Raw genomic sequence first — 144,179 nt, forward strand, 5'->3', positions numbered from 1 at the left:
TCAAGAACACAAAGCTATGTTTTCATGAACATAATGCAGCCATCACTCCTAACCCAATGCTTTCTCCATCTGCACTTGCATCCCAAATTTGTGCCTTATCAGCACTAATGACCAAGCAGGTCCTTAGACAGAAGAACACATTCACTCAGCTCAGACACATTTCTGAAGAAACCAGCAGGTGCAGCTGCCTTTCCCTTTTTGCACTTGCTTGAGCACTGTCAATGGCACAATGACCATGCTTGATAAACTCTGGAATAAACTATTCCAGACTCCTCAACTACCTACCTGTCTGTCTGTCTCTTCAATAGCAATAAGGTCATTCTTAAAAGTAAAGAAATACAAATTCTTTTTAGTAGAAGGATATGACCTTTATTTTTTGTATGTCTAAGTAAGTTGCATTAAAATGAGATGAAGACTGTGACAGGAGATAACCAAAGATGGTAAATTTAGGCTGACACTTTGTCCTTAACTTGAACTGTTCAAGAAAGTATACAGTAAAAGCAAAGATTTGGCCTTAAATCAGATTCTTTTGGGATCCATCATTGTGCTATATGCTTAATATATTTTCAGGTACTTCTTGAGCAGCCTGCTATAGGAGAGAGAAAAGGAGAAAACGTTTTTCACCAGGAAAACAGGACTGCTGTAAGACCATTACTGGGGATCTGAGTTCCTTAGAACCGGATGCTATAAAGTTAAATTAGAGCAACAGAGTCCCTGCCCAGACAACTCTGAAGTTAAATGCCAGAAGGGATACAACAGATGAGTCGTTCAGGCAGAGGAGGGAGGAATAAGAAGAAAAGGCACTGGCTGAATGGATCTGATCATAAAAAGAATGAAGGTCAAAAGAAAAAGGCTTGTGAGTTTTGACAGAGCGGTTTCTCACAAAGGTTGGAGTTATGGGAAAGCATCAGTGAGCTTGAGGAAGAGTCCAAGAGAAACATGAATATAGGGCTGCTTCTGTTACACATCTAGAACAGTATTTTGGGTGACTGTGAAGTTTTATAGTCTATCCAGTTTGAAGCTAAATGTTCTGAGATTAAAATCATACAACAAAATGTAAAATATAAAATGCAAAACCACATCGAGTTAGACTTGGGACACGTGGGAGAAAAATTCTCACACTGAGAAGTCAAGACTGCTTTCCAAGCAGGCAGTCAATGAAGGCTCTACCCCAAAACTGCTCCCAGTGAAGTTGAAACTGAACACCTGGGTAGAAGTGAGAAAACCAAGAAAACAAAGGCAAAAATCCAGGTTGCAGAGGGGGTGGCTGCATAGTGTTAAATTCTTTTTAGGGCTCATGATGAGGAAGGACTTTGAGGGTATTTAAGGAGAACGAGGCCATGAATTTTGCCATTTGTTATGGGAAACAAACAGCATTAAGGGAGAGGGCAACTAGTGGAAGCTGGCAGATTGTGGGTGGAGAAGAGGTAGGAGCTGACAATGTGATACTGATTGAAAGAGGCTGGGGAGAGGGTTCAGTTCAGTTCATTTGGTTCAGTTCAGGCAAATAGGTGCTTTGTTTTGGTTTTCTTGTAATAGGAAAAGAGAATCCTGAGGGAAGCACAGAAAGACGTCATGGTGGGGTGATGTGGTCTCAGTAGCCTGGGAGATCACTCCTGACAACAATGACTTACATGGAGAAGGGGAAGGTCAGTCTGTACCGGGTGACAGGCAAGTTTCTTGCTTATGAAAGCAAGAGCTGATCAGAACCTGGGCAGGAATGTCAGAATGGCTACAAAAGCCTTTAATTTGGGAAAGACAGATAGTCTGTTAGATAGATGAGACCAAAATTTGAACACTGCCAAGGAACTGAAAGTTCCACAGAACTGTCGGATTATTATTTTAGACAGCAACATTAATAAGAACAAGAGATGGATGAGGAGCTGAAACTGAGAAAGAAAGTAGCTTTTTTCAAGTTTGTTTATATTTTATTTTTTCTCTTCCTTTTTTTCTTTGAAGATATGTGAGATAAAGGAGCAGATAAGTCAAGGGGTAAATGTTTGCAAGATGGAAGGGTCACTGGGGCAAGAAAAGACAGAGCGGGGAAGTGGATTAAATTTTTCTACCTTCAGATTGGTGCAAGGAACCTAAATTTAAGTTACCAAATTTCTTTATGCTGTGAAGAAATACATAAAGGAAGACCCAAGTTAGTGTCATCCCCAAGGAACTTCAGGTATAATTTAGGAACCAAATAATCCACATGGAAAGGGCATGGTATGGATCCTCCATCCACAGAAACACACTTAATGAGAGCAATTATGTTGACATGAGAGCCAGAGCGGATGTTTCACCACACACATTTCACTGATCACAGCAGCACTTACGAAACATATCCTCAACTACTTAAAATATTCCTCAGTTTCATTTTTGTATTGGTGCCTTTCTGATGTATATTTTATTCCTTTTAAAGCAGAAAAGCAAGCTAACTGAAGCACACAAAAGCCCCCCTGCAGGTGATGTTTTTAATCACCATTTTCTGAGAAGGTTGACCACTAATCATGAGTTATTCTGGGTTTTCATTTTTCTTCATGACATCAACACAGTGTCACTGATGTCTTACTAACTTACTTGTGCTTGTTTCCTTATGCAGAATGAATCCTGACTGAAGAGTCAAATGTTCCTAGTACAAATTCACAAAACACATCAGAATTTCCTCCCAGCATCAATAAGAAAAATAAATACCGGTTAGGCTTTTAGACTGAGTTTCTTTCCAATCCTATATTGAACATGGTAGAAATGTTGCTATTCTGAGGAGATGGTTTATTAAAGTTGGTAGGAAACTTCTTACATTTTACACAGTGTAAAAAGCTGCCACCAGTTTAAAATTGTAACTGTAAACCACACCACATTGTAGATAAATTCCATTATGAGAATTAACTCATGAAGTTAATTCAATACTTATTTTTATTTATTTTTCCATTTAAACAAGAAAGTTTTACCAGTGGGGGCTTTTTTTCCATCCATTTAGGCCCAGCTCCAATTTCAAGGTAAGATGTTGGGAAATGCTATATCACTGTGTAAAAAAGTTTCAAAACAAAGCAGTAGTTCAGCATGACAAGACAACTTATCAGTGCCCAGCTGGGATGCCAAGAGGAAAATCAAAGCGAGCACTGGTGTCGATAGAGTCTTGCACAACATGACAAATGTACACAGTGATCTCAAGACGAGGGAAAATTAGCTCAGGAAGAGTGTAATGAGCAGTGCTCTGTCTTTGGGAGTCAGCAGCACCAGGAGCAACTGCGGTTCCAGTAAAACTCTTCTACCTGAAACATTTTTAAATTGAGCTGTTACTAATCAATAACAAGGAGAACCCCTTTTGCTGTACATTCCACACAAAATATACCACAAAAGCCCCTCATGACAGGTTCATGGCTGAAAGCGGCCTTGGAGACCCTTCTGAGAGCCAGCAAAGAAGTGCAGGACTGCCAGGCTGGAATCCATCATGCCTGCACTGCCAAGGAGAAGATGCATCTTATGCAGTCTCATGATAAACGACCCCCATTTCCAGTGGAGGGATGCAAGAGGTATTTGATGGGGGCCTGGTCCCATCCTAGGGGGACTCCTAAGGGAGTTACTGAAGGTCTTGGTGCATGGGTGGGATATGATTTCAGTTAAAAAGGGCAGCAAGAAGGAATGAAGAGGAGAGAGGGACAGGGATCAGTGCAGGTTGATATGGTTCATCTGTGCCCTTCCTCTTGGGCTATGCTGGTGGCGTGAGGTGCCTGTCACAGCCTCAAAAGCAAAAAAAGAGACAAGAACCGTCATGTATTCCCTGTAAAAGGTGTGTCTGACACACTCACAGGAAAGGATGTACCAAGTTTCTCAGCTGATCATCAGAAGGGAGTGGTTCCAGTGCTGACTGACCCCAGAAAACGGCAGGGGAAGTGTGAAAGGAGGTTGTACCTGGCAGATAGCTGAGTTTTTAATCTCCAGCTATGTAGGAGGATGACATTAGATTCTGCGACTGAATGGAGGCCAATACATAGATATCAATAAATAAATCAAAACCACAAACATGAAAGCTGAGAGTGTTTAATTCAAGCTTGATTGTTACTTTCTTCACTGCACCAGGACTGGACCACTGTGAGATATAAAGAAGCATTGACTCTATTAGGTTTGAGCTATTTACCATATTAATCATAGTCCAGATCACCTTTCAAAAAGTAAATAACGTATTTAAGATTATCAGACTCAGTTTTGAACAACATTTTTCTTATTAAACAAGCACACAGGAGTGGCAAAAATCAATAGGAGAGTTAGAGTAGCCTCCCAGTAGAGGGTGTTTGTTATCTCCCATAAGTCATGGTAAAAGATGACAAAGCTGCCACATCATGAGGAAAAGTAATTTTACAGGATTCAGTTGGGTTCAAGTTTCCATCTTCTCACTGCAATCCAGTGAATCATGTGTTTCCATCAGCTAAATAAACCTGCAAGCCTGTCAGACACAGGTGGCCACAGAGCTCAGTGTGCTGATTTCCAATTCCTTGGCCATCTTTCCTTGACTTTCCCTTTAGCAATAAAAAATGAAATTCTAATTCTTCATGAGCCTTGCAGGTTGGTGTGATTGGGTGGGTGCAACAGCCCCCAGCTGCAGGTGGCTGGCTGACCACATCCATATGGGGAGAGGAGGGGATTCTCATTTCAGCTGTCAAGAGGAAACTTGAATGATGTCCAACACATTTATCACCCAGGTGATGCAGTTCACTTCCTTCACTGTCCCTGTCATCTCAAATAACTGGAAATGGCCATGTAAAGTGAGTGAAATTGCTATAGTTTAGATTAAAATTATCATGTATAAAAAAGTTTCCAGATAGTTTGATTTTTCTGTGCAGTTTCAAAAGTTAGAAGCTTTAAAAATTAAGAACTGAGACTAAGACTTTTAGGGAAGGGATGTTTTTTGTTGTTTATTTATTTTTTGTTTGTTAAGGGAGGGGTTTGATTTCTACCAAAGTGGAATTTAATCTTAAATTCTTAGTGGCTGTGTAAGAGCTATTATTCATTTGTATTATCATAAGGCATTAGATCTTTCAGCTGTAGTGGGAAGATCAGTTGGAACAAAATGAGATAAGTGACCATTACAGAGAAATGTTTCTAATTCAAAGGAAAGGTGGTAAAAGCAGAGGACTTATCAAATGGCCTGTGGTTTTAGAGCATTTTTGTTTCAGAGAAAGAGCCCTTATATTTGCTCTCCAGACAGTAAATTGCTAAAATTATTTTTATAATTTGCAGTAGAAGTTATTGCCCATTGGTGAAACCAAACCTATATACATAGAGATGTTAAGGACACTGGGAACAATAATAATAGCATTAAAAAGTAAATATTTGGGTTTGCAGTTGTACCGGTTGCAGTACCAACCTCAGACATAGAGGAAAGATACCACTTTTCCTTCCTCTCTTCTCTTTAGCTACTACCTGAGTAAAATAAAACTGTTCTACCAGTGACTTTCAAACTTCACAGTTTGCTTCTGTTACCCAGATAAATGGGCTATTATTTTCTGTGTTTGTCTTACTACCTTAGTTATTTCTGACTTGAAGTGTAGCTCCTGATGATCAATAGGGCTTCTAATATGCACATACTTGCACTATTAGCAGTACTACGTCATGCACAGGACTCACAGCTGAGAGTTCAGTTTTCTAGCTCTGCTCTCCAGGCAGTTTTGTAACCTTTACCTGTCCTCTGCATAAATTTTGATAACTAGTATTGAGTGACTCTCCAAAGTGAATACTGTACCCTGTATGATGAAATTAATCAATAATACCTGCTATCCTTGCTATTACATTCTGGGGACACTGAATTGTACATCTCTGGAGCACAGAGTTGCTTTTACAATATTAATATTAATAGGTTGAATTGAAAAACTATTTTTGTTCCATTTTTAATGAGAGAAGAATTTCTCCTCATTTGATGTAAAAGAGAACTTCACATTCCATGAAAAGGAAATTATTTGCAGGATCTTTCTAATTCTGACATGAAAGCCAAGGTTTTGCTGCAAATTTCCTGTCAGGCCACTGCAACTGGGGTATCTCACAATCAAGTTAAGATCATTCCAAGCCAACAGCAACTTTTGGTGTCAAGACCACAACATCTGTATGAATGTCTGGTTGATGCACACCACAGGAAGGCTTTCACTGCAAGAAATCCCTATTCAAGGGAGTATGTAGTCACTTGAAAAAGGGATATCTGGAGCTATGGATATGTGACCATGGGAAGGGAGCTGTCTCAAGGTCTTCTGAGAAAAGAAAAGGTCTTGGCATGAAAACATCTGCCATCTGATTAATCAGAAAATCCCACAGGAACTACTTGAAAATCCCCAAAAATCAATCTAGATACAGCCATATATGATTGTTTCACCCAGACATAATTCCTGACTCTTTTCCCTCCACACCTTTTGATTGAGGAAGACAATGAGTCATGGTTGCCTCTTTGTAGCCCACTCTGAATTTGTCTACAACCAGCAGATACAGACAATGGCCACTTTTCTGAGGAGTCATAAATAAAAGTTTCCACCTTGGGCTAAACTACTGGCTCTGAGTCTCTCATGGAGCATCTCTTGGGAGCTCTGCACTGGGTGAAGGAATAGTATCTAGGTATTCAGTTCAGTATTAAACCATGATAAGCAAGATATCCTCACTACCATCTTTTGCTACAGGACACGAAATGAAGGACACACCCACAGTCAGTTTTCAGGGCAAAAAGAGAGACGTTTATTTTTTTACATCAATTTATATAGATTTTGGACAATGACCAGGGATTGGAGGATGAAGGTTGCCACCTCTCCAACCACACTGATCAAACTAGAAGTCTATCAATTGTACCTCATCAAGAGAGGTATGATAAACAATCACTTTGTTTACATGAAAATCCTGAGGAACTCCACTACAAAAATGCAAACATCAGAAGGCTGAAAAAGATCAGGGTGACAGCCATCCCCATATTCTCTTTCTTATTCATCATATAACACCCAAACACTGCAACCAAGCCACGTTCCTGGGCATTGGAGCCCTTTCACCGCTTATTCCTGATTCATCTGTGGAGCAGGTCCAGTACACAGATGCAATATGTGCACGTATTTGTACAATCAATGGCTGGAAGGTAAGAGATATTTATGAACAGCGCCAATTAAAATTATAGAGATTTCCAAGCTATGTGTTATACATGTTTTCAAAATGCAAAGGTTGGGGTTTTTTTGTTTGTTTGGGGGTTTTTTTGGGGGTTTTTTTTGTTTGTTTGTTGGTTTGGTTTTTTGGGGTTTTTTTTGTGATTTTTGGGGGTTTTTTTGTTTGTTTGGTTGGGTTTTTTTGTTTGGTTTTTTTTTTTTTAGTTCAGTGATTGTGATTCTTTCCAGATAAAGAGGGAAAGGGAGAACCCAAACCTGCTTTTGGGTTACAATATGGCTAGATAATTATGCTACATGTCTGGGATCCTTCTTTGGCACAGATTTGCCTGTACCTCTACAGTTAAACTCTCCCAGCCTTGGAAACAGGGTGGGCATCCAAACTGGTTTCTGGGAATGGTCCTGGGTCTGTGCTGATTCCCCAGCTGTGTCCAGGATGCATTTGGGAGAGTGCCAGCTGGATGGGGCCAAAATCATAGCAGAAACCATTTAACAGGACAGTCTATCAAGTTCCCATTGCTGGGAATGTTCCCTGGTGCCATTCAATTAACCAGGATAGATGTAGTCCAAAAATTCCGAACTAATTACCATGAAAAGAGACAGTAATTCAGTGACAGTATTTCATGGCCATATGCTGGCATCTTTGGAGCCTAGAGAGGAAATGAAAACATCTTAAGGAGAGCTTTGCCAAATAGAGCTCCAAATCACAACTGCAATAGGGAAAAAAATATTAGACATTGACAAACTGTGAGCAGAGTGAAAATCAACTAGAGAACAAAATATAAGCCCACAGGAATGGGGCATGATAAAATTGCCCTTCCCTTGCTTCCAGAGTATTTCAATAGAAAGGAGACATGGTGAAGAAGCAAACAAGCAAAATACTCAATTATTTACAAAGTTGTGCTATTTCATGAAAAAAAAAATGGTCTTTAAATGCTGTGTTTGCTTTACTGGTGTGAAGAGTTAACTGTTCCACAGAAAAAGCTCAAATCAGCTTTCATTTAAAACAGATTTCAAACTCTGGTATCCTAGACACAGTGATGTGAGGAATATTTGCAAGAAACAGAAACACTTTGTCAAGAAGTCTTATCAGGATTAACAAATGTGCCACATACATGCTAAGACCTTGTAAATTTCAAATGAAAATGCATTTGTAAATGATAAATTTGTCTTTGGGTTGAACTGAAGAGGTTGAAAAATTACATGTGTTTTAGAAATATCGAGTCTTCCGTTGGAACAGATTTAAAAATAGGATAAATGAGATTAAGTAATCTAGTTGCACATGAGAGGAGACTTTACTGTGATACTTCATTTTACTACTGACCTCAGAACATTTTTTGTCAGACCTCCAGGGCTGGTGAATATCTGGATCATGGGAAGCCACTGCATCAGTGAGGAGATAAGCAACTACTGCAAAGGCCATTTCTTGCACTGCAGTTCTGCATAATATGAATTACTGGAGGTACTTGAAATAAAGACTCTAAAGGTGAATAAGGAGGATAAATTCCCTCCTTGTTTACCGGACCACCCACTGGGTATGATAAATATCTCCTCCCACTCTGGATAAATAGAAAATATTTATCTACTGAACACCTCCAACTAAGCATGACAGTGAAAAGAGGAAAGGAATATCTACACATAGGACACAAAAGTAACCTGGTTGCATCTCAACAAGTTCTCCTTTATCTGGAAGAATACAAAATTTGTTTGATACCACTGCATATCAGAAATGCCTCACTCCCACTTTTAAGAAGATGTTGTCATAATATGATGTATCTACCCTGTTAGCTTTTACCAACTTCCATTCACTAAATAGTGGGAGATGGATAAAGGTCAATTGGTAGCTGAGATAATTGAGTTTAATCATGAGCCACCTAAGTGAGGGAAGGTATTACCACCTGGCATTATATAGTAAGTACATTAAACTGACTCTTCTCTGGCCTATAAAGGTCATTGTACATTGTATAGCAAAGGTTGTGCTGTGAAAATGCTAATTGACTTTTAATACAGGCTGCTGACTTTCCTGTAGAGGGTGTCAAGTGCCTCTTGGGGGTACTTACTGATACTCATTCCAAATTCAATCATCATTGTCATCCCATGCCAGCAAAAACAAATGGATTTTTGAGGTCCAGTCCAGCAAAGCTGGACAAGGACTAAGTGACAGTGGTAAGACAGATAGAGATGGTACTGAAGGCAATCCTGCCTCCAATACATTGCAGCTGTGTTAATTACCAAAGAGTGGGAACAGCCTTGCCCTCACAGACGGGTGTAATAGAAGAGTGAGTTGGTTGGTAGAGAGTCAGTTGGAGTCTACTGGCTGTGCTGTGAGGATGAAGGGATAGGAGGTCGTGTGAGGGACAGATAAGGTAAGCCACTGTGTAAAGAACAGACAAGGTTAGGTGGCCATGCTAGGGACAGGAAGCAGCGAGCTGGGACTGCAGAAGATAAGAGAGAAGAAGGAGGTAAAGAGCCAGAGCTGTGTGGAGCTGCCCATAGGGCTGCGACATAGAAAAGGTATGAAAGACTTCTTGAAAACGTGGTGCTGATACTTGAAGCCCTCTGAGGCTTTTATTGAAGCACTCTGAATGCAGTGGCCATCTTGACTACAACAAGTGACTCTGTCACTGAATGATTAGACCACCTCTGTCCAGCTTGGGAAATATGTTTGAATCTCTTATCCTGAAAGAAAGATAATCCTTTCCTCTTGCCCCTGGTACTCAGAGATGGAAAGGGCAGGTTATTATCATTCACAGAACAGGTCTAAGCACCTGATACCTGGTCGACAGGGATTAATTGGTATTAGCAGTGATTAATTCATATTTCAGCTGCCTTAACTAAGAGTTAAATAGATCAGTACAGAAAATACATGACCAATCCAGAACAAGTTCCGTGGAGGACTCTGAGTGATCAGGGCTGGAATGCCCCAGAGGAGAGGCTGAGGGATGGCCAGTGGGGAGAGGAGGTGGCCTTGGGGGACCTTACAGCAGCTCCTATGACAAGGTCCTCAGAAAGACGGAACCAGGCTTTTCCCAGCGGTGTGTGGTGCGAGGATAAGAGAGTCTCATACTGAATATAAAGAGGTTTTTTTCTCTGAAGATGGCCAGGCAGTGGAGCAGATTGCCCAGCTACATCATGCGTTCTCATCTTTACAGCTTTTCAAGACACAAATGGATCAAACAGAGCCATGTTATAGGATCCCCTAGCTGACCTTGTTTAGAGAAGGAAGTTTCAATAGAGGTCTCTTGGTGCCCCATTTAACCTGAACATCTGTTGAGCCCATGAAATTGACACGTTGGTGATGGATACTCCATTTGTGTGAGCCATCTGGGAGAACAGACAGCTGGGAATATCCATCATTCTGCACATTCAGCACATGCAGCAACCAGTATGAGACAGATGTGCTTCCAGCCCAAAGCTCAAACACCTCTGAAGGGGAATAAAACATGGAGATATTTTGTCTTCTGAAAAGAAGACAATTGATGATTTTGTCTGGCATCTGTATAAATGTCCAGTAGCCTGCTCCTGACCCTCATCTTCAGTGGCAAGAAATGCATTTGAATTGTACACACAGTTATGAAATCAGTGCAAAGTTCAAATCTTCCTTGTGCCTGTCAGTTGAAGTCAGATGCATTTGTAGGAAATCCTGAAAGAAAGACAAATTTAAGATTTGGAAAAATGTGGTTGGGAGGGCTGTAGTGTGACAGATTGCCTGGCTCACAACGGTGGGCTGCAATGACAAAGGGAATCCCTGGCAAGGCATTGGCAAATTTCTATGTTCATAATTCCTTCAGTTCTAAATTTAATTCTGGAAGGCTGATCATCATTTGTATTAGGTCGCTACTATGTAGGAACAACAACAATATATGACAGCGGGGAGACAGAAGTTAATGATGAAAGTACTTTAACAAAAAACCGAAACACAAAAACCAAACTATAAAATCCAACCGACCAACCAAACCCCCAAAAAGCCCCTCACTACAAAAAGCAAAACTTCCCTATTTCAGAACTGGGTATTTCTAGAAAAAAAACAGCTCCAGAGCCTCTTTAAATGGCACTTCCAATAGTTTAGAAAACATCATTTATATAGAACTTGTAACAGCTTTGCATAAATGCTCAAAATTAAGGAAAAAAAACCCAACACAACAAAACCTGAGAAAACAAAAACAGATGAAAAAGCAGTACCAGGGCTTAAAAGGAACAGGTGAAAACAAAATTTATTCCCAGTGCAATCCAAGCTTCTTTGTCAGATTTAAAGAATTTCATCCAATTTCCCTGTTAATCAGCTGATGAAGCAGACCCACATTCTGACATGAAGCATAAGATAATGTCAACATTATTTGCAAACTGCTACATTATGGTGACAGCCTAATGTTTATTACTATCAAATTATTGCCATTTTAATAAAAGGACCAAAAGCTCTGGCTTTGCTAAGCAGAGCTCCCAGTCCCACCAGCGGTGTGGAGATGCTCCCTCTTTCCCTGTGCTGTTCTCTGTGATGGAGCACAGCATTTGCATCCATCAGCACAGGTAACTCTGTGAAGGTGCTGGCTAATGAACAGGGCAGGGAATTTTACACTCCAAGGCATCTTTTATCTGAATAACACCGTTTGGTTTTTGACAGTTTTTTGTTGGGAGTTTTTGACTGGTTTGTTGCTTGCTTTTTTTTTTTCACCCTGAAGCCTTCCTGTGTGTTATCCCAACAGTTTATTCTCCTAATAGCTATCCTCCCTGTGGTGTTTGTGGTTTTGATTTCCTCAGACTTTCTCTGCTGTGTCAGTTCTGGTACTTGTGAAGTGACATACTATGAAATTTTAGAAAATATATCACTGTGCCACCTTCTAGACTTGCATCTCCTAGTCAAACAGAATACAATATTTCCATCCTCTACACTTTTCTACTGTAAAATAAAAATACTTGGAAGCAGGTCTGGGCTAAGTTACTCCCTAGGATTGCGTGCAAACACCCTAATATTTATTTTGGCATTGTTAACAAGAGCTACAAAATTCAGTCTTAAATCAGTGATGATATCCTAGAAATAATATTGTTAAGAGCTGGAACAAGTACAATACTTACACAAGGAAAGGAAGGGCAGGCAATGTCCTCTGTGGTCTTTTAAAAAAGGTTTGTGATCCTTTAATCCAGCTTTGGAAAAAATTGTTGAATTTGCATTTTTTGAGGGGGAAGAGACATTTAAGTCTATTGTGCTGAATGAATATGAGTGCCAGCAGCAGGACTGGGATTCCTTGTGCTGTACTCAGTGCAGCCATACCACAGTAATTTAGCTAAGGCTTAATAATTTCTTGCACTACAGGTTAATGTTATCAGACAAGCACTTATAATTTTCAGAAGAATTTCATTATATTCATAAAATATGAAGGAAAAGGGCATCAGATTTAGGTATTCTGTGCTCCACTTGGTGTGGCTCTTCCCTTCACAAGTTTGCTTGTTACAGTTGTTAATGAGCAAACTGCAATTACTGTTGGTTCAAATGGGAGTTAAAATGACCTTTTCAACTTTTTTTATAAAGGAAATAAATGCAGAATATGTCTCTCCGTACATAGGTGAACACATTGCAGAAATACACATTCAGTAGCACGTCCCATAGCAACACACTTACATGAGAAGTGGAAAATAGGATGGAAATGCTGAGGGATAAAAGTAATTGGCTTTGGTTGTCACTGTTAAATCTTCTTAGCTAAAATACCCCAAATCAAGCTCAGTGTCCAAAGCAGGAGTCACCTCACTGAGATTTAGCAGCTGATTTCCAGATATGAAACTGAGGTTTGTAGAATCCAGCATTGTGAACCAGAACCTAAAGAAACTTTGTTAGATGCCTACATGGGAAACTCTTGCCTCCTTTCACCACTTCTTTCAGCCTGTTCAGCTCTTTTGCCCAGAGAAGTTGTGGATGCTCCATCCCTGGAAGTGTCCAAGGCCAGGGTGGATGGGGTTCAGAGCAACCTGGGATAGTGGAAGGTGTCCCCTGGCCATGGCAGGTGGGTAGGAATGAGATGGTCTTTAAGATACCTTCCAAGCCAAACCATTTTATCATTCTATGAATCAGAGAATCTCATACAAAACTGAATGACTTTTATTTAACCTAATTTAAATTTATGTCTTTGCTTCATTTGGATTCATTATCTGATATCCATCATTTAGGGAAGCACTCCAACTCATCATCCAATCCAGTCGTGACTATGACTTGCCCTGTTCATAAGACAACACTTCTAAGATGTCAAAGACTTAATCTCCATTGTGAAAACTCTTTCAACCCTCTACTTAACCTTTTTTAAAGTTGCTGAAATGAAGGCAAGCTATGGAGCTCGCATTGCAGGAAAGTGAATTTCAAATATGTACAGAGAATCTTTGTGGGAAGACTGTTTCTAGGTGAGCTGTCCACAAAGACCAATCCTGAGGGTCTGGAAAAATTAGCATCCTTGAATTTTGCAGGAGTAATTTCTAAGCTTGGCTTGGCTAATCCTGAAAACCAGAAACAGCTCATGACTAGACTTTTCTCTGTGACTGGAAGGAGCTTGCACACCACAAATGGCTAATCTGGATGAGCTGCATCAGGGTCACTTCACAGTCCTCATTCTGTGTTATGTGAAATTGCCAAGATGATACATCTCCCTTCTTGAAAGAAAAATAGATACTTGGTGTATGGATGTGTTTTCTGGTGGGGTTTTTTTGGTTGGTTTTCTTTTTCTTTTAACGTATTTTTTTGCATAGTAGATTGTTTACATATTATCTAATTTTACCAGAACACTTATGTCAGATCTTCTGGTATAAATGGAGGAAATCAATTGAAAAACTACAGTAGGAATAAACATAAACTGAAACGAAACATAACTCATCCCAAAAATAGTCAGAATGAGCACATCTGGTAGGTTTTAAGGGGTTTTTTAATTTCAAATACAGATGACCTTTAGTATACTGATATTTAATTACAACCATTTAGTCTGATTTAGTAAGCCTGAAAGTCTGTTCTGTTTCATCTAGAAGAGATCAGTAAGATTTTTTTTCTGTGTGGAGGGAAGTGAAAAGAAGTAGTTGTCTGCAAGGATATAATAATTTAAGGATGCATCCCTACCAATATCCCAACATGGGATTTTAAATCTACAGATGTTTGAGAAAGATTTTAAAGTCAAATAAGGCAGAAGATTAGGAGCTCTTTACTCCCAGGAAATTTCATATGCTTGAAGAACAGCAATTGCTTTGTCTTCTGCTGAAATGCTCTCTCTCTGGGGTAAAGAGAAGCAGCTGTGTAATAACACATAGTGGTGCCACACAGGAACTTGACAAGAAAGGAAAAATTGCATGTGAAAACACAGCAGCACCAGGAACTTCACTAGACAAACTGTGCAGTCATTACCCTTTCAGATTTTTGGGACAGAGATGGAAATTAAGCTTCCTGTAGCACAGGGCCTTTAAACACTCCTCGGTGGCAAAGTCTGAAGTCTGATATCTTGTTTGAAGCCTGGCAACCACCACCTCACAGGGCCCTTAGCTCTGATGCTGTTGCTGCTGTAAGTGCTGTTCTGATGTGACAACAGCAGATACAAGTTCATTCACAAGCAATCTATGGTTACAGACAGAGTTTGCTGGTGCAAATAACTTTGGCTGCTCTCAAAAAAGGGGGTGGGGAAAAAAAGGAAAACAAAAATAACCCAGAAAACAAAACAAAAAATAAATAAAACAAACAAGAACAACAAAAAACCCCAAACAAACAAAAAACCTGAAAAAAAGGAAAGGCAGTAATCCAAACATGAATCAAAAGCTGTACCACTTACTGAGTTTACAGGAAACTGAAATGGGATAACAAATATCTGGCTCTGGATGAATATTAGAAGCTCATCAATGTTTTACTTTCTTCATAAGGGGGGAAGCGCAGGGTGAAAATTAAAACTGTTGCTGGAAATCAAAGAGACAACCAGCTTCACCAGAGGCTTAGGAGGTGGGAATGGATTTGCCCATAAATGAATTTTGCTACGCCTAATTAAAGCATCGGTAAATGTAAAGGGCATCCAGAGAAGAAACACTGAAGCAGTTCTTGTGGGGCTCACAAATCACTCTAACCTGGAGGAGAGGAGGTGATCTGATAAATCACCAGAGCTGTCTGTTTTGCACAAATAGCCTCTGCCTGAGCAGTCTGGGTGGTAGGAGTGTAACACACTGTAACTAACCTACAAGACTGACCAGGAGAGTAAGAATCATTGAAACATAAAGGTTGGAAAATTGAGACCAAACATCGACCCAGCATTGTCAGGTCCAGCATTGAACCATGCCCCCAAGCACCACACCTACATAATTTCTGAACACTTCCAAGGAGAGTGATACCATAAAATCCCTGGACTGACTGTTCCAATGCTTGACCACCAGTGAAGAAATCTTCCTACTATCCAGTTAAGGTTTACTTGAATGCTGAAGACACAGCTGAACAGATGCTGTAAAGTCACACCAGGGACCTCATCTATACCCATGTCATGGGTTTTGTAAAGAGCATATTATTCTATTCCATCTGGGTGGAGCAGAATTGCTCATCTTTGCCCAAATGGGTCAGTGTCACTTATCAGATGGTGGAGTGCTACTTATCTCTCTTCATTGTTTCACTACTTCCATGGGAATGTCTTCTGCTAATGGACCATTAAGAGCTCACCAATGACATTACACATTACACTGCACTATTGTAAGCTGCTCCACACAGGGAGGAGGAGCCAAACCATCTTAACCTAGATTAAAAGGAGCCACAGTCCCACTAGGTATCCAGTTTTTCCACCGGATCCCTGGAGGAAGACCGGACCCATCTCACCATTACTGGACCCTTTTTCTTCAACGGGACCATCTCTACTCCAACAGAACCACATCTGCCACTCCAGGAGGGCTTACTGTGGACTGCTTCCAACACCCTGACCAACAGGGTGTCAGGCTGTATTTCTGACTCTGTCAGGGTTTTCTAGGACTTCTTGTTTGTTTATTTGTCTGCTTATTATTCTGTACTTCGACATCTGTATTTTTATATCCCTAGTAAAGAACTGCTATACCTATTCCCAAAATCTTTGCCTGACAGCCTTTTAATTGCAAATTTATGATAATTTGGAAAAGGGGGGGAGGGGCTTACATTTTAAGGGAGACTCCAACCCTCCCTGGCAGATACCTGTCTGTCTAAACCAAGACAACCCAAAAAGCCGCAGCCATTTGCAGCAATTTGTGAGTCAGTTCTGCTGCTCCCATTTACTGTATATGGACACATGACACATAATCCCTAAGAGAGAAGGAATTCAAAAAATCAACCTGAAAATCTTTGTGGTAAGGAATGCTTACCAAACTCAATAAACACTGTGAAGGTAACTGCTGAGTGATCCACATCATCAAGTGCAAATAAGCCTTCAAAATACTTTCTCAACCGACCTGTAAGGAAAAATATTAAAATGGTAGCATACTGGGCAAGAAGTAAAACAAAGACTTGCAATACCAATAAAGATGCAATGGGCAAGGTTTAGACCATCACCATGCGTTAAATGTCATCTAATTTTTTTTTTATATTTGTATTTATAAAGTATTATAGGAAGTAATTTTGAAATGTTTAATTTCTAAAATTTCTTCTCTATTTCTTTATTAATACAACTGCCATATTGTGGAAAGAAACTGGGAATAAAGCCAACATGTATCTTACATCTTCAATTCCCCTCATTTCATCTCAATCCATTTACTTATAGTGATACACTAGGCAGATTTTTGAGGATTTATAATTATCATATTTGATTTGATCATATCTCCTTTCCCGAGGGTTTGTTCCTTTTGGTTCTCTGATTTCAAGATTTCATTGCCTTTCCTGAAAGGAAAGGCAATGAAATCTTGCAATTTTCATGACGATCAAATTGGCCAGGTTTGGGCCATCTCTGTGCACTTCATGGCATCTCCTTCACTTTTCTTTTTTTTTGCCTTTTTCTTCAGGATTTTCTCCCCTCAGTAGGGAGCATTTCATTTCTTCCGTTGCTCAGACTGTCGTCTTGCTCAGCATTCTTGCCTGATTTGGGATCATCTAGGGCAAGAATTCTGGCAGCTTTCTGTTCCTTTCCACTGCTCCTCCTTTCATCTCAATCCATTAGGTTTGAATCATGCCATTTGCAGATTTTTGGCTTTTTTTCCGATCGCATTTCATTGGATCATATCTCCTTTCCTGAGGGTTTGTTCAACTTGGTTCTCTGATTTCAAGATTTCACTTCCTTTCCTGAAAGGAAAAATTTCCTTTCAGGAAAGGAAATGAAATCTTGTGATTTTCTTTCATCACATTCAATTTTCTTTCTTTTGCCTATTTTTCAGTGTTGTCTTCTTTCTGTCCGGAGCAGTTAATTTTTTCAATTTCTTTGCCTTTCGTTTTTCTTACTTTTTTTTGCCCTGTTTCATAATTAAATCGTGTTTTTTTCAGTCGAGTTTCTGTCCATTCCACTGGTCATTTTTTCATCTCAGTTTGTTTGGTTATATTTTCTCCATTTTTTTTTAATGATTGCATTTGATGTGACCATATTTTGTATCCAGAATGTTTTCTTATTTTTTTCTTTTTTTTTAGGAACTTTATTTATTTTATTTTTTTTTTTTTTTTTTTTTTTTTTGTCCTTATTTGTTTATAATATATCCCATACTAGAAAATTTTGAACTTTGCCTAAGTGTCTGTCCTGGGTTGAAGTATATTCTATCACCATCTTCATGAACTGTTGAAACCAGCTGAGGCAGTGCTCCCTGCCTCCTCTACTCTGGCTTATCTTCTGTTAATGGGTCCATCAGCACCTTTGCTACACAGCTCACAGATAACCCCCTCCTGGACTATCTCCTGTTAATGGGCCCATCAGGCCTTATCACATGACTCACCATCCCATTGTGAGATGCTCCGCCCAGAGGGAGGAACCAAGCATTCCAGCCTGGATGTAAGCTGAGACTCTGATCACCAGAGGGGCGCTTACCTACTGGATTCCCAGAGGACCCGAGCTACCAGACCTTTCTACAGGATCACTGCTTCAGGAAGACCACCTCATCTGGACTGCTTCCATCTCTCTGCTCAGGTTGTATTCTGACTCTGTCAGTGGTCTTTTGTATTATTGCATCTATTTTATTTTACTTTCTTTCCGTTTTTTCTTATAAAATTGTATCTCTGACTTGGAGCCTCTCATTTGTTTTGCTTTCAAACCACTACAGTGTCATTGTCTTTTTGTGAGAATTCACCTGTCTAAATCAAATCTGTAAATCTTTCCATCCTGTCTTTATTGCAACTATGACACTTTGGCCTTGGAATTAAAATTCTGATTGTTTTTTTTTTTAAGGTTACTGATGCACTGTGAGGCATTTCTTTTTCTATAGGTTTTTAGTTTTGATCTTTTTAAATTTCAATACCTGTTACATGGAGCTAATACACAGATATATGTACTAATGCAGAGTTTTGTTCTGCTCACTAGACTTGAAATACTCAGTAGGTTCTGAGATAAAAATAAATAATATATTGCAGTCTGCTAGATTTTGTGATGCTTTAATATTGAGAAGCTCCTTGAAAAACAATTGCCTGAAAATATTATGAAAATTCTGCCTTGTTCTCTAGATTTACCTGTAGTAGAACAAAAGATCTGGAGGGATAATTAATCTGTAGCACTGTTCCTCAAGCACCATCTGATTAACAGCATTTCCACTTAAACAGTCCTTCACTGAAATGAGCAGAACAGGTTTTCAACAGTGAAGGACAGTAACAGGACTGACTGGTGGAGGAGTAGCACAAGGAAACATACCCTGTCTCGCTGAAACATGCTGATAACTCTGAACTTATTTCTAATCAGCTCACTTAAAATCTGTGTTTGCACAGAACAGAAGACAGAGGAGGGAGCACGAATCTCATGTTTATTGTGTTTATTCATAATTAAATTAATTTAAAAACTCTATTAACAACTACAGTTAGTTTCAAAGCCATTTTTGTGAGTCAGTAAGGAGGTGTGAGATAACCTGAGGCAACCAAATGAGGCTCCTGGCCTAGGAGCAGAGTTCCTGATGTTTCTCAGGGTAACCAAATCACACCTGGCACGCTGCTCCCCTCTCTCTCCAATTGGTTTCTACCACATCTGTCTATAAGGGAGCCTAGAATAGCTACAGGCCAGACTTAGGGTCACATTATCTGGGTCCAACACAGAAACACAGAAACACAGAAACCTCAATAGACAGCGATGCTGTGCAGATGTTTCCAAACTATTGAATAAAAGTTGTAATGGCCCTAAGGCCTGCTGGCTGAGGGAGAAATAAAGATATGCAAACATCTTTCTTTTACCTTGATGGATTTGAGAAGAAAATGTAACAGCAAGAAAGCATGCAGAGTACTTTTAACCTCCTTCTCATGCACTTTTTTCACAGAAGCGGAAGAAGGTAGGATCTGCATTGGTTTAGGTTCCTCTCAAGGACCTTTTGTGTGTTGGGTAAATGCTGTCTAGTACATTGTCCTGAAAGAAAGTCATCCTTTAAAAAGATACATTTTTGAGAAGAAATTTTGAAATAAGTTACTTTAAAAAACCCCAGTAACTCTGTTCCCGATGCCTTTCTTCTGCAAACCCACATTTTTCTGGGAAAATTTCAGCTTCCAAGGAATATTTCACCAATGCTAAACTTCACGCTTGCTTTAGCTGCGCTTTTTATGTATAGTGCAAAAACTTATCTATCTGCATCACTACTCCCTTAACAGAACAGTTTGAAAGTTAGTGAATTCCTTAACTGTTATGAGCCACAGAGGTATAAAGTCTTAGATTTTCATTAGCAGAAGTGCTGCATATTTTCTCTTTCTTAGTTAAAAGATACCCTGCACATATTCCAAAGGATAGATAATGTTATTTAAACAGCTCTGGATAACTGGATAAGTACACTGGAGGTTTTTTATTTTCCTTCTGTGTAACATCTAATGGTTATTAGTTAGGACTGGATACTGATATTTCAAACACTAGACTGAAAAAGGAAAACTTTTACTTTGCAATGTTCTAAGTATTTATGGACAGAAATTAATCTGCTTTTTCTGGTCTTCAGGCTTTCCTTCAGAATTTAAACCTTTCTCTTAATCAGTGACTAACATTTACAGCATAACCATAAATTCATAGAATCATTGAATGTCCAGTGCTGAAGGAGACTCAGAAGGACCACCAAAGTCCAACTCCTGTCCCTGCAGAGGATAGCCCCAAAAATACAGATTGAGAGAATATCTTAAATTGGAAGGGAAATTCTCTCTTGTACAAGTCCTCACAGGCAATATTCTACCTAATCCTGAGATTTAAGATGCTTACAACCAAAAGCATGTGGCTGTGTTTAACAGAAGGCTCTGGAAACAAATACTGAGCATGAAAACCTCCTGATCAATGCATATACTGAGAAGGCTGATTGAGAAATATTTGGAGCAGAAGCCATCTAAAAAGTCTGCCTTCCTTTGTTCCTTGCTGTTGTTTTTAGGGTATCAACAAAGGTGGTTTTGAAACTGAAATATGAGTGAGATTCACCATGCTTTACTTCAGATATCTAAGGTTTAAACATTCAAATAAGTTTAATCACCCACCTGAGTCAAGGAGGAAGAGCCAGGTGCTTTCAGAGGGTGAGTCAGTCTCCTGAGCTCAATGCATTTCTCTCTCAAAAAGCATTGTTTCTCTCTCTGATTTACCGTTTGAGATAGTTTCTCTTGGTCGATGATAAGGGGAGCCTGAGCAAACAGTCAAGGGTTTGTCGTCTGAGTTGTACATACTTAAGTCAGAACTAAAAAAATCCAGGCTATTTCTTTAACAAAATTAAGAGCCTTCTGTTAGTTAAAAAAGTAGATGGTGTCTTTTAAAAAGTGTGCTTTGTGAGGTTACCACAACAATACCTAGAATTTCTAGGTGCAGCCTGCATGAGGAACAAGAGTTGTGTTGGTGTGTCAGCACTAGTAAATAACAACTGATATCCCTTTCAGTTTGCAAAGATAGTACATAGATTACACAGACAGAAATGGAGAATTCACCCCTGTGAATAAAAAGAATTTTGATCATCTTAACTCTCACACATTATTAGTCTGAAAGTCAGTTAAAGAAAGTAACAGCGAGAATTATTATACAACAATCATTGATCCATGACTCTCAAGCTCAGACACAGTTATTAGATCATCCGGTCTAGCTGCTACATAGGAAAAACAAGAGAAGCCCATTCTTTTCATATAGCTTGATGCTGTGGCTAATCACTCTCATTTGAGTCTAATTTCTCATTTAAGACTGCAGGGTTTTTACTCAGCATTAGTTCTTACTTTTTTTCACTACTAGATTAGAGTAATTTAGTATGTGTTATTTTCTCCCTGTGCGAGCAATTACAAACCATAATCAAGCTTTTTTAGTCTCTCACAGTAAGATACCACCTTCTGTCCTTTGAATTATTTTTCTGAAGGGCCCTTACCAAAACCATTAAATTATGTACACATGCCTATAAATATTATTCAGTACACAAAGTGACCTTTCAAAGGAATATTGATTGTGGCATTTATGAAAGTTATATGCTTATATCTTTGAAGTGTATCACCAAAAATTAGTGCTGCTGTTCCTACCATGTGAGGAATTTCAATGCCATGCCAGTTACATATAGGCAGAAAAAAAAAAAAATCAGCAGCTATTGCATGGCTCCACAAACTAGCTTAGGGAAGATATGCTCTGGAACATGGTGGTTTTCCTCTTCTGTTCCAGATTTTGAGATCCAAATTGTCTTTTAGTATTTAGCTTTATTTTTAACAACCACTTCTCAGTTTCCTGTTGTGTAGTATGCTTATATATTTTTTTTAATTTTCATTTCCTCAAGTCCATAATTAGTCTAATAAGGTAAATGCATTTCACGGCCACCACCATCAAACACACCACAGAACTTTGCTACAATCCCTTATGCATTCATCCTGTAGCTCATTCAGTAGAACTGCCTGAGGATCAGCTCTGTTTTCTTGACTTAATTGTGTCAGTCTTAGAGTGATCCTATTTCTGATGGTAAAAAAAAAAAAAAAAAAAAAAAAAAAAAAAAGTCTTAAAGTGAATAACCAAAAAAACTACATACACTTTTCTTATTAGTAAGCCGTATGAGAAAATCATCACTGAAGTATTTTAAATATCTAAGGGAATTTTCTATTTGAACTATTTGAAGTTAGAGCCTCAAGTACTGTAAAATAGTGAAACTGTTCGTGGTATATACTCTAATTTTGAATTTTGAAAGCAGGTTACTGCAGTCTTATTAGTTGCTTATAATTGATTGGCTCAGTTGGTCAGAGCATGGTGCTGGTAACACCAAAGTTGTGGGGTCAGCCCCTGTATGGGCCATTTACTTAATAGCTGGACTTGATGATCCTTGTGGGTCCCTTCCAACTCTCTTTCCGTGAATCTGTAAACTTCTACTAAAAAGATTAAGGTCAACTTTCAAATGTAGATAATTCTGTTAATCAACATTAGTCACATCATTTCCAGTATGCATGCAGACAGATGTCTATATAGTCTTCTCATTTGATTTCAAACTCTAATTAACTATCCTGAAAGGCTTATCGAAATTTCTAAACAGTAAATATTTATATTGTAATATAAATGTTTTAGCAAAATGATTTAGCAAAAGCCCAGAATCCATGAATGGAGGTTTAGCAGTGTAATCCCATAGCAGTCTCACTACCTGAAGCAAGAGCATCTTCATCCATGGACTTTTGAACTGGTAATTGCACTATCAGAAGAATTAACTCAAGGACAAATGTATTTTCCTTTTCTAAAATTTTATTTTTTTTTAATAACCTAATAAGAGTAGTTAATTCTGAGATGGAGTCTATACATATTTTCTTTCAGTAAGAAAGAGAACAGCTACCTCCAAGCTAAGAAACTTCAACTCTTAATAGAGGAACAAAAAACCAAGGCAGATATTCAAATTAATAAAAAAGTGTTTCATCCTGCTGAGATGTTTGGGACATCAGGACCTTTGTGTTGATCTTCATAACCAGATCAAAAGCAAGAGCACAAGTTACCACTGACTCTTTTGCCATTGAAGATAAAAAACTTGAGTCAGCATTTGCAGCAATTTACTATGTTTTGTCTAAGGGAGAAAAGAACCACTCTGTGGAGGTCAGTGAAAAAACGCCAGAACTTCCCATTATCTTCACAAAGAGATCAGAATTTCACTTCGGGCGAAAACGTTTTTTAACTTCCAAATTTCAGTAACAACATAAAGATAAAATTATTTAAGTTATTTTATTGCAAATGGTTCTAAGCATAAAGAATGGGTTTAGTATTTAGCTTTGCAAAAGCAGAAACTGTAAGTACTGATTTATATTTGATTTTTCTCTTGGTAATAAGATTAGAATCTTGTTTTGTCAGGACTTCTGGCTCAGCGGCTATCTTGAAAGAGCATTAGTTTTTTTGATTACTGTATATATAGACTTCTGATAAATTTTGCCAAAAAACCTTTACTAAATATATTTTAAGTTCATATTTTTCAAGTACATCTTTGACCAAAAAGTGAAAGTGTCCATTAAGCCTATTTCCTAATGTCCTATTTTTAGGAGTGTCGACATCTCACACTTTTTTAATACCTTCCCACTGATGAGAAAAAGGACCTAATAAAGAACTATGCAGCAAAGGAGCTTTATTTCGGCCCTTGGCTACAGCTTAAACATCTTTTAAATCCAGGTTTGCCAGAGATGTTCTCTTGACTTGCAATCCTGTGGAAAGCCTGCCTGAAGACAAGGGTCAATACACAATGAAGTATCTGAGGCTGCAAAAACCCAAACATTTATCTTCACAATATCTGCTTTAATACTAAATACCTTCAATAATTTTCATTACCAAAGGGGCTTTTCTTCCCATTAAACAAATGCAGCTGCCTTAGACAAAACCGCTGAGCTTGTGAAAGTAATTCTCAGCTCCTTCATCCAATTAGTGTTTTTCATAAAGTTATAAAGTCAAAGATATTTGGATTCTTGGTGTGCATTTACTGCAGCTGCCAGCAATGTTAGTGTTCTTGGACATTGGCATCCTGGAAATTCTTCTACAAATTTGGCCTTTTAGTACGCATTTGTGAACTTACTACAGAAATCCAATTATAACAGCTGAAATAGCTTTAAAAACATTGCAAAATTCTGTGTGGGGAAATTGGAACAGAACCACTCAAGAACAGATTTAATTTTATTTATACCAAATCATTATATATGCATTTGAAGTTGAGCTTTGCATTCTGATCTTTAAATTTTCAGTTCCTTCATTACTAGAAGGATGAAGTTACAACATGGAATGTATGTTCTTCAACATCACCTAGAATAGTGTCTGACCTCAAAGTATGTTCTAATTCATAGTCATGGAACAAACATCCTTTCATAGGTTTATTATGTACCTCAAAGTGGGGTCATCCTCAAAAGAGCAGACACAATGGGAAAGGCTGTGATGTAGACTGGACAAGTCATTTGAAGCAGCAGGCTGATGTCCTTCCTCAAAACCTTTGAAGTACATGGATGTCACCTAGAACTGGCACCTGGGAACAGAGCATCAGGACTGTCCACAGTGTAGCATCACTGAGGCAGCACAAGGCTGCACTGCACATGTACTCTTGAAGTGAGTGACAAATGAAATCCAGATTTCACTAAAAACACAATCACAAGAACTTAGATTTTTACCTAGTGATGATAAAACCCAGCAGAAACAGAGACACAGAATCAGAGAATGGTTTGGGTGGGAAGGGCTTGAAGTCCAGGCTGCAAAGGCTGGAGACAGCCAGTCCTTAAACTCTTAGTGAAACAAAGCAAAGTACTTGTAACCCCAACAGCTGGATGGCCATAGCCAGACCACTTTGACCACACCCCATGGCTCCTGTTAGGCCTCTCAGCAACCAGACAAGACCCCAGGAAAACCACATTTGCTAGATAGCCTTGATAGTCACATGGTAAGTCATACTACCAAAATATTTTCGCATTGCCATTAAGCAGCCCCGTTGTTCGTGACTCCAGAGTGGAAAGTGGTACTTCACTATTGGAGTAGTTCATAGCACTTCTCAAATGAGCTTGTGCTAGTAGTCCTGTCCAAATTACAAAAAGTGAAATTGCATTCTGCTTATCTAAATTCCCCACACAGTATCTAGATAGAGTTTTTATACTTGGTCAGGTGCTGCTCCACACCAGAGGGTCCTGCCTGTCAGTCGGAAGGAATCATCATTATACATCTCTTGTGCTTATTCAAACAAGTTTTTTTCTAGATTTTGCTTTCATATATTTAGATAATTACTATTGCTGGCTGTAGAAAACAGTTTAGAAATGCACTTTTAGTACAGTGAGAGATGAAGGCAGGGAAAACCACTTCAGATGGTGAGATTAACTGACAAAATCACCTTAAATATTCAGAGGTTAAAAATACAGACTTTTCAATGGTCAGTTTCCTAAATCTATTAAAAACTGCCTTACTCAAGATAATTTGATTGGTGCCACAGTTAATAGGAAATCTTATTTTTATACACACCCTCACAACTTCAAAGCTATTTTTCAGTAGTCAGTATATGGAATTAGAAGTTATGAAAACCTGTTGAAGAGGCAGTATTTGGTGTGAAACTGTCAACTGGTATTGTTTATGTTCAAAACAGCAACAACACAGAACCAAAATATGCTTTGGTTGGCAATAAATTGAGATTCAGTAAAGAAAATGCATCTGATGGAACCATAATTGATGAATGGGGCACACAGGCTCTGCAAGCAGTATTTATAAAAAAGAACACAAGAAAATAAATTATCAGAACTTTATTTTTTTTTACAAATTATCACAATCACAATTAATATAAAACAAAAAGCACTGAGGAAACATGACTGTTGGATACAAGATTTATCAAGGTGTAAAAGCCTCATCCAAGACTCTACTACTAGAAAACCTGTGACTGTATTAGAGAAAAGATTTCTATGCATCAAACACCAAGTGAAAGAGAATAAGCAGCATAGTATAATTGACAGGGATTAAACACCTTGTTATACAAGTTTTTGGAGGAAATGGAAGTTGAAGCATTTTTTCTACTCAAGAGTCTTGTCTGGAGCAGACTTGTTTACAATTAGCTATTAATAAAAGCTTCAGCAGAAAACATCAACCTTCATTGTAACTTATCCATGTCGTTCATACATTAGACAAGCTATTTCCAAAAGCTTTTAAGTTCTAGTCATGAGACTTCACACACTCTCTTACACTTGCTGCATAAGGCTAACAAGAGTCACTAAAGAATGGGAGGTTGCGTTATTGCTTTGTAACAGGAACTTAGATGGAAATTCTTTATTGAGCTCCAAATAAAACACTGTTGCATCACTATACAGTTAAGAGTTTCAATATACAATTATTTTAAAAAGTGTATGCTGTTATACACTTTAAGGCTTTCATACAAGAAATGCTGAGCAGGATTTGGATACTCGGTCTCATCAGTGTCTGAGCACACAGCTAAGTCCAGTGCTCTAAACAGTCCATAATTAACATGGCAGAAGTTCCTGAAAAAGACCAAAATACACTTTATTGGTATATATCTTGAGACTAGAGATCATGAATTTTCTAAAGCCTGTCAGACTGTACGTAGAGGCACCAGACAATTATGCATATAATAAGTGTATGTAGATCTAGGCAAGCACTGCAGAAACTGCTATCACTGAAATTCAGTGGGAATTTTATAAAAAGATTCAATAAAGGCAAATTATTGATATGACTAATTATGACCATGAACACTACTTTTTTGACCAGTAACATACAGTAACAGTCCAGTGTCAGAGTGCAAGAATCTATTAGAATGAAAACAAACTTCTAAGTTTGTCACAATCAAAGAAAGGCTGCCTTCGACATTCGTTTTCTTTCATGTTAAGACCTTTTAAGATTATTTATCCCTCTGCTCAAAATCAAATGAATTTAAGACACTACTCAACAGAAAAAAAAAATACAAGAGAAATGCAATAGTAGAACAATGCTAGTGCATGTTATTTGAGGAAATGCCAAGATAAATTTTGCACTGCAAAAGTATAGTTTTGAAGAATATCCAATACCATTTGTTTGAACTGATGTAGCTTATTGTGCACACACAGGACATGAGAATTGATACTACTTTTTTTTTTGAAGAGGCATGGAAACACATTTTCTTAGGAGAAGTAAGGCATATCAATGTAGAGCATTGGACGAAGGAAGACTTAATTCATATGGTAATCATTTAGTGGTGCACTTAGAGCCAGCCTCTATTATCAGCCTCTATTACTGGAGGCAGTAAGAAAATATGGTATAGCATTAAATAAAAGAGTTGGATAAACAATACAGAACACTGAATCCACTTCTGATTCACTTATTTATCTACTAGCCACCCTTGCTACTAGGTATTTTAGTTTCAACCCCTGAAGTTTTATTCTGTCTATTAAATATAATACATGATGTTTGCAGATGAACAGTTTCAATGAAATTCATCATATTATGTGATTTAAGATGTGACCAGAAGGAGAGAGTGTGCCAATTGTTATAAATATTTTTAAAAGGTATTTATATATTCAGTTTTGCCATAGCAATTCTAGCAGCTGGTATTAAATCTTTGTCCTCTGAGCCCCAAAGGGCAGAAATCTTCTTCAAGCTCTCTTACTCTTAGAGTCCTTTGATTTAAGCCCTTAAAATGCTCAAAATAGTTCTAAAGCCATTTTGTATGTACAAAAGGTTCCTTTAGCCTGTGACAGCAGCCTCTTAAATTTACTGCAGTACACAGAGGCAGTGCACCTCATGCAATATTTCACAGTATAGAGCTCTATTTATCTGAGCCTTGTCAACTAAAAGCACTGAGATCATGAGGTTAGCAGGAAGAATTACTGTTCCAAGTAGAAAAAAATCTCTTTTATTTAAAATATACACCATCTGAGCCTAAATACAATTAAATTATTTTTACTTCATATATTGAATTGACCAGAAACAGTAGAGCCAGCTATTCTTTAGCTAATGTTTCTTAATGGATTTGTTTTCCTTCAATTAATGCCAGAAATCAGTTCGCTACTTGTGCAGAAATGCTTGACTTTGAAAATTAGTTTACAAAATGTATTTTTCATATTTTAGACATGTTTGTTGACCAGATTAGAGCTTTAAATTCCTTTTTGAAAACTACAAGCATCAAATTACATTTGGTTTCTTCAGCTTCCTCTGTCCAATCAAATACTTAATTGTTTGAGATGCTGTCAAAGCTATGCACACCCTTCACACCCTTCAAGAAAGTGCCAGGGGGTGTGTCCACACATTGTGACACCTTAAGGTCCTGATTAATGAAAGTTTAAAACTATTACTTTTCCTACCAGAATTGAACACAGACAGTGACACCTAACTTAAAGTTTTGGGCAGAATTAAGGGCCTGATCAAAAGTTCCATTACCTATCTAGTAATTTCACAGATGAGTAAAGATACCTACCAAAGCATCAGAAGATTAGGGTTTTTGTTCTCTTGGCTGTCCAAGGAGGTGAGTTTCCTGACAAGAGAAAAAAAAGAGATGTTTTTACTAAATTTCAAAGAATTTCAAATAAAAATTAAAGAAAACAATGTAAATCAAACTACAATTAATAGAAACAATGCTTAAAAAAAGCTTTAGAAAACATTTGCAATGTTTAAGTTACTAGAATTTATGGAAAAACAAAATATTACAAACTATTGGTTATGAGGTTTTACAGTTGTTTAATAGGGAATAGTTTGTCCAAATTTAACTAGCTAAGCTAAGGCTTTTTAGATGACTAATACAAATTAAACGTTTTAAAATGAGAATTTAGGTGTCCTCACAAGTCTTTCCTACATTCTAAAATGAAACTTTCTAAGTCGTAGCCTCCCTGTTTTTAGTGGTTATATTAAGATAACTTAAGTGAGATTAAAATCTTATTTGATTTATTTACCTTTGCAAATGAAGACCGTTTTAAGGGTTACACATCCTCTGCCTCTGACGAAAGCGACCTCAATTAGTCAAGTCAGAAAGTCTTTAAAAGCTTTGTGTTTATTGCTTCCAGCACGGAGCGAGGTGGTCATTAAGGTACCAAAATTCTCATAAAAATTCCAAAGTTGCACTAGTGAAAAAATGCTCAACAAGGTGAAAACTAGTCACATCTTTTTCCAGAAAATTCATTAGCTATTTTAAACAATTTTTTAACAAAAGTATTTTGATTTAATGTGGCACTCAAGAAGATCCATACCATTTGGATATTTTAAACAGCATTTATATCTACTGTGAGTATATAGAGAGATACATTTAGGTTTAAACCATTTTTTTAAAAGAAGTTGCACAATGTTTAATATGAGCCTTTTATGCTGACCACTGTTAAACAATTCTCCCTGTTTACTACTATTTATGAAGTTTTATTATAAGATAAAGCATAAAATTAATCTCACACACACTGATTTTCTTTCAAAAGTTTATTTAGTATCAAGCAAGGGTAAAACTTTGCTTAACACTACAGAACATTTCAAGACTTGAGTTACAAAATACCACATTATTCGCATTTGTAGTTTGCTTCCCTTTTTACGCATGTTTGCAAAGAGAAAATCTAGCAAATGGCTGAAAATAAAAGCTAAAAACTAAATTGTTGAAAACCTTTAAAATAAAAGGTTACGCTTATGTTAAAAAGAATGGACTAACGTATTTAGTAAACCTATTTTTTGTTTAACACTAGTTAATCAAAAGTTATTTTTTGATCACCTATTTTTTCAAACACAGTTTGGAAATAACAAAGTTCCTTGTTTTACATATCTTTCTGTCCAGGTTGTTCTTTCAATAAAATGTTTTAAGTTCAGTCCATCCATTCAGATTTTTTATGCACTTTGAGTTAATAAAAAGGGATTGTTCATAGAAAAAATTACTTTGAACAGTATACAGGACTGGTGGAGATTGGATATTTCACAACATCAGACAGTACAATCAGTATCTGGCATATGGCTGGTCTCTGTAGACTCCTTTTGTTGTCCTTGCTGAAGGTGTCTTGTGTCGTGAGTTGGTCCATTCTTCTTGCCCTGCAAGGAAAGAAAATATGGTCAGAGCCCTTCCAACATTCTCAGATGCTGAACATAATTTTTATCTGTGAATCAAACAGGCACATTCTGTTTACAGAAACCAAGGTGTACAAGTCAAACACTTGAAACAAAAAATCTGGGTACAGCACATCTATCTGAGCTATCCCACAGTGATTTCTCAGCACACAGGAGCAGGGAACGTGATAGGCTAACGGCAAAAATATTTATGACTGCAGAAATTCAGCTGGACCTGCTTGTTGCAAATGCACAGAAATGTCAGCTCCTGCAGCAGACACACCAATAATTGCAATGGGATGAAATGAATGGAAGGTATGAATTATGTATAAGGAAATAAGCTGCCGTCAGAAATAAGTTTCTCTGCATCAGTGTCAATTTAGGCCTAATTCAAACATGCAAACCACGCCTCAAGTATCACCACAAACACCTGTGACTTTTAACATCCCAGGGCCAATATTCCATTTCTCTGGAGGTAAACATACACCTTCTCTGAAATGCAAGAAATAGGAGGGCAGATTTAAAAAAAAATATTAAAAGGACAAGGAACACTGGTTGTTTGAATTTTAGCTATAAAGTAAGTTTATAGAAAAGCTTGTGCTATATTTAATGGTTCATAATTCTACCACTTTTTAATGGTATTATATATTTTCAAAAAGTAGAAAAAATTATCTTTAATGGGAGTCAGAATAACTATGCCAGGCAGTTGCAAAAGGGAAAATACAGGATTAAACAGAGTATAAGGAAACAGTACTTAGGTGCACTTTAATGATGCAACCAGTTCAGAGTACTGTGTCACATCTGGGAGAACAAAATAAAAAAAGGCAGCATCAAAAAAAATAATCCCCAAAAGTAAACACACCTTAAAACAGTGTATGTGTTTCCATACTTATTTTTGCAGAACTGCCCTGCCCTAAACAGACAGGTGCTTCAATGAACCCAATGCAATCCAAAAAGTAAAGGCAGAATCCAAATTTATGGTGGAACAAAATGTAGACATCACTGTCTTTCTAGTCAATTAAAAAAAAAACAAAAAACAACCCACAAAACACAACCAAAAAAACAAAACAAAATAAACCAAAAACAAAACCTCAACCCCTGCACTTTGAATGCTGAGGTAACTTGCTCTGACATGAGATATCTGAAATTAGATGACAAGGATTCCATATGTCAAGGGTTCAGTTTCACAATCCCTTCACAGAAGCCTCATCCTAACTACTTTTTAGTAATGTAGGTGGCTGCCTGCAGAGTCCAGGCTATAAATCATACCCAGGTGGTCACGACAATTGCCTAGGAGGTAAAAGGAACAAGTTCAAATTTTGTGTAAGGCTGAAAGAATTAAACTTTCACCTCAGGCAATTTCCACGGGCATTTGGTAACAACCTCTTGTGCTTCTTCATCACACAGAAAGCAAGACTTACACTAAAAAAAGACCCTGACCCTAATAGTATGGGCAGCTGATTGAGGGGTCGGAATTAAAAATATCCTAGCTTTTAAACACTGCTGCAAGAATGGTTTAAATGAAAAGAGAAGTCTTGGTTACATTTTAAGGGGAATACTTGCTCTTTTTCAAGCAGTTGATCAAATCAGCAGGGCAAAGAGTTATGTTACTCAGATTAATTTTGGTGCTGTTCTCAGTTTTCATTTTGGTGTTGTTCAGGTGCTCCAAATCCTAAAAACACTGATATTCTTCCTACATCCTCTGGACTGTCACCTGAGGTTCTCAGAAAGAGTTCAGATACTTCCTGGGAATCTGAATTTCCTCCGGGTCAGCACTAGACAACTACCTGCTCACTAGGAAGTGTTACTTATTTTGAGGCATCTAATGTTCATTACATATACAGAAGATGGTTATTAATCTCTAACTCTGCTTTTAAGGTATATATGTAAGAAATAAAGTGTATGACTATTTATATGTGCAAAAAGTACAGTGGTTGCAACCCATAATCATTCTTCAAGGTATTTATAGTCTTTCTCTCAACTTGAACAAATATTCTGAGTGGCTGTGCTTTGATAAATAGAAAACCAATTTTAAATCCAAAAGCAATGAAATATCTGTATTTTCAACCTTAAATACTGCAATCAATATCTCTCCCCATCAGTCTGTCTACATTAAGCAGTTTCATACATTTTTTCCCCTATCAATTTTGCATAAATGAAATAGTCTTAGAAATATCAGGTTTATAATGGCAAACAGTTTATTTTAATGCTGAAATAAATATTTAAGCTATATATCTATCAACACCAAATGAAAGTGCTGGGGGATAGAGGAATTTCAATTGGCCTCTTCTTTTGATGAACTGTCTGTCTTTCTCCTTAAGCAAAATAATTAGTTTAAGCAGATACGTTGAGCAAACTACTGCATTAGGTGCATTTATCAAAACCTAGTTAAGGTCATTTTAGTTTCGAGTAGGAAGCACTTCCACATGGAGTTAAAGAAATAGACCTCAGAAAATTTCAAGTAGAGCTCTAAAGTCATTGAAGCATTCATTATTCAGAATCACAATTTTACAGAGGTTACTAACAACCCTCAAATGTTTGAGATTTGAGAGACCTAGATTGTATTTCTCTGATCTCTAGCCAGAGACTTAGCATTTATCCCTTAAGCATAGGTGCCTTTTAAAATGCTTTATGCTTCTAACTCGTAACAGATTTCTTTAATTAAACCTGTCACTACCACATTTCTATATTACAAAAAGAGAGAAAAGTGATCTTTACAACTGGCATATGCTTTTTGCTTCATTATGCATTGTTTTGTCTCTGTTCAGAGTAACCCACTGCCCTCATGTCTATTAGTTACCTAAAGTACTTCCCTAACCTTTACATAATGACTCCCTGCTTGATTTCCCAAGACTGATCCATGAAAATGAACTAAACCAAAAGGACCATACAAGGCTAAACCACACTCAGTTAGGCCCTAATTCAGCTGGGAGCTTCAGCAGATTCCTACCTTGTACAAAGTCTCAATGCAAACTGTACCACACCAGAAGCATTTGCTTCTGGCAGACAAAGTTCCTGGAAAAAGATCCTCCATCCCCATTTTTTTTTCTTAAATCTCATTGAATGTGACATGAAAAGGTTGTATGCATCATGATTTAAGTTTTATTTTCTCTACTTCTTTGGTTTTAGTTTCCCATGACTGCATTAGCTAACAGACCACAGAGGGCATTTTTCTCAATAAGCACATGAGGAGCTCTGTGACATCTCAGGAATCCCTGAGCAGTCATTACCTGCTGCAGGACTAAGCCTTGCCTCATGGAAATTATCCTTTCATTATGTTTTTTCTTCAAGCGTCTGCTGCTGCAGTGATTGAGCTCATAAAACCACTCACCGTAGGAGTCGTAGGTGTCTTCACTCAGTCCGTGGCCATAGTCATAGTAATCTCCTCCACTGCATGGTAAGAAAGAAAACATAAATACTTATTACAGATTCTACCTCTGAAAAGAAAGCTTGAAGGATAGAGGACATGCCCTAAGAAAGGTAAGTGTCCATGTGACAGTGACAACTGAGGTCCTCCTTGTTTATTAATTAGAAACTACATGTAATTTCATTTAGGAATATCTTTTTCATCACTCGGCTACTCATCTACATTGTAAATGTGGATGTGGGAATTTTCCATTTAAAATTACAGTTGGGAAAGTTAAAGATCTTACAAATGTTAATGAAAAAAATGGAGATGTAAGTCTTGAAGCAATCAATTTGTCTTAAAATTTCCTTTTCATTACCTATTGCTACCTAGTATTTTGCTTTTGTAGCTTCAAATTTACTGACAAGAATGCAATAAAGGGCAAACTATCTGGTGATTGGAGGTTTATACAGCTGCTGTGTGTGTACAAGTTCCAGTGTCTTCAAAACAAGACAGAACACCAATATAAAGGCTATCCTTTTAACAGCTGTTATAAGCCAAAATCTGTAGTCATTAGGATTCAACAGTATGGATGAATACCATAATCACGGCCTAAAACAGTCCTCCATTTCACAATGGTTTTTATATTTGTATTAAGACCCCTGAATGGAAAGTGAAGAACAACCCTTATTACACAACATTCCATTATGCTTTTATATTTCATGCAAGTCTAGCTACGTGTAGTGTTTTACAGTTTGTAGGATATAAGAAGCAAGTGCCTAAATAGTTATTTCCTCTTCTTTCTAACCCGAGCCAGACTCATGGCTGGCAATATTTGGAAAATACTCTATGAAATTACGCTACTAGATGAATAAATTCCTGAACTTTTTATTTCCCTTAACAGAATTATTCTGCAAGGAAAGACCTTTTCATAGAATCATCTCTTGAGTGAGGAGGAAATCACTAATATATGATCACTAGCAAGTAATTACTGATATTGACAAAATGTTCCAAACATTAGATTGATTGCTAACAAAATAAACAGCAGAGTGAAAATAGACAATTTACAGCCTTAACATGAATTACCAGGTAATGCATTTATATAAAACAAACAACACATCACAATTACTTTTGAGCTGACAAGAGACTTTGTTGTGCTTGAGTTGTGTTTTAGTTTGAGTTTCTTTTTTTTTTTTAAGTTTTAAACCCCTCAAAATAATAAGGCCAGAAAAAAAGACAGTTATGGTGTGGGCAAATGCATATTTCAAAAACCTGGATGAATATTTTTATTGCTGGTATAATGCTTCCCAAATAAAAACTTAAACAACTGCACGTAGAAGACCCACAAAGAATTATCTCTACAAAACCTTTTCTCTATGGTTTCTCAGGTGATGAGGGCCCCAGAATAAGGGTAAAGTTTGAATAAGTAGTATTTTTTCCCTGCAGCAGCCAGTAACAGAAGTCTATTCTGACGATGAATTGGAAACTGACATTCACTATCCTTCCACATAGCACTTATTTGAGACTGTGATTGAGTTTAGAAATCCAAAGCAGCTGAGCTCCATCCCTGTATCTGTCAATCCTGTCGGAATGACTTTGTGGGGTCTCACTTCATAGATCTAATATATCTATTAAAAAAAAAAACAAACCTCATTTTACAGCACACAAACTGCAAAACAAATAAACATTAGAAAGGAAGGAACCTTTCACTTACACTGAAAGTGTACCACAACTCATCTTTATTAACAGACAAACCCTTCAAAATCAATAATCTGTCTGAAAAGTACAAGGTATGATGGGAAGTAAACTTGCCCAGTGCAATTCAGTACTCCCTGTTCTACTTCATTCATATTCTATGAATAATGCTAACATTCTCCAGTCAACTCTGTGTTAAACAAACCCAAAGCTCCAGATAAGAAAACCTCAATACCCAAAGAAAAGGGTACATACAGATGGTTGTAAGGTCTGGGTGAAAAAAAACAAACAAACAAAAAAAACCCCCCAAAAAATTGTTTCAATCTGAATATTCCACGGCGTTCACAACCGAGACTCATGCTAATGGGGTTTTTTGAGCTTTTTAGAATTACAGAAAATTCTAGTACTGTATATGAACTTACAGGTTATAGAATTGTATTTTGTTTCAAAGCAACTACCTGCAAAAAGCAAACTTATTCAAAGCACCCTAGAGCAACACTAAACTTCTAAATTGTACATTTTAACTCATTAACTGCAATAACTGAGATAGTTGAATTAATTTCTGCTGCTTACTTAAAACTTAAATAGCTACAATAAATAATTCTTCCTGCGGACTGAAGATATGATATACATTTTTGCTTTAAAATAATCCTTTACGGTTAGACTCTTTTATATATATTCCCTGACATCTCAGCAGTCTGACTAAATACTATTAAACTTTTTATTTCCCTTAATGGATTTATTTTGCAAGGAAAGGTTTTTTCATAGAATCACAGAAAGGCTTGGGTTGGAAGGGACCAGAAACATCACGTAATTCCATGGGCAGGGAAAACTTCCACTAACCAGGTAGCTCAGCTTGCTCCTCTTCCTTTCATTTTGACTCATAGAAAGGAAAAAAAAAACCCCACAAATTTAGTTAATTTTCTTCTTTATCTCATGTGACTCCCTCCTTTCACAAAAAAAGGAGAAAACATGACATGCATTCTTCCCTTTTTAACCCAACAAGACTAGACACGGATTGTTCTTGGAGTTCTTTTGTTTTCAGATGCGAATTGTCTTCATGAAACCACTTTCTTTATTTTTCCTCATTACCTATGCATCTACTTTTCTGGATAAATAACTGGATTACATGCTATATCTGCCCGAGTTGTCTAGCAACTTCCTAACCATCAAGTAAATGGCACAAGTGCAATTAACACTGGAGTATCTGCCGTGATTCAGATCTTTTGTACACACAGATCTTTTGCTTATATCCCCACTTTTTAACTTCTTTTGTATTCCCATTCCAGCATAATGGCTTTGGGCTGACAAGAGAGAAGACAGATGGCAAAGAAAAATTGCTTTGATTTTCCATGTCAGCATAAAAACTTGAAACCACTTAATGCTCTGGAAGGATTAGAAAACAACAATAAATTTAAGTACGTTGTTCCTAATTGCTGAGGGCTGAGAAGTAATCCTACAGTGTTCAGAGGAAGTGTAAATGAGGCTTAAATGGTGTAAGTAAGGCCAGGGAAAGAGCCTGTTTTCTGTGCTAAGAGAAAAAGCTTCAGATAGAAAGGAGCAAGCTCAGATTTTAGCACAGCAGCACTGATGAAGCAGAAATGCTTCTCTAAGGCTTTATTCCCTGAGGACTGGGAAGCTTCCTGCCATTTAGAAGCAGTATGAGAAGTATCTTAAAATACTTTAATTTAGAGGTATTCAACATAAGCCTTCAAAGACCCTATGAAAAGTGACCTCAATTTCTCAGGCTTTTCTACTAAGCTGATCTGTTTCTGAAAATATCTTGATGAACTGTAATAGAACAAATGTTTATAAAAACCAAATAGGAGTAACTGGTCTTGATATGATGGTGAAGCCTTTAGGAACTTTACCTTTTATACTTTATTAGGTTATTCTGCCTAGACATACTGCAATATTCTCTTAGGGCAAGTATCAACCAAACAGTAGTTTCAACCTGACTGTCGTGGGTCCCTCACTACAAGACAGACATTGAGGTGCCAGAGTGTGTCCAGAAAAGGACAGCAGAGCTGGGAAGGGTCTGGAAAGTCAGTCCTGCGAGGGGCAGCAGAGGGAGATGGGTGTGTTTAGCTATAAGCCTGGAGAAAAGGAGGCTCAGGGGAGACTTTATTGCTCCCTACCAAGCCCTGAAAGGAGATTTTTCCAGGGACGGTTGGTCTCTTCTCCCAGGCAACTAAAGACAGGATGAGAAGAAACAGTCTCAAGATGTACCAGGGAGAATCAGGTTGGACAACAGTTAGAATTTCTTCACTGCAAGGGTGGTTAGGCCTTGGAATCAACTGCTGAGGGAGTTGGTGGAGCCACCATCCCCAGAAGTGTTCAGGAAATGTCTCGATGTGGCACTGAGAGCTGAGGTTTAGTTCACAAGGTGGTGTTTGGTCAAAGATTGGACTTGTCTTGGGATGTCTTGTCCAACCTTAATGACCCTGTGATTCCGTATCAGAAGAGGTCACCAGGGTATTTTTGGGACAATCCTAAAACAGGCAGATCAACCACACAGTCCAAATATACTTCCAAAAATGCACAAAGGTAGTAAAAATATATCGCACTTAATTCATGCGATTGCCACATCTCTTCATATTTGATATAGGCATCTTTTAGGAAGGCTGTCATGACATGTCTGTTTATGAAACAGAAGCAGTGTGGCAGGGAGCCTGCTTTCTGAGGGGAGATTAAAAAGTCTCTGACTGAAAGCTTCTAGTTTACTGCAAAATCCCAGACTTAAGCACTGACAAGCCTGGTATAAGCACCGAGTGATCTGAAACGGTCTTTGGCTTCTGATGAAAAAAAGCCTTGGCCAACAGTTCAGCTTCCACAGTAATGCTTATTAGGGAAAAACTGACCAAAGTTTTGGCTTTTTCTTTTTCACGCGAGTATCACAAGTAATTTTGATCCCTTCAGGCAGAAACCAGGGCAGTTTCAGAAAGTGACATTAAAACCCTTGCAAACACCAAGGTTTCCTTTTGCTAAGGGAAGCTCCAACAAACACTACCCTTTGTGCTTCCACCCAGAGTTGCACAGAACAAAACAGAAAAAGCAAATGAGGATCTCTCTAGAAACAGTTCTTCTATGATAGACCTTCACTGATATGATCACATCTGAAGGGACCTCTTCCATAAGGATAAGCCTCTTTCCACCATTCCTGTCAGATCATCATGCTCAGCTACTTCTGATAACAAAAAGCTGCTGTCAACAGCAAACAGGAAGAATGCCCAAGACAACAATCCCTGCAGTGAAGCTTCTCATAACTCCATAATGTCTTGAACACTGAGTAGCTGTTCTCAGTGACTCTGGGGATCACTAGAACACCCTATTCTGGAACTCAGCTTACATCAGGACAGCAGAAATCCAGAGTATCAAGAGGAGACCCACGTCTTTTCTTACATTTTGAAGATAGATTTTTACTAATACGTAGTTCTGCTGCTACTTAGTAGAGATTTCTTTAGTACATATTTTTATCCCTGAAGCTCAGTTTATGTCTGTCAAACAGATAGTGACCTCACAAACAACTGAGACCCCTACATAAATGCTTTATAAAATACAGAAAAATGACACAATCTTCCTTGAATTATAGCCTATTGTACTCTCAAATGGATCATACAAAAAGCAGATCTATTACCTGTTATCCTAAAAGGGGACCAGAGTGCCTTCTCAAGGATCCCCACTATTTAGGAATTACTTTCTTGTGGCAGAAATGAGAAATCTCACTTCTGAATAGTGAAATGTCCTCAGAGGCATCTACATTCTGGTACTACCTACAAGCCATAGACCTATCTATGTATTTCTAGCAGAAGTCTACAGATGCCTAGAGCAGTTTTACATCTGAAATGCCCAGTTATTGCTGTCTCAACTGAATTAGTCTTTCCCCACCCATATTCTCATGTGGCACATCTCTAAACAGGGAAGGAAAATGGCAATTAAAAGAGGTGAGTGAAGCACATGGTATAAATAAGTTTTCTCAGGAACAGGAACAGCAGCAGCAGGAGCTACAGCTTTACCTTGAAACTATGAATAGAACACAGCAACAGTACATCCCCAATCATGAGAAATGCTAACCATATCAATGCCAAAATTTTCCACATTAACTAAGAAAGTACCAGCTAAAAAACTAAAAACTCAGGTTGTGTAAATTCAGCATTTTGGTTTGGCTGGTGAATTAGAACCAAACCCCAGACACCCAACACCTTTGCAAAGCATGTTGAGAACTGCTACCAGAGGAAGCTAAACTTGGAAGTCTTTAACTATTCAGGTGTGTACCAATCATATTTCAGCTGCTAAATGGAGAAAAAAACACATGATACAACATTAACCTCAGAAAAAGATGTTTTCTTCCCTCTCTCTCCAAACAGACAAGATTACTCCAGGCAGTAGAAGCAGCAGAGAACAGTGAAGATCTGAAAGATACCAGTCAAAAATCCTTAGACTATTCACTGCAATACTGGAAAGATCTGGGATGTTATTCCAGATACCTCTTGATTATCCCCCAAGTTCTGCATATGTTGTTAGAGATCCAAAATGATGTCACTTGTCACAGACCGGAGTACAAGACAACACTGCGTCTAACACATTGTCCTCAAAAAGTGCACAAGTTGCTTGTCACCATTCCATCATCACAAATACTGCTCCAGAAGATATACATCATACCTTATCTTTTTAATTTACTGAAGGAACAGTACAACTTTCAATTTTTTTCAAAGTTTTGTACAACTTTCATACTTTCTAAAAATTTGGGGCCTTACCAGTTGAAATTTAAGAACATTTGAGAGAAAAGGCATCATTCCATCCTGGTTTTATATAATTTTAAAACATTTAAAGTGCCATCAAGGAATATATTTGGTAAAAGAAAGGTTAATTGTTTTCAGGGATGCATAATCATAAGCTTTACCATGTTCAAGATCTCTCCAGTCCTTCCCTAACATGCTTTGCACCAGCAGAGTCCAAACCTTGTCTTTCCAAGTACAGTAAGGCAGGACTCCTCTTCCTCCTAAGGACAATTCAATCCATTTAAGTGCAGAGTCATTTCCTGGCCTCATATGAACTCCACTACTTCTATCCATACAGGTTTCAGGTGCTTTACATACAGCACTCATGATACATCAAGACAAATGTGCTTATGATGGTTACTACTACATTATTTTTTACCATCTATACCTCAAATATATCAAAATTATGCTTAAAAGCACAATTTACAGCCCTTAATACTTCTATTGAAATAAAATACAAGGACAAACAATTAAGACCATTATAAAGTTTTCCTGCAACCATCTCCAATTTTTAAGTTGCTCAATTAAGTAGGTATTTTTTCACCTAAAAAAGCATGATTTTTCTTCCCTTGAAAAGCAAACTGAATACAGGGCGCTCAGAGAGAAAATTGCAACTTTCAATTACTGCTAGTAAGCAGCCAGAGTGTGTTGACGGTCAAGCAGAAAAAGAGTGTCAAATCTTTATCTACAAAAACATGCTCTGTGACAAAAATATGTTCTGAGCTGATGCACCCTGATTTCTCATTCAGCTAATGGGCACTGGCTTCCCAGTGAAGTTCCTTCTTCACCCCACACCAGGCGAAAAAAAAAATTCCCTATATATCTATGTATCTATATGTCATTCTCTAGTCTGCAAATGTGAATTTAAGATGTCTTTTCTCTAGTCTGGAGAGACTATGTAGTCTCTTTTCCTTATCTTTGAATCTCTTATTTAAACTGCTGGAAAGTTAATTATAATGTGAGATGTTTGAGAAGTCCTTTCTAAATGAATAACTTTAATTTGTAAGATTGATTATCCATGTTCTGCCTGTAAAGCCCATATATCCAGCACCATTTCTTCAGCATCCTGCTGATACCTGGCAACTGGATATTCTCCCTTTCTCTTTGTTACCTCCATCCTCCAAGCCTAAAGAACCTTATTTTTTAAACACACTGTAATTAATTTGAAGCCTTCATATAATTAAGATTTTTTTAACTGTTACTGATTCCACAAGTTACACTAACAGGTACAATACAGCACTTCATGTTAATGAATTTTTTTTTTCCTATTTTGGACTTGGAAGATCCACTTTGACCTTTTCCTTCCTCGTGTTTTCACTTGTGCAATCAGTCAAGGAAAAAAAATTAAAATTCCTACCAACTACTAATCCTATTTAATTATACTGTGGAATTCAATTACCCAGTTAAAGATGCTGTAAAATCACCTAAGTAAAATTAAACCAATCATGAAAATTTAATACAATTTTATGAAATAATGAATTTTCTCGATTCCTCAATACTTGTAATTTGATGTTACTACTTTTTGTACTACTATAACACCTCTATATTAGTTTTCTCTAGCAGTTTTCTAAATTTATTTTCAAATGCATTTTTACTGGTTTCCTAAAGATGGAGGCACACAGTAAAATTTAATAGCAAAATCATGAAAAACCAAACAAATTTTATTGATTATAATTAGTACAGATGAAGAGTAATCCTGACATTTATTAAACAGTGAAGCCATCTACCAGTATCACCATGAGGATTCAAAAAACCTCTTTCAGTTTTATGAGTATACCATGAGATATTCTTGTGTTTTTTCCATCATTACAGCTGAATCATCTTAGTCTCATTTTTTTTACTGACATTTCAGACAGGATTCTGTAAATCAACTAAAAAAATTAAAATACACTAGATTCACAATTAAAACCATGCTACTGAGGCACTCCTAAATAGCTAACCTTGTCACATCCCAACATGTAATTAAAAAGAAAACATCTATCTAAACCTGAAAAATTAGATCTGAAAAACCGCAGTAAATAATCTCTTTAATAATAGAAGTGCAAAAATTAAGCAGGAAACCACATGCCAGGATTTTCATTCAAAGGCTACATTAGCTTATTTATGCTAATGCTTGAAGGCATTATTTTGCAGAATTATAACCTCCAGTACACTCTGATACATACCAGGTGTTCATAAACAACAGCAACACAAAATGCCAACCCTTTGCACAATCCCCAGAAATCAAACTCCTGTAGACTAATTTGATTTTTAAGTCAAAGCATGAAATACAAACAGCTACAAGCATTAAAATGGAGAGAATTACATCTTGGAAAACTACAGTAACAGACACTCATTTGCATATAATGCATATTTATACATCCTGGAAATGCATGATTGCTGACAAACTCAACAATGCAAATTTAAAACACTGAGCATCACAAACAAACTGTTAGCAATTAACTTTCAAATACCAGTAGCAACATCTCCATAAGCCAATTTCAAATCCATATGCTCAGCTCTTCATGAAAATCCTCCTATTAAACAGGAATGTCATCATCTTTTGTGTGACTAGTAAGCATAGTTTCAAAAAACACCTGAAAATTTGAGCTCCTAGTGGGAAATGAGGAAGGTATTTCCAAGAGCTACATACTAGGAATCAGCTTCTCTTATAACTAAAGTGCCTCTGGAATAGCATAAAAAGCAGTACTTAGAGATTTCAAGGACTTTAGCAAACCAATTTAGTTGTATTCTTCAGGCACCAGTTGAACAATAGCCACTGCTGTATTTCAAGATGTTTTTCTAAGTCCTTTTCAACCCAGCATCCAGTTTCTCCATTGTGAGGTAACTACCACAAGTTACCAAACACAAAATTCCTCAAACATTTCACACCACAGGGATTTTGTGCATAGTCTCCACTTCTACAAAGAAACTTTGTCTTGAATCAGTCACTTTTGAAATAAATGGTAAATAAGGTAACAAATGATAAAGGAGGCTCAGGGGGAACCTTATCATTTCCTACAACTACATGAAAGAAGGTTGTGGAATGGTCTTCTGTCACGTGAGAAACACTGGATATTGGGAAAAACTGCTTCACTGAAAGGGTGACCAGGCACTGAAACAGGCTGCCCAAGAAACAGTGAAAATCTTAAAAGAAGTGTGGATGTGGCACCTGGGGATATAGTTTGGTGGTGAACATGGTGGTGTTGAGTTGACAATTTTATTTGATCCTGGGGATTTTTTCCAACCTGGACAATTATATACTTCATAACACCATGTTTTTAATATGCCTAGGACTTAACATAGGGGCAGTTGTGTTTTTACGCATTTAAGTAAATGATCTAACAGAGTTGCAGCATGTCATTCTTCCTTCCCAACATATCAACAACCACAAAATGATTTAGTGGCACTGAAAAAACTTATGTGTACTAAAGAGAATTTGCCAATTCCCTCAGCTCATATTTGGTTAACTGTGTGGCTCCAAGGCTCACAAGCAACTTGCAGGGATTTGAATTTATCACATTTTGGTATGATTGGAATTGATAGTAATTATTGTTAGACATGCACAAAAAGCAGTTGAGAAATGCTATTTAAGCCAAGGGCAAAATGGTTGTTACCAAGAGAAATCTATAGCACTATTAGGTGAATCTGGAAACCACAGAACAACGCAGAAAATTGTAAACAAATCCAGCAATTTCTCCAAGTCCTAATTTTCCCACTTTTATGCATGTGTTTAGATTGAATTCTGCAACACAGTGAAGGTGAGATCACCTTGACTGAAGATCTAAAATACTTTTAAAAATAGTAACTATAATAAACAGAAATGACATTATTAAATAAATGACTCATTCTTGTCCCTCACCAGACATTGGCATACAACCACACAAAGCGTTCCTCCTATAGTTTAGGCTTCTGATCTCTGCTGTAAGCTGGAAAATAAACCTAGAAAAACCTTTTTTTTTCCCCCAGGAAAAGCATCCCATTTTAAATGCAAGCAGACAAGCCTAAAGAAATTCTTTGAAACTTCTGAGCGTGTGAAGGAGACAGATAGGGTTTTGTCCACATTCTTTTTTGCACTACAGCAACTGTGCTAGCCATCCTCTCTCAATAGTAAACCTGAAAGCACACAGTAAAGTCTCTAATGCAATTGGAGAGGTAACAAACCCAGCCCCCTTTCTCAGCAACCTTGCCACATAATCTGGATTTCAGCACCAAACCTCGTTCCCTGGCATGTTAACTCTCTGCAGCATCTGTCACTGCTATGAATGGTTGATCATAAGTACCTCTGTAGTCATCTCAATGCCATTAAGCAGATGGCAGTGCTAAATCCGAATGATGTAGTACATCTCCCTGGTGGACTTTGTTTCCATACACCACCATTATTCTACAATTCCTCGGTGATAAATCTTATGTATTCTAGAGAACATTAAACAGTGAGCTGACAGAGACAATTGATTTATTAGCATCCATTTCCCTTTGCCATATTATTGTCCTCACAAACACTTGTGCACATCATGTATGGAGTCACTAAGGGACCAAAAGCACTTTGGCTCAATTTGAAGCCTATTTCAGAGATTTAAAATAACTAGATTTTTTTCACGCTGAAAATGTTTACACTACAGTTTTAAATGAAGACTGATGTAAATCCTCTTGATTCCTCCGCAATACTATTAGGTGAATTTTCATAATAAAATTGATCTAGCATTAACACCGTGCTATTAAAGCACCCACTACCTTCTGCAATAAATCCAAGAAAGTAATTACAATTCTAGACAGGACTGAGAAGTCCTTTAAGAGTGACCTAAATTGTATAAGGATGTATACATGCTGGTGCAAGTCTACATGTGTCTGACATAGGCAAATATCAGCACCAGGAGTCATGAGTTTGGCTTTCAAAATTACAATTAATATTTTACCATAAGATCCTGAAAAGGTGCACAAAACTGCACATGTGAAATGAATACATATGAATATAGGAGAAATTTTATAAAGGAATTCCTGACTAGATAACATGCCCTTGACTGTGTATCATGTAACCCTAAAGCCTGATTGTATATTGGGGCATGAAGTGATAGGAGAGGGTTATGGCTTTAAACTAAAAGAGGAGAGATTTAGATTAGATATTAGAAAGAAATTCTTTACTGTGAGGGTGGTGATGCACTGACAGAGGCTGCCCAGAGAATTTGTGAATGCTCCATCCCTAGAAGCGTTTAAGACCAGGTTGGATGGAATTTGAAGCAACCTGGTCTACTGGAAGTTGTTTCTGCCCATGGCAGGGGGTTGGAACTGAATGATCTTTGAGGTCCTTTCCAACCCAAACTATTCTATAATTCTATGAAGCATTTGCTACACTACCCCTCTGATTTTCTGAAATTGCAATTTTTTTTAAAAAAAATTAGATTGTTTTGGTTTTTAAAAATAATACTAAACAATCCAGTTGATTAAACATCCCAGTTTATACTGATAAAATTATCTAAAAATCCCTCTGCAAAAAAATATACATGTAATTTATTCTTCTAAAAATCAATTAGGTATCTAGTAAAGTGCGGTACAGCTTCAAAGGATATTTTAAGTCTTTTTGACCATAAAAAAATAATTCTGTTAAAGGACATCCTGAAGCACTGTTTGGGACTTTGTTGCATGAACAAGCAACAGCGGATAATAAAATGTTCTAAAAGAAAACAACATTTTTTATAGGATTACAGGGCATTAAGATAAAAGAGAACTCAGAAAACTCACATGTTTCTCTCTCTGTTAGTGCTGTGGCAGGTTTTAACTCAAACTTCAGATTGCCAGGCACAAGGAAGGATAGTATCTCACAATGTCAAATAAAATACCATTAAACTTCTAACCACTCATGATTTGGTATCAGCAAGCAGTTAGTACATAGAATGGAATAATTTATTTGCAGAACAAAGTCTCAACTACCTTAATGCAGACAGAAATACAGTTTCCTATTCTTCATACCTAATCCAACTGAGATTTGGGCATTTCTGGGAAATACACTTAAAATGTGCAGATTAAAAGAGCAGTAAAGGAGAGTCACACTGTGTTGTGCTGAAGACTGAGTTTGGAGAATGCACAGAAGATTTGCTGTTGTGCAACCCCTTAGAGATCTCCAAAATTCCTGAAGATATTTTAGGTTCTACTGCAAGTTTCTGTCTTTAACGGAGGAATCACTAAATAAGTAAAATGTTTAACACAAAAATGAAAATTTTAACTGTTTCCACCATATCACACATCGTACACTTGTGAGCATTAAGCCGTTTCTACACTCAGACTTAGTAATATACTAAAAACCACTGGAAGTAATTTAATGAGGAAACTAATTTTCAGTTTACTAGCTATTTCTCAGATTTCCTCTTTAATACACAGCATCACTAAGATCACAGTATTTCTAGAGAAAGCAGTATCAGAAGACACACTAGAAATACTATTACTTCAAAATTACTATTTTCAATTTAGAGAAAGAAAGAGTAAGTTATTTCCACAAGCTGGTCACCAAATGATGCATTTTAAACACATCACTGCTCTCCATGTGCAAAGGCAGTTTCTTTCCATGCTTTATAAGGGAAAAAAATCAAGAATCAATAAGGCTAAACTATGAAAACAATGCACTTTTCCCTAATTTCTTTCACAGTAAGGGCACTATAATGCACCTAAATATGATAAGTATCTCACTGTGATTTCAGAATGATATTTTGCAATATGGGCTACTACATGATATGCAGATTAAAGACAGGAATGCTGGTCTAGGTAGCTCAGATGGCTGTTTATAGTTATTACTTTTTGCCTGCCAATGCTATCCTAAAAATCTTTCTGCCAAGCCAGAAAATATTCCAGAAATAAGTGTTGACATCCTGTGAGAAATGTGCAAGTGAATAATTTCTTGTTTTCTTTTACCACAGAGGACTTAATAAAATTACGGGGAAAAAAGTCAAATAATCATTAAGAAGGTAACAATTTCATTAAAATCTAACAATATATGTATTGTGAAACTACAGGTAAAATAAAAAGAAAGCAATCATTTTATGAAATATCTTCAAGACAACTAAGCATGAGCACATGTATCTAAGAACATTATACATATTCTTTTATATTAATCTTTTACAAGAGCAATTTCCTTCCTTGGGAGATTTGCTTTTTTCCTAATTTTAGTTCAAAGGAAGAAAATCTCAGTGAAAATGTTCTTAATGTGGAAAAAAAAATTAAATCCAAGTAATGTTTAATTTTGGCTCAGGCAAATGACTTTGTAATGAAGTCCAAATGTTCGTGTGCAATAAACCTATTTACCAACAGTACAAGCAACAAGGCAGAACAGAATTGTGAACATAAAAGTTGAGGACTACTTTGGCAATTGTCTTTTGGGGGAAAAAAAATCCATTACCAGCAACTGTTCCTGAAATGTAACACTATAGAGTCTCATATTTTGAAGGTCCTACAGTGCAGATTTCTTAAGTCATATTTTCATCAAGCTTAGAGACTGCAGGAGCCAAGCATCAGACACAAAAGTAATTTCATTATTTTAGTTCTCAACAATAATGACACTTGAACATTCCACTATGCTTTTTCAGATTGACTAAGTTGTTGAGCACAGAAAAATATTCATTTACACAACAAAACTGGTGTACAGTTGGGTGTGACAACACTACAGTAGAGCAGATGCCAGGTGTAAACAGCTTTGTTCTCAAATTTGCTGTCAACAGTTCTGTACTATTTCAGACAAAGATGCATTGTATATCTTACATATTTAGCAGAAGGTAGAAGAAATCTGCCTCAAATACACTATTCAGTTTAATTCAGCACAAGGGATTTATTAACAGGAACCTCAGTAACCCTACCTCAGAGGCAGGTCATAACTTTGCCATAAAATTTCAGGGTATTGTCAAAGACATTAAAACATCTATTACTGAGCAAATTATGAATGGTTGGTCTGAGTGAAAAAGAATGAAAATAAATTACAACTCAGTTAAAGATGGACAAAAGTTCAGTTTCCAGAGAGGCACATTGGAAATGTCCAGAAATGGAGATTATCATCCAAGCTGCTACATTTGTAATGGGATTTTTTCTATTAAGTTCAAACCACATAAAGGAAGTAGTTTGTACTTCACAGCATGTTTCCCATTGTTGGGTCACATTGTTATTCATGGAGTTGCCAAATAGTGACTTCTTTGAAGAAAGCAAAACTTAGAAAAAAAATCAGAAGTGGTTAAAAATATTGCTGAAAATGAAGTGGGAGAAGGAAAACAAATGGCAAGAGATTCAAATTTGTCACAAGGAGTTCCACAGAGGAGTAAATCAAACTGACAAGTGTATTTTTCTCACAGTCAATTACATGTAAAATACTGGAACAAACCTTTGTAAAAGTAGTAAGAAAATTTAATCAGTTGTGTTTCAGAAAATTTAATACCTTCTATAAAGTTGTATTTTTTCTCCTCTCCCATCCTTACCCACTCCTCCCTCCTAAAAAGAATCTGAATTTCCTGAACTTTTCAAAACTTTGATTTAGGATATGGCATCACTAAAACCGTTACAAGTTCTCAGTTCTGTTTCTTTTCAGCCACTCAGAAATTTAACTTTTATACTTATGTAATAGTAAAGGCAAATGACATAGGGGTTATTTCTAAAATCATCTCATAATATTTTTGGTGTTTAAGATGAAATTGAAAAACTCTTAAGTAAAAGTAACTGGCCAACCACAGAATTTTTCAAAGGTAGTTACAGTTGATTTGGAGGCTTACCTTTGTGCTTGAGTGCTGTAGCTGTTATCATAGGAATCATAGCTTTGTTCGTCATAAGCAGCTCCATAGCCATCATCATAGTCCTGAAATGATACAAAAGATGCAATATTAACTTCAAGCACACTCCAGAGACAGAACAGTAACCTAGTTCTACATAAGTGAAAGAAAACACTCTCCTGAAATGTATGTATAACATATGTGCACCATGAAGTGGCAAAACCCTAATATTGAGACTACTTATAGCTATAAAACTTAGGCCATAATTTCTTTAAAGGTATTTTAAGCTATTGGGAACATGTTACAAAAAGATTTTTTTTTTGGTTAACACTGGCTTGTGCAGATGACAGTACAAACATTTCATGTCTCCATGTTCTTGAGTTTGAGTGAGCTACTGATCTTCAAGAAAGCTCTGGGAATCATCTCAGGAATCAAAACATCTGAATAAATACTGTACAATTGACTTAGGTAGCTGACCTATTTCTGGACAATAAATTCATATTCTATGAAACTTTGGATAGAAAAGAACTTCCCTAGAGATAAGACTAGTAAAAATGATAGCTTTACTACTCTAATACTCTGAATACTCTTGAACTTGTGGGAGTTTAAACAAACTAGTTAAAACAAAAAAATAGAAGTAAGGAACTCCTACTTCTCTTCACATATTCACACTATTTAAGAATACACCGTAAGCACCTTCCCAAAACAGTGCTGTATTTGAACACCAGTTTCAACAAACTACTAAGCGCAGCCATATAGAAGTTTAGGATAAAAACAAGGGACAGTGATTGTGTTTTCACAGAGAAGGGTAAGCTATAGAAATTGAAGAACTATCATCAATTTACTGTTTTGTCCAATAATACACCTAACTGAGCTGAACGCAGGAAAAGCAGAAATGGCACATCCACTGCATTGGTTCCTAGGAAATCCTAATATCTAAATCCTGTCTAAATATGTCAAAGACCTCAATGTATATTTAGGAGTATGTTGCCAGATGAGAATGACCTAAGGAAAAGACACTTTGAAGACTGGAAGATCATCCTTCATATACATATGTATTTATATCTATATATAAATAGTGTTTTCTGAATAAGTGTGTATCCAGCCTTGGCAATTAAAGGATAAAGCCTCATGAAAGAATCAACATTTTCATGAAAAGGAACATTTAAGAATCTTTCCACAGTGACAGAAAACAAAACCAACAATCAGTATCAATTTAGATAGGAGCAACAAATGATGGATTGTCTAACTAGCAGAAAACATCTCCAGTGATGGGAATCTGACAGCTTTCTATAGCAGAAGCCAGTGACATCCTCAGAACAACCGATAGGAAACCGAATTCCCTATGAGTTTTCGGTAAGTTTCCCAGTCATTTGAAACTGCTTCTATGGAAAACAGGCAACCTGCCTATCCATAGAGCTTCACCACTGCTAGATCAGTGCACATGATTGTTTCCCAGCAGTGATTAGGAGAAGGATGTCTGTGAACATTTGACAGCACAGTTGAGTGAGTTGATTCATTGGTTTGAAAGAAAAAGTTAGGATTCTTTCAACTGTCAGTTATATGGAGATCCATGAATAAATAGCATCTCTTAAAAGGAAATGCATTTTCTCTTTCACTAATTCACTGCCCTGAAACTAAAAATTAAAACAGACTCTTTGGATTTTCTTGCCTATCAGATATGGGTTTTTCTTGATAAGCCACAGACTAAGCCCCAACCTCACTGCCTCCTGGCAGTTATTCCAAACAGGCATTTTATTACTTATTGATGCAATACACAGACATCTGTTAACAATACAGACTTTGACCAACAGCAGAAGCTGCCTGAGCCAATTTCTTTGCTCTGTTCCAGAATATTTACATGACATTTGGTCTCTTCTCACAGACTCTCCCAGCTGTGAACCAGCCTTCCCTAAGAGAGGCTTCCAAACTTCAAACTGGGCACATCCAGCAGTGGCAACAAATGAAACTGGAAGACTGAAATTAACCTTTTAATGTGTTAGGAAAGTTTGCCCCTAAGGAATCATTAGAGACTTGAGCAATCAGTCCTCTCATTCACATTTATGTTAACTATTTCACTGAAAAAATGGATCATGAAAGAAGGATGGTAAGAGACTCACTTTGAAGTTATGGTGTTTCTATGGCTTTTTGAAAACAGAGGAACAAAATAAATTTGAAATGAGAAGATTCTTCAGAAAATGTTCAGCAGAACAGAACAGAAATTTGGGGGAAATCCATTCTGTATCAGACTGAACTATTTCTTTTATTAGCACTTGTCTTCCAGAGAAATTTTGCCCAGGATACATTACTGTTCACCACTTCATGTGTTAAACAGTTGACAACTGCTGAAATTAAGTCCTGCATTATGATGTTGATGGTGGCTCTTAGAAGCCTTGTATGGAAAGATATCTAGTTTGTGGTTTATATGTGGGACTCCTGTCTGAATTAAAATTGTCAACCTGTGCTTTTGAGGTTACTATAACCTGCTTAAATTGATCAATTATCTTTTATTGTTGTATTTCATAGAATCACAGAAGGGTTTGGGTTGGAAGGGACCTTAATGACCATCTTGTTCCATCCACTGTCATGGACAGGGCCAACTTCCATGTGTCCAGACCAGATGTGGTTGCTCAGACTCCCATTCAACCCGGCCTTAAACATTTCCAGGGATGAGGCAGCCATAACTTCTCTGGGCAGTCTGTGCCAGAGCCTCACCACCCTCACAGGAAAGAATTTTTCCCTAATATTTACAATTATAAATCTCAAAGTTTACACTAAAAACAAGATTAATATGTGCAACATGTTCCAAAAAAAAAAAAAAAAAAAAAAAAAAAAAAAAAAAAAAAAGGGTTTGGTCTCAATAGCTTGCTCTGTTAAGAAATAAGAGATTCAAATTCCAAAATACATCTTTTCTCTACACGATTCCTTTGAAGTAGCAATTAGGCAGGAGCAGCTGAAGTATGTTACAGAGCTTTCCCTGAACTAGGTCTGACAGTATTTGCTCTTAGTCATGCAGTATTTGAAAACTTTCAGGAGGTTACAAATAAGGTCAACCAAGACAGAATTTTTTACATTTTAAATTAAATCTATACTACTTAAGTATTTTCTTTCTGAATCAGACCTCTAGTGGCTTCAGTGAATGTTCCTTCAGTGAATGTTCTCTTTATTTAGTATTTAGGTGAAATATCCTTGGCCATCTGGCATGTTCCAGTGCTATAAAATACCATGCTAACTTAAATGAAAATAACTACCGGTTTTACACATATTAAATGAAAATGGACAGAACTGAACTTACATGCACAGAAAGCTTATACTAAACTACACTTCAGTACAAAGTACATTCTACTAAGCCCAAGCATTGCTATACAGATTTCTTTCTATGTAATAACAAAAGAATTACACCTTTATAAAAACCTTCTCATTATATTTTTCCTGCTGATTTTTGGGCATCTTTCAGGTACTTATAAAAGCATTTGCTTTTATATTTAAAGTCATTATGCTTCACATGAATGACAGTGTCTGTAATCCTTCCACCTACTAAATGTAATACAATGGGCTTCTCTCTCTATTCATACTACATATGTCTATGAATAGCTTCTCCTAAATGTACTCAGATATCACAGAGTTTACTGGTGAACCCACAGTTCACCTCCCACTTCAACACCCAAAAGCCCACACCAGATCATGTCTTCATTCCATGAACAGAAGCCTTCTCTTTGTTATTCATTATTCTACTTTTCAGGATAACCTAGAAAACTTAATTCTGATCAGATTAGTCTGATCAAAAGGCAGCAAGCGCTCTGAACAGTCTGCACTTACAACAGAAATGTGGGGAAAAAGAGCTGAAAATGCTGAAGTCCTTTTAAACTACAGGTATTTATCACCCAACATCAAAAGAATCCACCAGGAAGGTATCAAGAACAACTGTCTTGACTTTAGGCTTAAGAACCTTCCCCCAAAGTAACAGAAAAGCTGGAGTTACAACACAGATCATCTGAAAAGAATATGAAATTACTCTGTAAAATCTCGAAGCTTTATTAATAAAGTCCCTTATTGCGCCAACCTATAAGCATTTCTACTTAAAGAGAGCTTCTCCTGCAATGGTCTCACTGATGGTGCCCACAGGTGAAATAAATCCAAAGAGGAGCACGGGCAGCTGTAATTGCTCAGTGTAAAGTACAGACATTTTTCATTAACAGAATAAAAGGCGAAGTGTAAATATGCACCCTTCAAATATATCAAGTTACTAAAATGGGTCAAAAAATGATAAAAGCAATCTTTGCCAAAACCTCTGCACTCCCCAAAACATAATAAATCATGCTAAGCCTTGCTCATCAGTGCTTTTTAATTACAACAGTACTCTGAACAAACCCTTGCAAGTGGAGAATAGGAAATGGTGGTTTTAAATTGTAATCTGCTGGCAGTGACAATGACAGACTACCATTTGGATCCTCTTTAAGGAAAATGAACAATGTTTCAAAGAACAAGACAGAGAAATCGGGAGAAAGAAGAGGGTAAAAGTGGCCTTTAACAAAAAGGCCATTTGTGGAACCAGAAAAAAAGATCATGAAATCAATAGAAAATCAATTTTCCAACTGTTCCCATCTGAGGAAATCCATCCAAGGGAAAAAAATAAGGCTGTTACCACTACAGCTAAAATGTTTTCTTTTTACACGGTTTCTTTTTCTCATCATTCTCTGAAATTAATACACCACTACTTTATCCCAGAACACTGCAGGAACATATTCCTTTTAGACAGAAACTACCAAATTAAAAAAAGATAATAAAAAAAGGTTTGTGCAGAGATTAACTTGAAGGAGAAGACACAAAACAGTATCAGTGCAGTCCAATGAACTTCTTTTGGCAAATTAGAACTGTAAAGGGAAGGAACAGCCATTTTGTTACGCAGGAATAACATCTCCCCCTCATTTAACCAACAGGGAATATGGGGCAATCAAAACAAATATGGGTAACTACAACCATCTTAAGTCGGAGTACCAACATCAAGGACATTAACAGCAAACATGCACAGACTGTAAACTCTTATTTTGGAGATTTTCATCTGTTTTCATCCAGAAGGAGCCTAGTGCATATCCAACCAGAACAAATAAGGTTTTCCCAGAATGAGATATGCAGGAATGGATTTTTTTCATGTACCTCAAAAAACCCCTGAGGATTTGCTAATGAATATAGACAGCAACATTTAAACCAAATTACTATCAGACCAAAACAAGTCTGGTTTTCTATACACAACAGCAGGGAGCAGTGTCAGAATCAGGAGGACTCATTCAATAATACCAAGTTTCAGATAAACATCTTAAACTAAAATACTTGGAAAAGAATTTTATAGGAACTTAATAGGAGAATATTGAGTTAGGCAAGGGAAAAAGCTGTTTGACCTTTTCTCCAAAACACTCCACTTTCTCCATAGCCAGTGTCACCATCCCAGTTCCTGGGAAAACAGAGACATTTTGCATTCTCTCTCCATCTCATCCTGAAAACCCCAGAGAAGATAAAACAATTGAAACTAGACAAAACAGTTAATTGAATGGCTTAAAATATGACAGGTTTTTTCCACATTTACTTCTTCTTGCTTGTCCTATTTACTATGACAAAAAACATTATACAAGGAAGAAAAAGCGAAGAAATAACATTTTCATGTTATGATCTTGCTTTCCCAACATCTTATACAAATTCCCCCTGAATTTATGAACAGTGGTAGTACTTCTAAAAAGCCAAAACTCAGTAAACAAACTGCTTAAAAAATGGAGCAGTACCTAAATGGAAACCACAACACTATCCACAAAGGGGAACAGGGACAGCATGGACAAAAGATAATTTCTCTAGTTCTTAGAGATTGAAGCTAACTCAAGCCCTTTTTCAGGAGCTCAAACAAAAAGCTTCACATTCAAAACAACTAAGCAAATAAACTCACTGATTTAAAATGCTGCACATCATTAGGAAGCTATCAACATTCACAAGACCAAGGTAAATTAAAACATGGTGTTCATCTTGCAAAGTGACACAAACTATACTTCAACTCCATTTAAGAATTAATTTCTTTTCAAAGTCTTATGTCATCTGGACTAGCCCTTACTTTCACTAATACTTTGCTACCTCAACTTCAGGAAGTCTTTATTTTTAAATAAAAAATTGGGTTTTTTTATATCTAGATATACAGAGATTTTTCTTTTTTTTTCCCTACAGATCTTACCTTCTTCAACCTCAAACAGCAAGTGAATGTTAATGAGGAAACTCTACCTTAAAAACAGTTCACCACACAAAATCAGCAGTGTATTAATAGCTCCAAGAAATTGCTTCCACATTAGTCCTAATTTTCAATTTTTCAAAATCTAAATTAATTATGATCTCAATAGGGAGACAGGGAATTCAAGCTTAAGGCCAGAGATTAAAACAGAATTTGCACTGGCTTCCCAAGAAAGTGAACTAAACAGCAGGCTATAGGTTTTTCAATGGAACAGGCTCTCCCCTGTAAATACTAAGACTGCAGTAATTTTTCTCTCTAATGCATACCTACATTCATATTTTGTAATAATCACTGGATCATGAAATTAATTTCTTAGCCATCCAGACAAATACTATTTGTGAATCTACTTTCCCTAAGGCTTACCAAATTTGTAGGATTTCCTGCAAATCCAAAAGGACAGAAAGCACTGCGTATGATGGGACAGTATCCTGGTGGTCAGCATACCATCTCCAGAGAGAACCAAAGGAACATGAATAACTCTAACTGGAATTTGAACCACAAGCCTTCCACTACCAGGAAAATACTGAGATTTCACTTACAAAGAGAGACAGAGCAACACACCATCTGCTCATTATTTTGGGTGAGATCTTGTTAGACAGCAGGTTACAGTAATGTTTTGGGTCTTCCCCATTTCTCACGGGAAACAGGACAAGCATAGCCTCATAGTATTTTATTATCTGTAATAGACATGTACTTCACAGTACACATATAGTGCTAGTTATAGTCTCACAACAGAGACTCAGTGTGAGAACTACAATCTTGAGTCTGAAGTCTACTTTGTTTATCAGTTAAAGCAATGCATCTCTGGAAGTATCCACAAATGAAGGCTTCGGGAATTATAAAACTTAAAGACATCCCTAACCTTTATGGTTTTGCAGAAAGAAGAAATAACTAAATGTAGATTTTAAGGAGTAGGTTTTGAAGTTTGTTATCAGTAACTTTTTTGCATCTGATTGTTCCGTACATCCTTTAGGGTGGCCTGTATCTGCATCCAAGTTAAAATAATCTTGAAATCTAATTGGAAATAATTCACAGTGCTCTTTTTGAAGTTACAATTTACTTAACATTAGAAAGGCTCCCTTGGTCTCTTATTGGTAGACATTCCATCTCAGTTCCATATCTTAATACACAAAGCGATGTCATTGAAGTGTTAGTTGCTAGAAATTGTACATGTGGTGAGTGCATCAGAAAACTCTGACACTGAGTTAACCCTTGTCTGAACACCAGAAAACATCAATACCTTGGCCAAAACCAGAAATAAAGCTTTGCCACAAATCTTTCCCAGAACAGGGAAGAATTTTTCGATCTCACTGTCTTCCAAAGTAGTGTTGAAGCAAGTTTTGGCCACAACGTGCTAGACCTTTGAGCTTTTTTGTTTAGTGCAGAAATTCCACACTGCCAGAGCAACAAGTTTTAAATCTGTGCCTAAAGTTCTTAACATCTAAAAATCTGATTATGAACTCAGATAAAATTCACTTTGCATTTAACACAATTAAGCTGCCAAAACAGGACTTAACACAGCATCATCACAAATACACTCATGCAAAGTATAGAAGTGAAAGACTGGCAGAATATTTGCAAAATATTTGCCTTTGTAAAATGAAAACAGCATCAAATAAAAACTCTTAAAAAGCTTCAGTCCCACTGCTGTGTTGCTAATTTGGAAAAAAGCCTCAGAGGTTGGAAGCTGCTAAGACGACGACAGCAGGACGAGGCCAAGAGTAGCAAATGTTACGAGACAGTAACTGAGACTGAGCAGTTCTGTTCTAACCTATGTTTGACTCAACATTTGCTAAGAAATTGACCTTACACTGTTACTAATTTCCTGCTTATTGGAAAATTGTGGAAATGCTTAAAATTTTCAGCTAGTAGTTAAAAACAGTTTCTATTTCTTACCTTAGTGAAAGAGGTTGTCAGCTTAAAAATCCATAAAAATATTTTTCTCTCTTACATAGTATAGTTAGATGAGTAGAGAAAAATTCACATTTAATTATGAGAAAAATGTTCCTGAAACCATCTGTAAGTGCTTCAACAAATGTAGCATCCACCTAGTATGGATTCCCTCATCCAACTATTACAAAAAAAATCCTGGCTATGCTTCACACGTCACAACAGGTGTTCTCCTGACCTGAGCAGTTGAGGAAAGAAAAATGAGTAAGTCTTCAGAGAAAGTTTATCACAGGAACCAGAGCAGTGAGGTCAGAACAGTGATTACAAAGCTGGCTGGCTGCAGAGACCATAATTTTTCCTATCTAAACTGATGCTACAGCTATTAAGGAATCAGTCTTCAGAGAAAATGATAAGGAACTGTCATTTAGCGGCTTCAAGAGCTTTATCATGGTACTAACAGTGTTGTGGGGTCTCAGGAGGAATGAGTCCTCTGGTTGAAACTCATACGTAAGTGAGCCTGGTAACAGTGGAGTGGGAAAACTACTTATATTGAACTGGAAAGACGTGCAAATATTGCTGCTAGTCCAGTAAGTTGTGTGACTTTTGCAGAGAAAGCCAAAGCACTCAAAGGCCACAAATGCCAAGACCCCAGAAAGCTGACAGAAGACACCTCACTCTGAGGAGAGCTTTCAGTAATGGGCAAGGTTCTGGAACACTTCCCTGTTGGCTCTAAACACAGGACAGCAATGTTCACACAGGTTTTTTTTATCTTGAGCCTACATTAAAATGCATCTCAAATTAACCACTTTTTGCCTGTGCTATTCTTCCCATGGAAATACTGCCTCCAGAAGTAACCCTTCCAATTTTTCAGAATGAAATAGGCACTCCCCTTCCAATTTTGATAATAATTAAAAAAAAAAAAAACAAACAAAACAGCTAGTTCATCAAGAAGAGGGAAGGAGAGATATCAGGATAAGCAGGAGGCAGAACTGAGTTAGCCATAGACATTAAAAATTCATTTGTTTCAAGGACTACACAGAGTGAGCAAATGTAGTGAAGGAAAAAGTAAGCTGTTTGTAATTCATGGTCTGTAACAAGGCAGATTTAACAGCACTCAACAGAGGAAATGGGCAAGGACTTTACATACTGAAAGCCCTAAATCACCTTTGAGATATTCACAGTTAGAGGAGTGAGTGGTTCAAAGCTTCCATCCACACACAGTATGCTTCCTCCTGGACTTGCAGTTTCACACTAGTTAAATGAATACAAAGCAAAGGCTTGTAAGCCTTAGAGAATGAAAAGCCTCATGAATACTCAGGACTTTCTAATCCTCAATGGAATGTCTTCCTGTGGTGGGTTCACCCTGACTGGACACAAGGTGCCCACCCAAAACCGCTCTGTCACTTCCCTCCTCCAGTGGACAGTGGAGAGAAACTGTAGCAAAAATCCCATGGGTCAAGATAAGAGCAGAGAGACATCACTCACCAGTTACTGTCACAGGCAAAACAGACGCAACAGGGGGAAATTAGCTTATTACTAATGATATCAGAGCAGGATGATGAGAAATAAAAACTCAATTTAGCAACACCTTCCCCTGCATTCTTCTCTTCTTTCCCAGTCTCAACTTCACTCCAGAATTCTCAACTTGTTCCTTCACAGCGATGCAGGGGCATGGGAATGGGGACTGTGGTGAGTTCACCACACCTTGTCTCTGCTTGTTCCTCCCCAGGGACAGGACACCTCCCACTCTTCACCTGCTCCAGCATCAGATCACTTGCACAGGGGCAGTCCAACACAAACTTCTCTAATGTGAGCCTTTCCCTTGGGCTGCAGTTCTTCATGAACTGTTCCAGTGTAGGCCCCTTCCATGGGGTGAAGTCCCTTAGGAACAGACTGTTCCAGACTGGGGTTTTTTCCCTCTTTCTTAAATACATTATCCCAGAGGCAGCACCACCATTGCTGCTGGGCTTTGGCTTGGCCAGCAGCAGGACCACCTTGGAGCTGGCTGGCACTGGCTCTGCTGGACATGGGTGAAGCTTCCAGAAACATCTCACCAAAACCACCCTGGCACCTCTTTACTACCAAAACCTGGCTACAAAAACCCAATCCACTTCTAAAGGTTTCTCTGTAACCTCTCTGGATATCCCAGTCTCCAAAGCTTTGATGGTGCTTAAAGTAACTTAGGGAACCCCCCAGTCTTTCTGATGTTCTCATTCTACACACACTTCTCAATCAACAAGACCTTGTTGTGCTCACGTTGGCAAACTAATGCTTTAGTATTAGATATAACTAGAATTAGTAAAGAAGTGGCAGAAATACTACTAATGACTCCTACCATGCTTCCCTAACCTGTAAAAGACATGGTTAAGGCACTTACATAATGCACGGCAAACGGACAAGTAAAAAAAATACCAAGCACCAAATTTAAAACTGAACATGCAATACACCAATGGCTTATGTCCCTGCTAAATGTTCTTCTAAAGAAAAAATAGATAATCTAGCACTGCTTTATCAACTACAGCTTTAAGTACTATCTATCTACATCTATCCCAGCTAAGGTATATTTTTTGGAAGATAAGTGATCCAGTTCTAAAGAAAATTATTTTTAGAAGTTATTTAGCACAGTACTATTTTTCTGTACAGTGTTTTTTTCCTAATTATTCTCCCAGAAGTGAAGCATACTTCAGGATACTGAGGCAAACAGCTGTTACTTCCATGCCATTTCTATAGACACATGCTATAAATAGCAGATTATATATAAATATGAAGTTACTCAAAGAGGTTTATGTTCCACCATCTATCTCTGTGTTCTAGAATGTATGTCCTGGAAACAGGCTGTCCAGTGAGGACCGGTTCCTTTGAAAGCATTGTGAGGGAACCACTTATTTGCAGTACCCGCTTTGACTAGTGAAATATAGCCAGGGGAAATTTAGATATGTTGTTATTCTTCCTCAGAATTAATGGACTACATTAACTTCTTCTGAATTTTTCAGTTATGTGCATAAATGTTTACATTAATAAAATTAAACTTCTTCCCTAATAAAGCTACAAGTGTTATGTAGAAAACTGGGTTTCTGCCAAAAGGAAAAAAAAAAACCCTGGTATTTCATGTAGATGGTTTTGGTGGGGATCTTTGGAAGAAAAGAAGAGAAGGTAGGTGAATGAAAGGTTTATAGAAAAGCAAAAAATATCTTGAGCAAAACCATTTTCAGGAATGCAGAATCTCCTTTTTTTGCTAGTCTAAACAGCAGAGAAAAAGTGAGACACACTCGGCTGTAAAGAGGGCACACTAAATAAAACCTTTAGTGTATATATAAAGCATTAAAAGCACTATCCTTGAAGGTATTATTTTTTCCTAAGATTAAATTCATTTTTAACACTATAGTTTTGATTTAATGATATTTTTCTCTCCATCTTACTGCTCTTTAAGTTCAATTTAAGTTTTCCCTAAAAATTCATAACGGCATAATTTTGTCATATACAACATAAAAAGTATTTTGATATGATTCTAATGTTTAACACAATAAAATGAAGATGAATATGTATGGCTTACTGAGATACACTGTGCATTGTTAAAATTTTAGGATTAATTCTGAAGCTTTCATAAAAATATTTTACTTGTCTAATCATTAAACAACTATATGACCACAAAGATAGCCTTAGGAAGGAAGATTAGAATATTATTCTGTTTTAGTTGAGAAGTAAAAGCTACAATATTGTGATTTTTCAGTTTTTTTGGAAAGCAGAAACCTAATATTAAACATTTAAGAGGTACATAACTATTTTGCCAAATGCACTGTAAATATCTTTATGGTGGTGAATACATATAACATGATTTTTTAAAAAATTAAACAGCTCTAGCCTGAAATGCTAAAGACAGATGACCACATTTGTCAGACTCTGGGTGTAGAATTTAATTAGGTGCTAGTTACAGAGATTGTACAGAGCTCTGGAGGGATCTGACCTCTGCAGAATGACACACACTCCATGCACAGAACATCCACAGCTGCACTTACATACTCCCCGTAGGTCTCCTGTGCCGGGGGCGGCGGCAGGGGCCGGTACCCTGCTGGGGGAGGAACTCCTCGTGCTCTGGGTGCCAGAAGTCCCCGGCTCCGACTGACTGGTCCTCTGCTGGGAGGGACTCCCCTGGGAGCTGGTGCCCCTCTGGGCACTCCTGCTGGTGGTGGAGGCACTCCCCCACGGCCCCTGCGAACACACGGATCACTCACCATTAAACACTATACCCAGGGCCTCCCTTCCAACACCTCCCTCCCCCCACATCATGACAGTTTTGCTTTGCTACAGCCAGAAAAAGTCTAAAAGAGATTTAGAGTTTGTCATTTCTCTGTAGGTTTAAATCCGATTATACGCATTATGCAAAAAAATGCTGGAAGATACAAACTACACATGGGATTCAATGATGAACCTTTGCGCTGACTTCAGTCATTCTCACACACGCAGACACACCCAAAACAATCTGCTGGAATAAGTCAACTTCTCTGGAATTTGACTTCTAGAATGTGAAATCACAAGCACAGAATAACAGCTTCATTTGAAGGTGTCAGGCTATATCATACTCAAACCCTGCACACAGGAACCAGTTGCCATTCCCTTCTGATCCGGTGAAAGCTTCTGAACACAACCCAAAAATCACGCTGGGTGTGATATACTGAGCGGGTCACAAAAAATACATTTTCTTCTGCTTCTGAAGAGATTTCCATCTGTTTCAGGAAACATCCAATGTAATAAAATGTGCAGGGTGATTACAGGATATAACCCGATGTCCTACATATATTTAAGAACACTAAATAAAACAGTATATTTGGTCTAAAAATTCTGAAAGCATGATAAGTACTTATTTGCATTCCATTATTTTGGATATTTAACATATGGACGAAAAATATGAGACTTCAGTTGAACGAACCAGTTTTCAAAAAACATTTGATCCATTTAGAAGTGTTTTTCCTCCTGTCTCTCTGTAGTAAGGGGAGAGACTTAGAGGTACAATCTGTGAGAAATTTGCATCATTTACTCTCTTTTAAACAAGACATCTAAAACATTGCTAATAGACATCTCCTTTTTAAGGAGATCATTTCAAGTCATGAACTATAACTGAGTCGGAATGACTGCTGTTGGCAAATTGAACTGTTCCAAAGTCAGACCCTCATCATACGCTGTAGCAGACACATAGAAGGAAACAAGGTCCAAGCTCTACCTTGTCTACTTACCAATCCATTATCTAATTATTCTCAAGAACACTAGTTGAGTAAAAATGTCCTGATTTCAGAAAAAAACTCTAACTTGAACAGTATTATAAAGATCCAGATTTGGCCTCACGATTTCCTATCCCATTTCATACAAGTTGTGAAATTTCTCATCAATAAAACAAACATCAGAAAACAAGGCAATCATTTTACCACAAACAAGCAGTATTTCAACAACTGCATCACTGAATGAGGAATGCAAAAAATGTAAAGATACAACCAGGATAGATTTTTTTAAATTTTAATTACTGATCAAAACACAGTCACAAAGTATTTCAAACAATCCTAGAGAGTAAGTGATTTAAAACTGTGCTTATTACTTGGTTTTGGCTAATCTGTAGAATGCCTCCTCAGGACAGGGTACCAGCTGCTTATTTAACTTCATTGTAGTGGGGGCAGGGGTGAGCAGTGAAGTTCCCAGACACAGCCTGCTGAAGTAATATAAAAAAAATAGCAAATGTGATACTTTCCATGAGAAGCCAGAGAAAGGGAAGTGAACCTAGAGGCATAGACTATAGTCAATGCCAAGTTTTAAAAAAAGAAAAAGGTCAGTAAAATGGTTCAAGAAACATTAGTCACAATCATGACAGCATCCTTGAGGCAGGGTGCAAGTGAAAGCAGGAAATGGGATATGCTGAAAAACACGGACAAACATTTACAGGAAGAAAAAAAGGTACAGTTTTTCAAGGTAGCATAGATTTATTCTTGAGAAGTAATTAGAAAACCAGATCCATGTGATGAGGTCTTTTCTGCATTTCAAAAAACAGTTAAAAGGATTGGAATGGTGATGGGTGAGAAATAATATTTCTCTTGTATTATGAGATAATTTATGATCTTTTCATAACTTTTTTCATTCCTCCTACAGGATCTCTTAATCTGAGATGTATGGTTCTCATGGTTACTGCACCAGGCTGGAGGAGACTGGAAAAGCACCAAGACAGAAAATCTAGTGACAGGAGAATTCAAACAGATTTCAGTTGTATCAGGTTATGATGCTAAGAGGAAAATTTTAGGAACTGTAAATTGTTATTTCTTTAAACTTGTATAAAAGTTTGCATGTTGTAAATTGTATATCCTTTTAATTTAGGAATTTTTATTTCAAAGGAGTTCCAGGCGAACTAAAGAAACTTGATAGACATTTACAGTGAATGGACTCAAAATATTGAGGAACCACTTGAACAGGACCCTTTGCACACCTTGGCAAAAACAACAGATCTGTTCAGGTATTGCTTAATTAATTGCAATTGTTTAATTTGAAAAGGGCAGGTATTGCTTAATTTGAAAAGGGCAGCTACACAAATTATGTTTAAAAATGCTTAAAGGAGTAAAATGTACATTTGTGATATGGGGAGACAACAATTCTGTGGGAAGACAGAGCAAATATACAAAAACGATCAAAAAAGAAAAAGCTTGAGAAAGGGCAATAGAAGCTCAGTAAGGCTAGAATAGGTTTTAAAAGAGGTATCACTTGAAAGGCTGAACCCAACTCTAATCTGAAGGAAGAATCCTAATAAAACAAAATACTCAGAAAAGCAGGTCCAAGGTAACTGAAGTCCTTCAATTGTCCCAGAATCAGGAATCCTCCCAAAGTGAGCCTCAATCACGAGTGCAGATCAATTTGTATATATGAATGTCTACATGCACATCAAGATTTTACTACACAATCAAGAATAACTGAATAAGTTTCTCATGGCAGAACAGTTCTTACAGTAATCCACTGCATAGTGCTGCCAATGCTTTAGACAAATTACAGAATAAAAGGAACAAATAAAAGTATGTGCACTATTTTTCAATAAACTCCAAGAGAGGTTTAGATGCCTACTCTAATCTGCAGCTGAATCCCAACCTGAATGTTTTAGAAAAGAAAATAGCTTAAAAAAAGCTATTGTCCAGCTTACAAGAAGGGACACTTGAGAGTTAATACATACACACATATAAATTTATATATTCTACCATTACACAAACTAATAGGTTCTGCACTATGACTGTCTACAGAACATCTAGAATTAAGATTGCCCAGAGATCAGGACACTAAAAAATATGATTTTAGAAAACATAAGAGTACACACAAAACTTCGCTACTGAACTGTGCGTATTCACAGACTTGTTTCCTAAACCAGCTTCTTTCCTAATTGAAAAAAAAAAAACCCCTCGAACATAAAATAATTGGAAGTGCATCAGAAACTACGTCAAAGATGACAAGCAGTCTAGAACTGTTCACATATCAGGAACAATTAAGTAGATTAAGGCACTTCATACTGCAAATGACAACTGAGGCTTATCTGATGGATCCAACAGAAACCTCAGGAATGGAGATGGCTGGGCGGTGCCCTCAGCACAATCTACACCTTCCTCAAGGGAACAGGACGTGCCCAGACACAGGACTGAACATAACTGAATCAACTGAATGAAGTTGATTTTGAAATTTCTTTCTTTCCTGGACTTTTCATCTCCTAATCAACTACTTTTGAGGGGTATCCATCTGCTTCTGAAGCCTCTGAAGAAGCTGCACAGAGGGTCTTGTTCTCCACCTTTTCTCTTCTACAACCATCTCACCTATAAATTAAAGAATTTTTGTGCTACTACTAATAATTAGAGCAATTATTCTACATATTTTATCTCAGCTCTGTTTTATCACATTCAGAGGTACCTTACCATCAAATCAAACTTCTCATGGCTCCTAGACCACTTCCACTGCTTACGTCTTTGCCCAAGGACATCCTTCTGCAGGCCAAATTTCAGGTGCCACTAACTCTCCTTGTCTTTGTTACCAGACTGCTGATTACTTTTGTTTTCTTTATAAAACCTTTGTAACAAGTTACATATTATCAAAGCTAGTTTGTCAGCCCATTGTCAGCCTTGATTACCAGCTCATATTCTAAAATACAAGCAAGGTAATTTTTTGTCTTTATTTTCTCTCCTCTCTACCATGGTGTAACTTCTGTCCATGTCAGAAATCTTTTGAATGTCCTGAGTAAGAATCCATAAAAACTTCTTACAGTGCTGAGTCCATATATGCAGGCTGATGGCATGCACAAATAAGCACTGAAACTCCCAAACTTTTTGAGTACTTTGATTGTGCAAATACTTTGAAACGGGGTTAAACTGTCTGATTTTCAAGAAAGGTGAAAGAAAAATGTCTTTGCCAATAACCCCTCAGAGTACGACACTGCACGACAGAAGTATTGCAGCATCACTAGCATTTGATTTTTTTTGTCATATTTTTGAGAAAAACTTTAAGTACCTTTTAACTGCAATTTCTATCAAACAGACACTAGTACTTAATTACTGGCAATAAACACACAAGAAATCATATTGCCTAGCCAGGTGCTATTACTGTCACTTCCAGAAAGGCTTTAGCAACAAAATGCTCATCTCTGCACTTGAGTCCATTGTGCCCTATTCTCAAAGAAACATTTTATTGCCAGATTGCTACTGCTTCAAGAAAATTTGAAATATTTGTTTCATTTTTATAATTGCTTTGGGTTTGATTTTCCTGAATTTATTAATCTGACAGTGGTGAATCCAGTGTAGAAGTTAACCCTTCTCCATTAAACACACAAGTGATTTTGATTGTTAAATTCTGAATAATTTTATGTCCAAAGTTGGGTATTATCTTGTAGGGTCTGCATTAAAAAAGGCTCTTATATCTAGGTGCCATGGACTCAACTAAGCAAAGCAAATCCAAGTAACTCACTTAATATCTTCTGTTTCAAAACAAAATGGGAGGAATAATCTAATTTAACTCACATACCACATCATCCCTTGAAGATACTGTCATGAAAGCTGTTTTTCTTGGAATCTAACTCTCCTCTCATGATATTATTTCATTACTTATACTTTCAATTCAGTATATGAGGAAAAAGAAAATGCAAAGTAAAACATCATTTTTATTAAACTATAAACGCATTAGAGAAGGGGAGAAAAAGCCTCTAACAGAAGTGTCAGAAGGTGCTACGGTGATTTGTAAACACTGTGGAGTAATGACAGAAGATGGTTAATGTCTAAAAATGTGCTAATGCCAAGTCCAGCTTACTGTATCCACTTACAGTAATACTAAAGTATTGAATTTTGTGATTAACATCTCATTGTTTGAATCCTGAATTTATTGTGTCTAAAAACATTCCCAAGAAAATCTAATACCAAAACGTAATACCACTTAGTACTATGCTACACAATGTTAGACTCAAAACATTTGTGAATGTTCAGACGGAATTCACAAGTACTAAACTAATAATTGATTCCCACTGAAATAGTATTTTACCAACTTATACAACTTAAATACTGCCTCTCTGGCCTTTGTTAGCAATAATATTTGACATTAATATTTTAATATTAATAGTCCCACAGTATTTCTAGGATTTATTTCCAGCAAACTAAGTCACTGCCCTTGACCACAGTAGCAGGCACAGTATCTCACTCACTCTCATCTCCAGCTGCCCTCAGCAATAGCCACTTTCATAATTTCATTTAGCACTTTCTCTGCTCTAGAATCACACTGATTTTTATTTCAAGTTTAGCCTATCACAGGATGGCTGAGTTAGTAAAATTATTCTGATTATGAAATCGCAACTAGAATCAGTTCACAGCTTTCCTTCACTTTCAGTGAAAGACAAAAAATAGAACAGTTTAAGGTATGAAGATCCTTTTCATTACATCCCCCAGGAAGATTAAATGGAAGAACAGCTTTAAAAAAAAAAAACAAAACAAAACACTTGCAAAATTTAGGACCAGTTCTCGAACACTATATTATTCAATGAAGAAACATTTGAAATTCTTTAATGTTAGCATTCATAGTTATATATATCTGCAGGGATTTACATTGTTCAATAAATAGATCTAACAAATTTGGTTACCAGATGTTGATATATTATCTTCATTTGAGCACAGCCAGCTACATTCAATGTTCCTCAAACAGTAAATATTTTTATTTTATATTAGACATCTGAAAAATAACAGACCTGTTATTTTGGTGCTGGTACTTTAGCATACTTAGTGATATCTGGATACAACTCAAAACTCAGATTCCTGAATTTTCATCATTTTTAAAAAAAAAAACAAAACAAAAAGGGCCACCGAGTGAACACTCTTACACAAGTTTTATTTAATGTTTATATTTTGAAACAGTAATACATATGTTCATGTTTCAATTTTGTGGAAAGTGGGAGATCACAAAATTAAAACAAAACACAGCAAACATTAATAATATCTGCCTTTGGCCCAGATCCTGAACTGGCTTTGTCAAATATGTTTTGCTATAGAATCTTTTGCACTTTACTACCTACATGTTCTCAAGAAAAAATTACTCTTCAAAAAAAGAAACCAGTTAATTCCAGACATGGCAGGAAAGCAGCTGGAAGTTGTGAACAGACTGCAGCAGTGATCCACATCAGCTCATCTTACTTCTAGCATATAAAACAGCAAGTACTAACTCACAGCTTCTGTAGCAGTTTTAATTTTCCCCAGACAGCAGTAGTCATTCAACCATTAGGACCCCAGCCATGCATAGACTGAAATATGAATAATAAATGGAAAAGTAAAAAAAACCCCTCCATCCCCTCTTGAAAGCATAAACCAGAAATCGGCCATTTCTTTAATGAGACTATTGTTTTCAAACACAATCTCTCAATCTGGGGTGTAAACTCAGCCAGCTCTATCTTATTGTAACCTTTCAATTACTAAGTGGAGCTGCTTATAAGAAAAAGTAATTTTATCAGGGTCTGTACTGATAGGATAAGGGACAACAGCTTTCAGTTGAAGAGGGCAGGTTGAGAGTGGACATAAGGAAGAAATTTATGATGAGGGTGGTGAGACTGGAATAGGTTTGCCAAGAGAAGTTGCAGATACCTCAGCCCTGGAAGTGCTTAATTCCAGGGTGGGACTCTGAGCAACCTGGTCAAGGGGAAGGTGTCCTGCCCATGGCTGGGGGTAAAATGAGATGGTCTTTAAGGGTCCCTTCCAACCCAAACCATTCTGCGATTCTAAAACTGATTTCTAGCCATAAGTGACACAAAATGGTTCCCCCCATGCTACCCCAAGGTATCAAGGAACTTTTAGCCAAATTCTTCGACTTATTACTATCATCCTCTAGAATTTCACTTTTCTTAAACATTTCAGTTGGAGTAATGATTGAGTTATCCTTGAATCTTATTTTTATTCTTAAAATAGCGTGAAGTTTTAGAGAAATGCTGCTTTAGTTGCAAAACCTCCTGTACATTAACATGGATTGAGTCATAAAAAGGTTTGGGTTGGAAGGGACCTTTAAGATCATCAAATTCCAACTCTGTTCCCATAGGCAACCTTGAGGGCAACACCTTCCACTAGAACAAAGGAATAAAAACCAGACTTTCACCACTTTCCCTTCCTGTTGTACAGAAGAAGGGTTATGTCAAAATATTTTAAGTGCTCAGCATGAACTCTACCAAAAATAGAAGGGCTGTGATTACATCTGAAGGTCATCTTTAACTGTATTAGGGATAAAAACTTGAGGCAAGGTGGGGAAAATGGAAATAATTATAGGAAGCAGCTGTATCCTCCAAGATCAATGATGAGAAAAGAACATTCCTGAATGTAAAGCTCACAACACACACACAAAGCTCTTCCAGAACGAATTCCATCCAGTCACCCACAAAACCTTACTTGGCTCCAGAGTAATAAAAGTTTAGTCAAGAAAATCAGGAACAATCCAGAAAAGAGGATACAGAGTTGCCAAAGCACAACCATTAGGAAATTGCTTACCACACACAGAAATGGCCACACATAAACTAAATTTTTTGCATGCAAACACAAATGTACTGTTTTCTACAAAATAAAATTTTTTATGGAGCTAAAAATAGATTTGATAAGATGTATTATATCCAGTTCTCACATGTCTTGTAAGGAGCAAAAAACGCATAATAGTATATTTTTTTTTTTAACTGAAACTATTCAGGAGTAATAAAGGTTTCAAAAGGGGGAACTTAAACACTCAACAGGATGTTTCACGTATCAAGGCTGGTATCCTAAAACCATTCTGCAGATTACAAAGAAAGGTTAGGATCAAGGTTTTAGAGTTCGTTTTGCAAGTCTTCTGAGCCTTTGCTTCAACTTCTCCTGGGTATCTCAGGGATGCTGCCTATTGAAACTGTTTTATCCAACACTGAGACAAAGCCTTTAAAGCTTTGCTTCAACGAAAGTATTATTCATTGAAATCCATTTCTGCTATAAGAGAATCAGAGCATTATAACTGAGTTTGAGATATACAGCTCAATGCCTGTAGAATCACACAGTAGCAACAGAATTGAACTTCACTTAAGGAACATGCTAACAGCACTTCAACTTGAGAGAAAAGTGGCTTGGAGTTTAAGACGAGCCTTGAAGAAAGGACAGATCAAACAGACACTTTCACTTCCCTTTAGAATATATGTGAAAAATGGTGATAAAACTCCAACCTTTTACTGCCATCTCCAAATCAAACACTAAAAACACTTAAATTTATCCTGAAGACACTTCAATAGTAGACTAACTATGCAGGATTCTGTAAGCTGTGTAACAGTGCATCACTAGCATAAAATGCAGATTTGAAAAAATAATTTACCAAAATCCAGAGGACAGAACAGAATTTCTTACATTCTAGCAATGTTAGAAATGGAGTACGCTAAAAAACTATTTACATATGCACATACTGGATACTAACAATGTAAATTAGTTATCAAACTTTGGTGATAGGATCCAACCAAACAATAGCTTTTGTATCCCAGAAATATTAGCTGAAGGACATGGAAAATGAAATAAACTTGAAATAGTACTGCAAATGTATCTGTACTGAGTGTCTGTAGGAGAATCACTAGAGGCATCTGTGGCAAAGTTACAAACAACTATTTAAAAATCAAAAAAAAAAAAAAAAAAAAAAAAAAAAGCTAAAAGAAAACCCTACTCCAAAATCAAATGAGGTCTCCAATTTGAAAGAATTCTTGCATGGCTGATTACAGTGCCAAGGGGTGAACCTTGGTATATAATTAACACTATTCAGAACATTAAAATCAAGAAAAGCAGAATATCTATACATATATATATTTACACAATATTACAAAATACAAGAACAACAATTTGATGATTGAAAGAATATTTTTTTCTCCTAGGACACAACCCACAGTAAGAATAATTTCTTTAAATTAAGATTCACTCTGCATTGCATTTGAATTATTGTCAGGATACATTTAACTAAGCAGATCTATATAAATGGAATATTTCCTTAGCACTGCTTCTTCTAACATGCTTTATCATCTGAGGTAAAATGCCTCAGGGTATTATTCAGAAATAAGTTTATGAGAAAAGCTTTGAAACAAGAAATTAGTTTACAACTTGCATTCAGAAATGCAAGTTTCAAGCTGCATTAACAAGAACTGTACACAAAACAAAAAAACATTATCAGTTAACAGTCACACTTAGGTGCTGCAGCCACAATCCCTGTACTCTGTAAGAAACAGTTATGAGCTTTATTTAGGTTTGTTTTCACACTTCAGAACTTGAAGGAGTTGAAACTGTCATCTCAGTACTGCAATGAAGATGGGGGATGCTAGAGTAAAAATAAGACACCTCCAGCAATGAAAAAAAAACAGCAAAACTAGTAGAGTTTGACTACCCCCAAATCAAACAAAAGCCATTTTTCACAAAGTATATGCCACTCAGACAAGAAAATCCAAATTCTACCTCCAGAGCACTTCTGTAACACTTCATCATGACTATGAAAACTTAGTGGTACCATAAAAAAAGAAAAGCATCCTGTATAAATTGGAGATACTCCTGAAATTCATGTCAATCAAGGTAAGACAGATTTACTGCTGTGAACTCCATAGGGGCCAAACACAGGCTGCACTGAAGGATCAACTCAAGGCAAGAAATCAAGTTGCTGACAGTAGGATTGAACATCTCCTATGCTGTCCTCTGCCTCTTTACAAAGAAAGCATTCAAGTTCCACAAGACCATTGTTAATCCCATCTGAATGAACTAAACTTTCATCAAAAAATGAAGGTTGTTTCCCCAAACTTTTGCTCTTCTTTTGGGAATCTTTCATGTATTTCACTTGGAGGAGAAATGGTGTTTGAAGGGAGAAGCTTGAAATATGTAGATTCAAATGACATTGCACGTACCTGGACAAAGCAGGAACAGGTACTCCTCTTGCTCGAATCGATGCTTTTCCACGGACAACTGGAACTTCTGCAGTTTCTGAGCCACCATTTAAATATGTTAATTCTTGAAGCTGTGCCTGTCTGATTTCATCGTTGTAGTCCTAAAACAAGGGGGAGGCAGAGTGAGAAAAGTAATTTTGTTTACTCACCACTCTCAGCAAACATCGCTCCTGAAAGTTTCCTCTTAAAAAGTTGAACATTACACTGAAAAAAGTTTAATAGGCATAATAAAATAGGAATAATATTAAATCCAAACATTATTAGAAAATTCCACATAATAACTGCCTATTTTGCGCAGGCATATTTTTCTTTCCCTTTGCATATATTTTTATGTAGCTTTACCAATTAAAATGCCAACATTAAAATGCTGCAGAGACAGGAGGAAACCAGAAAAAAAAAAATCAAGATGCCATATTCTGAACTGAGATCCAGTTTGTAGTTCCAGTAGTAGAATGACTGTTAAAAGCATGAAAAAGAAGAGAGAGTTGCAAAATAGAGAATAAATACACTTTTGAGAACAGCACATGAAAATGAAGGAATAGATTAGGAATCCACACTTTTAAAGTTAGAAATAATAGAATAAACACAGGAATTCCTTCAATACACTGTTATATAAATAAGAAGAGCTGAAAAAATTAAATTCTATAGTATGCAATGGTAAAAATGCCAAGGACATACGGCTTATTTCTGTCTGCACAAATCCTCTACTCTCAAGGTCTAGTAAAAAGAAAGCTCAGGTTTTTACACACAGAATTAATATGGTACTTCTCAAGCACAGTTTTCAGGGACCTTGAGTCAACCTCCGAAACAAGCAGGGCACACAGGAATAAAACAGACCCAGCAGTGAACTCTTAAGATAGAAGTATTTTTCTATGTTTCCTCCTCCACTTAAAGTGAGCCAGGCAGAATGCAGCCATAAAGGTGAATTAAAGATAACTAGTTTACCCAAGGTGCATCTGAACTGAGTATCAAAATATTAATAGGTGCTCCCATAGGAACAAAGGGATACTTCTGATACAACAGCTCTTCTGCAAATCCTCCCATTTCAAGAAGGAAGGTTTGTTCTAACCCCATTCATTTTGCAATTCAATGACAAAACAAAGAATCTGCATCTCACTGCAAATCTGAGTTTATTACATTTATTCACTAGACAGGGACCAAAAGATTGTCAGGCAGTATTACAGACTTTGAAACATAACCCTGCATTGAAAGGAGATTAAAACTTCCATGAATTCAAATCTCTCAATTATCCTTGTAATATTCTGCTTCTCCTAGACTTCTATAAATGGAAATAAAAAAGTTGTCCTTTATATGCTATTGCTGAAGTTACTGATGTTTAAAGAAGCACCATAACAGCATTTTGTCCAAAATGCCTTAAAAATAGGTTCTGAAATCTAACTCCCAACTTCCCACCTGAAATCACCCTTTATTTAGCAGCAGAAACAAACAGCAAATATGAAAAAGGTCTAGAAGACTGAAATAACTGCTTCAAATGGCATACTTGAAGCTTTTGAGAAAGAGATTCCATTATTAAATGAGCAGGACCCAATGCATAACTAATCCATCGCAGGGAATAGACTACAAACAGGAAACTGAACACTATTCTGACCAGTTACTGTACAGAAACCTACTTTGTATTTTTATTTTTGCTGGACCAGAACTGGCTACAAATGCAAAATTCTATGTCCTGTATAGAATAAAACTTCAATTTTGACACAAAATGCCAAGGAACTGTACCACCAACACACAACAACAAAGTTCTGACAGCCTGTATCAGATATCATTTGTAATTTCTTCACAAAACACCTTCAGAACTGGGCCCCAGGAAGAATACCTTTGCTTATTTTACACTCAATTAATTTAATTCCTTAGCAAAGATGTGCTCGGGTAGCCACTGTGTGTGTTGAGCCCCTTTTCTTTTCTCCCTGATGCTTTCTCACTTCCCTGCAGCACATTACCAGACACAGCAGCAGCCTTAAGTCACACAGAAGGGCTGCACAGTGTGTGCACAGCACAGAACAGAAAACATGGCCCTTATCACATACACCAGAGGCAGCAGGAGGATGAAGAGTGAAGGGGCAGTACAAGGCTGCCACGATAAGCTGCAGTGTTAATCCATTAGCCTCTGAAATGGATTCCTCAATTAAAAGTAGCAGATGGTCCCTTTATGAATACTCACTGCTGGAAACAGCACACTTCAAGTCAAATTAAGCAGACAATCTTCTTCACCTAGAAGATGGACATGGAAACCCTTTAGACTGCATCCCTCCTCTGAACAGCCTAGGCAGTGGCAGCACTTGAATTACAGTCAAATGCTGCTGCTGAATTTCAACTTAACAGGTGTACTCTCATTTTATGAATAAATTGCCTATCCTGACTAATTACAGTCTTATTCAAACATGGAGGGTGCATTTACATCAAGATCCATGCAAGAGATTTTCATCTCACAACTCCCCATACTTACATGCTCTAACTAAACCTTCTTAAAATTTTATCTATGGTTTTCACCCAGCCAGATCAACACATTGGCAGCAACTCTTCTTGGGACCACTTTAGCTTAAAACCTTATTTATCTCTCAAACTATTAGCAAAGCCATTTATTTATATCATGTTAGGACAGATCCCTACAAAACCCTCTGCAGCTTTGCAAAGCACTCAAGTAGATCTTTATCCTGACAGTGAGCAATCAATAGTTATCAGGTTTCCAGCCACCTCTTTTACACCTTGCAGTTACTTGCCAGCTTACTTAAGCAAAAGTCTGTGAGAGCTTCCAAAGGCCACCAAGCTCTTCAAAATGCCATTAAAAAGCTATTTCATCACCACATCCTACAACAAATAAAATATGCCGAAGGTAGGACAGGCTACAGAAAAAGGCTGTGAATTCTGCCCACATTGTCATGTAACTGGTATAGATTGTTCTCTCAAAAACATTTCTATACTTTGCTTTAAAGACAAGGGAAGTAAACTCTGGTAACCAATGGCCAAGGGTAATTAGTGCTGTATCTGTCAGAAGACAAATGACTGCCACTAATCAAAAATTAAGCAAAATAGACTAAGTTCTAATGACCAAAACTGCCATAGCCACAGAATCACAGAATGGTTTGGAATGGAAAGGGCCTTAAAGACCATCTCATTCCATCTCTCCAGCCCCAGGCAGGGACACCTTCCACTAGACTAGGTTGCTCAGGGCCCCATCCAGCCTGGCCTTGAAGCCGTGGTATAAATCCAGCAATTAGGGGCAGGTGAGGTTGAAAGTACATGGTTTTTTGACCTGAGAGAAGTAATTCTGAGATAACCAGTACCAAGCACAACACCCACCAATCTAATACTCGAACAAGAGTGCTGACCAAAGAGTCTGGACATTATAAAGAGACTGGCTAATTCAAAGGAAGATAAAAGAATATACTTAAAGTCAGAAGCCACAATTCAAAGTGCAGAAGAAAGGTAAGACTCGAGGCAACATAAGCACAGTCAAAAATACCCTCAAACCCAGTTTTTATATTTTGAGTTGAGTAATGCCAATAGTTTAAATAAAATTATACAACTGCAGCTGCTTGAGGTTAAACTTCAGTGCAAGGATGTTTGCCCATGGATCTGAAGGTCCAATAAGAGAGGCTGAGGCATTTTTGCTATGGTCAGCCACCACGATATTCTGTATTCTGCATTCTAGCATCAAATGTGATGTTATGTTAAGCACTGATCTGAAAGATGAACAATAACCATATTCATAAATTGGGTCTAGCATCTAAAATGGTAGGAAGTCATAGTGACTCTACATTGTAAGGAGAATGTAAACTATGATCATAATCATATATACTCATATCAGAACATCTTTCCTGAAATAGAACAGGTAATTTCTTAAGAAAAATACAACAGACCTTGAAGAAAATAAAAACCAATTCGCATTTGGCAGCAGTGAAGCAAACAGTAGTTCTAGAAAAGAAAAAGCTGCTCCTTATTCCTTCAGTGGCTGCTGCAAGGGGGGAGGTGGAAGAGATTAAGGCATTTAGGGCAATTCTGATAAGCTTACATTTGAAAAGCCAAAGGGAAATTAAGACAGTGTTGGCTTGATCCCGCAGTTCAGGAAAGATTATGTAGCATCACAGTTCAGCTCAGTATAATAAAGATGCAATGATCAAAAATAAAGATGGAAAAGTGTATAATCGATCAGTCAATGGAATTGCTCATTATCAGTCTGTAATTCTACTGGCTTAACACACTAATGACCAGGTTTTGATAAGCTTACTTCATTTATGGCAACATTAGGGAAATCAAGCTCAATGAAGAAAAATAAGACCTCTGATTGAGGGGGCATGAGGATCAGACATATCCTTCCTTCCAGCATGTGCAAGAAGCATTTATCAAATTGAACATATTTCTGTCTAAAAAAAGGCAGCTTTTTTTCTGTCTAGAATAGCCAGGAACTCAGTTCTCCCTTTTCTCTCCAGACTATTAAATCATGAATCTTGTAAATAGAGTAACCTTGGACATCATGACAGCCCAGCATTCCTACAAATATTCTGTTGAGTATTCCTTGTGTGATCAGTTAGGATGTCTGAACAGTAGTATGCTCATTCACCTCTTTTCATGTACATCAAGAAAAAAGCAATCTGGAAACCTGCAGACAAATGTAAAATGTGATGCTTGATTTTTTGTAAGATGAGAACATAATACCCAGAACATCTTTGTTTTTCAACTCTCCTAAAAGTGCATCTACATTAGGGTTATAGCACATCAAGACATATTCCTACTGAACCTCCTGACAACTGTTATTTATCATGCTTTGGTTCATACCACAGTGTAGTATTGGGGCACATGAACTCACTTCATTCAGACAGAAGAACAAACACTCAAGGAGCACACAGCTCCAGTCACCTGGAGACTTAATTTCATAAAATACCTTGAGTTGGAAGGGACCCACAGGGATCATTTTAGTCCAAATCCTGGCTCTGCACAGGAGGACACCCCTAGAATCCCACCATGTGCCTGAGAGTACTGTCCATTTCTTGAACTCTGTAAGGCTTAGTGCTGTGACCATTTCCCTGGGGAGCCTGTTCTGGTGCCCAACCACTCTCTGGGTGGTTTCACAGATGTGGACTCGGTTTGGTACAAACTATAATTCCCAAAATACATACAGGAGCACTGTTAAGCCATGAGCACCAACTATTGTACAAGAGAGACCCCCAGCTGGTCCCCAGTAGAGCCATACTGGCTCCACTCAGACATTTACAAGCTGCTGTCACTCAGATACATGCCTCAGGAAACTCTCCTGAGCCAGGTCCCCACACTTCCCACATCTGACACAAATAAAGACTAACACTTGGGTAACATTTTCAGCAGTAAAAACAAACAGAAGTCAATGCATCTTGAGGATGCTTTGCTTTCTATAATATTCCTCTGATCACCAATAAAGAATGAAGAAATGTTCACTCAAGAGCTAAATCAGTTGGGAACTTCACACACAGAAACATCACCTCAAGTGCTCCAGAGAGTGCTTCCTAAGAGAGGCTGGATTTTTTCAAGCAGCTTAATATTGCAAAGTAAGGTTGGTTCTTACATAAGGAGCAGATGAAGTTATAGAGGAAGTTAGAAACTCATTACTTAGACATATTCCAAACATGAAGTAAAAAATTATATGGGAAACCAGACATGATTTTATACACCCATACAATGGAAGCTGAAGTATATACCAAAAAAAAAAAAGTACAGCCCCTGTATCATTAGCATTGTGATAAAAATAAAGATACAAGATAAACCTGTATTGATTCTCAACACTAAACTAGGATAACAGGTGAGAGAAATACTACACCTTCAAATGAATTAATTCCTAAAGAATTGATGTTCCATGTGTACCAAGAATACAGAAGAGGCACACATTTTACAGATTTTTACAATTATTTGTAGTCTGTGATACTTTTATACGACTAGTTAAGCAAGAATAAGTTTCTCTTTTACTATAGGTCAGGTCATGACATTTGTGTGGACAGTTACAGATTCACCCAGGAACTGCCTGTATCAAAATGCAAAGCATTTGACAATCATCATTTCTTTCACAAAGGAAATTAAGCAACATGACCTGACCAATATTGTACACTGTTCAGAATCATAAAACAGCTTGGGCTGGAAGGGACCTTAAACATCATCTAGTTCCAACTCCCTGCAGTGGGCAGGAACACCTTCACCAGCTTACTCAGTTTTAGAGATAACATTTCTCACTCACTATTACTAGAATTCTCATTAAAAAAATACTAACAGGGATGAGGAACTTCTTGATTTCTTCCAATGCATGTCCCATTCTGGCATATGCTTCTGCAGGTGGAGCAAATACTTCAATTAAAACATGTAGGTCATCATTTAGGTGAAAATACTTTGCTTCTCCACTTTTTCTCAACTCTTCTTCCTAGGAGATAAGAAAAAGAGTGGTTTTACACATTCTTGTTTGAAACATTGTTATGCAAGTATTGAAGTTACTCCAGAGGAATATGCAAACGCTGTTCACTCAGGTTCAGCTGTCTACAACTGAAAAAGTAACATGAAGTAAGAGCCAAGAGATCCTGCTCACATACAGAAACTGTAGCACATGGAGGAGTGCTTACAAAAGTTTTCCCAGGTGCACCAGTTTCATGAAGAGGACACTTTTCTTGAAAGTAAAGTCTACAGAAACAGGTTTGATCTAATATTCCGCAAGAGCAAGCTTCTTTTACCAATATTATTTCAATCACAGTATTACTATATTGCTTTGGTTCTTAATTCTGTTCTCACTGAAGTTTTTATCCAATGAGTGTAACCTTCACAGAACCGTGCTATTTGGACATAAGGCTAACAGCATATAAGATGAGGAAAGAGAACATTAGCAAAAAGCGTTCACTAGCTCTTTCAGAAGGAAATTTATTTCTTTCATCTTCCTTCACCCAACCCACTTCAATGACTGCAAAGCTGAGTTCAGTGGAGTGAAGCAGAGCTCAGTTCTCAAATACTGACATTCACATGCAAAATATTCACAAAAGGGCAGCACTTGCTCTTCTCAGACTGCCCCTTGTCCATGTGTACTTGACAGCTCCAAGGGATAAAACCAGCACTAGAAATAATTTCACTGCTTTACCAGAAAACATTGTATCAAATAATTAGCAGGTCAGCTGTCTAAAAAACTAACACTCTCCTGCAGCTTCTTTTTTTGGCAAGAACCATGTAAGCCCTTCACCATTTAGATTACAAAAATTGTAAGTTGCAATGATAGCTGAAATCTCCTCTCCTGCACACCCCTAATTACGGGTTGAGGTTTATATGTGACAATCCATTTCTGCTTCTCATGAATAACATTCTTATCAACATGACTTGTGTTTTACTATGAAGATGTTTAAAAAAAAAATCAGCCTAGGTCGCTGTCAAAGCACCAAGAGTAAGAATATTAAGAGGCCACTCAGCAGGATTAGACTCCATCAGCCAAATCATTATTTTGTCAACACATATAAGAGATCTTAGAAATAGAAACTAACCTAATACAAATGTCACAGCTCAAATATCTAGTTTTAATAGGAACTGCTTCTCAGTTAAATACCTAGGAACGATTATCCAAAACATACGAGCCACTAGCACTGGAAGCTAGTTGAGTTCCCCACATACTGGTTTTTAGTATATACTTGCACCACGCATTCCCTGTCCTTTTCTTCTAAAGAGGAAAAAAATCACTGTGCAGTTAGTTTATGCAGAAAACAGAGTACTAAGAAACTTCCTTTCTGTGTTTATCAATAAAGTTGGCTGAGAACTGCAATAAGCAATAGCAAAGTCACAATTTTCTGAGTAGGACCTGGTAAAAAAACATTTAAATCAGCAACTTTAACAAAACATACAGAATTTCAACACAGGGTTTTTAAAGATCATTCCCATTATCAAACTTTTCAAGTCACTCTGTGCTTTTTCTGCTAAGTTCACTTTTATTATTGTATTTTATTTTAGTTCTGTAACGTGACTTGGCAATGCTTCCATTACTTTCCACATTCCTTGCAAGGCCAGAAGTTGAACTTCGATGATCCATGTGGGTACCTTCTAACTTGGGATATTCTGTGATTCTATGAAAACACTACACACTAAAACTCTTTTAAGACCACACAAATGAAATTTAGCTCACTCACTGGCTACATCTCACAACCTTGGGAACACATTAGCATTTCAGGGGTTTTCCTGTTTCCTATGAAGACCAACACAAAAGCTGCTACTTGTTCCTATTCCAGTATCCCTCTTTGACAGCAATTTAGGTCCCATAAAATTCTCTGTCTTCCATTACTTGACATCTATTGCCTTGGTTTGCTCACTGCATGTGGAATCTTGGCTTAACTGGCCAAAGAGGGACAGTAACCAATAATCAATATTATGATCTCCTGTGCTTTTTATTTCTTCCAATTTTCATTACAAGGTTTGTTCCCCTTCTCATAAACTTAAGGTAAGAAAAAACTCCACTGACATACTCAGGCCTTACCTTTGTCTTGTCCCTCATAGAACCTTTTCCCAAAATGGACATTTTTGTCAGTGTTTCTTCCTGTAAACGCTTCAGAGAATTACCACGTGGACCCAAAAGTTTTCCCACAAAGTTGAACTGTAAGAAAACAAAACAAAAAAACCAACACATTAACCTCATTGGTTTTTTAATAGTAAATTAATGAGCAATGAGTAAATTAAAAGGGATATTTTGCTGAAACAACTTTTGGACACAGGTGCAAGTGATTGGATCATAAATTGGAAACATTAAGTACAATCCTATAGTACAATTAATAGAATGTCAGTGGCTCCAGCAACACAGAAATATCTGAACTCAAGGGTAACTTGGTGTCCACTACAGCCTGCTAGATCAAGATGAGCCTGTTGACAAAACCATCTTGCTCCAGTTAACAGGAAGCATTGTGCCCAAGGCTTTTGTCCTGCTGAGGGACTCCAACCATCCCAATATCTGCTGAAAGAGTGGCAAGGTGAGCTGCAGGCAACCGTGGAGACTCCTGGAATGCATGTGGGATAACTTCCTGACCCAGGTAATAGACAGACCTACCAGAGGGAAGGCATTAATGGATCTGTTGGTCACCAATGCAAATGAGCTCACTGGGGACATGAAGACTGGAGGCAGCAATCATGCACTGAATATAGATCAGGAGTGAAGCTGGGCTGCTGAACTTTAGGAAAGCAGTCTTCCAGCTCTATGGGGAGCTAGTCAGTGGGATCCCCTGAGAGACTGCCCTCAGGGATGAGGGAGTAGAACAGAGCTGGCAGATCTTTAAGGAAGTCTTCCAGTGAACACAAGAGCTAGAGATTCCCAGCAGCAAGAATTCAGGCAAGAGACCAGCATGGCTGAGTAGGGACAGGCTGGTCAAAGAAAAAGGCAAGAAACAAATGCACAGACAGTGGAAGTTAAGACAGGTGTCCTGGGAAAGAGCATAGAGATGAAGTCTGGTTGTGTTTAGCTGGGATGAGGAAGGCCCAAATGAAGCTGAAACTGAATCCAGCAAAGGACACAAAGAGTAACAGAAAGGGCTTCTCCAGGTGTCCCAGCCAGAAAAGGAAAGTTAAAGAAGGTGCTACCCCCTACTCCCACTGATAAACCACGATGGGAAACTGGTTACAGTAGATAAGAAGGTTGAGGTACTCAACAACTGAAGTGACACAATCACATTAAAAAGATAGTTCTAGGCAGAAATAAAATAAAGTGATGCTGAACAGCAAACAGGCTTAAGCTTTGTGGCCTCAGATTTATGAAACAGTTTGTAAGTTCTTTGCTTGTCCTTCTACTACCGTGTCACTGAAGAGCCAAGATAGGCTGCACTGATCTCCCTGTTCATCTGGAGTTATTTGAAAGGACTCAACAATGGGGAAATGGCAATCCCAAATCTCTTGCTCCTACACTGGATGGGCTGATGGAACAAAGGCCCAGCTGCACTCACTCTACAATGCAGAAAGTTTACAGCTCCAGTTCATCTCTTTCAGCTTTAGACAAAAAGAAAGCAAGCATTAAAAGTCAACTAAATATGAAAAAGTAAGTTTATTCCCCTTACTAGTCGTAAGTTCAATTCCCAATGCAGACCTGACATAACACTACTGAGAAAATGGCTTATGGATTCCTATAGTCCACAGAACATATTAAATTTAAGGCCTTGCATGAATCAATCTTTTCTGAAATTATCAGGTCACATTAAGACATTCTCAGGGAATTTCTTTAATGTTTAATGTTTCTTTTTTATTAGAATTGTCCATTTTTTTTCATATAGGTCCTAAGACAGAGTCAAGAAAAATATTAATCAGAAAGATTGAGCAGATACAGGTAGAAATTTCCCTTGCTGAGAATATTCAGGACTCAGGGCCACTGATGGGATCCTGTGCAATTTAATTTAGAATCATTATTTCAACAGAAGGTTGAACATCAGAAGGCAGAAATCTTCTCTAGAGATTCCTTTTAACTTGGACTTCTGATTTTACTGTTTCTGAAGGTATAACTAAGGAAAGCAAACACATTGAAACAATTTGTAACAAATTTGAACTTGGAGAAGTCCATTACTCCTTATTAAGAGTTTCCTTAAAGGAAGCCCATAGTAAAGCTCAAAGTAAAGCTTTCATGTAGTGGAACACCACCTCAGTTTTTCAAGCATTACTTAAGATTACTTATGGCTACTTATAATAGCCTTTTTAAGCTACTGGGAATAAAAATAAACATTTACTCTTTACTGCAACTATATTCTTTTAGTTAAAACCAAGTAGTTTAACGTTGTGTAAATCTAAAGCTTGACCTACCAAACTTTAATACCTCCAAAAGTTGTCATCTTTAAAAAAACAGGAAATCTCTAGTGCCAAAGTCAGATATTACAGAAGCTGTACAAGGACTGCACAGATGATATGTTCTAGACACATTTAATGAACATGAAAATGTATTGTCTGTATCCTGAGATCCACTGAACTATTCTTTTCTGTGCACCGTGGCTCCAAATATTTGATTTGACAAGTCTGAAGCACAAGAAACTTGAGTTGCAAGTCTGAAATTCTGCTGATTTGAAAGCACAGTACCTCTAGGTGTAGCTTGAAAGCACAAATGTTAGTAAAATATGCCTTACAATGCAGTCACAAAGCATTTTAGCTCCCACATAACAAAACTAAAAGGCTTTGGAACATTTCAGTTGATTATTCCATAAATATAACCCATTTATGATATTGAAGGAATCCTTTCAGTAGAAAACAGATTATTTACTTTGAACAGGTACTGCATTTTGTTCAAACTACTGCTTTATCTCCCTTTTACATCAAATTGGAAACATCCAATCAAAGGTTTATTTTGAAATATTTCATAGATACAGAAACACTCAAAGTATCAGTCTCTAAGTTATTACTTACACACTGCTTTCAATCAAATAGTAGAAGGACTCAAACCTAAAGGTACAAAGCCAGCACACTGGATTTGAGTTAAAACAAATTTTAGTTACAAAATTAGCAAATCCTGATTGTCTGCTGGTGTTACAGAAGCAAGTAAGCCTGGCGGATCCAGATTAGCTTTTACACCAGACTGCTTACATACAAGTTGAATGGATGCTTCCCATGTTCCACATTAAGGGTTTATTTGCCCCAAGAGCACAAGAACAAAGAACAAAATCAAGTTTATTATTGAACTCAGGCTTATAAACTATCTCTGACCAGTCACATTCACTAGTGCTGGATCAGAATCAGACACGCCAGACTCCCCTCTTTACTCACCCCTCTCAATAGAGCACAATCACCTCCCAACTGCTGTAAATACCAAAAATAGTCCTCACCTTCACTAGCTTCAGCTTAACACTCTATTAAAGCAATCACACTGTATTCCAGTGCAAGCTGGTGAATTTTTCAGTTCTACAGGACACTTAAAATGAATTCTTAAGAGTCAGCCATAAATGTCACTCTACACTGGATCATCTTTTTTCAACTCAGGAATTGTTTCCGCACTAAGACAGCTTCTAATGTATTAGGTAAGTACCAGTAAACTATGCACAATGGCATATAAAAGAGGAGATAAAGTCCCCAACTCAAATTTGCTTCTAGACCAACTCTGAAGGATTTGGCAAATATGGTATCTCAAGCTAAATTACAGGCATCTTTGCAAAAACAATATCAAGATTCAGATTAACAGACCTGGGAGGAAGCAATTAGATAAAATGGGGAAAATTACCACCTCAGCTACACTTCTAACCAAGTAATGTTCTGCTATTGATAAACGGTAACCTCTGAACAAAATATCATCCAATAATACACTCATTTGAGCAAAAGGATGCAAGGTTTGAGAGGTGTTCTTTTTCCTAAAATCTGTGATCACTGAAAGCACATCCTCCTGTACCTCTGGTTTACTGTGTGGGTAAAGATACACCATGCAGTGCAACAGCCATTCCTCCAATTCCTGGGATATGGGATTTTCTCTTGACCACGGTGTCCATTAGCTGGCAAGTACTGGTTAACTGTACTGAAAGAGTGTATCTGTTTCCCTTTCACAGATTATCCTACAGTCTGTAACAAAAATCTCCAATTTAAAATACATCTCAAATAGAAAACATCTTTCACAATAGAAAGAACAAAAAAATGAATATAAGGTTTTTGCTTCAAAATTTTTTTCTGTCTTAGATGTTCATAAATTCTCATTTTAAGAAACATTTTTTTCAGTTATCATACAATGGAGATTATGGGCATCGCTGCGTAGCACTCACTTCTTCAAAATCACCAAATCAAAACATGACTGGAACAGTTGCTTAGAGATTTGTTTCCTTACCACATCACTGTGAAGCTATTCCCTGAAAATACTTCTGGAGAAACAGTTACAAACAATATTCAAAGAATATGATATTCTCTTCAGAACCATTTGATCTACAGTATAAATTATAACCAAAAAACCCCAAAAGGAATTAATGCAAGTGCTACAGCATTTTTAAATGTATATATTACAGAAAAGGGGATATAATAGAAAAAGTAATCCTTGTTTATCCCTAACCAAGGCAAGTCTGCTAAGAATGGTTCATCCAGCTTAAAATACTTAGTGAAAGTATAAATGGTTGACCAAATGCTTTCCTGTAAAGCTTTAAGCACTCCATTGTTATTAAAGCCATAGAAAGCTTCCTTGACATATTAGTTTTCTGCAATGGTTTCTCTGTGACAGGGTCACAAGAAAAAAAAAGTTATATAAGATTCAGAGCATTTTCCCTTAGAATGGCCTGAAACAAGGTAAACTTCAAGGTTTTTCCTATTCATCTCAGAGAGAGAAAGTTTCTTTAGAAATGTAAGTGCCTCAACCATCTATGTTACACCACAAACAACTCTCTTTCATGTAACATGGTAATAGGTCTTTAAGCATTTATTCATGGCAGAAAGCTTGGTCAATTTTACTTTAAAGTTGCTCAAAAGTTATCCCTGCTATTACAAATTATGCTTGTTCCTCCACATCACTTCTGGTTATGCAACCACATTTTCTCATGTCTGCTTTAAGAAATCCTTAGAGCTGAGCTATTATGAAAAATTACTTTCTAACTAGTCATGTGATTAATATATTAATCTCTGCATGACTTTACATAACAGCAGATATACTGTATGTGACAATGACATTTTAAAATAGGTATTTTCACTTTAAGAGTTGAGCTAAAAGGCTTAAAGGGATGCCAGTTCCACAAGTTAGTGATTTTTGAGAAAATACATTTAAAGTATCACTTTGGGGAACAACAGAACATTTCTTCTTAACTTTTGAGATTTACCCAGTATTTAGATCGATGAGCAATTTTTAAAATGGTAGCCTCTCAAAATGGAAGTAATTTTTCCCCACAGTTTTGATCCATCTCATGGAAAACTATAATGATTCCATTTACCATCCAGGGAAGCTATTTTTTTCACCTAATTCAGAACACCCAAGTTCAGCAAACTGTCAAAGCAAAATCAGGGTTTTGAGACTAAACTATTTCACAATGCATGTTCATTAAATGTATGGGAGGGGGTAACACTTCCTGCCTCAAGTAAACAAAACTCTTAAACACCTTTTACATCTGATGGCTCCTCATAGCAGCACTGGGACAGAACCACAGAGTCCCTCCACCAACACAACCACATCAGGACCTTCCTTGAGTGGCCAGCTCACTTTTATGCCTTTAAATCTGTTCAAATTTGAAGATTATTTTCAAGCACAAAATCACAACAGAAATACAGGTTTAAGGGTCACATTTCCAAACAAGACCCAGAGTCAGTTGAGGTATTCAGCTGATGAAACAGCAAGTCACTCTAACCTCAATGTCCTAAGGTGACAAGATCTCATTCCACTACCTGCAGTTTAGACATCCAGCATCCACATGGACTCCTATCTATAGGTAACTTGATTTAGAAATCAGTTCTACCTCAAAAAGTTGGCCCTTTTCCTATAAGGTTGCATAAAAGTCCAACCTCTCTAATCCTTACTTGTAGATGTCCCAGTTACAACAGGATTGCAGACAGCATTACCAAAGCTTATTCAAGCTTCACCTAAATATCTCAGATTAATTTCCATATCACAGCACTTCAGGTCTCTTGAAGGTATCTGCAGAGCAGGACCAAACCAAACAACTGTAAGACTCTGCACAATCATATTTTGAAAATATGTGACTAGGCCTGCAATCTATAGAGAAGTTTCCACAAGATTTTGTCTTACCAGGTGAGACTATCTTGTCACCACAAAGACATTAAATCAGGGACTTTTTTTACAAATCTGTTATTTTTTTTACAAGTCTGTTATTCCTTCCTAATAACAAAAGGAAATTTATTCAAATGCACAGCCAGCCTCAAGGAGAAACTGAACATAACTCCTGGGACAAACCACCTTGAGTTATTTCATAGCACAGACAAAATTCAGGTTGTCTTAGTTATTCTATCAGCTTCTATCAAGGTCAAGATCTGAAAAAAAAAAATTTCACCAACTATCTGCAGCTTGAGATTAAACATGTTAACCAACACTGCCAAGGGTTGAGTACAACAAAAGTCTCCAGTTAAAGAACATAACTACAAAACATCACAGAAAGAACCAATAGCTCTTAAGTAGGAGGCCACTTAAGCACACCACCCGGAACCACTCAGCTATTTGTGCACTATGCAAAAGACTAGAAACTCAATTTTTTTCATGGTAAGCAAAGATGCACAAAAAAGTGCAATAGATACTTTTGAATGTGAGGTCTACCAGATTCTTTTCCAACAGAAACCCAGCTGCTGTGCACTTTAGTTGAAGAGTTGCTGCAGCACTTAACCTGTCACCTTCCAGGGCTGTCAGAAGCAATTGCACAGGACCCAGCCATGGGCTCATAAGAATGTATCTGACAGGACAGGAAATGTAAGCAAGCATTACCATGCCAGGCTGATCTGATCAGAGCCTGGACTGCCTGACCTGTGTTGAGGCTATTATGATTTATTCAAGGAGTCAGAATTACAGAAAAGTTTTAAAGAAGAAAAAGGCAATGTAATATACATTTCAGGTCTAGCAAGCTGTCTTGCTTGGGGGCAGGGCACTGACAGGTTGTTTGGCTTCACAACCCTCTTGTATAACAAAATTAGGATAGGATTAATGAAATATCAACATACATAAACAGCAGAAGCATCTTTCTTTCCCAGAGTCATCCCTAGCAAATATAAACAAAGGAATAGTTTCTGTTGGCAAAAATCACTTATATTTGTGGTTAGTTTAATTTTCATCTATTTAACCCTGTTAAGGATTTAATAACTTGGTTTTTTTGATCTAGTTTAAATGCAGGACCATTTATTTAGGGGACTATTCTGTTAATGAAGTTGAAGCAAACATGGTTTTTCTCACTACCTCCTGGTTACTCAAATTAGTTAGATTGAACCCAAACTGGTAACTCAATGCTTGTTTGAGAGATTTATCAACTATTATAATGATTTTTTTTAATGATCAATTATTATAATGTCAGCTTCAAACAGCAGATTCCCAGGTCATTAACCCCATAAAGACTACATCTCCTGAAAAAAATGGAGATCTCTTTGTTCAGGATCTTGTGAAACAGGTAACAGCATTATTGTGGACTGAAGGCAAACATGCCAGAATGATAGGAGAACTCTGAATTTAATACTGACATGCAGAAGATTTTTTTGCACATATTTCATCGATATTTAAGTCTGGAATTTCATTTTTCTGAAGCATTTGTTACCAACACTGACCAGTAGAAAGAAAACTTAAAAATGAGAAACAAATCTTTTAACCATTTTTCTGAGGAATTCTCCCTTGGTATTTTCTACCAACAACACATTTGCAGCAATGTCAACACCTACCAGAGGTAAAATGATCCAGGAAACTGCACACACAGAAAGAGAACATCAGTGCAGAGGCACAGAGCATTTATGTGAAACACCATTTCAGGTTTTTGAGGACCACAATATGTTTTGGTAAGTTCCACAAAAAAACTCACAGAAAAGTATAGGATGGAAGAGACCTTAAAGATCCAGTTCCAACCTCCTCGCCATGGGCAGGAACACCTTCCACTTGATCAGCTGGCTCAAAGCCCCATCCAGCCTGGCCTTGAATGTTACCAGGGATGGAGCACCCACAACTTCTCTGGACAACTATACCAGATACCTCACTGCTCTTTTAGTGAAGAATTTCTTCCTACTGTCCAATCTAAATCTCTCTTCTTTCAATTTAAAGTGATCCCCGCCTGTCTAATACTCCATGCCCTTGTAAGAAGTCTCTTTCCAGCTCTCTCGTAAGCCCCCTTTAGGTACTGGAAAATGCTGTAAGGTCTTCCTGGAGCCTTCTCCAACCCTCTCCTCCCATCTTCCTAGCAGAGGTTCTCCAGACCCAGTCATCTTCATGACCTCGTCTAGACTTCTTCCAACAGGCCCACATCCTAAGCTCTGCAGACCCCAGAGCTGGATACAGCTCTGCAGGTGGGGTCTCACTGAAGCAGAGCAGAGGGGCAGAATCCCTTCCCTCACCAGCTGCCCATGGGGCTTTGGATGCAGCCCAGGATACCTTCGGTTTCAGGGCTGCGAGAGCACATTTTGGGATCCTGTTGAGCTCTTCCACCACCACCCCAAGTCATCCTCCTCAGGGCTGCTCTTGATCCATTCTCTGCCCAGCCTGTATTTCTGTCTGGGACTGCCCTAACCCAGAGGGATCACCTTGCACTTGGCTCTGCTGAACTTCATGAGCTTTGCACAGTCCCACCGCTCCAATCGCTCAAGGTTCCTCTGGATGCCATCCCATCCCTCCAGTGTGTGTCAACTGCACCACACAGCTGGGTGTCAGTGAACTTGCAGAGGGTGCACTCAGTGTCACTATCCATGTCACCAACAAAGATGTCAAACAGTCTGGGTCCCTGTACCAGCCCCCAAAGGATGCCACTCATCATTGGTCCCTACTGGGACACTGAAACATTGACCAGCTCTGAGTGCAACCATCCAGCCAATTCCTTACCCACCAAGCGGTCCATCCATCAAGTCCATCTCTCTGCAGTTTAAAGACAAGAGTGACACATAGGACAGTGTCAAATGCTTTGCACAAATCCACGTAGATGACGTCACCTGTTTTTCCCTGTTATCTATTAACCTTGTAACCCTGTCAAAGGAGTTCACCAGTTTTGTCAGGCACAACTTGTCCTTAGTGAAGCCACCTTGGCAGTCACCAGTCAGATAACATGGATAAATATCCAACACAAGCACTTTATATACATCTCAGGGGAATCAAGATGATTGGAACAACTCCATATCTACCCCACAAATCCTAACTTCTGAGCCCTTCTCTGAACACATGAAACAGAAATAGGATTAGCACTTCAAAAATTTATTAATGCAAAAAGACTTTGTTCTCCCATGTACAGGCATTTAAAACTCATGTCACTTACTGCAGACTACAGAATGCCAGGATAAGGTTCTTAGCTTGCCACCTTGAAGCTATGTGACTTCATACAATGTATCATAATTTATTAGAACTCAGAAATAAAACCACAAGACTGGTTCTAATACCAAGTGATAGCAAATTGCAGTGACTGGTTGTGGTTTAGGGCAGGTGCTTTTCAGAGATATCAAGAGTAACTATCACAATTCTGAACTGATACCTCCCAGACTACTCCTATACAGTAAGAACAGAATCTTTAATGAGCAACCTTTAACAAATATCCCTCTACATTAATAAACAGAAATTGCTAAGAGAAGTTGATCCCCCAAATACTGCGGTAAAAATATTCTTATTAAGTATCTAGGATTTTATTCACTCTGTCAGAAGAGGAAATTTATGTGAATAAAGATAACAGTATTCTGTTTTCTGTGGAGCAGTCACAGTGGAGATGCAGGGACTCATATGATGTCTGTTCTGCACAGCTGTTTTATTTTGCAGCCCTGGATCTGCCTGGACCTAAGTTCAGGCTTCTTTCCATAGCACACACCAGGTTTTATTCCAGTTCAGTATCTCTACGGGACAGAAGTACTGATCTAACATCAGAGCATCTCCAGCCATTCAAAACACAGCAAGGGCTTTCCTACTAGCTATCCTAAACAATTTCAGTGCTTAGTCCTATAAAGAAAGCTGACATTAGATAAAGAAGCAGGAGTATCTTTCAGAAGACAGAATTTCCCTTTTTAACAGCTAATGTGCCTTTCTTGCCCCTAAGCTCAAGTACCTACAGCCCAACATTTAGAAGAAAAACATCCTGTTTGCAAACACTGACTATGGAGTAAGGGGTTCCTATATTTTACCTTCCAATCTTTATGTTTCTGTATGCTTGTATATAGCTCTATCTGGTCATAAAGATGAGTTAAGTCAGAGTTCCAAAGAGGTGCCCACATGATGCACAGCCTTGCACTCACTCAAGGAATATTTCATGCAACTTTGAACAGCAGCAAAGAAATTCCTGCAAGTTATCCTGTACAGGCCTTTGGGAAAAATACTGATACTGTGCAGAAAAAAATCAATTATAAACAGCTTTCCTAAACAGAAGGAGGAAGGAATGGTGATTTTTTTCCTCCATGAATAGAAAGCCTTGAAATTTCTAGTGGGAAGAAAAACCCATTGCAAACAAATTAAAAAAATGCTAATCTGATTGTCATAACATTAACCTTAAAATTTTAAGCAGCGCCAAAATAATAAAGCTCCACAGCCTACTGAATGTTGTATAAATGCTTCCAGGCAGCAATATTTTAGTGCAGGATAATACTTGGCAGTAAAGAAGTGTTAAGAATTCATAGTGGGCAAAGATATTAATGAAACAGTCTCTACCCCTACAGAACAGACTGCATAATTTAGCAGTCAAGCTACAATTCATTCAAGAATAACAATGGCTGGAACTTTAGGGGATGAGAAGAAAATTTACACAATTAGTTCCTTAATGGTGCATTTTAAGCTGCACTTCCAGCTAAAATAAGAAAGTTTCAAAGCCTGGCATCAGATTCAACTTCAAAATTTGTTTTTCCTTTTGATATTCTGAAGAAGAAGCTCCTGCTATCCCAAATACGTTTCAATTTATTTGCTCTCAACATACTATTTTTTGTGAATAGTACCACTTTCCTGCATGCTTATTCCAACAAGAATCACTTCTACCTCAGAGCTCCTACAGAACAGATTGCAAAACAGTTAACAGTAGTGAATGGTAATAGTTTTAAATGCTACATTAAAATAAGTTAAGATACTAGTGAAATATCTTTTGTAAGAACTTAAATTTATCAAATATGAAAATCTGGCTTACCTTAGGGAATTGTTTTACCGGAATCAGAACTTTTTGTCCCAACTTCATATTCTTATTGATGACTACATCAATATACTTCTCTTCTTCCTTTCCTTCCCCTTTTTGGAATTTTTCAATTTCTGTTAAAGAAAAAAGTTATTTTTTCAGTTAAATGAAACAATCTAAAAGCCAAGAATCTTCAAATTAAGTATAAATAAATTTCAAAGCTAATACTGTAGCTTGTATGGCATACAAATGACATATTTTGTAATTAATACACGTAATTATTATACAAGGCCAATAGGGTAAAGCATGTTTCCCTTTTTTATATTCATGTTCATATCAGCACCTTGAATTAGCATAGCAAACACTGTACTCACTTAACATTTATGATACATTTTTTATATGTCTCAAGTAGTGAAAACTATTCCAAGATACCTTTGAGCATGTTTAAATTAAAAACATAGTTTAATATTCAACAGTTTTATTCCTCTTCTATAAATAAAGTATACAGTTTTAATGGTGGCTTTCTACAGTGTACTTAAGAACAAATGTCAAGTTAATCTTTCAGAATTTCAGGAATGTAATTGAGGCACATAGATCAAACCCAAAAATCTGAGATTAGTGTTATACCAATGACATTATTAGGAATAAGATTTAGAAATTCAAATCCTGGCTTGCATGACTCCATTCATTCCAGAGATACACACAACTGACTCTTGATCATACTTTTCTCCAAATATTGACTCTCTAGTGTGCTAATGAAAAATTGCAGATTTCATTTCATTAGAGAGGATTCAGGAGGAGCATACAGGGAGATAAAGTGAAGCACTTCTGAGTTATTTGCTGGACTGGGTCCATCTTGCTGGGGGCTGCAGCATTAAAGTTGTTAGCATGCACCAAAATCTAACCCATTTCAGAAGTGCCACAAATTCTTCAATGGCAATTTAGCACTTGTCCTCCACAAACATCTCCATATATCTTGTTAATTTCTCACAACAACAAACACCCTTCTACTCTACTCCACCACTAGAAAATTAAGGACACTCATCAAGACCTTGCAGTTCCTTTCATGGGAATGTGATCTTATCCAAGAAGAGACTGTAATAAAAACTTGAATGCAAAGAAACCAATCAAAAATATAGGAGAAACCAGCCTTTAGCACACTTTCAAATACAATCTGGTTTGAAATTAGGTCCAATAAAAAAAACAGAATAAAGCAACAAATTTCTAACTATGGAAAAAAAATTCCATGCATTATTAGCAGATTTTTAATTCATTACCAGTCCATTTTCCATTTACCACTACAGGAATTAAAATGCCAAGATATTTTTTAATAGCTAAAACTTATCTTCCATGCAAGTTTCACTAACGCAAAACAGGAAATAAACAATGTATCCAAGTTACTGTTCAGTGACTGAAAATTAAGAAAGTCAAACCAGCCTCAGACTATTTAAAGGCTTTTTGAAGGAAAAGAATTCCACAGCTGTCCTTTCGAAACTTCTTGTCAAGTCTCTATGAAGTTTTTGATTCCTATGGATTGCAGCAACGTAAAAATTCTGGAGAAGCCTTATCAAAGCAACTTTGCTCCAGCACGTCCTTTGTTTCATCATGCTTAGTTAAAAACAGCCTCCACCACCATTATTCCACCAGCTAACAACAACTGAAGAACAACTCAATAGTCGAAATCCTGCTAAAAATGGAAATTTCAAAATGCCACATTACAAACTAGGGAATTACAGGCAATTAAACAGATGTAAAGTTACATCAGTTTAATTAGGAACTCATTTCCAGGTGAAATTAAGACCAAAATTTTATAGGGTGTGATGTTCCCACTCAGAAATCAGGCGACTGGTATCTTTCAGAAGTCAGATTTCCAAATATCACATTCAGGTGTAAAAGCATAATATTATCACAGCATTCAAATACAGATATACATCTAACACCCTTCTTGCTCATATAAAAAGGGCAGTAGTGACAAAGCTCTTTGACTTCTATTGAAAAACAAGATTAGGTAGTTACAAGTAAAAAACACAACACCAATTTTTAAGGCTGCTGTTGGTATTACACTATTAATATAAACACTCAAAGCTTAAAACTGATCAGAATTCTGCTGTTCTTTAGCAATATTTTAGACCATAAAATGCTGATTATTAAAATTATAATAAATATACATCCATTTGTTATGACTGAAGCAAATGCAGTTGCAACAAAATTCGATATGATGTGATTTAGTATTGATTTTAAATGTTAGGGCTAAAATTTGTTCAAAGTCAGAAAAGCACAGTTCAAACTCCATTCAATATTAAATTTAATTAATGCATTTTGCTGTATTTTTTTGTGACAGAGCAGTGCACAAAGATTCCCAGGTAGTTCAGTTGATCCCGGCCTGATACAAGACCTTTACGAGTTCTCAGTCACTGTAATTAATGTTACAATACAGGACTTTTTCCTGAAGAATCTAAACTTAGAAAATGAAAGTACCTTCAACATCAAAGCCCACAAAGTTTTTATGAACTGGTAAAGCTAAAAATTTGTTTTCTGTTGCTGAGTTATATGCTGTATCCCCAAATGCACAGCATGGCATACACTACAACCCCCCTGCCCACCTGAAAGTGAGAACCACAAATTTATGAATCAACAGTGGTTCAAGGAACTTCCTAGAAATCGCCAAGAAATATTACACCTGGAAATGATTTGTTTCAGACACCTCAGATGCACTTAAAATGCACTTGAAGAGTTAAGCAGAGTCCTACCTCAGTAACATTCTTCAGCTGAGCCAGCTGCATAAATTCCTTAAGAGATCAATACACTGCTAATTGTACTTTCTAAATACTTTAGCTTAGAGAAGTTATTTGAATTTATTTGTATTTGAATTAAGCATTTGAAGGACTCAGTTGCAACAATGTGATTAATGCTAAATATGCTCATAATATGGGACTAAATTGAGCTAATAAAAACCATAAAAAGACCATTCTCTTCTTGCTTTAGTAGATACTGAGCTTCGAAGTCACTGATGTAATTATTAAAAGAAACAGATTATTTACTCCAAAAATCAGTTTTCCTACCCCAAGTATCTACACGCTTTATTGAACATTTTAAGCAAAAAAACTTTATTCTTTTACTTGCACTGTTTAAAACAACTTTCTTTTTGCTTGAAGAAGCTACTGAAACCTTTAATAGGCTGCAAATCAGCTCTCAGAAAATGGACCACAATTTCCCCCATTTGTTTTAAAGACAAATTCCTTTACTAAAAAACAGCTATAGTCCATTACCAAAGCAGTACAAAGTCAGATTAAGTAACTTTTTCCTATTATGGTCTAATGTTAATCAAACCTATTTAAGGCTTTCTGCCTCTTCATTGCTATTGTAAAAGACTTTAGTTTTGTATGAACAAAGTCCAGTCTTTCATTTTTTTGAACTTGAAGTCTAAGAAGAATGGTAAATACAGCTAAGCAGTAGAATTTTATCCATATCCACACAGCTCTTGCAATATCATTCACAGACATCAAGCTTTAAATAATTAGGGAAAAATCATGCCAGATCACACAGGAAATCCAATCAGATTTTCAAGGTCAAATGGATAGGAAGATTTGCCTATTCTTAATCCTTAGATTACTGCACTGCTTAGCTATACGAAGCAATGCCATTTCCTTGATCACAAACAGTAAATAAACATGTGATTAAAGCTTCCCATAATGCTAGAGATTAAAATCTCATGTTCTCAGACCAAGGATGCAGCTAATGCAACAGGAATTTAACTGCATGCAGTAATAACTGCATGGATTTTTTTTCCTTTACATTTAATCATAGCAGAGATCTAAGCAACGATTAGTCCTCAGTTAATTCACCAAATAACAGTGGTAGATACATCGATAATGACAAAGTAGAATTGTTTCACGTTATTCTTCAGTTAGAATTAATCTTCCTGGGGCAGAACTACAATCCAGGATTCCAGCTCCCTCAGCTAAGCCAATATAAATACTTGTGTTTAATGCTGAGCAAAGTTATGCCTTATTTGTCTGTAGTAAATCAATATAATAAATATAAGATTGAATGTCAACTTCAAAGTAAACAGAAATGTTTACTGCATTTGTCCTTAAGGCAATATTTCCTTTACACAAGATCAGGAGAAACAGAAATCAGATCAATTTGCCTGCAAGTCCTTAAGAAAGTTTCTACTATATTTCCTGAGTATCAGATGTCTTACCAAACATCCCATTATATCCAAATATTTTTTTACTACTAAACTTGTACTAACTTTTTCCTACTTCAATTAGAAGAACAAGTGAAAAATGCAAGGCTCATTCAAGGATATCCACATGATCATGGCTTAAGAGAACAATGGAACTGCACTGCAATTGCGCTAGAAGTAGTTTCCACATTCATTTTGATAGTGAAAATATTCTAATAATCACATTATCCTTTAAAAATACTCCTAAATCAAGTGGGTTTGAAAGTTACTAACATTATACAATAGAAGTAATAGATTTTGCTTTATTTGGACAAATTTATTGCCTTGTATCTAAGAAAAGGAAATATCAAAATTTAGACTGACTCAATCAAGCACGTTATACAACTGTTGATGCATAGCCCAATAGCAACGATATTTCTCAGTGAATTCTCAAACCTTCACAGTTGGCTTTGAAAAATCACATCCTCCTCAATTCAGAAAGCTCTTAGGTCAAAGTGAATGCTAAGTATCTTTACATATTTCCCTTTTTAGTTCTTGAAAACTCACTGTTTAGACTATTGCTGGAGATGGAACACTGAGCTGGATGGCCATCTCGTCTGGCAGCCTGATTCCTTTTGGTTTCACATCAGAGAAAAATCAAAATTATGGTACTACAAAAAACTCACCTTGATTTATTAGTTTGCATTTTATGAAGATCCCCTTTAAGGAACACATTCAAGTTTTGGTAAGAGCCAAGGTCCCAGAAAAAAAGGAGAACTCCAAGTCAGTTGTAGCAGAATTTCAGAAAAAAAAAAAAATTAGTTTTTCCTTAATGGACAAAAACTGACAATATCAGCATTCCAAACTGTCTATTTGGAAATTTTCACTGAGGCAAAACCCATAATTTAATTGAGAAGACACATTTTAAGAATACCTATTCTTAAAAAAATATTACAACTTTCTCAATGAAGCCAAGTCATAAGAATTTTGCTGTTCCAGATCCTAACTAATTGCCCACAGTCCTTCCAGGAGTTCCATAAATCCAGAGTACAGTAACACAAGATGGTGAACCCAATTACAATCCTAAATTTGATTAAACTGATGAGAGCTTAATCTCATTATTGTTGTAGTAAAATGGTCTTGATTGTGCTTCAGATTATACATCTTTTACCCTGGACTGCTTTATTCTCTGTCCTACTACGGGATGATTAAAAGTTCTTTGAATCAGCACCTCTTCAACCAATATGTTTCATCTTTTGAGCTGAAAACAGTACTGCACAGCATGAACTTGAACTAGAATCACACCAAGGCTTTAAGACAGTTCAAAACGCTTGCTGAAATAAACCCCACAGATTTCCTTACAACAGCCTCTAAGAGACCTACCACTTACTCCCTGTCCTCTTGAACTGCATGAAGCTGGACAACCTCCCCAATTTTTGCACTAAACAGAAGAGGCAACGTTAGCCTCCTACTTTAGAGTATCTTAAAACATGTCTAGCATTGTCTAGTTTGCTTCAAAGCAATTTCTCTGTGTACACATTGACAAAAAAAATTGCAGAATTCCCCAATTTCAACCGTATATATAGCATCCCAACCCCCCAGAAAAACACACAAGTACAGCAACTAAACATTTTCTGATATGAGTAAATGCTTAGTCAAATATCCCTTTTTCCACCCTCCAAGATATTTCCAAAGTAAATACCAATTAGTGTATCTTCATTAAAAAAGGGAAAATTAGAGAACTAAAGTAATCAAGCAAACAAAAATAGCCTCAAAATATTTAAAATAAGGAAAAGAAATATTTGTGAAATGGCAACATTTAGACTCATCCTGAGTGGGTCTAAAACACAAATAAAAAAATGCAACAGATTTTTCCATTTTTAATGCTGTTGCTCTATTACTGCACCCACCCCCATTCCTTCAAGAGCCTCAGAAAACTTCACCTATTCTCCTCAGCCAACATTTTAATCCTTTAAAAAGTCTTTTTAAAAATCACAAGTTTTGCATCCATAATAGGTCCTAATTCTGAACTAGCATAGAAAGTAATGCATTAAGAGCATGAATTGTGCAGAAAAAACCACACTAATTTGTTTCAACTAATATGCATTATTACAATAGTTGAATTCTGAATAACTGTCTTTCATATGCCACCTTAATTTTGTAAAAGCAACTGACAATGAATCTAATTTCAATTTACAATAAAATAAGCAGTTCATGCTAGAATGATGTCTACAGCATTCAGAATCCTCAAATTAATAATATCCCTGTTGAAGAACTCAAACCAATCTTTATTTAAATTGTATTCACAGGCATTATAAGTTCTATTTTACAGTCTAAGTGCTACTATCTGCACTGATCTGAAAATACATTTCAGTCACCAATATGACAAATATTTTGAATTGGCTTTTTTATTTAGGCAATTCAAAACTAATTGAACACCTATTACCTCCACATCAAAAATGACTCCACCAAAATCTGTTTAGAATGATTAATATTAGCAGTAAGGTAGGAAGTACCACAGTAGGAACTGTCAGAATCACGTATAAAGTATTAATAGATGTTTAATCAGTCTTGCTCAGGAAGAAAACAAGATGTAGACATAGATGTCAGGCCCATATCCTCAACCTACTCCATTGAAAATTATTTATCTCATTGTGAAGATAACTTATAACAAAATGCTAAAATCAGCTGTTTGATTTATCTACTGTATATTTACCTACAGCAGATCTTTGTTTAAGCATGAATATTTTAAAATTAGTAAGGTCAGGCATCCACTAACTACAAAAAGTCAACTCATTTGTTCTGTAACTTAAAAATAAAATGCAAATTACAGAGCATCTTACACTATGTCAAGACACACTAGTTGGTGCAAGTAGGACTCAGGCAAATGAAGTTAACATTCTGTATCAACAGTCCTTACAAGCAGCTGTTCCACCTTTTTCTTTTACACATATGAACACAGACAGATAGCTCATACACAAGATTTCACTTGACACTTTGGTGAGACATCAAGGGTCTATAATCTTCCTTCCTTATCATGTACACAGCACTGCAGAGTATTACAAACTTTCTGTGACTTCTCTGACAACTTTCAAAAGAAAACATGTATGTCAGATCTCAACTGAAAAATGGATACCAACTGCTGCTCTCAATATGCAAATATCACATTTTAAACTATTGCCAAGGTGAAGCAGTAGCCAAAGCACATCCAGTTTCTGACCCTTAAAACAGGCAGACTTGAGCACCATTAAGACCACACTTGAAGGCACTGGCAAAGACTGCAGTCTAAAAATCTGCCAGCAGATACAAACAAACCATATTTAATGCTAGAAGATAGCTATGCGAACAAAACACATCCCTGTGTTTTTTTATAATTGATAGTTATACAAATAAGTGTATAGTTGTTTACTTAGCATTATGCAAGATTTATGCAGTCATCAGCAAGACAAAAACAGTTTTTGTAAGGTCATGGTCATAAGGGAATGTCACTGATGACTGAGGCAAAGCAAGTATCAGTCTTATCTTCAAGAGCGGGGAGGAGGATCTGGGGCACCACAGCATGGCAAAACTCGCCTTGATCTCTTGGAAGGTGATGTAGTTAACAGCTCTTGAAAACTTTTTCCAAGCACAGAAAGACAAGATGAGAGCAGTTGGCACAAATTTATGGCAGGGAAGCCACACGTACTAAACAGCACTATAAACAATATGAGATAAGAGCTGATGTGTCCACCCCATCTGTAGTAGGGCTTTTGATAAGCCTCCCACACCCTATCCTCATGTGTGTGGACTGATGAGGCACAGGGTAGACACATAGACCATGAGGCAGACTGAAAACTGATTTTCCTGGCTCAAAGGACTCTGTCAAGGGCACCACAACCAGGCCAGCCAGGGGCCAGACACCAGTGGTGAGCTCTGAGGGTCAGTGATATTTAACATCTTCATCAATAACCCGGCTGATGGCACAGAGTGCAGTTTCAGCAGCTTTACACATAACAGAAAACTGTGAAGAATTCAAACACCAGAGGGTTGTGATGACATTCAGAAGTACCCCAAAGAGGTCAAGGAATGGGCTGACAGCAGTCCTATGCAGTTCAAAGAGAAGTGCAAAGTCCTGTGTCTGTGGAGGAATAACCCATGCAAGAGGATGGCCTGGAAACTAAACAGCCAGAAAGCAGCTTTGCAGAAGAGGACCTGAAGCTCAAACAAGGTGAACACCAGCCAGGAAGCTGCGCTTGCAAAGGCCACCAGCACCTGGGCTGCACAGAACAGCACTGCCAGCACTTTGGCAGTGGTGATCCTTCCTCTCATGCAAGTTCTAGCAAGCATCTTTGATTTCTGCTGTTTTGCTGGAGAATTCTGAAATTATTTTTTGAATGAAAGATTTGTTCAATGTTTGATACTTTTTAAAAAGTACTAGTTCTAATAAACTCTTCCCCCAGCTTAAGATTTATTTCTCTTGAAATACTGGAGCATAGAAAGACATGATTTGTTACCTGAAAGCACACGAGAAATTAATGTTATTCGTTCATCATAGGAATGCTAAAACAGTCCAGAGAAACAGCTATGGACAAACCCAGAGTAGAGCAGTCCATTGTATTCCCTCTCCATTATGCATGGCTGAAAATGCACACAGCATGCAGCTCTTCCCACTGCTTCCCAGAACGCCACAATGTCCAAAATGCATTTTCTGTCCAATAAAACCTTGTCACTGTCCATATTTCACACAGAGTTAGGGAAGGGAACAGAGATAACGCTATTGCAAGTATCTATATAATGTTTTTAAATTCTTGTATTTAATTCAGTGAAATTCAGAGTTAGCACCAGACACTGCTATGACTTCAACTCACATCCACTGATTCTACGTAAGCTCTACCAGAAAGTATAACCTCAATCTCACCACAGAACTGATAAAAAAAATCTATATATTCAGTGGCATTGCACTGATTAAGTGAAACCAGAAAGTGAAACCATCCTGGATTAGGTTAACACAACCATAGTCCTCTAACCTCAAAGCCAGGTTGGATAGGCTTTGAGCAAGCTGGTACTGTGGAAAGTGTCCCTGCCCATGGAAGGGCAGATTGGAACTAAGATGACCTTTAAGGTCCTTCCAACCCAAACCACTTCACGATTCCTTCAGAAGGCCATCACTTCCACTGCTGGCAAATAAAAGAGGCAAAGCATCACTTTTGACAAAATTATTGTAGGCAGCACTTCTACTTTTTTCACCCATTACTGTCCTGGGCTGCAGTAATGTAACGTGCCAGGAAAAATGCATGAAGGCAGCCTGCACATCCACTCTTCTATGGGAAATTACAGCTTAAAGAAATTCGTGCAGTTATTTTATGTATGAGCCTCAACATAAATTGGATGTTAAAAACTTCTAGCATGCAAGTTAAAAATAACTAACTAGCAGAGTGATAACATTAATTACAATCCCTTCCACATCCTCAATAGCAGGCAAATCCAAATTATTTTCTGTGTATGAAGGCACATATTACACAGAATTAATGAATATTGTTACCCCATTCAATTTTTTCCCCCAAATATTATGCTATTAAACTTATTCTCATGAAATTAGTTGAACCACTTCACAGAATTGCAGAACAAGATCAGACTCCCCTAGAAGTGTTATAAAACTTGAAAGTCCACCTTATGGACTCAATCCAGCTGCAAATCATAAGGAAAATGTCTTTCAACAGACCAGTTCCTGCAGGAAAGCAGCCACACCTACAGCTGCAATGAATCTCTGCCTCTGTAGGACCATGTGCCTGCCCATGTAGCACCTTCCCTGAGGAAGATAATCTTCCAACTTTCATAGCACCTATGAAGAAAGGGTTTTTTTCCTAACCTAGTATTTCTAGTATTCACCTAACAGAATATTATTCATCTTTCCAAATTTAAGAATTAAACAGACCACATTTTATACCTGCATAAATATCTGAAGTAACTACTAACTTACGCCAGTAAGCTTTTTCTGAAAAACATCTTACAAAGCTAAAAGATACCATAGCTTTAATAGCATTTATGGTATGGGTTTACTTGCCATAAGAAACAGCTCTGACTCAAAATCTTTCTGCAAAGAAAGTATCTTCGTGTTTACCTGAAACGGAACTAAGCAGTTCCTTCTGAGTAAGTAGTATCTTGGGTTAGTAAATTCATTTACAAAAAGCATCTTCCTTCAGTAAAAAGCATTTTTAAAGGTCCAAGTTTCTTTCCAACAGACATGGTTATGGTATAACTGTAAGAATCAGGAAAACTGCATGTTCTGTGCAACTACTCAGCAGTCAAGACACTGCCAATTCTTTTGTCTTACTAATTTGTTTTGAAGATAGTTTAAAATCAAATGCTTATATAGAAATCTAAAATGTGATTCCTGAGTTTTACTACAACCAAATTATGTCACACAGTTAATTGATAAATTAACTTTAGACACGTTACTGTTTTAGTTTTAATCAAGATAATTTCAAAATGCCAACTTTTTCATCAAACACAACTTTTTCCCAGTGACAAGAATGCATGTTCTTAGGGAAGTAATTCCTATATTCAATAGTTTAAATAGCAGATTTCAGTACATTTCTACAGATTATACACTAAAAATCAATACTATAAAGCATCATGGGCACAAGACAGCTGGCACCTTTAAGTGCAGTGGAACAATTCACAGCCAGGGAAGTTCACCTACATTCAAGGTGAGACAGCAAGAACAAAACTGGTCATATTTTTAACAGTAGTGCTGGGAACCTGCACAAGCTGCTTCTAACCAAACACCTGCCCTGCCTGTCCCCCACCTGCCTTCACAGCCCCATATATTCAAGTTTCTGCTCCTTCATCACTTCTGCCTGCCAAGAAACAATAAGAAAAGTGCCAACGCAAACTACCTGAGGTGCCATTACTTCTTGATTCAGTGATGCTTAAATTGCTTTTATATGGGAAAGAAAATGTTGATGCTCCATTTTCCAAAAGTACACAATGAAGTTATCTTCTAGATGTGGCAGAGGACAAAGAGAATGCATTTTAAAAAACACAGATGCTTAAGAAATTTAGAGTCTGGGTACCCTAAAGATGAAGGACAGCTGAGATAGCAATAACCAATTAATAGGGTAGATTTTTCTATCACTCCTTGCTACTAAAGAGAAACAAAGCAAAACCATGTATTTGGGAAGAAACTCAAACATTCTCAATGGAAACTTGTGCACTCATGAAAAAGTCTTCCCAGAGAAAGAGGCATGTGTTACTAAGTTTCAAATCTCACTTCCCCCTGGATTCATCCACCTTAGAGGGAGGGCAGGAATGACATGTCCAGTCACATACAGAATAACCACCTAAAAAGACTGGAATGTGTTATTTGCATTACACCCAAGAAATAAAGGTGCTTCACTGAACTGAAAAATCTGACTGTGCACTAATACATCTGAAAAAAACCATTTAACCACAGGGAATATAAGCTCTTTCTCATGCTGACAGGAGAGAGAAACTCACAAATCCCTCTACCAAATCTGACATGTCGGTTTAAAGACTCAATCATCAGTGTGTCACATAGCTAGAAAACACCAGAAATGCTACAATGAATTTCCGTTGATCATAAATGGAATTACATTCCCAGAGCTGCTCTTTCTGCAGGATCCTTTTCTAAAGCAAAACACAACTAATGTAGTAAGTTACTACTCACACTAGCTCTAATTGTAACTTTAAAAATAGGAACATAACACTAAATTATAGAAAGAGCTGGGAATGAAGAAAAACTTTTTTTCACTAAATTCATACAGCTTTTACTATACCCTTGCATAATAACTAACTATTGGCAGTAGCCCTTGACAAGAAGCATGAGATTAACTATGTATCTATTCTGTTCAGTCTATTTTTCTGAAGGGGCCATCTGCTCTTATTTCTTCATTTTGTGGCTTAGCTTGAAACTGCATTCACTATTCTGTTAGGATTTCATTTGGTACATGTAAAATTTCTCCCATTTCAGGATGGCTGTCTTGAGGATGAAATACTGTAAGGGGAAAAGGTGCTATTACTAAAAGTTGATTGACTATAATTGATACAGCTCAAACAGCTAATTAGTCATCCATAAAATGAAAGAAAAATAATGCTAACATTTGTGTTATTACAGCACAGCTTGACATCCCTTATTAACAGTATGCACAGCCATGTTTAAGGTACCAAACCTGAATAAAGAAACTGTTTGCTTTCTGCATTCCCTCCACTCAGCTCTTTTCTGATGACTCTGCAGAAAAGCTTCAAATCTCAGCTTTGATAACAGCAATGAAACCTTCCCAAATGAGGAGCCAAAAAATACCTCATACAGATGCTGAAAAGACACACCTATGTGATTAGCATCATTTGCACAGACTTAGAAATAATGAATAGTTACCGTTAAAACACTTATTGACATAAAGGGCAGAGCTCTATCCAGTTACTACTCCAGTGCAGTAATATAGTTAAGCAAAATATTCTGAAAGAACTGTAAAGAATTACAGAAACCGTAAAAACCTACAGTTTCACCTTATACTTTATCCAAGTGGGAAAGAAAAGTACTTTTGATTCAATTATTTCCTATCCATTTCACTGCTTTCCCCAGAAAAAAGACCAAGCAGGAGGCTATCCAGCAAGTTGAGTACTTTAGCTGTTGCCTAGAGTAACTAAATAAATACTCAGCATCAGCCTCATGCAAGGCATCATAGCAAGCAGCCTCCTAGCCCAGACAGCCATTGGAAGCTTTGGTCATTGCTTTCAACACAAGAACAGGAATAAGGGATTGGTGCCTTCAGGACCTACAACCTTCTCAGACGCAGAAAATACATCATGTTAGCGCAATGCTCAGCACACCACTGAAGTCTAAAGAAACTATGATCTAGCAGTTAAAAAAGCAAATCACATCCATTTCCCACCATCAGGGCATTAATCTAAAGGATAATTTGCTTAGAATTCTTCATAGAGCTAATCCCACAGCCAGCTCTTTGCCACTTACGTGGTAATGAAATACGCACCAGCATTTTTAATTAACCTTATATTGAACTACATGAACTATTACTTAGGGTTTCAAACAAGGCCTGTTATTTCAGGTCTGCAAACTATATAAGTGCATCTATAAATAAATAACTGATAAATACCATTATGGTAATTTCCCTGTACTCTCCATTTAATCAGCTGATAATAAAGGAATATTCTAAGACCTTGAAGTTTCAAAATCTGGGAAAGTTGCTTTTAAAATTTTATTCAACACTTCTCAAATTGGACTGACAGCAGCCTTAATAGCTCAAGCACATATGAAGAAAATATCACAGGCTAAAGCTACTTAAGGTCATAAAAGGGTTTGGGGTGGAAGTGACCTTAAAGATCATCTAGTTCCATAGCCTCTGATATGGGCATGGATACCTTCCCCTAGACCAGGTTGCTCAGAGCCCCATTTAACCTGACCTGGAACACTCCAAGGGATGAGGCCTCCACAGCTTCTCTGGGCAACCTGTGCCAGTGCCTCAGCACACAGAGAAGAATTTCTTCCTAATATATAATCCAAAATTCTCCTCTTTTGGTTTTAAACCATCCCTGCATATGCTATGGTGTCACCCTTGATATATAAAATAAGGGGCAGAAGGAAGAGGTGGACATTTGGAGTGGGAGGAATAAGGAAGGGGGAGGATGTTCAAAGTGGAGGCGTTTGTCTCCTCAAGCCACAGGCAGGCGGGATGGAATCCTGCCTTCGTGGAGATGGCTGAACACCTGCTTGCTCATGGAAGTGGTGAATGGATTCCTTTTTTTTTAATTCGCTTGTGTGCACAGCTTGTACCTTGCTTATCAAAGTGTCCTATCTTAACCCAGAGTTTTGCAGTTTTTACTCTCCCGACTCCCTCCCCCGTTCCCTCGCGGAGGAGCGAGCGAGCGGCTGCGGGGCTGAGCTGCGGGCTGGGGTTACAGCAGGACAGGGACACACCTGCGCCTTGAGATGCGGAACAGACAGAACACATCTGGCTGCGAGAGCTGCTGTGACAGGCGAACACCGACAGCGCCAGCACCCGCGGGCAGCCGCGCGGCCCCGGCTGCGCTCTCCCGGGGAATGACACCGATTCCAGCTCTCCCGGGGGATGACAGCGCTCCAGGGAGCCCCAGTGCTGGCTCTCCCGGGGGACTGACCCGCTCCCGGCGGGTTCACACCCGATTCCGCCTCCCCGGGGACCACACCCGATCCCGGGAGCCCCGATCCCGCCTCCCCCGGGGGATCCCGCCCGATCCCAGGAGCCCCGAACGGCCGGGCCGCTATCGCCCCCTCCTGGCCGCGCTCGGCGCGGGCAGCACCGCTCCCAAAATAATTCCCGTAACGCTCTAAAGCTCTTCCGAAACAGCTCTCCCAAAAATGAAACATACCAATACCTTTTCTAATAACTAGTGCCCTAATCATAATAGAGTTGCCTGGCAAAGATGCATTCAAAAACATTTCTGCATAAACTGCATCGTCAGGCGTTCTGCATTACAACATGTAAGATGCTGTATTAAAATCTTGTAGAAAAACCCACTGTGGAAGGCTCCTGCTCTTTCCAAAGTGTGTCCATATTAATAGTTCATAATCGCCCAAGATCCTCAAATTCACAGATGATATAAGGCTGTAAAAAATCTTCAGAGGTCATTAATTCTCTGTAATGGTTTAGTCCCAGCTAGCAGCTGAGCCTCACAGGGGTGCTCCCTTCCCCCCCAAAAGGATGGGGGAGAAAATCGCAAGGGTAAAATTAATAAACTTCGTGGGTTGTGATAAAGACAGTTTAATAGTAGGTAAAGCAAAATCCATGCACATAAGCAAAGCAAAACAATTCATCCACCACTTGCCATGGCCAGGCAGGTGCTCAGCCATTCCCAGGAAAGCAGGGCTCTATCACACATAATGGTGACTTGGGAAAACCAACACTATTGCTTCAAACTTCCTCTTTTCTTCTTTCCCTCAGCTATATATGCTGGGCATGACACCATATGGTCTGGAACATCTCTTGGGTCAGTTGGGGTCAGCTGTCCCAGCTGTGTCTTACCCCACTCCTTGTTCCCCCCTCAGCCTCCTTGCCAATGGGGTGACGAGCAGAAAAGGTCCTAAAGGAACAGAAAAGGCCTCTTTGTAAGCTCTGCTAAGCCGTAAGGAAAACATCCCTGTGTTATCAACACTGTTTTTATCACAAATCCAAAGTGCAACCCCACACTGGCTACTAGGAACAAAAAATTAACCTCAGCCAAAACCACTACATCCCTCACAAGCACTTTATGACTACACTTACATCATCCCCTGTATTTGTTTCACATGGTATTAACAGGCTTCTGTGAAGACTCAGGTGCCTGCAGAAATCAAAAGGTCTAAAGAACAGATACAGTAAGCCCTAAAAACATGATAAATCTTTTGTTGTATGCTTTTATACAGTAGGCCAATAAAAACCTAATCATTTTTCTAGACTATGGATGTACAGTGCAATGAAGAGTTCAAGGGTATATGATAAGTGAAAAGAATCTTTAAGACTAACACATAACAAATTGGACGACAATAGTCTTTTCCAGTTCTTAAGAGCTAGTACTGAGGTGTTGCATTTCACCTTGCAGACTATCCAGCCAAGGATATTACTGGGATAACTCTACATAGGGAGCAAGTGTTAACTAAAGGTAAAATGTTAAGCTAAAGGTACCACTGCAGCCCATCTGTTGTGAAGCAGCATAGCTCCTCCAGACACACCAGGCTTTAAATGGAGAAACTGAATCAGTCATTAAGAACAAACCCTTTTGCTTTGAGAAACATCCCCAACTACCATGAAGATTTTGAAGAACCCTTTTAAGGATGGCAGAAAACTGATCTGTGACCAAGTTTCTTCAAAATTAGGACTTCCTGAGCCTAAAAAAATAGGCTGGAAGTGGTAATGAAGCAGTTGGATACTTGGTGAAGTGAAAAGATGCATTCTGAACTTTCATGACTCTACAAATGGATCAAGAACATCATATCCAAACTCTGTTTCTATAGCTGAGAAAAATCTGCTTTCCTTCAAGCTCAGGAGGGGAGATGGGGTACAGTTAAATATAATAAAAAGTCAAACAACCAAACGGACATGATGAACCATAGTGCTTTTCACTCTCACAGAAGTGAAATTTATCATTTAGCATTAGTCTGGAGCTAGGTAGAGAAGAAAACGGTGATTTTTTTACTTAACTGCTTCACTCCATGGAGCTGTATCACTGAAGTCAGCATAGAGGGCACCATAGCATTTAAGCTTAATAGCAGAAGAAAGGCAACAAAAATCTCCTTAACCCTCATATACTGCACATGTGATTGCAGGGAGCAGAAACTGGGCTTCTGACCAGGGACACATGAGGATTGGAACGCAATCACCTCGAGTAAATTAGGGCATGGATCAAAATGAACAGTAACAAAAACCTTTGTCCACTACCAGCTAACAGAACAGGACACATGAAAGGAAGAATGACCATATTAAAAGCAGTCCTTCCATTTCTGCATCTGAAAAATCATCATTTTTATCCACAATCAGCAGGAAAGATTGGCTGAAAACACCAAAAATGTTTTGCTTCCCAGAGTACTGTTACTGAATGGTCTAAGGCAGTAAAAGGCTACAGACACATTTACTCTCCAAGCATTCAACAAATGCAGCAGCAGTGAGAGGAGAAGCAATTTCAATTTATAGAATCATAGAATACCCTGAGTTGGAGGGGACCCACAAGGACTGGAGTCCAATTCCTGCCCCTGCACAAGTCCAGCTCAAGAATCCCACCATGTGGCTGAAAGCATTCTTCAAATGTTTCTTGATCTGTGTCAGGCTTGGTGCTGTGACCACTTCCCTGGGGAGCCTGTTCCAGTGCCCAGCCACCCTCTGGGTGAAGAACCTTTTCCTAATATCCAACCTAAACCTCCCCTAACACAGCTTCATGCCATTCCCTTGAGTCCTGTCACTGGTCACCCGAGGGAAGAGATGAGTGCCAGCCCCTCCTCTTCTCCTCATGAGGATGTTGCAGACTGCAATGAGGTCTCCCCTCAGTCTCTTCTTCTCCAGGCTGAACAGACTAAGTGACCACAGCCACACCTCATATGGCTTCTCCTCCAGACCCTTCATCTTCATAGTCCTCCTCTGAACGCCTTCTAATAGTTTTAAATCTTTCCTATATATTGTGATTTATATAGTGGTGTCTGAAACTGCACACAGTACTTAGGACATTTTCCTATATTCTTTGTCTTGTCCACATAAAGGCATCTTTCTCAGACTACACCTTTTGAACAATCCTGATGGATTATTAAAGTAGAAGAAAATCAGTAAATCCTCAATGGATTTGCAACATCAGGTTTTCACTGTCACTATATTATACCAAGATCAGCACAGCAGCAGTTATAACAGATTTTCTGTTGGATCAAGTACAATGGGTTTACTGAAATCATTTCTAACCTTTTAGGTTTCCAATTACTTTGTCAACAAATTCTTCCTAGAAAATAAAGATCTGAAAAACAACACCTTTACAAGCCAGAAAAGTGAAAGATTTACCATCTACAAGAATTCAACTGACATTTTTTGCTGCCTTGCAACTTTGTTGAAGTTGAGTTGCTACCTGCAGCCAAAGTCTGATAAACACATCAAAATAAGAAATTGGAGGCATCCAGAAAATAGCAACTAGAGATGTAGAATAGAAAGGAAATCCATTTAATTGCCTAGTTTCTTAATAAATTTACCTTGACAATATGGTAAATGCTGAAAAACAACACAACATAAAAGAACCATAAGTGATAACTATGACAAAAGGTGAGTTTAAGTAAAGGAAAATTTTAAGATAGGATAAACACACAAAGAACAAAACATGCACTGCTCAGTTGTTGAGGTACAAAAATACATCAGTCAGTCTAACAATGCTTTTCCATGCTATCACTCCAGTTACTGCTCTGTAATTTGCTCCTTGGCATAAACAACCAACCTTCAGCTACTGTACAGCCCAAGTCATTGACAGTTCAAAGAGCTTAACAATTCAGCAGGGATAAAATGTCCATAAATGCAACTCATTTTGAACCAAAGATGTCAAGACACACAGAATCTACTGGCCCTTCTATCTGGTTTGAGTGTTAATCAACCATTGCTAAAGCATTGTGCATTTTTTTCATTTGAACTTCTTGGCCAGACATTTTACCAGCAGTTTAAAGGGCCTCTTTGCACCTTTATTCACTCCTGAAGGCAGACAGGCTCTCAAAGCACAAACTGAAGATCACTTTCACACACCAATCAGACTAGCAAGAGGCCTACAGACCTTTAAGCTTGCAAAGCATTGTATTTTTTCCATAATTTCCTCAAAGACATATGGACTTCTAGGACTAGAATGTCACAAGAAAATTAAATTCCCGAGTCCATATGCCCTTATGGCCTTAGCTTAAGGCCATAAAGATATTAGTTTTCTACCTAGTCTTACACTTGAAAAGAAACACACTTGGCTAGAAATATATGGCTCTAAAATAATTCCCAGAACTCCCACCAGCCCTACCAAACAGCAAATGGCATGGGTAAGACCTGCCTTCCCAGGATTCAGGGAAAGACAACCCCACTTTATCAAGATATTCCACATTCCCAGTATAGAAGCCCTGTCCTTCATTAGCTTGTATTTGAAAAACAGTATTAATAACGTAAACATTAAGCTTGCAAGATTCCTGCAGAACTCAGCAGAGAACAGTCAGTTAATTCACCATAAAATATTAGGTGTGTCAGTTACCAGTTAATCTATTTAAACATGCTTTTTACTGAACCCTGCTAAATACTAATTAAAAAGTCATGCAGTACCACACTGAATACTTTACAGACGCTTCTCAACTCTGAACTTTGATACCTGATTCTTTCAAACAAAAGTGCATCCTAAATTCTTTTGTTTCTTAATTATAGTCAAAGTCAGGGAAGGGAACAAAGTCAGAGGGCAGAAAGGTCACATTCATAAATTTTAAGTACATGCAAGAAAAGTCAAACAAGCCACAGGCCAGAAGAACAGTGCTGTGACCTTCGTTCTGATTTCCCTGGTAAATAAGTACTCAGAAGGTTACAGCTTTAATTTGCAGGGCTGGTGTCAAAAAGGATTGAAAGTGACAAACCATGTCAGCCTGCATTTGAAACCTTTAAATTCAATCTCTCTCATTGACTGCCAAAGTGAGTGTGCAAGTGAATTAGGAGTCAGCTTTACACTGACTGTGATCGCAGTGAGTGGCTCTAGGCTTCGGAACAGACAAGCCCAGGGATGAAGAAAGTATGATTATCTTCAGCTGCATTTTGCAGAAGCCCTGTTAACATGAGTGGAATATCTGATAAACCACTTTCCCCAGCCTTTTCAGAGAGCAAGATTGAAATCTAACTTTTAGGAAGCCCACTGACTGTTCCAATACAGTTTCACTGCAGTAAAAGAAAAGAGAAACCGTAACAAAAATGTGAACTTCTGAAGTTTTACCAAATTTTACCATAGCTGAGATGTGAGAGACTTAAATATCTCTTCTGCCCTCCAAGAATTACTGCTTTTCATGCTGCTTTAAGAAAACAGAAGTAGAACCCAAGTCAGCCTTCCCTAGTTTGATGGTGCAACCATTACAACATATCCGTTCCCATTACTGTGACTTAAATTTCTCATCACACTTAGCCTGGAAAATATCCAATTCCACCAAAACATTTTCCTAGAAGACTGTTGTCTTGTAGTAATCAGACTGAAACCAGAATAGTTTATTTCTGGTTAACCTCTACGAATGACAACTAAAAGTGACCAGCTGTCAGAAAAAAAATCTGAGGAGCACTAAATTTACTATATTTCATACAACGCTCCAAATAACTTTAAAACACCATCAGCTTTCTACAGCCATATCTCATTTTCAAAACACCCATGACCTTCATGAAGTGCTTTGAAATCCTCAAAGAGTAGAACATTTGAAACAAGTATTATTTCTGTGATTGATACTATGACAAAAAGGAGTTTGAGGTTACCCTGATGGAGTACATTTAACACCATTAGTGACTGGGAATGTGTCTGTGCCATGCCAGAAAACTTGTCCAAATGGGAAAGTCGATGTTTCAGTGGCAAACTGATTACATACGTTACAACATATGTATGCCAGTACACAAAATCACATTTATTTTTGATTAACTGAAGAAAAGCATAAAACCCCTTGCACACTTAGATGGAATTATTGAAAGTTTTCCTGGCTTTGGCTGGGATAGAGTTCATTTTCTTCCTAGTGCTTGGTACAGTGCTGTGCTTCAGATTCAGTATGAGACTTGACAACACAGTGATGTTTTGGTTGTTGCTAAGTAGTGCCTACTCTAAATCAAGGACTTTGCAGTGTCTCACACTCTGCTGGGGAGCAAGTGCACAAGAAGCCCAGAGGGAGCAAGGCCAGGAGCGGTGAACTGGACAAAGGAATATTCCACACCATAGGATGCATGCCCAGTATATAAACTGGGGGGGAGTTGACTCAGAGCCTCTGATTGCTGCTTGGGGACAGCCTGGGCACCAGTCAGCAGATGGGGAACAACTGTATTATGCATCACTTATTTCTCTTGGGTTTTACTCTTCTTTTTCACTTGCAGTATACTTAGTATATTTTACTTTATTTCAGTCATTAAACCCACAAGCTGTACCTTTTTTCAATTCTCCCCAGATTCCACCAGAGGAAAGGGAACAAGTGGCTACACAGAACCTGCCAACCAAGCTGAGCTTAAACCACGACAAAAATCAGCAATATATACAGAACCTTTTTTACAAAGCCATTGCTGCTGGGAAAAAAAAAAAAAGTTAGACCACTAATATCCTCCACAAAGCAGTGAGTACACTCCCTCACACTCCATTCTCCTGTATATTTAGGGAGGTACAGCTCTGATTATTGAATTCCCAAGCAAAAATTTGACACAAGAAACAGCAAGCCCCTGCTGATCACCACTAGATACGTGGCTCAGGGAAGTCATTCAACACACAGTTAGCACATGCAGCCACCTACTGATAGGAAGGCTTGGTATTGCCCTATATTGTCTCATTGACATTTTAAAGGAAGCTTTGCCAACTTCAGATACTACCTCAAATCTCAAAGCAGCTAAAATGAAGAAAGAAGGAAGAATTCCAGAGGTCCACTCTGCACAAGAGAGTTATCTTTCTGCAATGGCAGCAGCCCTAACTTTCATTATCTACACAATTCATTATCGACACAAACCAAACAACTGCCAAGCCCCCATTTTCAGGTCTCCCCTGCTAGAAATCTGGTATCACCATCTTTTATTTACAGTTAGCTTCTTCCATCTGCAGTTTCACATACTTCATTCAACATTCACAAACTGCTCGTCTTGAATCACTACTATAAATAAATGTGAAAGAAGGTAAAGTAACTTTTCTCTCAGGGATCTTCAGTATTTTTAGAGCATCACTCATGAACCAAGTTACGACAATCAACATTACGCTTGCACATTTACCAGCATTTACATACAACCACAACCACAAAGTCAGCCTTCGAAATAAGGCTTGATTTCAGAATTACCATCACTCCTACAGAGAGAAATATTTTTCAGATTTTGCATAAAGATGAGCACAAGAGTTGAAAACAGGAAAAATACAAATGTATTAAAATCTTGCTTCTTCACAGAATCTCATTTTTCCCAAGGTTCTTCATTTACAGAACTTACTATAAGCTAATAACTGAACAAAATGTACCAGTTCCCACTGTCTGGTACAAGCTGCAAATTAATCCTATTAGCATGGTCATCTTACTACACATGCAAATAAGTTTACTTTCAATCTATAGCATGCTTAATGGTTCAGAGGCAAAAAAAAAAAATCCCCTTTTTAGAATGGCTTAATGTTCAAGCATTCAAATACATCCTAATTAGAACAAGGGATAAAATCTAGTCTACTGGAAAAGATCCCCACCGTTCTAAGCAGCAGCTAAATGTTTCAATGACTGTTTAAAACAAAAATTTAAGCAATAGGTATTGCATTTGTGTCAATGAGACAGGGCATCAAATCCTTGAACAAAGTTCTCAACAAGAAAAATCAGGACTTACTATTTGAGCAGGAACATTGAAGGATACTGATATTTGATTTTAGTACTCTCAAAACAAGGTTTCAAGATGGAAAAATTTGTCATATCTTAATTCAGAAAGACTGATTAATAATACTGCCCACAAAAATATTCTTACAGCATCTCAGTTATTTCCACATTATTCTTTTTTAACTGAAATGTTATGCAGGAACTTGAAGCAGGTCAAGCTCCACTTTTTAAATTTAAAATTATGTAATTTACGTGTACACAAATTATAATGTGTAATTATAATCATAATATGCAAATTAATCCACTTCCATTTGAAAACTATAATTACCACATTTCAGAACTCTAGACCCAGAATTTTCCCTAGAAACAAAATTTCAACATGACTGGAAATTTGTTAGCAATTTGGCTCTTCTGTCTAAGCATAAACAGACCTGAATTGCCTCAGCATCTCAGAAGGATTCTACTTCATCCATACAACTCTAACAAGTTACTCTTGAGTTTCTGAAGAAAACCAGCTGATGTACAGTATTTCAGTTTAAGTAAATACAGATAGCAAATTTAATACCATTAAGACACCAAAATGCTATTACATAATTAAGGTGGTTATTTAAAGCACTTAAAACCTTTGCTAAGACATTCTCACAGATACCCATAAGAAGCCAAACTTGGAAACATGTTTCATTCTAAACTTAAAAGATAAACAAATCCAGTTAAAAAAATGAGACAAGTTATTTCATTTGCTTCCACACAAACAAATACAGAAAATACTCAGTGGACCTGGCACACAAAATCCAAGCCAGAACCATTACATATACATTTCCACTAATAACTGTCATTCATTTAAGCACACAAAATTATTATAATTGAGAAAAAACTAATCCCTGATAAAGTTAGTGTCATGGCAGGATGGATTTGTAAAACATCCCCTCCTGAAGTTGTATTTCCCACCTGTATTATACAGTCACTTCATTTTATCTAGCTCTTTGGTGATTCTACTATTAAACTGTCTATTTTACCTAGGTATTATACAAATCTCCATTTTAAACTACAGTTAAACAGCTGATTAGTCACCCATAATCTTTCTTTTCCCCATCTCTAACATGTGAAACACTTCAGATATAATCCAAGACATCACTTTCAAAGTAAACAAAAAATCAAGACACCTACTAGATTACAGAAGCCGGATGCACATACATTTACATTTTTTCACTGACAGTATAATTTTTTTTTTGGAGCTGAATGGAGGCATGTAGATACCATGATGAAAGGCAAAAGTTTCAGTCCTCCAATTTATCATTTCAATGAGAACCTCAAAAAATATCATGAACTCAGTCAAAAGGACAGATTTACTTAACACTGTTTACAAACTAGTAAACCACATACTTCTGTAAGTCCCTGGAATAATTTATAGATGCAAAAAAATCTTCATTACCTGGAGAGGAACTTCAATAATTTGTAGCCATTAAGTTTAATTTTTACAAGTTTTTTCATTTACAGCAAACACAGCAAAAAGCTGCTTTTTAAACATAATTCTCCTTTTCCTACAACCAACGGGGACATTTTTATAGATTCAAAGTTTGGGAAAAATATGCAAAATATCAACCACCCATGGACATGGACCTCCAATTCACTTAGCATATGCATTCCACAGCTGAACCTGCCACAGCTACCCCTAACTCCAGAGTATTTCATACAAAGGCAGTCTTTCTTCTGATTCTGAGACAGGCGTTTGCATCTGTTACACATTAAAACCTACAACCCATTAGAAGAACCCACATCAACTTAAACTTGTTCCTGTTAGAGGATGTAAAGTACGCCAAGCATGGCTTTGTAATCATTGCAATTGACGCTAAAATAATTTTGGCTGTCAGTATGTTTGGCGTATATTAGATGGTCAGTTCCATAGCTTATTTCACTTGAGCATCCTAAGCACTAGATAAAGCATTTGTCTCTCCAGAACAGTACTTGAAAGTCACCTGTCAATTATACAGTATCACCAAATGTACTTTAAATCATACTTTAATTTACACAGAATGACTTTTCTAGTCAGTATTGCATCACTGAAACAAAAAGCTAGCACTTCAAAGCACATCTGACATGACAGATGCAGAAGGGGTGGGAGTAATTTATTATCTGGAGTTATATAATTGCAAAACAAAATACGCTCCATGTTTCTTTGAAGGTTTACTAAAATGTATTGTTGGTTCCTTAATACCTTAGCCGCAGAGCCCAAAGTTTCTAGGAAAGGCCATCGGTAGTAGGCTCGCTCTTAGGAAGCCTCTCACGCATGTAAACAATCGGCTGTTCATTGTTCAGAAACGGGGTAAAACAGGGAAACCTTCTGGGGTTTTAACTGACGTGCAGCCCGAGCAGTGCCCAGCAGACCCAGCCGTCTTACAGAGCCATTCAACCCAGAATAATCTATAACTCCAGCAGTGAGCGATGGCAGAGAAAACATGATGGAAGAGGGGCAATGCGGGAAGGCATCCAGCGTCCACGACTGCCCGGCAGGGGAAGGGGAAGGCGCCGGGAGCCGACAAACACCGACAGCCTGAACACAACAAACCCCACCAAGCGGTGCAAGGCAAGGGAGAACCCCTCATCGAGAACCTCACCAGGAGCCTGAACACAACAAACCCCTCCAAGCGGTGCAATAAGGAACGGTGAACCTCCGGCTGAGCATCCGCGGCGGCCGCCGCTCGCTCCGGTCCGTCCCCACCGCGGGACAAGGCGCCCCGCTCCGCCCCGCCGCCCCTCACCTTGGTTGACCAGCCGCAAAGCGTGGGTGAAGGACGGGTCCAGCGAGTCCTTCTCCGCCATCAGCTCGGGCAGGTACTTCTCGTCCATGGCAGCGGCGGCGGCCCGGAGCGGCAGCGGAACCGGTGCGCCCGCGGGGAACGAGCGGGTCCGAGTCCCAGGCGGAGGTAAATCCTCGGAGGCAGCGCTTCCCCCTGGCCGCCTCCCGCCCGGGGCTGCGGGGACGCATCCAGGAGGAAGCGCCGCAAGCCCCCGGCCAGGAGGTGGGAGAAAAGGGGCGCGGGCTGGGGGGGCGCCCCCCTTCAGCGGCCAAGGGGCGCGGACAAATCACTCTGCGGAAGCGCAGAAGGAGCTAAGACGGGGAAGAGACGCTGACCCAGGCAAGACGGGGGCTGCGCACACAATAAGAGACTTCGGCGGCGGCAGGCGCTGCGCACCAGCCCGCACAACAAACACCACGCCCGGCGACACCGCGCCGACTGAGCGGGGAAAACGCGCCGCACTAGGTTTATATACCGCTCTAAACCACGCCCCCCGCGGCCGCCTTAGCCCCGCCCAGGAGCGGTACCCCGCCCCAGCCCCTTCCAATGGGCGGGGATAGCAGAGCCCCCCAAGTGTCGCCGCCTTGCTCAAGTGAAGGCTTCCATTGGATAGCGTGCCCTGTCAGTCAGAGACGATGTGCAGCTTCTCATTGGTCGCTGCTGCTGGCCCAGCCTCCCCGCGGTCGGTGTGGGGCCGGGGCTGAGGGAGCGCTCTCAGAGCGGCTCTGTGCCGGGAGCCGCGCGGGAGGTGTTCAGCAGCGGGGCTGTGCCTGGATCGGCGAGAACCGTAGAGCCCCTCATCCCCTACAGCGACCCTTCCGACACAAGAGTCTCCTTCGGGGCCCTCCCCGGGCCGTAGGATCTGTGAGAGGTGTCGGGGATCCAGGACGTCCTTTCCGTCCCTGTCAGATCTTACAGAGAAAGGCAGATCTTGTATTGAAAGGGGTGCAAACGCGATTTAATTTTCTTTTTTTCTTGCCCCAAACAGCGTATCCTCTATCCAGCGTTCTATACTTGCACCTCCAGTAATACAAACCACTTATAAATACCAGCCAGAAAACCGTATTTCTGTTGAGTTGCCCAGTCGTGCGGCTGGAAGTGGGTTTGGGATTCACCCTGTTCTAAAACAGGGAAGAGGAGCAAAGTTTAAAAGACGTTGCTCAAGCCTATTTTCCTATTTTTTCAGAGGATGCGTTTGTTATACTTGGTCATGATTCACTCTGTTCTTTAGCTTTGTGACTTTACATCGCTTCCTTATTAGTCTTTAGGTGTCTCGACAATGAATCTTGGGTGACAAAAGCCCGGAGGAAGCCAGACCAGCTCTGCTCTGTCAGAGAGCACAAGGACAAAGCAGAGCAAAATTACTAAATCACTGAAGCCAAACCCATAAAGTAGCATTTTAAATCACTGCTTACTGGAAAAGCCAATAAAGAACTTTGATGATCTAGACTTAAAAGACCACTGAAAATACTTTCACATCTGTGAATTGAATAACCATATGTTTACTTCTGTATTTCATGAAAAAAAAAAATTTGCAATGTGTCTTACTCATATCCTTGCAATACAGGAAGGAAAAAAGCTCTGAAAAGGTGAACCAGCATGAGAAATGCTCACTAAAGCTTTGAAGCAGAGATTAAGGCTCCCTTCTCAGAACTGCAAGTGCTCTTTCACCCTGAAAACCAAGAGGCTATATTTTAAGATATCTTATTCCTTGTTGTATTTCACAGATTGCAATACCCCATGAAACAATGTCTGGTATGTTGCAACATGAAGCATACTCAATTTATACTCTCTACGCAACCATTCCAAATAAATCTTGATCCAGAATGAGCAGAATAAAATTTTCGAAGTTCTATTTAAAAAATTCACTTGCATGACATCAACCTCAATGGATAGAACTAAAGCATACAAGCAGCTGGAAGAAGTTGAATTAAAACAAATGTTTTTTTCCAACCTTCTACATACATCTTCTATATAAAACTACTGAAATACAGCCATCTGTTGTGAAACAGGCAGGCACAAACAACTCTGACACAGAACAATATGTAGGAGTGTAATCTTTATTGAGTGACCTGGAGCAAAAAAATCCCTATTTTGCCAGTTAAGCTTAAATGTGCTTGAAGTCGTACTAAAGAATGCAGGACCTCAGACAGAAAGGTAGCTATGTTATTACAAATTGTGTAAAACACAATGCACCTTTCTTGGAAAGAATCATATTCTCCCTGGTAACTGATTAAATAAACATTTGGTGTTTCAAGAAACCGCAGTATTTCTTCCCAAATTGTAACAGTTTCCTCTGGCTTTCAGAAGAGAAAGACTGACTGGAAGTCTGAAGACTTGATTCTCTCCAGTTCTGTAATAATATAAGAATTATAAAATTATCCACATTGTACCCCATTGTTCAAACTCAAACCTGCACATAACAAGTGCAGGATATTTTTTTCTCCAATGAAATTCACTAGGATGCAATAAAATAAAACGAGGGCAGAAAGGATGGGAAATTAAGAGCCTTGGGCCCTAGAAAGCAGACCAGGATGTGGTTAGCTGGGAAAAGCCTGCTAAGCATCACTTTTACTGTCCAGGAAACGCAGGAAACACCATCTGTGTAAGGACTGGTTGCTTTCTTACTGCTGAAATCTATGCAAAGCTTGAAAAGCAGCTTGCTCAGGGAGCTGCCCAGTAAGTATTAGCTGTAGGATTCATGAATATTGAAAAGCCATGAGTCTAAACTTGAAAACTCGTAACTTAAATGTGTTTTCTCTCTAACAGTGCATGCCTTCTTTGCTGTTTAATGCATGTGATGGTCTCAGGAAGTTAGTTTGGTAGGTGGACATCATTCAGGAACCATGTCAGACTAATATCCATTACTCCTTTTTAAGCACCAGTTATCTGACCTGACAGTGTGCCTGCCTATCTATAGTTTAAAATTGTAGGTGCCGAAATTAATATTCATATGTGCTAGAAGTATTATGATGTGTTGGTATCTTTACTCTCAAGAGTGAGATTCACTTTCTTGTACCAATAGGATGTGAGGGGACCATGTGTAAAGAGGCAGAAACTGAGCTGTGTCCTCTCTCTGGATTATGGATTCTGCACAAATTAATTGACTTACATTTTCTTTGTTTTTTGGATCAACATAACAAGCAGTAATTTCACCATTAAGTCTTTGTTCCAAATATTGCAAGTACAACTAAATATTTGTCATTTCCATGGAATCATTGATTGCTTTGGGCTGGAAGGGTCTAGTCCAGTTCTGCTCCTGCAATGAACAGGGACACTTCAACCAAATCAGCTTGCTCAGAGCCCCATCAAAACTGACCTTGAATGTTTTCAGGGATGGGGCATCCAGCACCTCACTGAGCAACCTGTTTTAGTGTTTCACCATGCTCATTGTAAAGAATTTCTTTATATCTAGTCTGGGTCTACTGTCTTTTACTTAAAAACCATGATGCCTTGTCCTATCACAACAGCTCCTGCTAAAATGTTTGTTCTGATCTTTCTTATAAGCTCCCTTTAGGTATTAAAATGCTGCTAATAAGGTGTCTGTCCCCAGAGCCATCTCTTCTGCAGGGTGAGCTGTCCCAACTCACTCAGCCTGTCTTCACAGGGAACATGTTCCAGACCTGACCATCTTTGTAGCCTCCTCTGGACCTGCAATAGATCTATATATTTCCTGTCCTGAGGACCCCAGAGCTGGATGCAGCGCTGCAGGTGAGGTCTCATGAGAGCAGAGCAGAGAGGCAGGATCACCTCTTTCACTGTGCTGCCCACAGGGATCTGGATGCAGCCCAGGACAGGGTTGGCTTTGTGGGATATGAGCACACCACAGTCAGTGACAGCTGTGCATGATCATTGAATAGATGGAACACTTGTCACAGGAGAAAAAACCAAACAGAGTGGACAGTAATTTAGGCAAAATCAACCTTGTGGTTGGGATCTACTACAAGGCACCCAATCAAGGGGAATCTGTTGACACAGCACCCTCATTCCAGGTACAGAAGGCACTGCACTCACAGGCTGTCACCCTGCTGGCATCATTTCCAATTCTGTGGTAGACTTTACATGCCTCCAATGTAGTTTTTGCCTCTCATTAACTCCTGGGTTGCTGATTTAAATCTCAGACCACAGCAGACTGTTACAGAATCATTATTTATTTGAGACTTCAAGTCACTAAAATGCGCACAGCTGAAGACCTGTAGAAGCAGGGTCTGTTTGGGGAAGAGTTTGTTGCAAATACCACATTTAGTGATTGATATGACTTACTACACTTCTGACTAGCATGTTGCAAAATGGATTCTGGTTTCCTTAATATTACAGTGTGTTAATTGCCAATTTCTATTAGGCATGACCAAAGTACAATTGCACTCCTTTCTCCAACATTCATGTGCCTTTTTCTTCCTTTTTTTTTTTTTAAACTTGCATGTGTTTTAAAATATGAAAAAAAAGAGTGTACTGTCATATCAAAACATCCATGACCAATTGTTTTCAGAAGCATTTCTCTAAAACTTCGCATCTTTCTCTTTTAAACATTTTGCCTCATCGTTAAAAATTTAGGCTTTCTATGGACCTAATCAATGTAATCAGCCAAGTTAAGGTAGAACAGTGCATAGAATGTATGGGGCCGGTAGAGCTAAATGATTACATCATCTGGAGCAGGTCACTTTACTTTCTTTCTGGGTCTTAAAGGCTAACACACTGTATCAGAACAGTCCCTCCAATTTCTAGTGCAGTAATTGAGTCAACACATTGCACTGAGCTCACCACCTTTGCCATTATATTCAAGTATGCCATGATCTGAAGGGTTTTTTTCTTTCCTCTAGATATTTTGCTAATGGCAGTTGTAGTAGTGCACATAGTCCTAGAACTGCACACACATGAGCCTTGGTCATATGATGTGCCTGTAGGCTTCTTAATGAACTTCGTATTCTCTGCTCTGAAGCATTTTGTCATATTAAAAGGGTCTTTTCTAATCTTGTTTTCAATAAGATGCAATGATTTTACAACCTGTTATTTGTTCTGTACAAGTATTTGTTAAAAATCTAGATTTTGTATGTTTCTATTATGTGCTTGCTAATACACACTTCCTATAGCTCTAATGATACAAAAGATATCAACATTATCATGGCTAAAAAACCTTTTTCTCGTTAGGCTTTTTCTCTTGTGTCATATTTGAATATAAATACTTTTTTTAGTACTCTTTCTTGATCTTATACTGTAGCTATAAAGGAATGTTGTACTATTGCTAAATTCTCTGCTAGGAGCTTTTGCAAAATTGTACGCTCTTTAATTTCCTATATGCCTGCCTAGTACACTTACAAAAGTGGTTTGCTTTGAGTACTTTGTGACTGCCTTATCTGGTGCTGGGACAATCCATGTGTATTACAAACCTTGATGCATCTGGTCCTCCCACATACCTCTTTTATTGCTCTGAACGTGGGTGATGCCAAATCCAGTATACCCTTATCTCTGTTATACCTGTCCTCTTCCTGCTTTCACACCTTTTAGCACATTGTGTTGTGTGCTAATGAGTGTTCTCTTTTGTTCTTAGGACACCTTTTTACAGGGTGAAATTGTTTGTTGCTAATTTTTTCTTATATTCAATCCATTAAAAGCTTGTCTCTCACAGACTGTCTTTCCTGACTACCAAGGCTTCATCAGCCATAAGTTATCCATTGTCTTCGTAAGACGGTGATGCTTCTCCCAGCGTTTATCTTTGTGTGGTGATGTTTTCTTGAAAAAGAAACAGAAGTCAGTTCAAAATTACAGTCTGTGTTTTCCTGTCTACTTGCATGAGTTTATTGGATACTTGATATTTGAAAATATCAGTGCCTTTTTTACTTGTTATCGAGTGTAACCAAGGTGAAGAGGATTAGCTACTCCAACCCTGAAATAAATCTGCTGCAATAATATCTTCTATATACCACTATTTTCTGCAAAATTTTATTTATTTTATTTCTGATTTACCCATGGCCTATTTCTTTCATTATTCTGCATGAAAACCACAGTTTCTTTTCTTCTGATAATATATCAGAAAATAACATTTTTCAGACTGCTCAGCTCCTCAGAGAGTCAGAGTAAACTAAAGTTGTTATATAATAGAGGCCATTTAGTGATGGTGGTTTATTGCATTTGCTTTTAAACTTTAACTCTACACAGTAGCAATAAAGCAGTCTTATAAAAAGCATTTCTTAAGCTTCTCTTAAGAGGGAGGTGGGAGAGCAGTAAAATGTCCATTTTCCTCTTGGAATAAAAAATCTTATTCAAAAAGCTGTAGAGTGAGCCAGAACATAGTTCATGAAAACTTTGCAGACTATGTTGAGACCAAAGTGCAAACAAAAGTAATGCTGCTCTTAAGTGACCTTCAAGAGTCTGCATACTTGAAGCGAGATTATGAAGCAAATCAGCAGCTGTAGCAGAGCCCTAAAAGAATCAATGGGGGGGGGGGGGGGGGGAAGGAATAAACAAAAAAATATATTTTCTGTTTGGAAATGGAACCATGCTCCTTCCGTACCTTCTGCAAGGCAACAGGTGAGAGAGGAACTCACCATGTAAAACAACAAGACAGCTCCCACTCAAAGCACATACACAGATCAGTCTGTGAAACGTGGATTTTATACATACACCCACTCTGCCAGCATACAGTGGAAGGATCAAGCAGTACAAAATGTTCTCAACATCCTGTTCTTGGTATTTTTTGTGATGCAAAGAGTTAAGGAACAGAAAGAGAATCATCAGCCTTTGCCATCAGAGGTTTGCTCAGCTCACCAGCAGTTGCTGAGAAGGCTGTTGTTTTTATGTCCATCTCCAGATAATGTCATTTGCACTTATAACACAAAATAGGTCTATTTTCTAAGGCCAGTTCTTTCAACCTACCCACCAATAGCGTCTCCACAATGTATATGTGACTGTTGCATGTGTATCTCATTGCTTATTTTTTTTAATACCACAAAGGCAGGTAGATGATATATGCAAAACAATTGTTTTAAAAATATTTCAGCTATGTATACATTGGTATTTGCTAATAATTTAAAAAACACCTTGGGCAGCAAGGCAGAATTTTGTCACATTGTATATTTATGAATTTTATCTCACAAGAAATCTGTTACATAAGTTTAGAGTAATTTCTGTTGAAACTTCTAATCATTTTGGTCCTATATTTTGAAATAAAATGTTTACTTACTTAAATTTACTTTAATTTTTTTTTTTTTTTGCAGCAAGCAAACTATGTATTATGTGTTTAAGTTGTTCTTTAGCTTTAGACAGTACATGGACAGAATTGTAGAATCACAGAATATTCAGAGTTGAGCCCAACTCCTGGCCCTGCACAGGACACCCCAAGAACAGTTGGCACTGCAAGATACTGCAAGGAGAATTGGGAGAGTTGTTGCTTTGGGGATGTTAAAAGAAGTATGGCTGTGAGAAGAGAAAGAGAAGTCACTGGGAAAACAAAACAAAACCAAAATGCAACAAAACCCCCAACACCTGTTTCTATAAACTATGCCTGAGAATTCAATGGATGATAATGGCCTAATTTCAGATTTTTAATTCAGAATTTAAATGGAAAGAAAATAGTCCTGACCATACATTCGCAGGTATCGCAGCACTTCCATCTATGTATTAAGTTTTCACAAAATGAGGGAAAGTAAGAAGCAGGAGTATTTCATTATAGCAGGACTATTTCATTATAGATCAATGTATGAAGTGAAATGTTAAGGCAAAAATATGTCTTTGCTTTCCTGATGGAATATTTTCATTAGATGCAGTGTCCCTCCCTCACCCCATCATATCTTCTATAATAATTTGGGATTCTGACTTAATGCAATTATGTGAATTATATTGAGAAATATATTTTTTGTCAAAATAAGTTACTAAAAATCAATAGTTTGAATTTTATTCACACACTGCCTTTTTTTGACAGTGAACAGCCGCAAATGTAAACTCAGGTAAGAAGTGCTTAGTAAGGCTTTAAATGTATCCAAGCACACACTTCCTTAAAAATAATACATCAGTAGTCTAATATTAATCTCAATTCTGGGTCTTATTTAGGGGCCTCTAGATAGTTTATTATCTTTTTTCAAATTAGTGGAGGATTAGTACATAATATTTCCCAAGGAAACCACTTTTGTTTTCTTAAAGAAACTGTTAAATTTTATTGACTTTTCAAGAGTTCTACCGCTTACAGAGTTCAAGTAAAAGTACAGCGCTTGAAAAGTAGGGTATGAATGGGTTTTTGAAATTACCTTGAGAAGCTAATGATATCTTTATAGCATTAGTATTTGGTAATTGATGCCTTCATCCTAAAATCTCTACTTTGCTGCTCCAGCAAATCTCAAAAATTAGCATAACAATCCTAAAGAACAAATGGGTCCCTTGCTGTAAGTTTCTCAGCTATTGTTTTTTTTTTCATTCATTACTGTGATTTTCTTTTCCTGGTGTTTTGCCACAAATCTCCTGTTCCCATGATAACATATGCAGTTAAAATTATCTCATCTTGGATTTGTTTTTCAATAAACAGAATGTGTTACACAAATGTGCCATATTCATGGTTGTATGATGAAACAAATAGTATGCTCTAAAACCCACAAATAGTTAGATTTTTCAATATCCATTATTGTTTGGAGTTTTTTTATTATTATTCCTGATCACTTGTATTATAGCTATAAGTATAATAATGTGGTTCCCTATGTTCTATATTGCATTATATTTCCACAGCAAGATTAGGAAACAATACTAAACATATCCAATGCTAAGTATAACCAGATACTTTTTTTTTTCTTTTTTTTTTTTCTTTTTCTTTTTTGTATCACAGAAATAGAACAGCTATAATTTTATACTAGTAACAGATCTAATTTCAGTAAAAACTCTTCAGGTAGGCTGGGACAAACTGAAGCATAAAAGTGGGAATGTGTGAAAGAAACATATGCTTTCCTTTCAAGATTTGTGGTATTTATCTACAGCGGAGTTAAAGTCTTGCTGGTTTTTCAATATGGGAGACTATTCAAATGTCCTTAACACAACAGGTTAGTGGTCAAGTGCAGCTTTATGAGACATTGCTTTGCCAGATGCTGTTGTCCTTTACATGCTGGAAAAATATCAACATGAATATTTTTTTCTTGACAGCACAGACTTACAGTGAGCTGCATGATGCAAAACCAAAGAAAAGGAGAGTGAAACAGGTCCCACAAGGTCATCTAATCCAACAGTTTGCCCAAGGAAAGAGTCCAGGGAGGACTAATATCTGGTAAACTGCCTTGCCAAAACTTGGATACAATGCCCCTAGCAATGGTCTTCCCTTGCACCTTCAGACACCTCCTTTGATGTAAAGCATTGGGAGCTGTGAGTGTGCCAGGAGAGAGCTTGCTGCAGGACCTGAGCTTCTGCCCTGAAGCTGTAAGGTAATAAAGTTTATCCCACTTGTTCAGGTTTAGCAGAGTGATTTTGTGCATTCTCTATCTTGCTTAGTAATATTCACCCAACCTAAAGAATGTGAACAATTATGTGATGCTTATCAAACCTAGGTATCTATTAGAAGTGCCTTGTTACCCTTTCTTTTATCAAACAAAAGATAAAAGCCTAAATTTACCTGCCACTATAGTACCCCTCACTATATATGGAAAAGATTTTCTGTGGTATTATTATGCTAAATCCTTTAGACCTAAACTGCTCATCCAGTCTGAGGCTAAGTTTGGTAAGGGCATCCACTCTGTACTTTGGGAATCAACAGGAGGATCTGTTACCCCATTGCATCCCTTGCTCTTTTCCTTCCTTATCCATTTGTGTCCCTGGTCTCAGCAAAAGTCTTTGTAGGTTACTCCTCAACCATTTTTTGTTAGTGGGCTTTATTTATATAGTAAGCAGTAGAGTGAACCTTGCCATCAAACTTTGCCATGCTTTTGCAAAATTATATCAAACCTGCTTTTGCTGATCCCTTGCTGGTGATTCTTTAAGCAACCTAAACCACTCATTCGTGGCAGCAGCAGCTAGCTTTTCCTTACTTACACTGAGCTCTCAACTTCTGTTTTCTTTTGGGACTTTGTTTGGTTTGGTATGGGTTTTTTATTAAAGAAAAGAAACCCATACATCATTTTGTACTGATTGCTTTTATCCAGATTTGCTGACACAGCAGGAGTCTTTACTGGAATAATTTCTAACCTGGTTTTAAAAAAGCCATCAATGTTCACCCTTAAAACCCACAAAACCCTAAGGCCTAACACACAGCTATTGCTGTTTTTAATGTGTTTCTTTATCCAAACTGGGAAAAAAAGAAGCCCTGAAATTTTGAATCCGTTTCTGCTTCTCCACAGTCTTAGAACCAACCTACCAAAAAGGGCATTACCACCACTATAAGAAACTTTGGAAGAAATAAAAGTTAATATGCTTTAAAAATATGAAAAAATATTATCTCATATTAAAAAAATCCTTTGTGTGTTTTAAAAAATTTTAAGGCCCCCCAAAAAGCTCACAATACAGTCCTAGATGTTTCCTGTGCCACGTGTCATTTAGCACTTCCTGGGCTGAGGAAATTCCAAGAAAATGTCATTCCTATTTTAAACTTTGTTATGAGGTAGTCAGTTATAATATAAAACATTGTACAGATGCAGCGGTGGAGTAAGCTGAGACAAGATAGGGTCCCTGTAAAAACTTAATCTTTTGTCTTCATTTACAAATACGTGAAAGCCCTGAATTGAGAACAACTCTACAATACCAATTGTATTGACTGATTCAATAGGGTCTTAAAATCCATTTCCTGACAAAGGTTCAAGAAAAAAGTTCTCTGTTATATGGATCTTGACAGGTATTGAAAACAAAGTGCTTTGTAGAAAGAAAACCACTCTGGGAAATGTAGTTCTACTGTGAATGGTTATTTTGCTAATTAAACCTTATTAACACCTTGAGAAAAAGGAGATGGAGAGTTGGTAGTGTGTGGTAAAACTTGGTCTTACAGTTAAAGACTGTGGCATGAGCAAGGGAGCATTAAAGTGCAACAAGGGTCCATAACCTTGCTTGTGGTCCATTTGGTTTTGGTTATCTGATGTGTTTTGATTTCTTTCTGCAAAGAAGACATGTTTTTTATTGCATAATAAACAAAACCATAACTTATTGTGGGGTTCATTATTTCCTTCATAATAGGGTCTGAGAGCAACATGCAGTAATTCATCTGTTGAGTTCTTATTAAGATAGTGGCTTTTTGGGGGGTTTGGTGGGTTTTGGTTTCTTTTTGTTTTTTTAGTAGTAGTAGTAGTTGGAATCCTCTGTTTTTTGCCATTATTTCAATATTCAGTGGGGTGATAGAGCTTTTGTTTCTACCCCTCTGTTTTCTGCAGGGTGTAGTTTTAGTCCACTGTAGAAGTCAGTTTTCCTGCAATGCTCCCCTGCAGGCAGGTGTTGCTCTACCACTGGAGAACAATTTTAGTGCATTGAATCTGAACAGAGGAGAATTTCTAGGAAAATGAGACTTGTTATTTACTTTGTGAAACAATGATCTCTTACATTTTGTAACAGGGTCACCAGAACTGTGTGACATTTCTTTTTAGAAATTCTCAGTGAATTCTTCTTTCTTAAATTCAGCTGTCAATCTGAACCTACTAATGGATGTTTAAATCAAAACACTCATTTCTAAACTGGGTTTTGCATGAGCTGTGTTGAAAAATAAAAATGTATAACTTAAATTTCATATATGAAAAATAATTACTTCTAGCTAAGATCTTAATGCATCTTATAGAGGTGAAGGAGGGAGAATAGAGGGCGAGTAAGAATTGCTGATAATCATGGGTGTAGTTCTGGCTTCTTTGTTTAAATTACTGACCATCAGTGATGGTGGGCAGCAAGGTCACACCCCCTGTGCTTCAGCACTGAGTGCGCAGCAAGGACTGAGCTCTCTTTCAGCATAAAGGTGACACCGTATTCACTGAGCACGGAGTCAGGGACCACACACATGTCTCATGTGACATGAAAAATCTGGAATACCACACCTGACCTGCAGCTGTGTAGAATATATACATATAACTTATATGTGTTCCCTAAGGTACACACACACACGCACACAGACACACACACACAGATATATATATATATATATATAGATATAGATATATATATATATAGATATATATATATATATGTCTACACCTTAGCACTAGATGCTTGTGCTTACACAACTGAATTGAACCCCTTTCCATTCATGGAGAATTTCTTTGTATCTTATGGAAAATCCCTGAAAAACACCATCTCCTTTTACAGACAAAAAGGATTGCAGTGACTGGGATTTCTCATTTTGGTTAAGGACATAAATACATTGATTTCAGACCATATTTATTCCCCTCTAAATGGCTGAGGTGTATCCAATGGCAATACAATCTTTCCTTGATGTTAACCCCAAAGAAGTCTTTCATAAGATGATTTTTTTTAGACAGATAAGTCTACTCTGTAAGGCAAGTGATTTCAAAAATGTTCAAAAAATGTAAATACTTGTTCCTCTGTGGCTTAGCCATATTTTTTTTTTCTATAGGGATTGAAGTTCTCCACCAAGCTTGTCGTGTCTGAATGATATTTAATGACATTACAGTTCTTTGGTAACCTCTTATAAACAAACTAGTATAAGAGCATGTAAAAAGAAGTACCAGTATAACTGGTAGTAGCTATGACCTCGTTGTGCAAAAGGTTGTGTAGGTATTTAACTTCAAGCATATGTGAAGGCCTCTTATGATGGACTCTAATGAGCGCATTTATAATGGAAACAGAGACCCACCAAAATTTTAGCTGAAATGGACCTTCTGTGTCTTCCTGCTTTTTTCAAGATTGTGTGAGTCTGTGGACATCTCTCATCTGCTTCAGTGAGCAAAGTTATCCTCCAAGAAGAGCTGATCTGCTCAGCTATTTTCTATGGCAGTGCTTAAGTAGGATTCCTTCAGTATGAACAACTTGGAGTGAAATTGTCTCACACCATTCCACTAAAGACAGATGGATAAAGGACTGCAATGATTTTTGGAATAGTTTTTTTTTTAAGATGGCTGGTCTCAAGGAATGGAATCCAGAGCCTACCATATGCCTTCTCTGCAATGCTCTAGGAAGAACTAGTACCCTTGAGGAGACAATCAGATTCACTAGGGTACTGCTGGTACCTTAGCAGTTTTCAGTGGAAAAACTCTGAGTGTGGGGAAGTCAATTTTTTTCTGTCCTTTCTGCAATTTAGGCACCATACAGAGTCCTGTTAAGAACATTCTAGATAACCTTCTCAGAGTCCAGAGTCAAAACCAGTTGTGAGGGATGATGTCTAATCTAAAAAATGGGGAAAAAAATGATTCTAAAATCATTGTGATGCTCTTGTGTAAAGTAACCTTCTGGGTTACTTTACTCTAACTTCTCAGTCAGAAATCTTTTGACACCAGTGCTTAATGCCTTGAATTTAGAGTATGGAGTCCTGGACTCTCAACTTGCCCTCAAGATTATTTCTTGTTTAAATCTAATGTCTCTTGAGTGCAAAACATAGTAGCATGTGGGTACATTCAAAGTGTTTGCCTGTTTTGAAAAGCAGGAAAGATTCATATGGCAAGAGGAGAATGGATGTGAAAGAATGAATTGCTGACTAGGGTAGCTTTCCAAGAGAGAAATATCTTCCCAAAGCATACAAGTTAGTTCTCAACAGTTTCTGGGTAAATATTGTGGCTACTGGGCTAATATAATGACAGATACTGCTGCAGCTCAGTCTTTATAAAGAAAAAAGTTACAAGTGTATTTTGGCAGCTTTTGTCCTTCTGAGTATGTCTCCTGACTGTTCTCAGAAGACATCTTCCAGACTGGGTGTCTGAGTCTTAGACACTGCTCTACATATTTTCTGGGTCCTAACAGCGCTCCTGCTTTGGGCTGTGAGGGAAAGAAGACTGAATTGGGAAAAAAAAATAAAAAGCCATGGTTGTGTAAAGAATGGAGTTACCATTGAAAATATCCTCAGGTTGTTGTTTTTTATTTATTTATTTATTTATTTGCACTTTTCTTTTTAATTGTGCATGACTATTCCTAAATCCTATGGCTGATTTAGTTATAAAAGTAACTTAAACAGTCAGAGAATCCATTTTTTAAGTATATAATGAATGTAAAAAAATTTCACTATTAGTCCTGCAGGAGTGTAAATTTTTCCTGTTCTATTTGTTCTGTGGATGAAAAGATGAAGAGAGATAGCAACTTAAACATATCTCAGCATCTCCAACTTAATAATATGTGGGTTTATGGGGCTTTTTGGGGGAGAGATAAGATGTTGAGGTTGAGATAAGTATTTGTGTTGTTAAAAATAACATAAATAAACAAGAAAAGCATTTACAGAGAAGTCCTCAGAGCCCTGTTTATTATAAGAGAAATTCCAAAACATCCACAGTGACCTAAACTGTTTTTGTGCATAATTCATTTTATTTGAAGAAAGACATGAGGAAAAAGCCTTGTACTGAAGGATGCTTTTGATTTTGTTAAATGTAAGGAACCTAAGGGAACCTCTTGGGAGGCCTTTCCTCATTTGTCAGTTCTCTTTGGGAAGTAAGCTCAATGTCTATGTGTATTTCTGGTGTGTCCAGAACAACAGAATATCATCACCTTAGGGTTTAGGAACATCTATATTTCTTCATTATTCTTCTGTCTCCTTCCCCCAGTTAAAAATACTCATCTGCATGATTTATAGTACATAACTAGGTACATGTTCTATTTATATAACCTAGTTTTCAACATTGTTTTTGTTTTGCCCTTTCCCACATAAAAGCATATAAATCCAGGAACTCTCCATGGAGTAAATTTTAAAACAAATGTCCTCCAAGCCTATCTTTTAGCTCTAACAGCTACTACATTATTGATGTGGAAAAAATGGACAGCAATTTCCAGACAATAAATGTATGCAAGTGCATATTTTCTTAACTTCTTTTTATATGAAAAAAAAAATCTAATTTTGTACCTTGGTAAAAACAAGAAAATCTTTAGTTAGTTCTAAGGTAATTTTCAGGATTTATGCATCTGAGTTTTCATTGTTGAAATCAAACCCAAAATTTCACTATTAATGAAATTAGGTTCATGTTAGCAGTTAAATAGATAAGCACAAATACTGTCATTCCTTTTTCTAAAAAAAAAAAAAAAAAAAAAAAAAAAAAAAAAAAAAAAAAAAAAAAGCCTGTCCAAAATGAGGACTATAATTATATCTATATAATTAATTATAGATGAAAGTTTCTGCCAGGTCATGACATAGTAGTGAATATTACTAAGTTATTAATTATGATGACTATTCTATTCAGTTCACAACCCATCAGCAGATGTTTATATCTTTCTACTCCCACCAGCTTGTAGAAACAGTATTATCCTTTAGGGAAAAAGGACAAAGAATCCTCAGTCCTGTACAAATTAATCTTCCATATAATGAAAGTTAGGTGAGCTTCATTTGGTCAAATTTCAGATTTTTCTGGAAATGTCTGCCCTGAATAGCCTAATTTGTAATAACAACATTGGAAATATAATCTTCTAAATGCTCTCTGACGATGTACTCGGTGCAACTGGTTCAAGAAACCTGTTCTGGTTACCCGTAACCCCGGAAGGCTTAGGCTAATTGAACAACTAAATGGTTTAATGAAACAAATGAAATTATTCCCTACCTTCAGGTTACCTCTGATATCAACGTTGGAAATGGCAGATTTCAAAATGGATTTTGTAATATTGTTAACTCTCATTAGCACAGGGATGAAAACACACACACAGGTCATCACAGGTCCTTGAGCAAACTCGGGGGCAGTCTCAGCACAATGAGCAGTGTGGGGGCAGAGCTGATTTTTAATCACTGTGAATCACAAGAATAGAACTAAATAAAATAGACTATTTCAGTTGGAGGGGACTTACAAGACCATCTAATCCAACTGCCTGACCAGTTCAAGGATAACCAAATGTTAAAGTGTTTTAAGGGCATTGCCCCAATGCCCCTTAAACACTGACAGGCCTGGAGCATTGACCACATCTCTAGAATGAGATCCACTGTTTGACCACCCTCTCAGTAAAGAAATGCTTCCTAATGTCCAGTCTAAACCTCCCAAGAAAGGTTTTGAACCATTCCAGCATGTTCTATCACTGGATCCCAAGGAGAAAAGCTCATCAGCTCCCTCTCCCCTTCCCCCCTCAGGAAGCTGTTATGGAGCAATGAGGTTGCCCCTCAGCCTCCTCCAGGCAAGCCCAGAGCCCTCAAGTGGTCCTGTGAGGACAAGACTTCCAGCCCCATGACCATCTTTGTTTCCCTCTGGATGCAGTCATGAACCTTCGCATCCTTGTCTGGTGGATCCCAGCCCTGCACTCAGGGCTCCAACGCTGAGCACAGCTGGATAATTCTTTTTCCTGTTGGTCATGCTGTGTTTAATGCACCCCAGGGTGGGATTTGCCCTCTGGGCTGCCAGGGATCACTCCTGGCTCCTGGAGAGCTGATCCTTGTCAGCAGGGCAGATCTACAGCTACTGCTCTCCCTATTTAGACTTTTGCCAGGCATTACTCCACCCTAGGTACAGAACCCACAGCTTCAGCTTTTAAATTTCATCCTGTTAATCATAACTCAGTTCCTCTGTCTGTCTAGTCTCCTCTATAAGGCCTTTTATCTCTCAAAAAAGCAAACCTCCCATTTTGGTATCCTCAGCAAACTTGCTAATGGTGCATCCAGTTCCTGGATCCATATTGCTGATAAATATATTGAACAGGTCTGGCCATAGAAACAAACCCAGATGAACACCATTGGTGACAACTTTTGGAACTCTGTTCTTCAGCCAGTTCTTCACCCAGTGTTCCATGTATCTATCTTTCCATAGCCAGAGTCTTCAAGGTCTTGTTTTCTTGATTTCTCACATTGTTTATTGTTTTTTTAACTTACAATTTTCTCTGAGCCCAGCCAAGGTCTGTTCTGCTGCTCAGACACAGGACGACTCCCCCCATGGTGGGACGTCGTTGTCTTTTTATACAGATCACATATCACTTATTTACAATTATGTGCCAATAATTACCACCTATACAAAAGGGGTCAACTCTACTCTGACCCAATCTCCTTAAACTACTTTGTGCCCACCATCACCAGAAGATGGAAGTCAGGGGAGAAGAAGAAAGAACTCAGGGCACCACCCTAAATCGTCCATCTTGTTCCCCATGCACCTACACACTAAGAACCCTAAAACTACAAAATTTTCTACCGTGTGACACACTACACTACTGTCTGTCACTCCTTTGTGACTTGTAATTCTTCTCTCAGTGTTAGAAGCTTTTTTTCCACTGACTGAAGTCAAAGGCTGTGTCTCCCTGGGCTCTGTGCCAGGGTCTCCAACCCCCCTGGACTGGCTCCACACCCCCCTGTTCAGGATTCAAACCCTCTTTTACAGATCTCAAACCCTCTTTCTTGGTTCCCAGTCCTCTCTGCCGAGGTCTGTGACCTGCCAGGACACCCAAAGGGATGGCCTGGACTTCAACAGCATGTAACTTCTTCTTGTCCAGCTTATTTAGCAGATAGCTCTAAGGACCTGTCTGAAGTATTTCATGTGAGCCTCATTACAATAGTATTGAAGAGCATGGCAGTTATGAATTGAATTATTTGTACAATACTATGATAATTAGAAAATTAATCTTTTGGAGATGAAGATCTCCAAAAAGATCAGAAAATTGTCCAAAGTTAAGGTCTAACAGAACAGCAATTAGCTTTCAGTGGCCATCCCATGGAGCGAACCACCTTCCTCTGATGCCCATCATTATCTGACCTCGGCTAACTCTGCTGCGTTTTTGCACAGCAGAGCAGCACAAGCCAGGTGTGTGGCTGTGCCATAAAATCAAAACTATTTAGTGTCATTGACTCCAGTTTCTGCTCATTACCATCATCTCAGGTGACACACTCTCGCAGGAGCACGGCTCCTGGATCTGATTTTCATTCTTCTAGCTTTGAGTAAAAGCAAATTTAGGCCAGATGTTTCTAGCTGCCTGAGCACATGCTCTTGGCACAGGCAATTTTGCCAGACAAGATCTGATATTTCTATGGATTAACCTACCAGACTCACTTTAACATTAAACCTTTTAACTAAGGAGGGTTTTCAATTGAGATGTGCATTGTGTTTCTCTGAGTAAGTTCTGTGTGGTGAATTAAATAATTCAAAGTATAATGTACCTTAAAATTGTTCACTTTGGGTTCTTTGCATTGTATTTCTGTACTTAATGCTATCAGCTAATCTTTCTGTGTTAATTGTTGTTGGGCAGTCAAGGTAGCTGTTATCACATTTATCAATAATTAAAGATGTGTTTCTTCCTTGAGGGAAAAATGGGGAAATATCTTGCATCTGAAATATTGTGGATAACAGAAGGAAAGGAAAATGTTATATGCATTATGTGCTTCAGGAATTAGACTCATGTGCATAGGAATCAAGAGAGATCATAAAGCATTATTTTAAATGAAATTTTTCATATGCTATTTTCATTAAAAATGGCAAAATTTCTAAATAAGCTGTATTTTTCTAGATTATAGCAACATTTAAAAATACAGTAATGCATAAGACAAGAATGCTAGGTAAACCCTTCTCTGACTGTGATGCTTCATAAGTGAGAATCAAATCTTTTTACAAAGTTCGTTCAAAATATTTGAATGCAGGGTTTTAAAAGATGTACACTATTCTTCAAACTGCCAAAGAATCGTTGATTACGTGAAAAATAAGTTTTTACTTAGTTGTACCTGGAAGAAAAGAGGAGATGGATTTTGTGGACTTTTATTCTGATGAGTGTCAGTATAAGAACAGGATGTCTCAGGCTTCTGTGGTTTCTGATTTTTCATCTGTACTGCACTCAGCTTTGTTTTTTTCTTCTGAGATTAAAATCAAAGTGGCTGATACAGTATAAAATTAATAAAACGCAAAATTAAAGAGTTTTTTCAACTACCTAGAGAGTCATATTATCATTACTTTCATTTTCTTTTTTCACATAGCAATTTGCCGTTCTTAAAGGGAAGTGTTCATTCTGCAGACATTCCTAGATTTCTAATTTATCAGGAAGTTCATTCATAATCCCTTAAGATTTGGGCTTGTTCATGACAACCCTCTTTTTTATTCAGGATAAAGTTAGCTGATGCTATACAATAAAACAAACCCTGCCCCAACCACTTTAGTCTCTGATGACTAGAAAAAGTCGCACATCGCTTTTATTGCAAACGTTTTCAGCACCATTCAAGGTAGGTAAAAATGCACCAGCCTCTAAATAAGTGTATTTTCTGCACAGTGTTGCTGTCGTTCGTAAGGTGACCCGCGCACGAGGCTGTTTCGCTGATGGCCGAGGATCTGCAAGCTGCAAGACAGGCTTTGATCACGCACTTGCTGAGTGGCAATAGTGCCTCCCGGTGGCTTCCTCTCTCATTCATCCCTGACGCCTTTACATTTACAGCCGATTTTCGGCTGAAGTAAATCATATTGTTTCTTCTGTATTTTGAATGCGAAATGCACACAAGTGCCCTCCTTTTATTGTGCTCAACAAGCTGCAGTCACCTCCCTACCTGCGTTTGCAGGATGCTTTTTTCTGAGTTTTTCATGTGATTATTTTACTAGAGTTGCAGTAATTGAGACTCAGATTGGAAACTTCAATTCACTGTTTTCTCCTCATTCTGCCTTGGCAAGATTCTGAAGGAAGATGCACAAAGCATTCTATTCCTCAAGTCTAATTTGCATCCCGAGCAATTCCTTTTGCAGCATCCTGAGCAATCTGATTGCTGGAAACTTCTCATCATTTGGTGGAAGTGATTTAATGAGTATGTATCCATTAACTTAATTACATGCACTAGATTTTTGTGTTTTTTATGGCTCTCCAAGAACACACAGGTTCCCGTGACCTGTCTGCACAAAGCCCTCTCTGTCCCTCAGCTCTCAGAGAGATGATTTGTGGAAAGTCACTGTGAAGGGGCTATGAGGGGCAAGCAGTATTCATTCAAACAATAGTGTATAATGAGTTGAGGTAGTTATGCCTTTTTCCCATGTATTTTATTCAATTGTATGTGAATTGCAAAGCCTAATTAAATGGCTGTTTTGCTGACTGAAAAAATTCCCTTTAGTGAAAGTGAAATAAACAAGATAACTAATTCTGATTTTTTAAAATATATTAATACTTTAGTTTTCCATTAAAATGAAAATGTATTTCACTTTTTGGGTGCCGTTTTGGAGGTTGCTTTGATGTTTTCTTTCTCACCTTAGTACTGCCACTGGATCTCATATGACCATGAGAAAGTGCCTGCCCTGAATGCTCCAGGCCCTATAAAAGTTACAGGCAACATTTGTCTTAAATAGTTACAGATTTCAGGTAACTATTTTGAATATGGAAGTCTAAAACTCATGGCTGCCATGTACATTATTGACTTCATTTTATTTTTTCTGGTTGGAATTCTGTCCAAAAGTACGGCCAAGACCCTGTGTCCTCCAATTAGCAGAGGTTTGTGGAGGTGAGGAGGGATGTTACAGATTGTAGCATGTCTCAGGTTGGTTTTCAGAAACTTAAGAGCCTGGAATTGCTGGTGGCTTTTGTCTGTATGACTCATGACTATGCATCAACTGGTAATTATGCATTTAGACACAGTTTTAAAGACAGAAAACAAATGTGAGGTAGTGTGAATCTGTATCAGTAGCAGTTTCAGAGATAGATGAGAGTTACCAGCATAGGAATGTAGGAGTCCTGCACTGTTTGCGCTGTTTTGTGTGAAGCTGTGGGCTGAAGCTGTGGGCTAGTTAAGCTGGATACAGGCTCATTCTGACCTCTCTCTCAGTATGTGTGCATCCATCTATGCTGTGCAGTAAAGGTGTGTGAATATTTCCCGGGGAGGGCTCTTTGTAGTGTTTTCTTTCACTGGAAGCAGCCCTGATGACCACTTTCCCACAGTGTTAAATACCTGTTGTTATATAATGATATTTATTTCATATTCTTAAGCACATAAAGATATAAAGCTATTGGAGAGTGTCCAAAGGAGGGCTGCAAAGATGGCAAAGGGCCTTGAGGGGAATCTGTACAAGCAGTGACTGAAGTCACTTGGTCTGTTCAGCCTGGAGAAGAGGAGACTGAGGGGACACCTCATTGCAGTTACAGCTTCCTCACAAGGGAAAAAGGAAGGGCAGAGACAGATCTCTTCTTTCAGTTTACTAGTGACAAGACTCAAGGGAATGGCCTGAAGCTGTGTCAGGGGAGGTTTAGGTTGGATAGCAGGAAAAGGTTCTTCCCTCAGAGGGTGGTTGGGCACTGGAACAGCCTCCCCAGGGAAGTGGTCACAGTACCTAGCCTGACAGACTTCTGTGAGCACTTGGAAAATGCTCTCAGGCACATAGGGTGATTCTTAAGGTGTCCTGTGCAAGGCCAGGAGGTAGACTCAATAATCCTTGTTGGTCCCTTCCAGCTCAAGGATATCCTGTGATTCTGCAATAGCAGTGACTGCCACAGGGCCTGATTTTAGCTGTGTTCTGTACTTGGTCTGGTGTGCACCATGTCTGGGCAATGGTTATGTGAAACATGACAGTGGGACCTGGTTTTCCAAGTCCACACTGCAGAAAAAAGAGGAAGGGAGAGTCAAGTTCATCTTGAGCCAGGAAATCAAAGCAATTAGATGATTCTAAGTTGGATCCAACAAGCAACTTTGTATGGGGCTCAAGCCTGTTTGGATGGGCCCTAAGTAACCTGTAGTGTGTGGCATCCCTACCCATGGCAGAGGGGTTGGAACTGGATGATCTTTAAGGTGCCTTCCAACCCAAACTGTTCTATGAATCTATAATTTTAATGAAGTTTTTGTTTACTATTGATGTAATATTAAAAAACTAAAAAAAAAAAGAAACTAAAGAAAAGCTCAACCTAAAAAAAAAGCAACTAAACAAACAAACAAAACCCCAAACCAAAACAAAATGGTTCATGTCCACAAGTGTCTTTCTACACCTTTATTTCTGTGATTTTCCATTGCTTCATTTGCTATTATCGACTTGCTCTGGTTTGTACTCTGTAAGATTTCCTTCCTAGTCAAATTGCTTGGGAGAGGAGAGGCAATGCTTGTCCTGCAGCAGCTTTCTCTTTGTTAGACACTTTGTCTCTCTTGCACATTCGATTCACTAGTGCCCTGTAGAAAAGAACATATTGCCTGACATGATAGTGCTGTTTAATAAGTGGTTAAATCTTTCTATGTTCCTGATATCTTGGCTTTGATGGAGATGGAAGGAGGATATTAAAAGCTTTCAGGAATAGGCATGTGCTGGAAGGACAATCTTGATGCTGTCCTTTGGTAGCACATAAAGGTTAAGTGTAAGAGGGATATTGTGTATTAGTGATTACATAGGAAAGCATTATGTATCTGTTAATAATCTTTCTCAGGCATGCCTGTCTAACTTTTCAGTTTTGGCAGGCTGTTAATTTAAAGCAAATTAGTTTTTTATTGCAAAAGTGGTCAGTTCACGTAAATCATGAGTTTTCCCCATTTTTGCTTTAGAACGTCTGAGCCTCCAAGGCAGTAATTGTTCGCAATCCTCTTCTTCTCCTGGCTCAAAACCTCTGTAGAATTACTGTTATCAGTTTTCTGTCCTATGCCAGTATATTTGAACAGCAGGGATACTGCAGCCCAGAATACAGGACTGATAATGGCTCGGCTTCACGTTTCTGATGTTTATGACCTGTTGTCTGGAGCACAGCAAAGTTGTGGGAAGCATCTCAGGTTAAGATACATGCTGAAACTAAAGCAATATTCTGTTGAAGAGACTGATGTAAATAAGAACCCAGAGTGCTGAAAATCTTTCTTTCTAAGCAGTTCCAAATTAATTTTTGATACTGAGCTGGTCTCTGAGTACCTGCTATGGCTTTCAGGGGGCTGGCTGATCACATGATTTAGTCTAGATGTTTTTTCCTTTGCCTGCTGTTCCATGTGTCTCTATCGTTTTAGCGAGTGACAGCTCTGCTCAAAAGTGCCCAAATGACAAGAAGAGAATGCAGCTGCTAATGGCAAGAGCAGACACTATATTGGAGCACTCTCGAGGTGCTGCTCCCAGAGCTGTCATTTTCCAGAGGAAAAGGATGTCCCCATGCAGGCCGGCAGAAGGCAGACAAGCAGTATGCACAGAGGATGGTGGTAAAGAGGATGCAGGTGAGTGGGCAGTGTTTAGAGAGAGTAAGGAAACTTCTAGAACAATATCCAAACTTAGATAAAATGTGGAGACAAGAAGAAAGCACAAGGTAGAAAGAGACAAAGAACAGAGCTTGGAGAAGGATATTCAGAAGAGCAGAGAAAGAGGAATGAACAGATTGATGCAGTATCGTATTTTACACAAAAAAAGGGAAGCAAATTGTAGTACTAGATTGAAGACTTATCTATGTATATATGTGTGTAGGTATTTACTTATACATACTCATACCTATATAGAAAATGCACACATTTTCTTAATAGTGTCTATATGAACATCTGCTGCTAGTATAAAATAATTCTCGTAGTCTTAGTGCATAGTTTGGAAAAGGTTATGAACCCCTTTTCTATGAGAGATAAGAGAGCTTCTCCTCAGCAGAGGGAATATTCTGTAGCGTTTCAATATCATTATCTTATTCTAGTTTCTCTGTAATTCTGTGAAGTGGATGTAGAGACTTGGATAATTCAAGTGTATGAGTTAATAAATTACAGTTTGAGTATATCCAGTTACCATAATGGCTCTTAAATAATTAAACAAAGCAATCTTAAATAGGATCCTGCTACACTGCACTAACTAGAAAGGTGTCATAAGAGTTACTAAAGACCTATCCCTTTACGTCCCATTCCACTGTGTACATACAGCACAATTAGTGTCTGCTTTGTGGGTCTGAAGGAACTGAGTATAAATCAAAGACGCAGAGTGCTTGTAGGAAATTGAGCTGAATTTAATGATGAAAACTGTGTGGATTATGAGAAATGTGGATGATTAGGATGTATCAGATGAACCACCAAGCCTTGCTGCAACTGGCTGTAGCTCCCTTCCAGGTCAGTAAAGGAATTAATTCTTATAAAGTTCTTTCACACTCTTCAAAGAGGACACTACTTTTTAAATCAAGATCTGAAATAAAAATGTTATTGGAAGACAGTGGTGTGTATCAACTGTGCTTCAATCAGGCCTTGAAGTCCTGATGAAAGCAGAAACCATTGCTCTCATAATTAGTTCTACCAACATCTGACAATTTATTTACATAGGTGAAGGATACAAAATTAGTCCTTTGTTATGACTCTTGCAGGACCTAAATTTGTATTTGATAGAAGTGAGTTAATAATGGGCTGACTAATCCTTTGTGGAAACCTGAATTAAAATTTTAAAAAATCCGGAAGCCTTAAAAAAAAAGGAAAAGAACATTTTAAAATTATATCCTCATTGAATTCTCATTCACATAAAAAAAATAATAGTGATATAAGCATAGGGTTTTTTTCATGGAAAACTAAAGATACTGTCTGAAAACTGAGTAAGGTATATGTTATGTATATCTTACATGTAAGGTATATGTATATGCCATAAAGCATATAAACAAAACACTCTTTGGAAGAACTTTACTCAGAGGCTTTTTACTGTCTGTGGTATTTCAGATGTTCTCACAGCAGGTGGACCATATATTGTGTTACTTTCTTTGAAAAATTGCAGGAAAGCAGCTGGTGAATTACAAGGTGTCATCCAACACTTGTTTCATCTATAGTAAAGCAGACCAGTAATGCAGGTTTCTATGATTTACAATAAAGATCCAAACCACATACTCTAGACAACTCATTCAGTGCTCTTTTAATAAGAACTAAGATTTATATCGTTTCTCTTATCCCTCAAATATCCCAAAGCATTTTATGAACTCCTTCAAACACCCTTTTTGAGAGGAAATACAAGGCCCATAAAGAACTTCTTGAGCAAGAAAAAATTGTCTGGAAAAATATGCAGTACAGCAGTTTGGGACAGGAAGAGAAGGACAAAGGTGTTGAAACAGAATGACAGATAGTATATGTAATTAGATTTATTATGAATACAAGCAATTTATCTAAACACCCTGTTACTGGAATCTAGCCATTAAACTGCAGGATTTCACCTCCCTTAGGAGACACACCTGTATTTTTTAACATATAATATGAAATCAGTCCAACTCTGAGTGTTGAAATACTTTCCTATGTGTGCAGCTGCAATGAGAATGTATTTTTGTCACTGGTAGTTACAGTGTCTTAGTATCCAAAATAAATCAGATGCTGTTCAGTTGCTGTAGACATAGTTCTGGAACTGGAGAAAAAAATCACAGGACAAGAAAACAGAAAATGAGGGATGTGCAAAAAATCACAGTGGGTGATAATGCACTTATTCTATGTCTTCTTCACACTTAGAATTTGTCCTGATCATTAAGCCTGATTTTTCATTCTCATTTTCAAAAACCCCTCACCTTTCCTGCTTCATATCAATGGGGAGGTTGTTTTCACCTTTATGTCCATCAAAGGGGGTGCAAGGGATGTTCTCTCTCACAGGCAGACTGGATCCAAATCTCATTTAACTTTCATACCATGTAAATGCAGGATAAAGCACGACAGCCTTTGATGTGCTGGTTTGTTTGTCTGTTTCTTTCTTTCTTTGAATAAACACTATGAGGAGCAGTCTGTGATATTTTTTAATTCCTTTCCTTGCCCTTTTGAGTTTTCAGGAGCCCTGGAGAGGGTGCCTCTGGGAATCATTTATTTACAGACAAGGGAAGAGAGGTTTATTGAGTAGTGAAAATATCATCTTGTTTTGTTGCTGTATTTTCCACTTTTATTTTGAGAGATTAACCTGTACAAGAAAAGCACTTTAATGGAATACAACTGCTCTATGAAGAGGGCCTGAAGAGATATCTATGCAGTATTTATATGCTGTCTCAATTACCACTGCAAAATAGTTTGATGATTCAACAAGGGGCCCTAAAAGTATCTTCAATAATTCTTTCCCATTTATATATCTGAAGAAGAATCAATTTTATACTGTTTCCTGGTCTTTTATTGCCTTTAGGTTCCACATTTCTCTACAGAAAATACTCTTGTAATCCTCTGTGAGCTGGAAATGCAGATGAACCAGGCAACAAGGCCTTGCTGAATGGAAAACCAAGAATTTGCAACAACACAGGCTGCTCTGTACAAGATACTGTGAGGTAAACTTGCCTGGTTTCCAGTTACTTTAAAAAAAATTGTTGGGGATATACCCTGCAAACAACACTCTCAACAGAAATGTGAGGCAGCAAAGGAAATGTTTTTCTTTAAATTGTTTGAGTAGTTACTGTGCAAAACAAATGTATAAATTTTCATTGTCTCCAAAGGCAAAAGCCTTAGGAGTTAAGACAAGTGAAGAAAGCAAGAGCAGACTTTGGAAAGAACGGGTGCAGAGCCCTGTGTGAGAGATGCTGTAAAGAAGAATATTCTCTGCCCGTGTCAGGAAGCACATCAGGGGAGTTGGTACCAGTGTCAGTCACTCAGGAACACACGAGGAGCTGTTGTTGAGAGCACTGTGACAAGTTATATGGAGCACCAAGGGATACTCCAGACTTTATCAAGAGTGAGGCAATCATTTCCACCACCATAAAAGTATCTTGGCAGGCAAAGACTATAAATGTAATAAAAGAGGGGGGGTGGGGGAAAATGTTGTCTGTGCCCATAAAAGAGGACAGTGATTGTGTAGTTATAGTGCGTCATAAAATTCTTCAAGTTAGCAGGAAGGGAAAAAATTGCACAAAAAGATGAGTACGAAGCAACACATTATATTTCTGCTGGAAACTGGGAACGTGTGTGAGGGAAAACACTGTTTTTATACCTCTCTATAAACAGCAGCTACTGGCCACTGTTGCAGACAGGACTCAGCAGGCTGGACCTGTTCTCTAACTCAGTATGAATATGGTTTAAATTTCTAACTAAAATAAAGACTAATAGTAAGACTGAGAGAAGCAAAATTAATTCATTTATTAAGTACATATAGTGTTTTCACATACTCTAGGACAAAAAAATTCATGCAAAGGGCAATATGGAAACAAAGAATTAGGTGAAAATTCATTTCTGGATTTTTTTTTCCCTCTAGAAAACTGTGGCAAAGAGCAAACAGGCAGCGCAGCTGCTTTTCTTGGTAGAATTCCATAGTTGTCCTCACTGGGTTTGTATAAAACTTTTCTTATTACAATTCTCTTTTCTGATAAGTGATCACATTTGTAGCTAGCAAATGACTGATATAAACTAGATCACCAACAATTTGTGGAAAAAAACCAGTTCTGTCAGTTCAGAAGAAAAATTCGTGGAGGTCCTTTACTTTTTGCCTTATTTTCTTGAAGGAATCTTTGAGTCTGAAGGGTTGAGCTCAATATATCTTGTATACATCCTAAACACTAACTGAGGAAGTGCTGAAAGTTTTGTGGTTTATCCTAATTTATTCAAGCTTTATTCTGTTTCTGTGAGATAGGACATAGTAGTGGGTAAGGATTCAGACTTGAAAACACGTGCCACTGCAACAGGAGATTTCAGTTGTTTAGATATAGCGGTTAATGAGAGCTGTGATAGCTCTCTGGAGATACATAGAGGACTACTAATGACTAGTTCATTTATAAGTGATGAAGATCTCTCAAGACCAAAATCCTTCCAAAAATAAAATAAATAGAGAACTGTGAACTTGCAGTGGTCTTGACAGTAATTCACTGCCTTTGTCACCTCTGAGACTTTGTCACCGCAGAGATTTCTTTAATGCTCAACTTTTAATGGAACTATTTTTCATTTGTAATATCATGCAAGACATTTAATTTACCTTTCTCTTTCTGCTTCATATCTCTGCTTTGCAGAACACAGTGGTTTATGGCTACCAGATGTCGTCATTTTCTCAGTTGCATCTTTTTTTGCTTGAAGCTCCAATTTCAGTGGAGTTAGAAGATTTTGTGCAATTCTGTGCAACTGCAATGTGTTCAGTGCCTCTTCATTTACAGGGGGACTCATATATTCCACTCCTTGGATGGTCAGCCCATTTGGGAAGTTTCAGAACTTTTGTGCAAACATAGATCAGCTGGGAAACAGTGGTGCATCAGATCTTACTCTTGCTGAAATATCAGTGCAACTCTGTATTTTGTGCCTAAAAAATACTTATCAGAAATACTATATACTCTAGAGATAAATATTTGAAATTGATGTGACCCTCTCCTAAACACCATCTACTCTCTGGGCATAGAAACAGATGGCCATATGTGAGCACTAGAATAATTTATTTATATATTTATCTCCTTTCACATTTTAATCTGATTTTTATGCCAAATCTT

General features: G+C 37.8%; 1 protein-coding gene across 2 annotated transcripts; it reads right to left on the reverse strand.

Annotated features, from left to right (window-relative positions):
* Positions 1-25,892: 25,892 nt before the first annotated feature.
* KHDRBS3 (KH RNA binding domain containing, signal transduction associated 3) lies at positions 25,893-116,344 on the reverse strand. 2 transcript variants are annotated; one of them, XR_010719340.1, is made up of 11 exons: positions 115,881-116,344; positions 90,953-91,071; positions 79,741-79,857; positions 77,518-77,664; positions 71,226-71,365; positions 60,844-61,036; positions 48,673-48,755; positions 33,462-33,520; positions 29,966-30,115; positions 28,536-28,592; positions 25,893-26,607 (listed from the first exon to the last, which is right to left on the reverse strand). XR_010719340.1 is itself a non-coding variant. In XM_066175561.1 (9 exons), exons 1-9 carry the CDS (start codon positions 115,966-115,968, stop codon positions 30,024-30,026), a joined length of 1,038 nt encoding a protein of 345 aa, XP_066031658.1. In that variant the 5' UTR covers positions 115,969-116,344; the 3' UTR covers positions 29,507-30,023. The 2 variants fall into 2 exon arrangements, 1 of the variants encoding a protein (XP_066031658.1); XM_066175561.1 differs by lacking the exons at positions 25,893-26,607; positions 28,536-28,592 and having other exon boundaries at positions 29,507-30,115.
* Between the last annotated feature and the right edge of the window lie 27,835 nt (positions 116,345-144,179).

Source organism: Chamaea fasciata, unplaced genomic scaffold (assembly GCF_029207755.1).
Source record: "Chamaea fasciata isolate MVZ Bird 193981 ecotype frontalis unplaced genomic scaffold, bChaFas1.0.hap1 SCAF_1, whole genome shotgun sequence".
NCBI classification, from domain to species: domain Eukaryota; kingdom Metazoa; phylum Chordata; class Aves; order Passeriformes; family Sylviidae; genus Chamaea; species Chamaea fasciata.

Bases quoted from the DNA above. Each gene is read 5' to 3' on its own strand.
- KHDRBS3 (XM_066175561.1), bottom strand. From the start codon at position 115,968: ATGGACGAGAAGTACCTGCCCGAGCTGATGGCGGAGAAGGACTCGCTG. The intron at 71,366-77,517 runs GTTAGTATTTTT...CCCTTGTTTTAG, and splicing joins TCAAGAAGTTCCTCATCCCT to GACTACAACGATGAAATCAG. The intron at 61,037-71,225 runs GTACGTGCAATG...GTGTGTTCGCAG, and splicing joins CCTGTTCCTGCTTTGTCCAG to GGGCCGTGGGGGAGTGCCTC.